Genomic DNA, 101,925 nt, shown 5'->3' on the forward strand with positions numbered 1-101,925 from the left:
TTTTCCAGAGGGCCAGCCCTAACCTTAGGCAGAGTGAGGCAGCAACCATAGACAGCAGATGCTGGGGACAGGGAGTGGTAGGCAAAGGTGTTGCAGGGATAGAGCTGTCTCTGCCATGCAGCCCCAAAGTCAGGGGTGGGAAACCTGTGGCCTTCAAGATGTGGTTGGACTATAGCTCCCATTATTTCTGACCATTGGCCTTGCTGGCTAGGACAGCTGGGACTGCTGAACCCACCACATCTACAGGTCCTCAGGAGCTTCATCCCTGCCCTGTTGCCTGCAGGTACAATGGAGGATGCTGTCCCAGTGCTGATGTTGCACTAAGACTACTACATTATTCTTAGCCTTACAGTAGTGCTTAGTTCATAGTCCTGAGTTCAATATCATTCTTAGCCTTAGACTAGTGCTTAATTCATAATCTTGCGTTCAATATTAGTCTTAGTTGTAGACTAGAGCTTAATTGATAGTCTTGAGTTCAATGTTAGTCTTAACCGACTAGTCTTAGTTCGCATTGCCAATTCAGTCAATTTTCCGCACAGCTCCATCAGAGGTATAGGCTGCAGCACTGCACTGCACCCGTTGAATCTCTGCCTATCTTGGGCAGCTACTAAACACACCACGTTTCTGTTGGGAGAGGGTGGTGTAATCAAAAATAAAAAGTGGCTACCCTTGGCATCCCGCACAAATCATGGAAATGATATTCAAGTGGGTTTAGTTGTTTGCTGCTAAACACAGTTGTGGGGGCCCACACCCGTGTCTTGTTTTGTGCCTTGCAGCAAAGGACAGGTTGCACAAGCACTCTCCTGTGAAGCAAGATAACTCAAGCTTACCCCCATCAGCTACAGAGAGCCACCTGGAATGCTCAACATTTGCATATCTACCCAGTTTAATTTCCCCCATCTTCTGCTGCTCAGTAATGTTCAATAAAGCAAATTACTTTGGAATTGATTTACATATAAATAGCAATTGAAAAAGTAATGTTGAACGGCACTTCTTATTCATGGGTAGAGGTAACAAAGGACAGCTGTTGTGCCTTGTCTTGCTTACCATGTGGGCCCCTTCCTGCAAGAGAGAAATGGGGGTCCTCTTACTTCAGGAGGTCTGCTTGCAATTGGGGGTTCCCACCTTTTCAGCCCACACCCCGATCTGCCAATCCCAAAACCCTTTTTCAGATCCTACCTCCTGCTGCCACAGAGGCAACCAAGAAATGTTCCAATCAGTTGTTTAGGCTCAGTTGTCATCTGGTTTGCTTCTCCAAGTGGGATGTGGTTTCCTTTGGTTGAGACACCACTGGAGACATATGGCGTTTGGGGGGAATAGCTTCTTGATCTACTAATATACAAGCAGAACATAAGTCTTCCTCTGGATGGCCGAGCCAAATGAACGAGACGCGTGGCCACTAAGGAGAAGGTGACTAAGGAAAGGGTAGCTACCAAGACCCTCCTCAAAACAGATCCAACCATTTGGGTCTCTGTTTCCTGGGGTGTAGAAGTCCCACCACATTTAAGGCTTCAATCCTAAGGATGCTTACTAAGAAGTAAATTGCACCAAACTCAGTAGAACTTATTTCTGAGTAAATGTTTGGAACGCTTGGCAAAGCTGCTTCACTTTGATTTATGAGTAATGTTTGGTTGTTTGTTTAATTTGCATCCCATGCCTTTAGCACAAAATGCTCCCAGGGTGGTTAAAAAGACAAGTAAAAACCAATACAATTCATCAGTAAAAAGTCAATTTATACACAATAAGCGGTATCCATTAGTGGCAGATCTCTTTTGCTTTATGATCTTCCTTGTTAATATACTCAAATGAGAATCTGAATGATGTTTAGTTTAATGCATTAGAACCTTGATTTAATTTCTGCAATCATCTACCTGCCCAAGTCCCTTAATATAATCATAATGAATAGTTCACTGCAATATATAACAAACCAAGAGTGCGTTCTCTTCAGCCACCAGAGAGAAAATAACTTCTTTGAGAATATTGAAGAACAGTTGTTATTACTAAACCAAGAAGGTGTAGACCAGTTTGTCCAGATGGGCGTAACATGGTGTCAGAAGTAAAAGCAAAGTTAAGAGATTTATTTATTTATTGCATTTACATTCCACTTTTTTTCCTGAAAGGAACTCAAGGTGGTGTACTTAATCCTCCTCCTCTCCATTTTATCCTCACTTCAACAAGCCTGTGAGGTAGGTTGGGCTAAGAGCCCGTGACTGGCCCAGAATCACCCAGTGGGCTTCCATGGCCGAGCGGGGACTAGAACCTGGACCTCCCAACTCCCAGTCCAACACTTTAGCCACTACACCACACTGGCTGGAAGTAAAACAAAGAGAAGAGAAACATACAACTATGCCAAAGCTGATTGGGAAGCTAAAAAGAGGATGGTCCAAAGCCAACTTATGAACGGGATGGAGAATGAAAGACTTCTGAAACATCAAAGAAGAATTGGCAAGGGAAAAGAGATATACCTTGAGAAGTATGATTGTTAATCCAAAATTACTGAGAGCAAAGATGTTGGAAAAGATCCATATAGGACATTTTGGTAGAATATTGTTCAACAATAAAACATGTGGGGGGACGTGTCATACACTATTGGCTTGGCAGGAATGCTCAGATAGACAATAATGGCCTTCAAATGCTCCACATGTTTGGAATTCCAAAAAAGAGGCAATGACACTTGGAACTATCCTTGCCAGGCCAAAGGGTGGTCAAGTGTCCTACTTTACAGAGGACAGCCTTCTATTTGAATGGTTGTCAGGGCATCATCCTCTGTTTTAAAGTATCTTCTATTTGTTCAGTCCAAGTCTAGTGTAAAAATAAAGAATCATAAAGAGGGAAAGCAAGAAGTTGGTCATCAACCATTAGTAGCCCCTGGACAGCAGACTGAGCAGGCAAGCAAATGACCTTTTATAAATTTGTTGTTATTTGTTGTTTATCAGCGCAAATCTGCATTCTCTTTTTGGCAACACATTCCTCTTTTTTGAAGATGCATAAGTGGCCACCCTACCAGGCCCTAGCGATAAACTGGATCAGATCTGTTCACACGGGAACAGAACAACCACCTGTTCGTTGTGGACATCATGCCAGAGCCCATGGTTATGAAGCATAACTATGCTTTAACATGATGTTTGAAGTGAACTGACAAAACATGGTTTGCGATTAGCCAGCAAACCAGAATCAGAAACCGTGGTTTACAATAACTATGGATTGGTGTGATGTCTCACTTTGACATACCACATTTATGTTTTTATTTATGTTTTTTAGGTTTGGTAGCCACTAGGGGAAGAGAAGTGGCATATATGTGCATACACACATATGTACATACACACAAACACACCACTGTTATTGCTGACACTATGAAGCTGAATGCTAAGAGGAGAGGAAATCAAAGCAGACAATCAACTCACTAAACTACAGTTGCTTATTTGGCTTGTTGCATATTTGGAAACTCAAACCTTGGTGTGCATTCTCAACTGTGGTTTGCACATAGTTGTGCAAATCATAGTTGATAGCTGGTGAGGCCTCTGGCACCTTGACAGATTAACTATGGTGTGATCTCCTCTATTAGGCAAAGCTCTGCTTCATCAGATGTTTAAGCTACATTTCTATAAAACATGCAAGGTACTCTTGTCTTAAGAACATAAGAACCAAAGGTACATCCACACCAGCATCCTGCATCCCACAAAGGCCAACCAGGTGCCTCTAGGAAGCACACAAAACATTTTGGACAAATCTCTGTTGGTATAGGAAAAGCTATGCTTAAAAAAATCATTTGACTTAATTCTGCTTGTGCACTGCTATATTCGTTGCGTTTTGGCCCAGTTAAACAAATCACCATATCTGACTGCAATCGTCTTAGTCCAAGTCAAGTTTATTGTAATTAGAAACCAGCCGTTATACAGTTTTGCATAGATGTGTTACATTCGTTCATCCCCTTGGCCTTTGCGTGCAAGAGCAGGGCCAGCACAAGAAATTTAGCAGTTCTAAAAGTTACATATTTATTAAATAAATGTATTAAATATTGCATTTATTCAATAAAAAGCACAGCTTTTCAACGGATGACCTTTCTTTCATCTGAACTGGCAAAGGAACGATATAAATTTTCCCAATGCCAGAAAAGACTTCGCATTCTAAAATAAAGTGAATGATGTCTTCTAAAATTAAGCCTTTTAGAGTTTCGTTACTTTGTTAGTGGTTATGAAGATGCTATTTTTTGTAAGGGATGAGATGGTGTGTGTGTTTGCGTGTGTGTATGTGTGTTTGAGAGTGACACAGAGAGAATGGGGATCCAGGGCTTATAGGCCTGATGTGTTGCAGCTGTTTATATTTCAAGCCATCAAGCACACACTTCCTAGGAATCTCAATTCCACAATGCTTTGAATTTTGGCATCTCACTTGTCAAAACACATCATTAAGGCCATAACCACAGTTGACAGACGTCACCATTTTGTCAATAAAATCAAAGCATATTGTTTCCCAGGATTTAGTATTTTTAGCTTGAGATTCTGCTCACATATTTAATTGCAACCTAGGCTGCAAGGCAACAGAGTGACTGAACAAGGGCTACAAAACTATCACTTCTAATCAGGAACAGAAATAGGGAGACACGGACATTGAAATGAGCTTCTCCCAGGAGCCATGCAGAATAGTTCCTGTATAATGAGGGTCAATGCTGCATTAGTGAGGGAGGAAGCAGCAGCCAGGCACCTCTCCACCATGCCTGGGTCCAGCTCCAGCTGAGAGCCCCCTCCCTCCTGCTACCAACTGTCTCTGCAGAGGCCACCAGTGAGGGAGGAAGCAGCAGCCAGGCACCTCTCCACCATGCCTGGGTCCAGCTCCAGCTGAGAGCCCCCTCCCTCCTGCTACCAACTGTCTCTGCAGAGGCCACCAGTGAGGGAGGAAGCAGCAGCCAGGCACCTCTCCACCGTGCCTGGGTCCAGCTCCAGCTCAGAGCCCCCTCCCTCCTGCTACCAACTGTCTCTGGAGAGGCCACCAGTGAGGGAGGAAGCAGCAGCCAGGCACCTCTCCACCGTGCCTGGGTCCAGCTCCAGCTGAGAGCCCCCTCCCTCCTGCTGTCACCTATAACTGCTGAACTTTCCAACTAAGATTGTAGTGCCTGAATTTGCTTTCCGTTCCCCCCTCCTCCTCCTCCCTCCCAATCCCCTTTCCTTTTGTGTCATGTCTTTTAGATTGTAAGCCTGTGGGCAGGGACTGTCAAGAAATACTTTTGTAAGCCGCCATGAGAGCCTTTTTTGGCTGAATGGCGGCATAAAAATCCTTAAATAAATAAATAAATAAATAAATTAGTTCAGACGAGCAAGCTGTTTATATCTGCCGCGAAGGAAAAGAATGGAAGGTGGCCATCTGCAAGAGATTCACTTCACAATAGTTCCATTCTGGTCTAATCGAAGGGAGGATTCTAGTTTTGGGGTTCCCATTCTTCTTCTCTAAGTGGTAGGCATTTAGGACAGCAGGAGTGGAGAACGTATTAACCTCCAATAAACCATCATGAGTTAGCGTGTTGTGTGAACCCAGTCTTTGGCCTTAGCTAGACCTAAGGTTTATCCCGGGATCGTCCTGGGGTTGTCCCTGCCTGCTCCCGGGATGCCCTGTGTGTTATTTATATGAACAGGGATGATCCCAGGATAAATCTTAGGTCAAGCTAAGCCCTTCCTTTGTTTCTCGCTTCCTTCCCTGCCTGTTCAATACTGGATTTCTTACGTTTTGTTAATGATACAGGCCAATAAGTCCAGTTAAGCCAAGGAAAACCAATGAACCAAATGATCGCATACAGCTAACTCTAGTGGATATCAAACATAGATGCCAATGGAAAGATCTCTTCCATCAGCAAGGTTCAACATGTAACAGGTAAATGATTCTCTCTCTCAACTGACGCCCACGGCAGGCAGGCAGCCTCCTCTCAGCTCATGAGGTTGATGCATCAATAAAGATGCATTGTTTCATTGTGTTTTTCAGGGGGGAGCTTTACAATACACACACACACACAAATTCTTTTCCACCTTGGATTAAAATCCAATTGCAGAAGCCTTTGAAAGACCCCTATAAATGGCCCTCCTTATTCCAGCACATGGTCAGCCCTGAACAACACAGGGAAAGAGAGGAGGGTGGGAGGGGGACCCTCTCTTCTCTCTGTGTGGCTTTGCTGCTGGACTGTTCCCACCACTGTCGATTGAAGGGAAGGGATGGGAAGGGGAGCATGTGCTTTTCAGAGGGAGTTGGTGAGTTGCTCAACTGTCACGAGCAGTAGCCATTCCATCAAGCTTTTATTGAGGGAGATGAGGGGGAAGTAAAGCCATTCCATCAACTCTGCTGAACGAGTACTGCATTTTTCCTCTTCCCTCCTCATTCTTTTTCCTTTTATGTTGTATATTTTTAGATCGTAAGCCTGCGGGCAGGGACTTTCTCCTTTTACCAATTATTTGTAAGCTGCTTCTGCGAGCCTTTTTGGCTAAGGAAGAAGATAAAAATATGCATCATCATCACAATAATAACACACCCATGCATCCCACACAAATTATTGAACAAGAATATCTCAAGGACTACCTGTTCTCATTTGGCCATGCTTACCCTTTGACATCATCTGGAGAGATCCTTTTCTGGATACCCGCAGTTACTGAGGTTAGGTGGGTGGTGACTGAGGATTGGGCCATCTCTGTAGTGGTATTCCTAGCTCTGGTATGCCTTTCCTGCGAACATGTGTCTGGAACCCCCCACTCAACAAGATTTTCATATTCTTTACATTGTATAGTAGTGCTGGGGAGAATTCTTAGGTGTTCCCTGGGTCATGAATTTGCATGAACCATCTCATTTTGATGGGGAATCTTGAATCCAAAACTCAAGGCTGACTTTTGACAGAAATGGCCAGTGAATCCCATCCATATCCAGTGTGTGGCTATCATGAGCTGTTATGTCCAGCAAACATCTTTGGTTAAGCATCTCTTAGCACAGGGCCAGCCAACCTGTGCCCCTTCAGATGTTGCTGTACTCCAACTCCCATCAGCTCCACCCAGCATGGTTCAGGGATGATGGGGGCTGTAGTCCAACAACATCTGAAGGGCCCAGGTTCCCCACCCCTTCTTTGGAGGGGGTAACTGTCTATATGTCCTTGCTCATGAGCATCTATTTAGGCACTGTGGGAAAACAGGATATTAAACTAGGTAGACGGATCTAACAGGGCTCTTCTTCTGCCCCTGTAAGTCTCCCTTGGAAATTCCTACTAGTCCAAGGATGGTGAAACAGCCGTACTAGACACTGCATCATGCTTTCATAATGAAAGTGACTTTTTTCTTCTTTTCCCTAGATGCTTTAACATTCCGTTTTTAATACAAATCTGTCACTAAAAAAATAATGTGTTGATTGAAACACACACACACACATTTAAGTATTTGTCTAGTCTTTTGAGTTCATGGAAATCTTGCATGCTGTATGACTCATCGGCTTTTTGAAAGATTGTGTCATTTTCTCACATTCATAACTTCGCTCCTTCCTCTGAATTTCCTGCTATGGGCCTTCTTTCATCTAAACAATCTTTTCTTCTATGGCCACCCTCAGCAGCAAGGAAATTAAAATCGGCGAGGTTAACATCTCCTTCCTCACTTGCCGTGTCCTATCAATAATTTGATCTTTTAGCTTAAAACCTGTGTTTTGGAATGTGCTTGATGGCATTTTAATAAGCTAAGCGAGGCCTTTCCGTCTCCTTTGCCTTCTGGAACACACGTTTAAGAGAAGAGGCATAAACAAGGGAGGAAATTAACATTCACTTAGGCTCCCCTTTCGATGGGAAGGGATGCACAGAGCGATTAAGCGACTCCTTTACTGGTTAGACACGAGGCATAAATAAAATGATGCTGCATTTAACTGCAGGCAAGGGAAGTGTCCCGGGGTCCTCCTGTGCCTCCAACCGGGTCAATTGTATGGTGTGCAGAGTTTTTACCCTCTTGACAGCTGCAACCTGGGTGGTTTCTCCATTTCGGCATGCCCATCATCACCCTAGAAATGTGGAAACAGGGAACAATGGAAGCCTACTCTGAAAAGCTGGATCTATAGTGGTGATGGTGGAGAATCAAAACCAAACACCCCACAGAACTTCTCCTGGTATAAAGATGTAGTCATGATGGTGACAGTCACTTGTATAGTTTCTTGAAAAACCCTGACCTGAACAAGAAAAAAAAAGCTGCCAATCTTACTCCTGACTTCATGTTAAAACAGTTTTAAACATATCTATACCAGTGGCTGGGGAACATGGGTGGGAAGGTGCTGTTGTACCATGTCCTGTTGTGGGTACCTGGTCACTATCTGATTGGTCACTGTGTGAACAGAGTGCTGGATTAGATGGACCCTTGGTCTGATCCAGCATGGGCCGTATGTTCTTAAAGTTGCATTATTCTGAATCAAAACACTAATCCATCTAACCACTAGTCCCTAAGAGAAATAGCCCCCCAGGTGAGGCGTGCCCTTGGTGTACACACACGCACACACCACCCTGGTCAGCTTACAATTTCTTCTATTATTTATTTTAAACGGATATTGTCTGTTTTTGTTTGTATTTTATGCTTTTTATGGTTTTAAATTTTGTATATTTGTTTTTAATGTTCACTGTTTTTAACTTTTGTAAGCCGCCCAGAGAGCTTCGGCTATGGGGTGGTATATAAATGTAATAATAATAATAATAATAATAATAATAATAATAATAATAATAGTTTTTATTTAATTAATTAAGTAATTTCTAGACTGCTCAATTGGCAAATGTTCTCAGGGTGCTTTGCAATCATAAAACAAACACACAGGCATAGAACACACACACACCCAAAATAAAATAAAACAGCAACCGAAACAACAAATACAAGTATCAAAATATACTCCTGCATAGCATTTGTAGTTCTTATAGTGCTTGGTAACGTTGTCTCGAAGTCAAGCTGTGTTCTGCTGATTTTTCTCTAGAACAAATGACATTAAACTGGAAACTGAAGAAGGAACATTGATGGAAATTCATATTTATAGTACCCAAAAAAAACTTTGGGGGGAAATAAAAAGGCTAAAGGCACTTACTGCTTACCTTAGCCCTAGCTCACTGCAGGCAGTACACTCAACACACATCGAGTTGCCAAGCTCAGTTCAATGCCTCCTCACCCATCCCTATGGCTTGCCCCACATCTAGCCTAGCGCTACTGGTCTAGACTTGTAGCAAGAATTCTCCCATGCCGCCTGCTGCACCTAAGATCCTTCTAACTGGAGATGCAAGCGACTGGACAACGTATGAGCTCTGTCACTGAGCTGTGGACCCTCCCAGACCTTTCCCCTCCCTCCTCCACCTAGAAACAGGACTTTAAATCTTCCCATATCAGAAACAAGGCATTATTTAAATGCAGTATCTTATATATCTCCAGCAGGAAGTATGGCAACATTCACCGATCTGGTACCATCGAGATGCTTTGGACATCAACTCCCAGCAACCCTCCCTACACACAGCCAGCACGGCCAATGGTGAGAAATACTGGGACTTGTAGTCCAAGAACATCAGTAGGGTGCCAGAGTGGGGAAGGCTAAAGTATGGCGTGTTTGATAAAGGCACTTCTCCAGTCAACAATTTGTGCTAGGGATGAATGTGCTCCTTTCAAATCCTGAAGTTATCTCAACAGTCCTCCTGTGATGGTTGCAACAACTTCTGCTGGATATTCCGGTGGTCGCTACTTTGGTTGCAACAGAACCCCCATCAGGGATGAAAAATTCCTTTCAGTGATACTTCGAGCATTATAAGTCACTGATCAATTGAGTGCATCCTTTTTGTGTTTTGGTTTCTAAAGGAAAAGCTACTAGTTATGCAGTCATTTTAAGGTGCCTTTACTGCCTTCAGTCTTTTTCTCCTTATTAAATTCCCAAAAATTAAGGTCTCCCTCCCCGCTGTTTTGAAAGGGAAATCTAAACTGGTGTTTATTCTTTTTCCGAAATAGAAATGACACTTCTCATTCCATTTACGTGTTCTCCTCCTCATAGTAAATAATTTATGGACGTTAAAAAGAAGAAGTCAAGTTTGCCTTTAAATTTGCCCTGCAATTCATGATGGATTTAAAAACAAAACAGGCATCCGGATGGTTCGGTGAACAGAAAGTGGGAGGGTTCTAATATAGAATAAATGTTCTTTCACACAATAAAAATGAAGCTGTGTCGTCGTCCCCCCACTCGGCCACGAGATCTAGATCTCAGAAGGAGTAATCCCCCACCCCCACCCTTAATTCTGTGTCCTACTGCTGAATAAAATTCTCCCGCCCGCCCTCTCAAGTAGCTCGTTCTCAAGCTAGCTCCTCACACTTTCCTTTCCACTTCGGGGAGATCGCAGCTGCCCAGACAGGGCGCGGAACCTTGAAGGCACCTCCAGAATTGAAGGTTTGGCCGCCAGCTCCTAGACGGGACAGAGACGGCGCTCCCTCCATCGGGCCGGAGTGAGAACTGCGTTGCAGGACGGAGACGCCGTCCGTTCAGCCTTAAGCGGAGGGGGCGCTTTGCTGAGCGGACCGGAGTGAAAACTGCGCCTTCAGGACGGAGACGCGGTCCACTTCAGCCTTAAGCAGAGCTGGCCTCCGCTGAGCGGACCGGAGTGAAAACTGCCGTGTTCGAAGGCGCCCACCACGTGGAGCAGGAGGTGTAGCGGCGGCAGTGGGCGCTTTGCTTGCGCGCCGCTCCTCCCGACCCGCACACGCCCTTTGCAGCCACGCCAGGGTGGAGGAGGAGGAGGAGGAGGAGGAAGAGGAAGAAGAAGGTCCCTTTTGCGCGCTCCTAACCCATTGATCAGATCTGATCGCCTGCTCGTGCAGCCCCCTCGCAGAGCTAATCCAAAGCCGGACTTGCTTGTCGGTCCTGAGGTTGTTGCTGGGTCCGGCCGCCTGCAGAACTCCGCCAATATGGGTTTTTTTTCTCCGCGTCTCCCGTAAGTCGTGTGGATGTGCGTTCGCGTGTCGGAACAGGAACGAAAGGTGTGGGAGGCGTGGGTGGTGGTGCGACGCAGCCAACGCAACCTCCAACTACTTCAGCCGGGCAAGACTTAGTGCTCAGGAGTCGTGAAGTCTGCTGGCTTTGGCGATCCACAAAGCCAGCTTTGGCAATTCCGTCGGTTCCGTGAGATGCCATCGCCTCGAAATCCCAATTCTGTGTAACTTAAAAGTGGTGTGTTGCGTTGGCTTGCGGAGGGATCGCAAGAAGAACCCTCTTGTATGTGTTTTCCCACATCTGGGAACCCAAACTACTAAGAAGACGTAAAGAGCCAAGGGTCATAGGTAGCGTGGTGACCCGTGTAGAAGGGGAAATTTCCCTTGGCGAAATGCGGTGTTTGATGGCAAAGGTTCAAACAGATTTAGTCGACCCTGATCTCCTTCAACCCTTGGCTTCCCAGCCTTTCTCGTAGAGATCTAGGGCAACCCTCCCCCCAAACCTGGTGCCCTCCAGATGTTTTGGACTCCAACTTCCAGAATTCCTGACCATTGACTGTGCTGGTAGGAGCTGAAGTCCTCAACGTCTGGAGGGCATCAGGTTGGAAAGGCTGATCTGAAAGCCAGGGACTTGTCATTTGGCCTTGCCGAATCAAAATACTAGGGGCTGGGTGATCGGACCCACGCCCTGGCTGACTGGCGTGATTGAAAGGGGGAGCCCTGTGCATTTTCATTTGCACGCTTGACATTTTTAGTTCCTGTCCTCGAATCTTGCTCTGTTAAATCCCCCCACCCCATCTGATCTGACTAAAGAGCAATCCGCTATAAGTTCTCTTCTCTTCAAGTAGAGGTGTGCTCTAGCTAACCTTTACATGGACAAGCTGAGCTGAAATCAGGAGCAGTAGAACAATTGCAAGCAGGAAAAGAACAATAAAGAGTCCTGTGGCACCCTGAAACTTACATATTTATTATGGCATGACTTTGCAAGGGCTACAGCCTGCATCTGACAAAATGGGTTCCAGCCCAGAGAAGCTTGTGCCGATATAAATTGGTTTGTCTTTAAGGTGTCTCAGTGCTCTTGTTGGCTTTGTTACAACAGACTTAATATAGCTGTTCCTCTGGAATGTTTGTCGTTGTGGAAGACAAGTAGGGAAAGATCTTTTCCAATGAATTATGCACCAAAAATTGCCGCCTCCCTGTTAGTTGCTTGCTGCTCATCCTGCTACACAACCAAGGATTACGATAACCTCTTCTGTCATCTACAAGGAGTTGGGGTCATTTGGGTCTTCTTAAACAGGAATACTGTCCCTTCATATGGAGATTGATCATAATCTGGTAAGAGTTGAGCTTTCTGCCTAATGAATCCCACAATGCGGTTGGAGCCTTCTGCTCTGTTTTTGATATGGACTGATTGGTTGATGTATTTTGTCTCTGATATCAGGTTGCTTCCTGTTGAGGTGACTATGATACATCAGCCTTCTCTATAGCCTGTGTCTATGTATCTCCTCTCCTTATCTCTCCACATTCATATTCTGCTTTATCCATAGCTGTGACTTTACCCATGGCTCTTGATATATTACCCTGGGCTGCCTTGAATAACTCTGTCCTTTCTGCCTTGCTGTCCCGGAACATTCTCTCTCACAGCAAATCCTTCCTCCGCTATCTATCCCTTCTGCAAAAACGTTTGTCTTTTACCCCTTAGCCCTCATCCTGCATTGAAAGGATGCATAAGCCAGCCATTCTCAACTTCCCACCTTCCAGATGTGTGGAACTGCAACTCCCGTCGATCCTAGACAGCTGGGGATGATGGGAGTTGCAGTCCAACATACCCGGATGGTGCTGGTTTGGAAAAGGTGAATGTAAGCTGAATTGAATCCACAGACTAATAGAGCTGGGGATTATGGGAATTGCAGTCCATCACATCTAGAGGGTGCCGGGTTGTGAAGGTAGGCTTAGATAATTGATTCCTCGTTATTCATACTTTCAAGTTCCTTCCCTTCCTCTGTTACCTCTCCTTGTCTCCAATTTTGGATTGTAAGCTCCTCAGGTTCAGGGACCTTACTTTTTGCTTATGTTATTCTGCCAAGTGCTGTTCACAAGGCTGGTCGTCTGTAAACGACCCACATCTATACATACTCACCGCTCTCTTAGTCTGGGCATGGCTCTGAAGGAGATAGGTTCTTTCCTACTTGAGATCCAGTATGGTCCAGTGGTTAGAGTGTTGGACTTGGATCAGAGGAGACCCTGAGTTCAATTCACTGCTCAGGCAGAAAGCGCACTAGGTGATTTTAGCTTGGATGATCACTCTCGGATAGCCTAACCTACCTCACAAAATTGTTGTGAGGATAAAATGGGCTCTTTCCAAGAAGGATTGGATAAAAAATATATAACAATAATTCCTATGAAAATTCATGCTAAAATAAATGGGTGAGTTTTTAGGGTGTCCTGTACTTTTTCACCTTCTTTCCCATTTAGATCTCTTCTGCTAACTGCTAAAATGCAATTAATTTCTCCTTTCAGCCCCTTCACAATTCTGTAGATTTTGAAGGTAATGGTGCCTTTTCTTCTTTTTTTTTAGAGATTCAAAAGGATAAAATGTGAATATGGTGAGTGTCATCTTCTAATGGATTTTAAAATATATTCTGGAGCACATACATTGTAAAAAATAGGAAACGTGGTTATTGATTCCATGATAATGGGTATACCTGCGGTATCACCGAGGAGGAACTTTACAGCTTAAGATGTTCCTGGCTTATAAAAGAATTACAAGCAATTATGAGCAGCATCTTTGAATATCAAAATCTGATCCGGTGTTTTTGCTTGCCACCCCTCTGGTTTTTATATTGGATTTTCTTGGCCAGGTGCTACAGTTTTCCTCCCGAACCTGTGTTAGTTGCAGTGAGCTTTCCTTTCAGGGCTGTAGGCATCGATGTTATCACCAATCCCACCTTCCTTAATTTTTAGTCTTCATTTCTAAATTTATTTATTTATTTATTTATTTATTACATTTTTATACCGCCCAGTAGCCGAAGCTCTCTGGGCGGTTCACAAAAATTAAAACCATAATAAAACAACCAACAGGTTAAAAGCACAAATACAAAATACAGCATAAAAGTACGTACCTGCCCTTTTTTACTTATCAAGATATAAGGATGGAATCCTATCCATTAAAAAGAAATGAAGATTCTTGTGGCACTTTAAAGACTAGCAACTTTATGATGGCATAAGCTAAATGTGTTAGTCTTTAAATTGTCACAGGGCCCTTGGTTGCTTTTCCTGCAAGCAACAGGCTGGAAACCATCCAGTTAAATAACTTTTAAACATGTTAGTCTACCTGCATTTGTGTTCTGGGTGTTCTGCAAAGGTTCTCAGCCACATAAGCCTCTCACTTGGCACCCAGCTATGCCGAGGAGGCTGGTGGCTCCGCTCTTCGTGGGGCAGTGAATCCACTCCGTGTTTCGGTCAGCACTCAGAAGAGCTATCCAAGGTGCTGGAACATCTTGGACAGCCGCTTTAGCAATCCAACTGGTCCTGACTGAAACCCGGAGCGGATTCGGCACCGCACTGACAACGGAGCCACCAGCCTCTACTGCAGCTGTGTTGCCTTGGACTGGGGGCTAGATCTCCGTCTGTGTTTGCCACTAAGCCCCGGATAGGACAGCTTCAGATGAGCTATGTACCCGTGCTGTCCCACACTGTGCCTGTTGCTTAGCTCCGATTGGGCAACAAGGACAGCGGTGTACAGCGGTTAGAGTGTTGGACTGGGACGTGGGGGATCCGGATTCTAGTTCCCATCTGGGACTGGGTGACGTTGGGCCAGTCACTAACTCTCAGCCTAACCTACCTGTGATAAAATGGAGAGGAGGAGGAGGACCATGTAATCTGCCTTGAGTTCCTTGCAAAAGGGGGGGGGGGAGAAGTTTACTATAAATGTTATAATAAATAATAAATTCATAAATAATAATAATTCATAATAGCACACACCCTTGCAGTGCCTCCAGGTTTTTGAGGGACTTTGGGTAAGACATCTACAATGCAGCCCCCCACCCCACCCCACCCAGTGAGCCTGCCTTCTCACCGCCATTTTCACCAGCTGCCATTGTTCTTCTTCAAGAGCCAGTGAGCAAACAAGTGGTGGCATCTACTGCTCCGTCTTCTCACCACCACCACCGTTATCTGGGCCAGAGTAAGAGGCAGGTGAACAAGCCGGTCGCAGTTGTTAGGGTGACCCTATGGAAAGGAGGACAGGGCTCCTGTATCTTGAACAGTTGCACAGAAAAGGGAGTTTCAGCAGGTGTCCTTTGTATGCATGCAGCCCCGGGTGAAATCCCCTCTTCATCGCGACAGTTAAAGCTGCAGGAGCCCTGCCCTCTTTTGCATCTGGTCAAGAGGGCAGGACAGCTTTAACTGTCGTGATGTAGAGGGGATTTCACCTGGTGCTGCATGCATACAAAGGATACCTGCTGAAACTCCATTTTCTATGCAACTGTTCAAGATACAGGAGCCCTGTCCTCCTTTCCATAGGGTCACCCTACAATTGTGAAGAGGAGAAACTTGGGGGGGGGGCTCATCAGCAGGATCCTCCTGGATTGTGGGCCCATCCGTGCCTACCCTAGATACCAGCCCTGCCCCTTTGCACGTTGTCTTATTTAAGATGGATTCTGCTGTCTTCCTTCTGAGTATTGGTGCCTATTACAGCTTCCTTCCTGGAGTGAATAGCTGCTTTGGGAGATCACAGTTTTCATCAGAACTGTAGCATGGGGTGAACAAAAGTTAAATCCCCCACAGGTCCTGAACTCGCTTGCCCCCACCCCAGCTGCTATTTAAAGAAGATCAATCACGCACGCTAACTGTTATCAGTGCACTGAACAGACTGTCTGGTTTGGCTTTAAGAGAGCTGATTGTGTGGTGTCATTGACTCAGTCTGTGGGCTGACTCAGGGGAACGTAAGATGACATTGTATGAATGCAGGGGGAAATGAGTTCAGAGGGACGGGCTGAGCAGTATGGGGATCACAGGGGTGGCGAGGGAGAGTTTAACTCTCTCCTTGCCCATGGTCCTAAAGAAAATCCCCCACAAAGCTGCTATTTGCATCCGAAGGGGAGTTGGGGGAGGGATCAATAAATTCTCCTCCCCCCACCGTAGTCCTGATACTATGGAATTAACATCACATCTAGTCTGGCCCTAACATAAAGTAGATGCGGGGAAAACCTCTATGTATCACCTGTAGATATATTTGCAAGACAGGTGCAGACTTGTATGAATTCCAAGTTGAAGACTGGGCTTGTTAGAAGTTTGACATGCGCGCCTGCCCCATAAGCCAGTGGTTTGGGGAAGAGCATCCACTTTAATGGGACTCCGGTTCCAGAAATGTAACAGACAGGATTCTTTTTGGAGTCGTCAACACAGAAAGCTGCCTGATCCAACTGGTAGCAGCTCTCTAGAGCAGGGATGGGGAACCCGTGGCCATCCAGATGTTGATGGACTGCAGCTCCCAGCATTCCTCACCATGGGTCAGGCTGGCTGGGTCTGATGGGAAATGAGGTTCAACAAAATCTGGAACAACACATTCTCCAGCCCTGATGAAGAGGCTAGAGCAGGAGACTCTCTTGGGTCCCACTAGGCTCCTCCATCTCCTGATTTTATTTTACATTTATTTATTTTTTAAAAAAAACTGGGCACCTGGAATGTTGCAAAGTGAAGAGGTCTCTTTCAGCACCATCTTTATGCCACCTTCACAGAATCATAGAATAGCAGAGTTGGAAGGGGCCTACAAGGCCATTGCCTTATACTTAGCTTTTTGACCAACTTATTTTTCTTTTAGCCCCCCCCCCCCCTCCACCCACATTTGCCTTCCGGGAAATGAGTGTTTTACAACTGGCCATGTCAACCATTTATTTAGGTATTTAATCATTTTTATCCTGCCCTTCAGCCAAAAAAGGCTCTCAAGGCGGCTTACAAAAATATTTCTTGACAGTCCCTGCCCACAGGCTTACAATCTAAAAAAATGACACAAAAGGAAAGGGGATTGGGAGGGAGGGAGGAGGAGGGGGCAGCCATGACAACCATACTATGAATGGGCGAGACACCCCCCCACTCCCATGACAACCAGCTTTTGAGAGCACCCACGACACTCAAAATTCTGTGCCCACTGACCCAGAAAGATTTCATAGAATCATAGAATAGTAGAATTGGAAGAGACCTATAAGGCCGTCAAGTCCAACCCCCTGCTCAACACAGGAATCCACATTAAAGCCTACCTCAGAGCTGGCTGTCCAGCTGTATCCTGAATGCCTCTTGGGTGGGAGAGCCCACAACCTCCCTAGGTCATTGGTTCCATTGTCGTACTGCTCTAACAGTCAGGAAGTTTTTCCTAATGTCCAGCCGGAATCTGGCTTTCTGTAACTGGAGCCCATTCTTCCATGTCCTGCATTCTGGAATGATCGAGAAGAGATCCTGGCCCTCCTCTGTGTGACAACCTTTCAAGCACTTCTGCCTGAGGTCCTTTTAACTGGAGTTGTAAGGGACTGAACCAGGGATTTTATGCATGCAAGTATATGCTCTGCTATTGAACTGTGGCTCACCCCTGAAAATATCAACACAGCTGATTGCAGGGAAACCTTTCTCCTCTGCAGAGAAACGCATGCAAAATGTTTGCACTGGAATGCCAAATCCACATCAATTTTGCTGGGAAGGCCTGCAGGAAGGAATAAATATCATCATCATCTCTCGCAGGTGAATCTTGCCAGCCATATCTCTGCTTTCTTCATGGCCTGAGTTCGGAAACACTGCCTGAGCTGAAAGCCAGTTTTAGGCTGCCCCCTAATGTCAAATCCTGGTCAAATTTAGAGGTCTGAATCCAGACTTAGTCATACTTAAATTAGATTCATTGAAATCAATGAGACGTAAGTTAGTCAAGAGTATGTCACCCAGTGGGTTTCCATTTATTTATTTATTTATTTATTTATTACATTTTTATACCGCCCAATAGCCGAAGCTCTGGGCGGTTCACAAAAATTAAAACCATCATAAAACAACCAACAGGTTAAAAGCACACCTACAAAATATAGTAAAAAAAAGCACAACCAGGATAAAAACCACGCAGCAAAATTGATATAAAATTAAAATACAGAGTTAAAACAGTAAAATTTAAATTCAAGTTAAAATTAAATGTTTATTTTTATTTATTTATTTATTACATTTTTATACCGCCCAATAGCCGAATACTGAGAGAATAAAAAGGTCTTCAGCTGGCGATGAAAGGAGTACAGTGTAGGCGCCAGGCGGACCTCTCTGGGGAGCTCATTCCACAACCGGGGTGCCACAGTGGAGAAAGCTGAGTGGGGACTAGAACCCAGATCTCCCAACTCCCAGTCCAACACCTTAGCCACTACACCACACTGGCTCTCTGTTGAATGCAACAGCACCCTCCCACCCATGTTCCCACTACTACCCATGGTTATAAAAAGCCTTCCAGATTAAAAAGACTTTCAGTACCCATCTGAAAACAAGAAGAGGCATTTTGTTTTATTTTAGATTCTTTTTAGGTTGCCCCTTGCCATTCAAAATGGGTTCTGATGTGAGAAGCACTACCATAAATCAAAAACTTGGGTTTAATGCACTTATGCTTTTAAGTTACACTTCTAATCTATCATGTTATTCCAGCTGATTCATCTAGCTGAACTGTGTGAGCATCTCTAAGGCAAGGTAAATGTACTTCTGTTATATTTAATCCTTTTGTCACCAGCTTAATGGGTTGACTCGCTGGGTACTGTGAAATTAACCTCCTATTAATGCATCTTAATAATAGCATCTTTAATAACAAATTGTGATGTGATGTGCCCAGAGTTATTCAGAAACAAGGTTGCTCTTGGGTACTTGGAGAGCTGCATTGACAAGAATAGAATCTAAAAGCGTTATTTTATGCGGATTTGGGCAGCCTCAAGGCCTAGACCTTGTTGACCAAGATGCTTTTCGGCTGTCTTTCGCGTAGGCCTCAATGAGGTGGTATAGTTGTGTCTGGGCTGTACAGGTTGGCAGTTACATGACAGATGAATGTGTCTCCACACAAAATAAAATAATAATAATAATCCCTGCAGATGAAATACTAAGGTTGTGCAACACACGGGCTGTGGTTTGCATGCAGCCCACCAAGGCTGTTTGTGCAGACCCCCTGCCAAAAACTGTTGCTACTGTGATTCCAACTTCCTACTTAAGGCTCAGTCTTGATCTGCTCCTTGTTGGAGCAACATACAGACAACCTTGTCTGACTTCCAGCCCCAGCACCACCTAGAGCTTTCTGTGGTGCTGGCCTCTTCCCATCTTGCTTCCCTAAGGAACCTGACCCCTGCAAAAGATCAAACCGTAGTGAAACCCTGCAATTCAGGCTACATCATAGAGCTTCAACTGACCCCATTGCCTGAAATGGTACACGAGGGCACAAGCAGCTCTGTCTCTGACACTGAGTGGGCCATTTCTCATTGACAAGGATTTTTTTCAGTTTGCAGAGTGTACAAAGATGCACATGCACCCCAAAAGACATGACAATACAGAGGTGCCACCTGTCATAGTGAAGGGCTTTTTTACTAACCTATATAAATAGTGACATAGAAACTTCAATGATGCACTGAAGATACCTTACTGTTTGCTGTGCTGCCATTGTTCTGCATACAGCGTACTCCTGGGCTAACATGCACTGTGTTTTCTCCCTTTAGATCCAGTCAGGAATAACAAGCCATGTCATTCAGCCATTCAGCCAAGCCTTTCTCCTCTCTGGGGTCATGTTGCTTTGCAGTTAAGGATAATAGCACATCCCCTGCCCAGTCATGAACAGCCCTCAGAATTTAATTTGGGAGGACCTTCTAAGACAGTTGCCCATTCAGACTGGTAAGTGGCAGCACAGTCTAAGAGCATTTAGCAGTGAACAAGCAATGGTAGCAAAGAGAAACCCTTTCAGATTATACAGAGTGTGGAGAAAGTGGATGGATATATATATATATATTCTCAAATCATACTATAGAACTTGGGGTCACCCAATGAAACTAATGGGCAGTAGATTTATTTATTTATTTAAAACATTTGTATCCCGCTCTATATCACTAGGATCTCAGGGCAGAGTACAGATAAAATCAAAAACAAATTAAACAGTACTTCTAATTTACTTGAATTCAGGACAGTACTTCTAATTAACTTGAATTCAGGAACACAAGATGAGAGCCCGTGTGGTGTGGTGTGGTGTGGTTAGAGTGTTGGACTGGGACTCAGGAGATCTGAGTTCTAGTCCCCACATGGCCATGGAAGCTCACTTGGTTACTTTGGTCCAGTCACCGACTCTCAGCCTAACCTACCTCACAGGGTTGTTGAGAGGATAAAATGGAGAGGAGAAGGATTACCTAATTTGGCTTGGGTTCTTTGTAAGAGGGGAAAGGGTGGGATATATATGTAATAAATGAATAAATAAATGTAATAATAAATAAATACAAGATGTGCTGACGACCACACTAGCATAGCTAGGTCTAGCTGAGGCCCCAGAGGCATGGCCCCTTGCTCTTTTCATATCTTTATGTTATGTTCAGGTACTGTATCATAAATATGCGATTGTGTTCTGCCTCTAAAGGCTATCTTTGCATTAGCACTTAACCCTCAATTTATCGTTCATTGCATGCAGTTATTTCTTTCTTCGGATCTATAGCTTGCAATGTCCTAGGGGCTTAGGAAAAAACACACAAGAGTTTCTGCCATTGCAATATTGAAACAAGCAATATTCATCCATGTCCCCGACGGCCTTACAGGTTAATGGTGCTGTAAGGTTAATACAGCATATTTAAAAGCTGTTTAATGCTTTAGCAAACCGCGTTCCTTTCTCCCTAATGAATCAATGCGAAACGCCAGTGCGCGAACCTTGCCCTGCAAAGGGAGCCCTTACCTCTGTCATAGGATCATAGAAAGCTGCCTTATGTTGAGTCATTTGGTCCATCGTGCGCAGTATTTTTTGACACTTGCCAGGTTTTCCAGGCGGGAATTTTTTCAGCCCTACCTGGAGATGCCAGGGATTGAACCTGGGACTTTTGGCATGGGAAGCGGGTGCTCTACCACTGAGCCACAGCCCCTCAGCATGGGCACATTACTGTGCTGGATGAGTAGCTTTTATTGCTGTCCTTCTTCCCTCCCTGAAGAAGTCTATTATTTTGACTTCGGCACCTGCAATACCTGTGAATGGAGGAAGGGCATTTTGCTAAGGAGAACACTTGGGCAGGTGGGAACTCATTCTTCAATGAGAATCTGCACACAGGCATACAAAGTCACTTGCTATCTGAGGTTCTAGTAGAATATCCAGGATCAAAAATCCTTTCAGTTTAAGAGAAGAATTAAGGCAATTACACATGGGGAAAGCAATCTTATGGCCCCTAGACAGAGTCTGGGGGACCATAGGATATTTGAGATTCCTGAATCTGAGGTTGGAGACAGCGTTCCCAGCTCAGATCCAGGAATCCGCTCCCCAACCCTCCCTCCCTCTCGTAGCCAGTGTGAAAAGCACCACACTCCACCTTGGAGAGGGAGTAAAAGGGACGTTCCAGTGGCCAGGGCTGGGCAAAGGGGGAGCCAGTGGGGCCAGTTGGCATGGGCCTACAATTTTGAGGGGGGCTACTCCGAGCCCCCCTGGTAGAGGCAAAGGGGGACCCTTTGGTAAAGATTTGTTACAAAGTAGCCATTTTTCTGTCATTGCCAGCAACAGTGGCCTCTAATGAGAGGAGCGTCAGTGTCCTAAAACGAATCAAGTCATACTTTCGGTCCGCAACGGTTCGAGAACGTTTGATTGGATTAGCAGTTTTGAACATTAACATGGACAAGGCAAAGTTGCTTGATTTTTCTGTTGCTGTTGATGAATTTGCCCAAAGAAAAGCACGTAAAGCATTTCTGAATGTGAAGATGTGAATGTTTTATATACATCTTGAATAAAAGTGCTTGCCATTACCTTTTTTAATAAATCGTTCTGGTTCATATGTATTTAGAACTGATTAAAAAATACTTAATGAGCAGTTTGAAATGGGGGCCTACATTTCCCATCTGGCCCAGGGGCCTATTACCAGCTTTGCCCGGCCCTGCCAGTGGCAGACAGAGGAGGGCACTGAGGAGGCCAAGATATGAGCTATCCCGAGGCCCCTCCAGCCTCCTTCCATCCCCCTTGAGAAAGCCTCCCAGCTAGACAGACAAGGAGGCCTCCTTTTTTTTCAAGCTAACCAATCCTAGCTGTTGTAACCTTCCCTCATAGGGGAGATGCTCCAGCCCCTTGAGCATTTCAGTTACCCTTTTCTTTCCTTTTAATTTATTCATTTGTTACATTTCTACCCCGCCCAATAGCCAAGGCTCACTGAGCAGTTCACAAAATAGAGCTAAAAATCATAAAACAGAAGAACTTAATAAGACGTAGCATACTAAACCATTTTTTTAATTAAAAAAAGCTACAGTGTAAAACCAAAATAAAACCCACAAGCAAACGAAAGATATATATATAAAAAAAAGCAGTCACAGCAGTTAAAAATAGCAGCTTTCCTCTTGGGCCAAATAACTCCCGGGGGCAATTTTGTTGGGACGTCAGCATGGGGGGTGGGAATAACACCCCCACCCCCACGCTCTGGTCCTGCTGCTGCCATTTAAAGAAAGAACCCAGATCTATGAAGTTCAATCATGCATTTCCTATGTCATCTAATTTGGCTCTTATTTCTAAGTATGTTTAGGATTGCGCTGCATTAAAGCAGCAGCCTTCTATTCTCACTAGGGATTGTATATTCCAAGTTAGTATGTACTTCAAGATTAACTACTGGCGTCGTAGCATTACAAAACACACAGTAGTCCTTGCTCGCTTAATGCTTTTTTTGTGTGTGTTCTTGGCTTCTGTTTAACAGTGGTGTGCTCAACCTTGATGTCCCAGTCCAGAAAGCCTGGCTTCGGTAAAGTCTGAGAGAGATGTTCTCAAATGTATGAAAAGGATTAAGTTTAAAAGAAAATAGGAAGAAAAATAAACCCATTACTGCCAAGTATGACCCGGTACAACTGGTCCACAGAATTTACTTTCCGGAGCGCGTCCAACAAATCCCTCAATGCCAGCGAAATGCCAGAGGGCTGGGACGAGGCAACGTTGCTTGGCTTGAAAGTTTCGCTGGCTGCCATCTTGGCTGTGATCACGTTGGCCACGATGCTGTTCAATATCTTCGTCATCATCACGATTATTCTCACCCGGAAACTCCACACTCCCGCCAATTACCTCATTGGCTCCTTGGCGGCCACAGACCTCTTGGTGTCCATCCTCGTCATGCCCGTAAGCATCGCTTACACCGTCAGCCACATCTGGACCTTCGGCCAAATCATGTGTGACATCTGGCTGTCCTCGGACATCACCTGCTGCACGGCTTCCATTTTGCACCTTTGCGTCATCGCCTTGGACAGGTACTGGGCCATCACGGATGCACTCGAATACACCAAGCGCCGGACTGCCGGCAGGGCTGCCCTCATGATTGCCATCGTTTGGGTCATCTCCATCTGTATCTCCATGCCACCACTTTTCTGGAGACAAGCCAAAGCTCATGAAGAACTGGCCTCCTGCACAGTGAACACGGATCAAATCTCCTACACCATCTACTCCACCTGCGGTGCCTTCTACATCCCAACCGTCTTGCTCATTATCCTCTACGGCAGGATTTACGTGGCTGCTCGGTCCCGCATACTCAAGCCACCGTCTCTCTATGGGAAGAGGTTCACCACGGCCCACCTCATCACCGGCTCGGCGGGCTCTTCCCTCTGCTCCATTAGTTCAAACCTCCACGAGGGGCATTCTCACTCTAGTGGCTCCCCAGTGTTTATCAACCACGTCAGGATCAAAGTGGCCGATAGCGTCCTCGAAAGGAAACGGATTTCTGCTGCCCGAGAAAGGAAAGCCACGAAAACCTTAGGGATCATTCTAGGCGCATTCATTTTCTGCTGGCTACCCTTCTTTGTGGTGTCTTTGGTCTTGCCCATTTGTCAGGAGGCCTGCTGGACCCATCCCATCCTGCTTGACATTTTCACATGGCTAGGCTACCTGAACTCACTGATCAACCCTGTGATATATACTGTTTTTAATGAAGAATTCAAACAGGCTTTTCAGAAGATGATTCGATTTAAAAAGTGCTCCTAGCCATCTGGTTTTGACCCAACAACCAATGCATAATCTTTTGCCCACCTGTGCACATAGTTTCCTATGGGATTGGTGATAGATCATTGCTCTCTTTGGCAGGATATTGCAGTATGAAAGTGGTATATAAAACGCAGGAGCCACACTACTGCTTTATAGTGGTATTGAAGTGCTACTGACAACTGTTGGGGCCCATTGACACAGACCATGTACCACTTTCATAGTGCTATAACCTGCTTGGTGTGGTTCCTGCCTTTTATATACCACTTTCATACTGGAATATCCTGCTTGGTGTAGATGAGGCCTTTGTCTCATTAGCTACATTTGGACGATCATATCTCAGCTTAATACGCTGAGGATATGACTGAGTCTTTTGGCTACAAATGTTCCTCCTTTTGCAGAATGAACGAACGAGCCAGGAAGTCTTCAACAAGCTATACTTTTCCATTTCATCCGAACCAGAACTGGCCAGGATATGAAACCATGGTTTGAAGGATCGCTTGATATCCTGGTTTGTTTCAAAGCCATTAACCATCGTTTCCCAGTAAAATGAAAAACTATAGTTAATTGAAGAGTTCCTGGTTTGTTCACTCTTGCCATGAAGAAAGAAGCAAAGGCTTGTTCATATCACAACTTATTAAGTTGAGTCGTGATCGTCCGAAACAACGTGTTGTTGCTTGTGACTTCTCACTGTCCTTTCTTTGGCTCTCTGTTATAATAACTTCCAAGAGTTGCTAGTCTGTGCGGTGAACATGTGTATCTGCATCACCAAGCTATGGGACAAGTTTTGGAACAAGTGGAATGAAATAAATAATGGAGGAGCTGTTTTGTTATTTATTGTGTTTCTTTCATTGTAAATTAGGCAGTAGTAGCAAAATATCTGTCTACATTATTTGTCTCATACACACACTCATGTCTATAATATGGGGTTAATAGTGCTACTCTAACTTTCAGGGTTGGGTGGGTTGTTTTTTTAAAAAAAGGATTACATGGCGAATTATATGAAACACTTTAAGCACTCAGGAAAAGAGATGTGTAATTCCAAATTATTATTATTGAATTAAATCCGGACTTAGTCATACCTATCCATTGAAATCAATGGGTCTTAAGTTAGCCATGACTAAATTATGTCTCACTGATTCTCATGGGTCTACTCTAAGCATGACTAGGTCTAGATCCAGCTTGCTATTATACAAATTAGCAGAGGAAATTGTACATTGTTGGTTGTAGGAAGATGGATATGAGGCAAATGGCTGTGAGCTATACATCCTGTCCTCAAGCACAAATTTTCTCTCCAGTTGAAATACTTTAACAATGTTCACTGCCTGTTCATGATGTTGTGGGATTTTCAGCAAAATTATGTGTCATCCCCTCCCTAAAATAAACCCTATTCTCAATATCCAGGAAGAAACATACGATGGGACTGTTTGATGAGGGCAATTGACCTTCCAGGTGTCTTGTCTGACATTCCTAGTATTAGGAACTCCACTGTGCTAAGCTATAGTTAGCTGGGGAGAAATCAGACATGCTTGCTACTTGGAGCAGTTACACATTTCTTTTTAATGCCATCAATTCTCTTTAGGAAGCTGTGATTATTTTTCCCCCTTAAAAAAAATGAGAGCAGTCTTTGAAACTATTTTTCTACATATTCTCCTGTCAGATCTGAACTGTCTGATCAAATCCAACCCAGCAAAATAAACAGCATGAGAAATATTATTATTATTATTATTATTATTAATATTATTATTGCACCATCAATATTAACTATGCATTTCTTCTTTTCCTTTTTATGCCTTTATTATTAATTTTCTTGAGAGAAGGCAGAGACAATTATTTTTTACATTATTTATTATACACATATCCTGCACTTACATGGGACTCACAGTTGTCTCTATCCAGTTTATTCACTAAGGGTGCAATCCTACGCATATTTAGACAGAAGTCCTACTACTCCCAGAATTCCCCAGCCAGCCATGTTAGCTAGGGAATGCTGGGAGTTGTAGGACTTTTTTCTATCTAAATATGCATAGGAGTGCACCCTAAATCCACACCTGCTTAGCCTCAACAGTGCCACAGGAGCTTCCAGACGATCTCCTGGGCTCCAGAGTAAATTATTTTGTGATTTCATTCTAGCAAAGAGGTGTGTGTGTGTGTGTACACACACACCTATGCATATCAGTTTCATGGTGGCTCACAAAATGTTAAAAACATCAGAAGCAATATTAAACAAAGTTAAACATCAATAAGTACAAGTAGCATAGCAACAACAACCAAGCAGAACGTAAATCAAAGGCTTTCTGAAAAAGAAAGGTTTTAACCTGCCTGTTGAAAAGACATCAGGGATAAAGCAGTATATATGGAAGGAGATTCTAGAGCGTGGGGGCTGCCCCCAAGAAAAACCTGCTTCTTGTGGAGGCTGACCCATAAGATCTGTAGCAGGATCTCATCGAAAGATCTAAATGTCAAGGAGGGGTGGAACTTGAACAGGAGTGACGTGTTCTCTGATAGTCAAGACCCAGGCTAGTTTGGGCTTCACATGGGAAACCAGCACTTTGAGCTCGGCCCGCAATCTTAAAATAATTCCGCTGTAGTCTTTTTGTATATTCACGTTACTCTGGAAATCTAAAAGCCCTCATAGCACAGCCTAAGGACATCCTCAGATTTCTTTTTGAGCCTGTTAGCCGACCACCAACTATGGCGTGGTTTCTGCTCAGTAATAACATTTTATGTGTACATGGGCTGTCTTCCCTGTCTTCTGAAGGTGTGCGTAAGGAAAGGCAGCATAGAAGCACAGGTAACTGAGCCAAACTATTTCCCCATCTAGCCTGCTCTAGTTAGCAGTGATTCTCCATAATCTCAGGAAGAAGTCTTTCCCAGGACTTGCTACTTGATCCTTTAAAAACTGGAAATGCCAGGAAAATGGGTCATAGCCCTTCTGCATGCAAAGCATGTGCTCTACTGTTGAACTATGATAGGGTGACCATATGAAAAGGAGGACAGGGCTCCTGTATCTTTAACAGTAATGCAGGAAAGGGAATTTCAGCGGCGGCAGCGCATTAGGGGGTTCAGCTGAACCCGTTGAACCCCCTGTCTGCACGCCAATGATCACAACAGTTAAAGCTACACTAGCTATAGTAGAGTGGCCAGATACAAAAGAGGGCAGGGCTGCTGCAGCTTTAACTGTTGTGATGAAGAGGGAATTTCACCCTCTTCAATTGACACCTGCTGAAATTCCCTTTCCTACATGGCTGTTAAAGATACAGGGGCCCTATCCTCCTTTTCATATGGCCACCCTAACTATGAGCACTCCTCAAAGACCTCCAGCAACTGTATGTTTAAGAAGTGTGCAGAAAATGGAGGGTTAGCAAACACAGCTTATCATGCAGAGACAACAAAAGTTGCCCATCTCCCTGACTGTAGTATACATTTGAAGTTTTGTCTCATATTTGCATTCCTGTACGAGTGTGAGTAATGTTATAGAGTGGGGGTTTTAAAGTCATTAAGCTGGCCATTTACGCATCACCAAAAAAGAAGAAAAGGAAAGAAAATTCATCACCCAAAAAGAGAGGACATCAATTTGCATAACAAAAGGTGCAAATTTAGAAATAATTATCATTTATACAGAAATATAATAAATCTCATAGTGGAGAAAACTAACTAGATGACCAGTTTGTCTGCTCAGTCTGCTGTCCAGATGCTTTTTGTGGATGAGCTACTTAAATGCGGCTTCCTAATCTCCCTCCTTAAACTTCTTTGACTTTAAACCAGACTTAGATTGGGCATCTCTTTAAAAAGAGGGAATCTTCAAATAGAGGGCTGTCTTTTGCCAGCTCTCCAAAATAGAGAACTGTCCTCTATAAAGCAGGCCACTCTGTCACCCTAAAAGTCATACCTGCTAAAATATTCTTCTCCAAACTATTAAACATACAATAGCCCTGTCTTCTTATGCATTCAGCCGCTCAACTGAATCCCTAGGGAAATGCACATTTCTAAACTTAAAATGTTGTTTAGAAAGAAGCTCATGTCAGTTAACGTAATCATAGTCTTGAGTCAGAAGATGGCGCTAACGGCATGCATTTTGAAGAGCAGGCCTGCTTTCTTTAAGGCGCAATGTTAAAAGAGCCTTATCAAAAGATTGCAAGGACAATTGCCAAAAAGAAAGAAAAAAGAAAGAAAGGGAAGAACCGAACCAAATTGTTCTTCTGCTGTATGGAGCATGTTGTCTGTTGAAAAACAGAGATAATACAATTAAAGACTGTTGATTCTTGGAGCCCTTTCTTACCTAATGCATGATTCTATTTCCGAGTGAAAGAGGTCAATGCCATGCAACAAAATACCAGAAAGAAGCCCAAACGGCCAGCTCCAGGTTTCAGAGGCCCTTGGGCAAACACACCCTGGTGGTACTCCTGTGTCAGGGGCACTGGTGGGCTTACCTGGGGATGGGAAGCAGCATAGCACAGCTTCAAGCAATGCGAATTGGGTCTAACCACCATTCCCACAATGCTCCACAGCGACATCACTTGTGAAATCCAACATTGTGCAAGCAGATGTTTGCTCATGCAATAGGACTTTCTCCTCTTCCTCCTCCTTGCAGCCCCCAGCATTCCCCCAAATCTGTTCCAGGGGAGAGTCCCCCAACTGGATAACACCCATTGGGAGCATTGTGGGAATTAAAATGGCAGCTAGACCCAGGCTCCTGGCACTGCCCAGTGTGCCAAGCTGGGGGGGGGGGAGATAAAGGGTTGGCATTGACACTGAGGCTCTGACACCTGCCCAAGGATGCCCAGTGCTGATGCTGGCCCCAAGTTCAAAAGACCCACGTCTTTGCTGGAAAATGGGAGGGACCATAGCTTTGCATGCAGAAGGGCCCTAGTTCAATTCCAGGTATCTTCAGTTTAAAATGCTCAGATACCAGGTGATGAGAAAAGGTCTGAGATCCTGGAGAGCCACAGCCAGTCAAAGGAAATGATACTGATCTATCGGGACAAATAGCCTGACCTGCTATAAAACAGTTTCTGGTGTTATCTTTCCAATAAACCATTTACATGCGTCTTAGGACTTGTATGTGTACATCTATGTTGCAAAAGATTAGCGCGAAAAGCTGCCCAAAGGATTTGAGGTATAAAAAGCTGAACAAATGTGTGGGGGGAGATGCCTTTATTGGGCAGCTTCTACTGGTAAAAATATTGAATCTCTATATTCTCCCCCCACGGAAAAACAAATAAACGTGCACTTCTTGCTACAGTGGACAACTTAAAACAAAGTAAGGAGAAAGCTGTCGAAGTCCCGCATCTGTGTAAAACACCCAAAATCCAATGTGAGTCATTTTCAGGGAGCTTGGCCAGATGTGTGCCTCACTTGATTATTTACATACTGCGCATCTGTGTAATTTTCTGTCTGCTTTCCTTACCTAGTACATATCAATCATCATAAATGCAACACAACCATTTTCACTGAGCAAGAATAAAGGTGCTGACAAAGTTATACCATCCAACCTCCTCTTTCGCATGTTTTTTTTTTTACTTACAAGTATTGTATTACGAGGGAGGCCACCAAATCCAATGGGATTTACTTCCAAGTAAGTGTGCACAGAATTCTCAAGGGAGAGGAAAGAGAAAGTAAACAAGGTGCACATGGCCCATTCAGTGGGCTGTTTTAATTGTGCTGCTTCTCCTGCACACAGCAGGAGATAGCAGCAACTTCCATTTCAAAAAATAAGTTGGATTTACTGGGGCAGGGTTTTTTTTGTTGCGCGAAGAAGGTTAGAAGGGGAGGGAGGCATGTGTAGGGTGACCATATGAAAAGGAGGACAGGGCTCCTGCATATTTAACAGTTGTATTGAAAAGGGAATTTCAGCAGGTGTCATTTGTATATATGGAGAACCTGGTAAAATTTCCTCTTCATCACCACAGTTAAAGCTGCAGGTGCCCTGCCCTCTTTTCAAATGATCACTCTAGTATAGCTCCTGCAGCTTTAACTGTGGTGATGAAGAGGGAATTTCACCAGGTTCGCTATATATTAGGGTGACCATATGAAAAGGAGGACAGGGCTTCTGTATCTTTAACAGTTGCATAGAAAAGGGAATTTCAGCAGGTGTCATTTGTATATATGGAGAACCTGGTGAAATTCCCTCTTCATCACAACAGTTAAAGTGCAGGAGCTATACTAGAGTGACCAGATTTAAAAGAGGGCAGGGCACCTGCAGCTTTAACTGGTGTGATGAAGAGGAAATTTCACCAGGTTCTCATATATAAAATTGACACCTACTGAAATTCCCTTTTCAATACAACTGTTAAAGATACAGGAGCCCTGTCCTCCTTTTCATATGGTCACCCTACCATATATACAAATGACACCTGCTGAAATTCCCTTTTCTATGCAACTGTTAAAGATACAGGAGCCCTGTCCTGCTTTTCATTTGGGCCATAGCTAGACCTAAGGTTTACACCTGGATCGTCCAGGGGTCAAACCTGTTCATCTAGGTGACACACAGGGGATCCAGTGTTCAGGCAGGGGCGAACCCTGGATGATCCCAGGATAGACCTTAGGTCTAGCTGTGACCATGGTCACCCTAGGCATGTGGGAAGCAGACAACGTCATGAGAGGGGCCTGTGAAAATTTGTGAGTGCCCAGTAACAAGCGTGCAATAAAACGCTTGTCTGATTGGGCTCTAAGATTAGTCTTATCCACACCTCAGTAAGCTAATGAACTTAAAGTTTAAAGGTTCAATCCTATGCATATTTAGATAGAAAAAATGTCCTACAACCTCCTAATGTTCCCCATCCTGGTTGACTAGGGAATGCTGGGAGTTGGTGGACTTCTTTCTGTCTAAACATGCTTAAAATTGTGCCCTAAGTCCGGGATTTGAAAAGGTCTTTAACATGGTGAATCCACCTCTTTTCTTTCAACGCACCGACATGCATGTCTGCATATGCTGTCATGTTGCCGGGCAGTGGAAGCTGCCAAAAACACAGATGAAAGCATTTATGGTGTCCTCTCTCTAATATCATATGATAACACCAGGACATTGCATGTCAGTACATGAAATCAAAACACACCCAGAAGGAAAATAAACCATTCAGCAGTAAAAGTGAATATTCATCTACCCTTTGAAATCTGTGGCATGCACCAGCCTTTCCCAACCTGGCGTCTTCCATTACTTTCAGCCAGCATGGTTGTTCTGGATGAGAATAATGCAGTCCAACATATCTGGACACTAATTTGGGGAAGATCAGCATACAACGGAGCTCACTTGATTTGTGGATCACAATTCAAATCATATCTTTGTTTAGCGCACAGGGAAATAAACGAAGCACAGAGATTTCCTACGTTCATTGATTCTGTTGCACATCCTGCCCAGACCCTTATGTGGAGTTCAGTTAAATTGCCAAAGACTCAGATTCCCCTAAATTGACACAGGATCTAACGCTGCTATCCTTTCGGCGCCAGGTTAAGACTTTCCTCTTTGCCCAGGCATATGGCGGCACATCATAATTACCCACATGTTTAGTTTTTAATCGGTTTTTAATGCTTTATGTGTGTATGTTCTGTGTTTTAGAGTTTTAAATTTTGTATACTTGTTTTTACCTCAATTTTAGAATTTCTGTAAACCGCCCAGAGAGCCCTGGCTATGGGAGCGGAATATAAGTTAAATAAATAAATAAATCTTAGGGTTTTTTCTGTGTTTTTTTTTTGAAAGCTGGAAACTTCTCAGAATAAAGATATGGCAAAAGGAAGTCAAATGACTCACTCGCAACAATATAACATGCCATTAAGGAGGACTCCTTGCTTTTCAAATATTGGGGAAATATATTGCTTCTCAAATGGTGGTAGGAACCATTTATCTTGCCCCATCCTCACTGTTCTGGCTTAAGCACGGATGCTTTGGGAAGAGATCATGATGAGAGCAGCCTCATCTTTGTGAGTTCACCCTGCCCATCCCGAAGATTATTTGGATTCTAAAGGCTGTCATACCAATAAAGGGACCGTTTTTCTCTTAGGTTGGGAATTATACTGAGAAGCATAATCAGCCAGCAAGCAGAGCAGAGATTTAACCAAGTAATTGCTGGCAGGAGTTTGCACTGCAGCAGCGCTGACACTGCCTCCATACTGGGATCATTGTGCAATGCTGCATTTCACAAAAGCAGCTGCCTGCCCCAGCATGACTGGAAGCAAGACTTCTTCACCCTACTTCCAGGTATTATTGAGTTTTCCCCCTCTCCCTTCATTTATTTCCTATTGCCAAGTTAAAACAGGCTTTTGTAAAATCCAATGGTTTCCCTCTATGCTTTATTGTACTGCATTATGCTTTGAAAATATGATGGGGAGGGGGAAGCATCAGGATATTAGAATACGAGTCACTTAGAAACCTGAGGTTCAGCATACTTAGAAACAAACGTAACTGACATACTGATGGGACTTACTTTAAAGGATATGAGTTTTAATAGTATAGGGCTGCAAGTTGCAACCTCTTGAACCCAATTGCAAAACCTGTCAATGGTTCTGCGTTGCACCAGAACGTCCTGACTTAGATGGGAATAAATTCTACTAATTACAATGGGACTTCTTTTCAGGTAAATGTGCGTAGGCTTGCGCTCTTAGGAACAGTTCACTGTAGTTAGTGAAGGCTGCAGTCTTCAATTCAGTAGCTCTGTGAGTTTTGGTGGGATTACTCTAGAGTAAGTAGTTTATATTGGGTTAACATGCACAGGTTTGTTGGTTAGATTTTTAGAACGCAAAACTGGATGATTTCAGAAAACAAAACAAAAAAATTGAATCAGTATACAACTGATTTTAATAAAAATAAATAATAATAACCACCTTGCAGTGCCCATTTGTCTAGTATAACCTTGATGAGCTTGCAAATTGTTAAAGTCTGTGTCTGTGGAATCTTGGCTCCTGTTCTATGATTTCTTAAGGGGAAAGGAGTTATATGCTAAAAGACTGAGGATGTATCCTAAAATCCCTTATGAATTGGATGGGTTATACTAGAATGGGAAATACAGGAAGGAGAAATAATGCTGAATTAGCAAAGGACAGACAAATGCATCTCAACGCAGCAAATCAAGGCAGCTGCCACATGGAAGATCTGGATTTGCTGACATTCAAATGCAAACATACGTGAATTTCCCCCACCGGCCCTGCTGAATAGATTCACTTCTATAAAATATTAAAACACTGGGTACTAGAGAGCGTTGGGAGTGGTGGTGAAATATTGATTGCATTGAATGTCTCCCATTCTCTAGAAACATTATTACTGCTGCATTCGCAAATCTTAGTTCATGCAATTAATAATACTATGGACATAGCAAAAACAACACACTGTAAATAGAGTCCATACGTCAGAATTTAAGGCTTTTTTTGGTGTAATTATTTATTTATTAACATGCCAGTAAAGCTACTACAAAACATCAAGGCGGGTGTAACATTTTCTTCTCTCCATGTTGAATAAACCCATTACACTAATACCCTGCGAATTTAATTTTTTATTTCTCCTCCTTCTCTTGCCCACTGCTATATGAGTGGAAGGGTGTAAACTGTTATGAACTGATCCCATGTAAATAAGGGAAAGAGAATAAAAGGAAAGTATATAAATTTAACCAGACTTTTAAAAACAAAGTTGTGTGTGTGTGTGAGAGAGAGAGAGAATGGGAACAAGTTATCCAAGACTGGAGCAGTTGACGAATATAAGGCCAGATCTACACCAAATGGTTTGAAAACTGTATATGGCGTGTGTCCTGGGCCTCAACAGTTGTCACTACTGTTATAAACCGTTTTAAAGCAATAGTGTAGATCCTGCCTACGCAAGGCTTAAATAGGTTCCAAAGTGCTCAGCAAAGGACAACCAAATCAGGCAATCTTAAACTTCCCCCGTTTTTCTATAAAACATTTTGTACTTCACTGACAATCTAACTAGTTGCACTAGTAGCCTCTTATGCATTGGTGTCAGACACTAAGATTTCCATGCTGTTATTAGAGATTTGGCAATGGGAGCAAATTGTTGCTCATCATGAAAGGTCCATAACACAGATTTCCCATTTCTGGTGTCCTCCAGATATGTTGGACTACAGCAGTTGACTCATAGGCTGCGATCCTACACACCAGCTGTATGCACTTATCTGGGAGTAAGTGACATTGAAAATAAAACTTACAGATATAGACCTATAGACAGCACCATCAGTGTGCATGGTGCTTTACAGAGTATAGGAAGACTGTCTTGAGGAGCATACAGCTAAAAAATTGACATGGGGAAAACAGAGGAAAAGAGGAAAGTGGAGGCAGGGGCAAACAAGAGAAAGATATTTATTTATTTATTTATTTATTACATTTATATGCAGCAGTTTCCTCAAATAGTTACTCATTTGAGCAGCCATACTCCTACGAGCAGTGTCATACAAGATCACCCATTCCCTTCCATGAACTGAGTGTGTGGTGACATCACAAGGTTGCAGTTTTTCTAAAATTTCCCTTAAATATGAATTTCAACAGCAAAAACGGAAGATGTTTAAAATTCAAAAAGTTTATTTATTTATTTATTTATTGCATTTCTATACCGCCAAATAGCTGAAGCTCTCTGGGTGGTTTCTGGTGCTGAAGTTGCATTCTTATGCTGAAATGCTGCTGAATTTTGAATGTGTACTAAATTTCAGTCCTAAGGGTTGAGTAACCAAGCAAAGAGGACAAAACGAGTGATAAACATGCATAGTAAAAAGAATGGTAAAACAAATCAAAAATTCTGTAAGGTCAGAAATTTTGCTCTATGCATTTGGGCTGTAAGAGCAAAGTTGGCCAATGCCAATAGGACAGTCTTGCTATCGCATGTAAACAAAAAGTGTATTCTTTCTGAATCAGACCAATTGGACTTTTTCTCAAGAAAACAATCTAAATATTTAGAATGAATTTGGGGACAGGGCAGTAGAACAAATACTGAGGCAGATCCTCCACTTTGCCACTCACTACAGCAAGGGCGGAATCTCGAGGCTACGGAATTTTATTGAAACGCCCTTCTAGAATTGTTGTTTTCATTTGTTGCATCTTTAATTGTGCAAGGGCTGATCTAAGACGAGGATTAGAAACCAGAGTCAGGTAGCGTTCACATTCAAATTTAAGCTTAGCCTCTGCAAACCAGAGACTATGGCCATGCATTGATATATTACCTGGTGTAGCGCTTGGGCACACAGCAGTTAACCTATGGAATTTGCTACCACAAAGATGTAGGCATGGCCACCAATGCAGACATTTTTAAAAGGGGATTAGAAAAATTAATGGAGGATGAGGGTATCAGTGGCTACTAGTTACACATGTTATCTAGTATAAGAGGTGGTATGCACAGCTCTTCTTTTGATGGTTGGATGAGATGTAGGGAGACCAGAGCAGGCCTGGCCCTACCATTAGGCAGAGTGAGGTTGTTGCCTCAGGTGGCATATGCTGGGTGGTGTGGGCAGCAGTGACAACCTCCTGGCTGTTCCCTTTTGTGGGAAGACAGAGCTGTGTGTTCCAGACATCCTGGCCTACACCCCTAAGCCAGTGTGCTGCCCTCAGTGAGGTGAAGCATGTTTTCTTGTCACTAGCACTGAAGTAAGATTCAATTGCCAATCCGGTTGGCTTCAGTTGGGAGTGGGGGCTCCATCTTGTCCTTCACCTCAGGCAGCAAAATTTCTTGGGCCAGCCCTCAGCCGGAGTTCACATTCCTAGTCAGCCGTGAGCCTTCGTGGATGGCTTTGGGCCAGTCACACACCCTAACCTATCTTCTTGTTGGATAAAAGAATGGGCAGTGGTGGTGGTGAGAACCATGTGAACTTTGGAGAAAGGCCGGGATTTAAAACAACAGCAACAACATCAATAATAAAATAAGTCTAAACAGGTCTAGCATTTAATTGAAACTGTTTTTAGCTGTTTTAAATTTTGTATGCTGTATTCCAGGCTCAATTTTTATACTGTATTTTATTATTTTTATTAATTTTTATACTGTAATTTATTATTTTATTGCAGTAATCCAACCTCTCGTTCGGATTACTGCAATGCGTTATACGTAGGGCTGCCTTTGAAAACGGTCCGGAAACTTCAACTGGTACAAAACAGGGCAGCATGGTTACTAACAGGGACTGGCCGAAGAGATCACATCACGCCAGTCCTTTTCCAGCTTCATTGGCTGCCAGTCCAGGTCCGGGCCCGTTTCAAAGTACTGGTATTAACATTTAAAGCCCTAAACGGCCTGGGGCCAGGTTATCTGAAGGAACGCCTCCTCCCATATGTACCTGCCCAGATCCTAAGATCATCCTCAGGGGTCCTTCTCCATGAGCCCCTGCCAAAGGAAGTGAGGCAGGTGGTTACCAGGAGGAGGGCCTTCTCTGCTGTGGCACCCCGGCTGTGGAATGAGCTCCCTAAGGAGGTTCGCTTGGCACCTACATTCTATGCTTTTAGACGCCAGGTGAAGACCTTTTTATTCTCCCAGCATTTTAACAGTCTATAAATAATTTTTAACTTGGTGTTTGAAATTTGTAATTTTGCATTGCTGCTGTTTTTATCTGGTTGAGCTTTTATATTGTATTTCATATTATGGTTTTATACTGTTGTTTTATACTTTGAATGTTTTTAATTTTTGTGAACCGCCCAGAGAGCTCCGGCTATTGGGCGGTATAGAAATATAATAAATAAATAAATAAAATTTTTGAATTGCTATAAACTGCCCAGAGCGCTTTGGCTATTGGGCAGTATAGAAATGAAATTTATTATTATTATTATTATTATTATTATTATTATTATTATTATTATTATTATTAGATGCATTTGCTGAACAGGGAAACCTGCCACCATGAATGTGTTAAGCTTCGAAGGTGCCACTCAAGTAGGGTGACCATATGAAAAGGAGGACAGGGCTCCTGTATCTTTAACAGTTGCATAGAAAAGGGAATTTTAGCAGGTGTCATTTGTATATCTGGAGAACCTGGTGAAATTTCCTCTTCATCACAACAGTTAAAGCTGCAGGTGCCCTGCCCTCTTTTAAATCTGGTCACTCTAGTATAGCTCCTGCACCTTTAACTGTTGTGATGAAGAGGGAATTTCATCAGGTTCTCCATATATATGCTGAAATTCTCATTTCTATGATACAGGAGCCCTGTCCTCCTTTTCATATGGTCACCCTAACTCAAGGCCGTGGGTTAAGTCCTCCCTAGAGTAGACCTATTGAAATGAGCTGGACTTAAGTCAGCCAGGCCGAGCTTAAATCCCAGTTCATTTCAATGGGTCTACTCAAAGTGGGGCTTTATGTTAGGGTTTTTATTTTATTTTTATCCCGTGTGGCGTGTTTACACGTCGTGGGCAGGGCCCCGTTCGTTCCTCCCCGACGCTCCAGTGAGGGGCCTTTCGAGGGCCCGTCCCGACGCGCGGCGCTTCTCGTCAGGCCCGGCGCTTTTGGCGGGAGGGCGGGTGAGCGGAAGGCGGCTTGAGGCGGGGAGTGTGTGGGAAGACTCCTGCGAGCCAGGCCTGCCTGCCTGCCTGCCTCCTTCCCCTCCTTCTCCGTCATCCTTCGCCTTCCTCAGCCCGCCTCGTTCCCCTCCTCCTGACGTCAGGGCCGCCAGCCAGCCAGCCAGCCGGGGCTGCTCCCCGCCTCTCATTGTCAGGAGGAGCCCCAGCACTGCAGCCCTCGGGTCGCGGACCGGATCCAAGCGGGCCGCCGCCCCCCCCCCCCGCGTTCCGCGGAGTGGGGCCCCCACCCCGGGGGTCTTCGGCAGCCCCAGGCGGGGAAAGCCGGGCTGGTGGGGGTGGTGGAGCTGCTGCTCTCCGGAAGAAACTCCTTGGCGGACTCGCATCCTTCTTTTCCCGGCGAAGGTGGCGGATGTGGCGCGGAGAAGTCGCTAGGTGAGAATTTGGGGAGTGGGACATCGCGGGGCGGGGGGAGAGAATCAGGCAGGAGGAGGAGGGGGGGGCTGCGACCCTCCGTGCCTCCCTTTGCCTGCGCCGCCGCCGCCTCCTTCTGCTGCTGGGCTGATTCTGGGCTGCAAAGCGCTGCCAAAACCAAACTGGGGCTGGGAAGGAATTCAAGGCATCCGCTTTGTTCAAGTTGCCAGTGTGTAGACAGACCCTTAAAAAAAAAAATCCAATTAGCGATTGGAACTGGGAGGGTTTCCTGTGGCTGCCTGGTTTCCCCCCGTCTGTATTAGTGTCGTTATTATTATTTATTCAAGGATGAAGATGATTTATAGGATGGCAATGATGAGGATTGCCTTTGAGGTCACCTTAGCTTAAAAGAGATTGTGTGAATGTGTGTGTGTGAATGTGTGTGAATCGGTCTGGGAACTTCCCAGCCATCCAACTTTTCTCCCTGGGTGACTCTCTCCGCAGGAGAGGGCCAGGCCCTTCCTGCAGAGGAAATGCCTCTAGGAAAACGGCTTTGGGGGAAATGTTGCACCACGCCAAGGAACAAAAGGGAGGAGGTGGATTGGCGGGGAAGGTTGGCGCCTGATCCGAGGCATGACTTTACTCAGAAGTAAATCTCCTCGAGTTCAGAGGGGTTTACACTACCCCCGACCCCCACGAGAAGTAAATGTGCATAGGATTTTGTAGCCCTTCAGCAGAATCTTAAGAGGGTTTACTCAGAAGTCAGACCCATTGGTTTCCATGGAACTTACTTTGGAGGAGGATTTAGGATTGGTGCACCCTTGCTGATCCGCTTCACTATCATGTTAAGACTCCCTGTGTAGAAAGGTGGTGGTGGTGGCTTGTTCCTCTAAAGAATTCTTGATAGTCTGTATGGTACATTCTGGGCAGTGGTCTTCACAACAATCCTGTGAGGTAGGCTAAGCTCAGAGTGTGTATGGAGGAGGGATTGAGCTGACTGGTAGCCAGCCCATTATTATTGTTGTTATTTGTCTAAAGAACTTTGTATATGCTTCCTCTACTTTTATACTCACAAAAATCTTGTGAGGTAGGTTAGGCTGAGGGGTTGACTGGCAGCCAACCCATTATCATTGTTGTTATTCCTCTAAAGGTCTTTGGGCAGTGTACATGGTTCCTTGATTTTTGTCCTCACAACAACCCTGTGAGGTAGGTTAGGCTGAGGGTGGGGGGTGATGACTGGCCAGGCAGTTCTGAGGCTGAGCAGCAAACCTGATGTTTCTTGTAGATGTGTTGGATTACATCTCCCAGCATTCTTAACCATTGGCCATGCTGGCTGGGAGCAGATGGGAGTTGAAGTCCAAAACATCTGGAGGGCACCAGATTAGGGAAAAGCTGAATTACACCATGCTTGTTTACTCAGAAGTAAGCCCCACTAAATTCAGCAGGACTCCAGCCCTAAGTATATTTACTTGGGTGTAAGCTGCCTTGAACTCAGTAGGACTAACTTTGAAGTAAACTTGCATATGATTGGGTTGCCTTGCTGGCAGTTCTTACTTAGGAGCAAGGTCCCATTGTAATCCAAGAGCTAACCTGCAAAAGGAAATGTCCTTTTGCTGTGTTGCATTTAAAAAGAAAAATCGTGCTGGGAAATTTCTGACTGCTATTGACTTTCTGGGTAACTTCGGAAAAGTTATTCTGTTGGGCCTTAGTTTCCCAGTCTTGAAGATGGGAGTAATTGTGACTTATCTCACAGGATTGTTGAAGGCTCCACAAATCCTATGAGATAGCATTACGGTTACCACCACCTTTTTCTGGCAGGATTTCTTTGCCTTTTACAGGCCTGTGACAAGTTAAAATCCAGCAGATGCAGTTTCTCACATCTGTTGAATTTCTGCCTGTTATGAAGCTGTTGAATGTACAAGACATCTTGCTAAAAAAAAAAAGCTTACAATCTTAGAATAAGGGTAGCAATAAATAATGGATGTAGCGAAAATGAAACTTTTGTATGGAGCACATGACTCTGAAGAGGATGTGAGAATTTAGGATTTGGAATTTGAATTATGCTTGAACTCTTGGGGTCAAGGTTGACTGCTTAAGTATTCGGGAGATGGTCTTCCCAGTGTTGGGTTCTTTATTGCTGGTACCGGTATGGCTTATAGTTTTGCAATACACTGTTTTGTTTATTACGCTGTATCCTACATCTCTTCCAAGGATCTCAGAGCACATGGCTGTCCTCCAATCTTTTGTACTCACAGCAGCCCTGCAAGGTAGGTCAGGCTGAGAGATAGCAACTGACCCAAAGTCACCCCATGAGTTTCATGGCTGAGCATGGATCTGAAATGAACATTCCCTGATCCTAGTCTGTCGCTCAAACCACTATGCCACACTGCTTAGGGTTCTGTATCCATGGACACCGACCAAGCCAGGAATGCAGACTCCATCTTCACCTAATTGAGTTGAGCATTGGCCTTTACCCTTGCCAATTTTGAAAAGGATAGAGGTGGAAATGGCAATTGTTGAAGGAGACCTGTAGTTCCTAAACCAATCCTGGTGACTGCACCTTCAATAATAATAATAATAATAATAATAATAATAGAAAAGAAAAAAGGAACAAATACAGCATAGCATGTGAAAGCTCCTGGCTTTCTTTGTCCACATTTACAGTGTCAAATGATCTCAGATCAAACATATATTTGTCAATACAGAAGTTGGACTACTTTGCAGAAAGTCATTATGGGGCAGGGGGAGATGAATGCCTGTGCACTGGAAAATGTCTGCTGTTTTTAATATTAGAGCAGGACACTGTGTAGGTGAAACAGTCTCTGAAAAGTGTCAATCTTAGTGTGTGTGTTTTGCTTTGCTAGGTTTATTTTATTTATTTATTTATTAAATTCATATCCCGCCTTTTTTCCTCCAAAGAACTCAAGGCGGCAGACATAATCCTCCTCATCTCCATTTTATCCTCACAACAACAACCCTGTGAGGTTTGGTTGGACTGAGAGTCTGTGACTGGCCCCAAGTCACCCAGTGAGCTTCCATGGCCGAGTGGGGACTAGAACCCAGTTCTCCCGACTCCCAGTCCAACACTTGCCACTACACCACACTGGCTCTTTATCTATTGTAAAGGCCCATAGCGAGTACATAGAGCAATCCTTCCTATGTGCAAGCAAAGCAGGGAACTCTTTAAATGTAGTAACAAGCCGAGAATTCTTCTGCGTCAGAAAGACTTATTTTAATCAGACTTCACCCCCAGGGTAGAGATGCTTTTGGTCAATTTACTCTGAGGAATTTTTTTTTTCTAAAATGAAACCATCTTCCTTGCTCACAGAGGCAGATTCTGGGTGTGAATCTAAGCGTGTTTATTGCCTTGTAAGTCCATTTTCGTTCATTCAGGGCTGACGAGTGAATGAGCAAGTCTGTTTTGTGAGGATTGGAAGAAGAAGCCAGCCCGTTAACTTTATGAGGAAACACGGCATTTGTTTTCACTGAAGAGCCATGGAATTTGGCACTTTTGGCTGCAGCCAGGCTATTGTCTGCAAGACAAGCAGGCCAAAGGGTGTCTGCTTTCCTTAATTATTAATTGTGCCTGGTTGCTCTCTTCTGGTGGCCACAGTCCTAAACCAGAGGTGGTGCCCTCTGCTAGGTAACTTTCTCTCCCCACCCCATTGTTAGAACTTCTCACATGCTCAAGAAAGTGTTTCTTTGTCATCATCTATCAATGCTGGAGTATACATATTTAAATAAATTAATACATGTGTGTGCTGTGAGGTGGAAAATTTGACCCTCTGGGTCAGGGATTTTATCAGATTTTCCCAACCTGGTGCTGTCCAAAGGCTTCTGTTCCCACAGTAGTCAGCCAAATGCCCCCCAAAGGGAAGGCCACAATCCGGACATGAGTGCAACAGCACTTACTTGCCAGTTGGGTTCTCCAGCAAGTGGTATTCAGAGGCATACTGGAGGTAATATATATAGCCATCATGACTAGTAGCCATTGACCTCATCCTCCATCAACCTGTCTTAATCCCCCTTTAAAGCCATCCACATTGGTGGCCATCACCAATTCTTGTGGAAGCGAATTCTCAAGTTTGACTATACACTGTTTTAAGAAGTAATTCCTTTTGCCTCTCTTGAATTCCCCATCATTCAGCTTCTTGGATTCCTCCCCACCCCCACCCCATTGCGTTCTGATATTATGAAAGAGGAAGAAAAAATTCTCTCTCTCCCCACTTTCTCCACACCAGACATCATTTTAGAGACCTCTATCACATTCCATCACCTTTTCTCATAAGGGGGTTGCTCCAGTCCTTTGATATTTCTGTTGCCCTCTTTCTACACCTTTTCCAGCTCTTTATGGCATTTATGGGATGCCTCTGAACATGTAACTAAGTGCTGCCAATGCCTGCTCAGTGGTAATTCAGAACAAGGGGTGTGCAGATCTCCGAGCCCAATTCACGGTGCTGGTTTTAACCTACAAAGCCTTACACGGCTTGGGACCACAATACCTGACAGAATGCCTTTCCCGACATGAATCTACCCGAACACTACGTTCAACATCTAAGGTCCTCCTCCGGGTGCCTACTCGAAGGGAAGCTCGGAGGGTGGCGACAAGAGAGAGGGCCTTCTCTGTAGTGGCCCCCCAACTGTGGAACAATCTTCCTGATGAGGCCCACTTGGTGCCGACATTGTCATCTTTTCAGCGCCAGGTCAAGACTTTTCTCTTCTCCCAGGCATCTAGCAATGTGTAATGACTGTGGGTCTGGGGTTTTTTGGCTCATCGTTTTTGAAGTTGTTATAGTGGTTTCAAATGTATGCATATTTTGCTTGTTTTTGTGGTTTTTAATCTTTGTATATTGTTTTTAAGTGTTTTTATCTTATATGAACCTCCCAGAATGCTTCAGCTATGGGGCGGTATACAAATGCAGTAAATAAATAAATAAATTGAGGAGTATCATGTTGCTGCAGGTTTTGTTGTTATAAAGATGGATAAAAGGTGATGATGATGATGATAACGATGATGATTAGCAATTCTTATGCACGCACATTTAACTTGTTAGGCTGAAGATGGTTTGATGCTCTTCTCCCCTCTGCCCCCTGCAATGCACTTTGTCCTGCCATGCAAGAGGAATAAGCGATCTGCTTCAGACAGCACTGTAAGGGGGCTGGCTGGCTAGATGAATTGGTGTCTAAATGGTGCAGCAAGATTTATTTTTTTTTAAAAAAAAAAGTCTCTAGTGAGGGGACAAACCAGAAAGGAGAAGACAATTTCAGTGCTGAGTAATTCTAGAAACTTTTAATATAACACTGCGCTTTTCCGAGTAACAATCTTTTGTAAGATTGTCTACATACCTAGAGAGTACGGCTGTACTCCGTTCCGATTCGGATCGCGAATCCGGAGCGGAGCGACTCAATCCGCCTCCGCCAAAGGCGGATTCGGGTCAGAAGAGCTGCGGATCGAGGTGAAGCAGTTCACCTCCATCCGGAGCTCCGAATGCAGGTAAGTGGGGGGGGGGAGGGGCTCACTTGGTTGCAGTGGTGCAGTCCATGCGGCGACGGCAGCGGAGCCAGGTAAGGGGGGAGAGGGGCTTACTTGTGTCCGTTGCGGTCTGGCGCAGGCTTCAACTGAGGCCCAGCCCTCAAAGCGGAAACAGGCTTCTGTTTTAAGGCCTGGGCTTCAGTTGAAGCCTGTGCCGGACCGCAACGGAAGCAGGTAAGTGTGGGGAAGGGAGGCTTATTTGGCCCCCATTTTGTCCCCCCTTCCCCACTTACCTGCCTCCGCGGAGACAAATAAGTAGGGAAGGGGAGGGCAAAATCTCGATCCGCCCCTCCGGATCTCGCTCTGCAGAGCGGGGGAGAGTTGGATCGGCCCAAAGCGGTTTGGGCCCGATCCAAAAGTTCCGGATCGGGCCACGAAGCGGTTCGGGGGGGGGGTGTCCGTGCACAGCCCTACTAGAGAGCAAGCAAGTTTCTTACATCCGAAGAACTCTGGTTATTTATTTAAGAATTATTAATTAATTTATTACAGTTATTAAATGCTTGATAAAATAAATTTCTCTAGATGTTTTGCAATTATAATATGACAAATAAAATTGCAATGACATCAACAATATCAAATCAGCCAAAGCAGCGTAAGATACAGTATCAGGCATAGGGGGTGAAACTATATTGCAGAGACGAGGAAAATGAAACTCAAAAATAGTAAAACATTTTAAAACATTACATCTGAAGTGTTTTATATTATATTTAATGTGGCATAGAGCTACATTAAAGTTTTCTGCCATTACTCAGCACCTGTTTGCCTACTTGAGGTGCTTCCCCACCCCTCTTCTTCCCACTTTAACGGGGTGGCGGCACCATTTGTGCTTTACTTCAGGCTGCAAAATGTCTTGGACCGGCACAGATTTTTTCTGGCACCACCAAGGCAACTAGTTCATAGCTTAATTGGTCAACATAGTGGGGCACATCAATAGGACTGTGTGTGTTTCTTGGTGAAGAAATAGAAAGAATCTGGCCACCGGTACATTTTAAAAAACACACACAAGGGGCATATTTTCAACTGAGCAAGGACTGAAGGTATTGGCTCCCAGAGACAGAACCAAGGCACACAGTCTTCATTTTTGCTAACTATCTGGATACTGTTGAGTTCAGTGCAGAAGGCAGAATTGGGAAGCCACTTGACCTCCAAATCCCTTTTGTTCCTTGCCCTTTTTTGTGTTGATTGCTCCACATGGTCAGTAGGGAACCAGCAATGTCACTATAGTTTCATTTTGAGTCCATCATGACCCTTCAAATCGGCTCCATTCTAGCTGAGACATGGGCAGGGGGCTCTTTAACTTTCCCAGTGCAGATAACAAATGAAGCTTTGGACAACGGTCTTCCCTTTTCTATGCATCACTGCTGCTTTACTCCCATGGTTGAGCAAAGGCCGGAATGAAGACACTTCAGATTTGCAAGATCTACTTTGTTTTTGTATTTTTAATAGACTCTTCCCCCCTCCAAGGAACATCAACTGAAGCTAGAAGCAAAAGAAATCCATTCAAAACTAAAGAATTCTCAGCCCAGGAATTTGTTTTGAATACCGGAACTCAACAGGGCTCAGGGCTCTTCTACATAAGAATCCACTCCTGGTTAAAACAAGCTTTCTTCATCTCAGCAATTATAATTTAGAGCGGGAGGGGAGTCATTTTGCGGCTATTTGTTAAACAATTAGCAGTCAGAAATCCTTGCTGATCTATTTCAGATGATCTAGAAATCTGCCAATTATTCCCAGTTGATCTTCTGCCAACCCCTGACGTAAGGCAAAGCCAATGGGAGTGATCAACTAAGGGCCAAACTACACTCGGGGGCTGTTCACACTCAGTGTTTGAATGTGGATTGTTTATTGAACCATGGGTTAACGAGTTGTCTGAACCCAGGACATTTTCGCAGGGTGGCTTGTTAACCATGCACTGTGGCTTGTTAACCACCTTAAACAAACCATGGATTTTCAAGGTGGCTTGTTTGAGGGGGGGAAAGCCATACTGCATGCATGGTTAACAAACCACTGTTCAGAAAATGTCCTTGGTTCAACAACACTGTTCAACAACAATGACATGCAACCCACGGAATTAAATTTGTGCGTTTGCATATAAAGGACAGGGTGTTGCTGTTGTTTTTTAAATGCAACTTGCATCAGTTGGGGGAAACCTAATAATTAGGTTCAACTCTTTCCTTCCCTGCTGCAGTCCTGAGGAAAATCCCTCGGATGAAGCTCTGAGGATTTGAATTCCCCATTGGCACAGATCACTTCATTAGGCCAAATTTAATTATTAGTGCTATGCAAGGGATGAACCTACCTATTCTGAATCTTTCATCTTCTTTGAGGTCAGTAGGACAACAACTGGTTATACCTGGGCTTTCAAACTTTCTCACAGTAAGTCTCTCTTAAGTCAGGAAACAAATGTTTGAGCCCCCCCACACAACCCAACCCCACTTCTGCGATGAAGATAAAGCCAACCTCAGCTGTATTATAAGGTGTGGGGACAGGTAGATCAGTGGAAAATAATGAAAGCAAGGCCCAGAAGAGGCCAAAGTATGCGTAAGGATTAGAGGAAGGGATGGAAAAATAATTCCTCAGTTATCTCCATCACACAACAGAAGTATGCTGGTGATAGGATGCTTGGAATTTGGGTGTGTGTCCATCCATAAATCAACAGGCCCATTCAATTTGCGTACAAAATCTTGTTGTTTGGGAAAGAAAAGGATAGAGCGTAGTGACCATTTTCTTTGAGAAGGCCATCATGTATTTGAAGGATCGTTCCAATTAAATATTTGAAGTTTTCACAGAAGAGTCACTCACTCCTTGTAGCCACTCAAGGGGGCAGAACGGCCCAACTGGATATTTATTTATTTATTTTACAATAACTTTATACTGCTGCACAGCCAAAAGATTTCAGAGCAGTGAACATCAGTTAGCATAAGAGAATAAAAACACCATGCAAAAATAATTACTGTTTTTAAAAAGTTCTGAAATGGTAGCTATCTTGACCTTATCTATTCCATATATCATTCCTTCTGTTTTCTGTGTCGAGGTACGAATGCTGATGGTAATATAGATGGCACCACCCGTGTACAGGAAGGGAAGTATCATTAGTCTTGGGGAAACTCAAGAATCTTTAGTAAAAGAATCCTAAGTGAGAGAAGTCTTATTATGCTCGGAGGCCACAGAATGTTGATTGATTGTTGCGGGGTGGCATGGACAACTGGGTAGTGGTGGTGGAATGGAATGGAATGGAGTATCGTGGAGGAGGGCATGTGACTGGCTGGAACAGGAACACTCCATATTGCAACATTTTGTTGCATATTCCACTTGCATTAAATATTCCATGTATTATATCTTTCGTATCTTCCTCCTACTTGGGGAACTTTTCCACACTATTTAAAAATTATCTCAGGATGGAAATGCCTTGTAACTAAGGAAAATGATGTCAACATTTTTAAAAAAGTGGAGGAGAAAGCTATATAGTTGTGTGGGCATCGGTGCTTGAATGAATCCACCCATTTCTTCTGAAATGGTAACATCTTGAAATTATCTGCTTGTAATGGCAGTGTGTGTTACCATATTAGTCACTTGAGTTCCCACATATTTCCCTTTCCCCTATTGGCGATTAAATGTCAGTTGTTAATACTTTTGAGACACTTCGTGATGCAATAGGCTCATAGGGTTGGATTCAGACTTAGCCAAGCATAGAGTAGACTCATTGAAATCAATTAGATTTAAGTCAGTTATGACTAAATTAAGGGTACAATCCTATGCATGTTTAGACAGAGAAAAGTCCCCCAATTCCCATCATTCCCCAGCCAGCATGCTGGGAGTTGTAGGACTTATTTCTGTCTAAACGTGCATAGGATTACACCCTAATCACTTATTATAATGGGTCTATTCACTTAGCATGACTAAATCTGGATCCAACCCATGATTTTGAAGATACATTCATGAGAACTGTTAAAACATTTGGAGGGTCAGGGAGAAGGAAATAAATCTGACCAAGCAAATATGATTTTCACAGGCGATAGTATGCGTGTAGCACTTTTCTGTAGTTATTTCTTTAAGGCTGCAATCCTATACTCACTTACCTGGGAGTAAATCCCATTGATCCCAGTGGGGCTTACTTCTGAGTAGGCATAGATGGGATTGCATAGCACAATACAAGTATTTATATTGTGTTTTATTACTTTAACAGTCTGCAGTCCACCCAGAGAACATTCGTTACTGGGTAGATTGAAAATATAATAAATAGCTGAAGTAAATAAACTTAGACCCCTCCATTCTTAAAAAAAATAGTCCGAATTGGTTAACAACTTCACTTATTAAAACAATAAAATTAAAAATAAAATTACAGCGCCTAAAAGCCGCTTAAAACAGTGAAATAAAACATTATCTATAGAAACTGGTGGAAAGCGAAACAACAAAGACATTAGCACCTTATCTCAGTAGTATAAAACCATATCAGCCAACTATTAAAGCCAGATATTACAGGGCAAAGGCCTTTTACAAAAGAAAGCTCTTTACCATCTGTCAAAACCTCATAAGGGAGAGGCACTTTTCCTAAGTGCTTAACCGTACACCTCTCTATATATCTATTAAAAAGTAAGCCCCACTACGTTACTGCCAGGAAACTGGGCATACACACTTACCTGGGAATAAGTTTTATTAACTCAATAGGGCTTACTTCTGAGTAGACAGGCATAAGATTGCACTGTAAAGTTCTTTAATGCATCATTGCTGTAATCTTTGCAACAACATTTAAGATCTGACACATAGGAAGCTGCCTTATGATCAGTCAGAATCTTGGTCCATTGAGCCAGTATTGTCTACTCTTGATTGGCAGGGTCATGGACAGAGGGATTCTTTCCCAGTCCCATTATCTGATTTCCTTTTGGCTGGAAATTAGACATTGGGTCTTCTTTATGTAATGCATGTGCCATGGCCCTCCCTAGTAAACATTGCTCCACCAAACCCAGGGGTGTTGAATGTCTTTCAGCCCAGGGCTGAATTCTATTTTGGAAAAGCTTGGGGCGGGGGCGGAGCTCATCCCGGTGGTGGGCAGGGCCAAAGGCAGAAGGGGTGGAGCCAAAACACAATAAAACATCAGCGTATCTTAGCTTAAAGCTCTTGCTTCTAATAGCTAAAGAGAGGCATTCACCATTGAGGTAGGGAACATAGGAAGCTGTGTTATTCCAAGCGTGACTATTGGTCCATCCACCTCTGGGTTGTCTACAAACTCTAGTTGAACCTCTTTCCGCCGTGTTCAATGTCGGAAAAGCTCTGCATTCCAGTGAAGGCAAAGGGGGAGAGGCTAAAATACCCAAAATACCAGCACATTTGAAAGCCCCTATTCCCAGCAACTAAATCTTAGAAGAGATATTTCTACTCTTTAGAATGGGGGATGGGGACACCCACACAAAGCCACCAACCAATCAGCAGTTGGGGGGAAAGTGGGTGAGGCCATCCGGGGAACTATCGTGGGCCAGATTGGGACCTGCAGGTAGGCTTGATTTGACCCGTGGGCCTGAGGTTTAACACCCAAGCATTAGACCATCCTTCCCCAACCCAGGCCATAGCTAGACCTAAGGTTTATCCCTGGATCATCCAGGGGTCAAACCTGTTCATCTAGGTGACACACAGGGGATCCAGTGCTCAGGCAGGGGCGAACCCTGGATGACTCCAGGATAAACCTTAGGTCTAACTGTGGCTCCAGTATCCTCCAGATGTTTTAACTACAACTACCAGCATTCCTGACCATTGACCATGCTGGCTGGGGTTTGATAGGAGTTGACACCCAAATCCTTTGGATGGCATCAGAAGGCTGTTCTGTCTTCTACACAGTGGCAGCGGCTTGCCAGGGTTTCAGACATGGGGCTTTCCTGGCTCTACCTGGAGGTGCTGAGGATTGAACTTGTGACCTTGAGCATACAAAGTATGTATCCTGCTATTGAGCAATGGCACGCCCCTCCAGAGCCTGAAGATGTATAAGGAAGGCGCTTGCCCAATTGGTTTCATTACCGAAACTTGAACCGGGGACTTCAAGTGTGCAATTCATGCAGAGGGTGAACGAGGTATCTTAGAACTTTGTTGGGTTTTTGCGTCTTATAATTGGCTGTGTTAGTCACTCTGCTGTGACCTGAGGGATGAACAGCCATGCTACTTACACATCTATTTATCTAATGAACCTTTGCAGCCAGGCAGGCAACTGTGTTCTGGAGCTTTAGCAACTCATCCTGCCCTCTTTCACACATAATTAGCCATTTGCATGAATTTAGTTGAGGAGTCCCATCTTGCTGGGGAACAAAGGGGCCAGGTATTGTTAGCTCCAAATGCTAAAAATAATGACTTAGCCCCACAAAATAAAGAGATGAGCTTAGGAGACACAAGCATTACAAGCAGCACCAGTGTGTGTAGCTTCCTTCTGGCAATAGCTGCTGTGGAACACTGCTTGCGTGGTAGCAGTTTGGTAAGCACTAAGGAGATAAAAGCAGATCCCTGTCAAATGAGACCAAAGATCCATCTAGTTCACCATCCTGTTTCCTAAGTGGCAAATCAGATTCCTTCGGGGAGCCCACAAGCAGGACGTAAGGGTAATCGCCCTTTCCTGCTGTTGTTTCCGAGTGGCAGACTGGCTCTGAATACACTCAGCCATCATATCTGCAAAAAGATTAGATCTTGTGCCATCAAATTCCATAAGTTAATTGTGCCTCAAGTGGAGAAGTATTTGGGCTCTTCATTCATTCTAGGCTTCTCGATCTAGCCCTGAAAGCTTAGATTCTCAGCAAAGGCTTCCAGTCTGAGACATCCCTACTGTCTGCGCTCTTACTTTTTTTCATTGCCCCTCTCTGTAAATTCATGAGATACACTACTGCCTGACCAGCTCTTCTTAAGAGCCAGTCCAAATGTTCACAAAAAATGTAAGACTGTACTACTTCAGAATGCAGGTGGGGGTTTGCATGTTTGTGACATACCTGTACTCTTATGTTCAGCATCTAAGGCCCTCCTTCAGGTGCCGAGGGAGGCTCAGAAGGTGGCAACAAGGAGGGTCTTCTTGGTGGTGGCCCCTAGTTATGGAACAATGTCCCTGGTGAGGCCTGTGTGATGCCAGGCCAGGTTAGAGGATAGTTAGACAATGAATGTGCTCTCAGCTTTTGCTAAAAACTTTAGGAGATTATAAATAGAAAAATGTTCAAATTTATTCCCTCTGCTTTTGGTTAGAATTTGTAATTGTCCTGTCAATGGAGCTTATAAATCAAAATTAAAGAAACCCAGATGAGCTCTTAAAGTGTACCACTGCTAGCTTTTCAAGGATCAGATTTTAATCGGTCAATGTCAGTAACCCTTAAAGGCCCCATCTCTTTTCAAAGTCCATCAAACAATGAAATGATCAAAATAGCAATACGCATAGAAAAGTTGATTGAGATGCGAGGATGTGTGTTTGTCACACAAACACACACACACACACACACACACGGTCTAGCTGCATTGTTTTTAAATGTGTGACATGGACTTCCCTAATGAAATGCACAAAAAGAGTCTTGTGGGACCTTAAAGACTTTACAAATTGATTGGGTTGGATCCGGGCTAAGTTAGTTATACTTAGGTCCCATTGAGATCAGTGTAAAAAGTTAGAAACAACTAACTTACCCCATTGATTTCAGTGGGAACCAACTGTGGCTAACTTAGTCTGGATCTAACCCATTCTAAAGTCCAACAAATCTCTTTTCTGTAGCTGACTAATAGATAGATTTCTGGAATTTCTCCTCTAACCAAACATGGACAGTTGTTGTTGATGATGGGAGCATCAGCACGAACTTTGAAAGAAAGAAGAATTGTGTACCTTCAGGGACACTTTCCGTGTTTTAGGGCAGCCTGAAGCCCTCCAGATGTTTAGACTCCAGCTTCCATCATCCCTGACCATTGGTCATGTTGGCTGGGGCTGTTGGGAGTTGTAGTCCAAAACATCCAGATGGTGCCAAGCTGTGGAAGGCTGTGCTATGCCATAACTATCACGGAATTCCATTTCAATTTAATAAATGGGTTGAAATGGACATGGAGGAGGTGGGAAGGAGTAAGAAACAGAATTTATATTTGAAGGGTCAGTTTTCACAGAGGACGGGAGGAAAGCATTAGAGGATTTTGTGGGGGGGGGGTCACTCTGCTTCTTTTTTTTAAAAAAAAATCCCAATAATTTTACAGCAACATCAAACGACATTGAAACATTCAGAAGAAAGGAGAGAATTATTAATAACAACAAAAGATCATAAGAGGCGGCAAAATAGACAATGGAAAAATGTTGTAAGAATCACGTTACAAATATTTGGGAGGAAAACCCATCTTCCCTCTGGCTGCAGGGTGCCGGCAGGACTTTGGAAGTGGTGGATCATCCGCCATGTAACTCCTCCCCCCCATCACAGATGCACGAACACACTTAAGATTGCTCTGTAAAATACAGCCCTAAAATAAGGCTCAGCAATGAACATCGTCAATAAAAGCACATCTTAAAATGCCCTAACCAAGCTCAAGTGAATCTCTCTTGCTAGCTGCAGTCAACGTTCCCATTGGTCACAGGAAAGCCACAAGAAAGAAATCTAAAACTATTTCATCAAATACATCATTAAAAATTGTGCAAGAATCTATGGGTTCCTTGATGTCTACATTAATCATGTTGGAAAGTGATTGCTTGAATGAAGGAACAGAGGCAGGATCTACACAACTGCTTTAAAACGGTTTATAGCGGTTTTGACAACTGTTGGGGCCCAGGACACACGCTCCATATACAGGTTTCAAACTGTTTTCAAAGTGTTATATCCTTCTTGGTGTAGATCTGGCCAGAGTTTACAGATAACACCAAACGAAAACCTTAGGCCATGATTCACAGCTCTGTGGTACTGTGCAGCACTGGAAGACACTGTGCTGGTGATGCCCCTTTCCCTAGCCAATCCCAGCTGTATTTGGGGTCCAGAGGTTGCACAACCTCCAGTAATGTTGTTAGAAACATGGAGAACTCCCATATACCAGGCCATGGGCGTGGTTAGATGGGCCGATATCCCGGAGATTGGCCCTGTGTGTCCACATGATGCACAGGGGATCCCGGGAGCAGGGAGGGATGATGCCTGCATTTCCCCGGGATATGGCCCTACACATTTTTCTTGCTTTTCCCCCCCACAGTCCTGGGATGATCCCAAGACCGCAGGACGTGTGGGCAGCCATCCTGGTATAGTCCCGGCTCCTCGCAAGGAACCGGGCACAGGGCAAGGAGTTCTGAAAGCGCTCCGTGCCCATTGGGGTGGGGGAGCAGGGGTGGGGCCTTTTTTCCCTTTTTTTCCCCCAAAACACTTGCCTTTGCTCTGGAGTGCTGGTGCACTGGTGCACTCCAGCTCCTGTTTCTTTTTTAAAAAATGGCGGGTGCGATGTCTTCTTCCTCCTGGGACATCGCGCGCTGTGTGTGGACTGAGGGGGACGATCTCGCGATCATAAAATCCCCCCTCGTCTAGCCATGCCCCATGTATCATTTGTCCATCAAGCCCAATATTGTCTGCTCGGACTGCTGGAGGCTATCCAAGGGCTTCAGGAAGCGGTCCTTTGTATCGCCTATTACCTGATCTCTCTTTTTTTTTTAACCATAGATGCCAGGTAGTGAACCTGGGACCTTCTGTTTGCAAAGCATCTGCTCTATGGTGCTGTGGCTGGTAAAGCAGTTCTAGCAGCTGCTGGCCAGGAGCTGCAGCCCTGCGGCATCTGATTTCCAAACCCGGGGCTGTTGTAACTGGTCCGACCAGTCGCAAAAGCTCTCAGGCAGGAATGGGGAAGCACCTTTAGGTTGTTCTGGGACTGCAGTCTCTTTGGCTTCCAGGCATACCTGGGTTTTTCCCCAAGGCTTGGTTGCCTATACCGATGTGGGGGTAGAGAGGCACATAGGCCTAGTGCGCAAGGGGGGCAAGTCGTGGATCATCCCCTATGGCCTTAAACACACTTATTTCAAAGTAAGATTTATTGAAAGGATTGCATGGGCCACCAGTGGAATAATTTGAACTTTTTTTAAAAAAAGGAGAGTAGTCAAACTCATGAAAGGTAGCCATTTCAAAAGGTATTCAGTTGCACACTCAGGACCTCCATTAATTTATGAGGTTTTGTGAATACGTTAAACATAGTTGGTGGACACATTATCTTTGTTCTGTAACGATGCTGATTTTATTCTCCGTTTTTAGCTTTTGTTTTAGGGTTCGTGTTGTGGTTTTGATATATTGTACCCTGCCCAGAGAACTTTGGTTATTGAGCAGTTTAAACATTCATTCAATCAATTAATTTCTTATTCTGAAATGTCTTCAAATGTGCAAACCATTGAGTTGGCTTTGAAAAAATCACCACAGTAAATGAATCTGAAATTTGTTGTGAGTTGGAAAGTGTAATGAGTCTGATAATGCGTTTCATGCTTATCGCACTTCGTTTCACGTTGCCAAACCCCTCACTCTAAGCATAAGATTTAAAGAATGTTCATTTCTGTGTCAGAAAGCACCACCTACAAGCTTGATGTCTGTCATCTGCAGATTTCAACAGACCTATGTCCCTTCATGAGGCCATTAGTAAAGTGTTTGAGGAAAACAGATCCATGACTGATACCTGAAGAACTTCACTACCTCCCCGCAACTCATCTAGGAATAGTCAAGCTGTTAGCAACGCTTACGGTTCCCGTCTGTATCAAGACAATTGAAAACCAGTACAACATCTTTTCAATGTTCATCTTCCAAGGCTTCACAGAGATTTCTTTCTAGGTCAAACTCTGAGCCTGGTGATTTAAAGCAAGCTTCAGATTCTTCCTCAACTGAAGCTGTCTTCTCTTTCTTTACACATACCAATCCTGCATTATCCAGCTTGTCATTTCTTATTTCATCACTATTAGTGGTGCTGTTGAACAAGGGTGGGCAGAAGGTAGGTCTCCAGATGTTTTCAACTTTAACTCCCAGAAACTCTTACTAGCATGGCCAATGATCAGGAATGCTGGGAATTGAAGGCCAAAACATCTGGAGATCTACTTTCTGTCCTTTATCAATGCAAATCCATATTGTAATGCCTCTATAGAAATCTGTAGAGGAATGCAGTGTACAATTATAGACATCACACCTTAAAGAGGATAGTGTAGAGCTCTTTGGAGCTATTTAGTTCAGACAAATGGTGAATAAAGGGGAGGACATGATAGAGGTATATAAAATTATACATAGTGTGCAGAAAGCGGATTAGGGAGACATTTTTCTTTCTCATAATATTTAAACCTGGAGTCATCCAGTGAAGCTGAACAGGGTGTGTGTGATTCAGGACCAATGAAAGGAAGTCCTTCACATAGCACATAGACAAATTTGGGGATTTGCAGCTAACTTGGAGGACTTTAATGAGCTAGGCAACAGCAAGAAAGGCCTATTGCCCTCATGTTCTGCTTTGGGTTTTCCCATAGGCATCTGGTTGGCCATTGGGTGACAGGGGATGGTGGGTGTGATAAGGTTTTGGTATGATCCAGTAGGGCTTTTATGTCCTTACCCATCATCTGTTACTTAGGCCATGGCTAGACTGGGCCTATATCCAGGGATCGTCCCGGGATCATCCCTGTACATCCACATGACACACAGGGGATCCCGGAAGCAGGGAGGGATGATCCCTCCCTTGGCCCAGGATATGGCTCTACACTTGAATCCCGCTTTTTCCATGGTCTTGGGATGATCCCAAGACTGTGGAACGTGTGGCTGGGGGTCGCGGGTTGTCCTGGCTCCTCGCGTGTAACTGCGAGGTGCCAGGACCTGTCGGGGGTGGGGGAGGGGGATTTTTTTTAAAAAAACCCAAAAAACCACAAACAGCTTACTGGTAGTTCGAGTACTCCTGCACTCCTTTTCCTTTAAAAAAAACAAAAACAAAATGGCGGCCGCGATGTTGCACACTGCGTGTAAATGAGGGCGAAGATCTCGCGATCATAAAATCGTGAGATTGCCACCCTCCCTTCCCGCGTCTAGCCATGGCCTTAGTTTCGTTATGTGACATGCATCCATTACTGTGCATTTCCCATTTGTGGCTATTTCACCAGGTTTCAATTAAGCACTGTAACATAGTGTCCTGATTTGGATGATGAAACCGGGAACGAAGTGTTGGAACTTCACAGTCGCCTTTAATCATTTCAGATATCCTTTCTTTGCAAGTCTGTGTGGCCAACACAGAGATGATCAGTGCTAATGCTCTTCCATGATGCTTCTCCTGTGAGCAGTGGGCAAACAGCACAGAACCATGATCTTGCATGACTTTAGTTTATTTCAGGAGGCCTAGAACGGAGGCCTTTCTGTGGATTGGGGCCCATATTTTCTCATGTGTTTTTCATCTTGCTCTGGGTCTATGAAACATGATCTTCCCGTTTTCACTTTATTGCTTTTCAATCCTGGCTGTAGTAATGCGAGTCACACAATGCTTCTGGTATTTGTTGCGTAATCTCTTCGGAAAATGAAGATGGTATTTTACTGAACATGTCGGGGTGGAGGGGCAGAATCAAAAGCAGAAACCTTTACTCTATAGTTTATAATTAAGCTAATTAACTCTACTGGAAGAAAAAAGATTACTTTAAGTTCACTGTTTAGTGATGAAGACGTGAACTATTCAGAATAATAATAATCTTGGTACATAATATAAGGCTTCATGTCCTTACAACAACCCTGTACAGCAGGCCCATATTATTGTTATTCCTATATTGTTGGCTGGAACAGAAAGGGATTAACTTGCCTAAGCCTATCAGTTCATGACTGAGCAGTGATTTGATCTTGATCTTCCAGGTCATTTATGTTTCCTAGAACGTCTCTTATCAGCCTTGGCTGAGTTCCTGGAAAAGAGGGACATTGCAACCATCAACTTTTATCAACTTTAGTACTTTCAGATGATAGGCATTCTACCTGGGGCTGCCCTTGGAGATAGTTGGGGAAGTTCAATTGGTTTGAAATGCTGCATGAATTCTAATTGGTGCTAACTACATAGATCATATCATGCCAGTGCAAGAGAAATGCCATTTTGGCTGCCATTTTGTTATTGAGCTAAACTCAAAAGAACTGGTGTGGCCTTTTAGAGCCCTACATGCCTTGGGACCAAGGTACCTTAGAGCAGACCTCTTCCTCTATGGTCAGAGTTCAGGAATTCTGGGAGTTGTGGTCCAAAACACCTGGTTGGGGAAAGCTGGCATATGATGACTCCCACTGCAAGGCACGATCGGGTCCAGTTGTCCTCAGATGCTCTTTTCTGATCATCATTTACAAGCTGCCTTGGAAACTTCCGTTGAAGGAAATATTATTTGATTATATATCTGTAGTGATTCTCAAGATGGTGTTGGCTGAAAATAATGTGCTTCTGTAATTTGAGAAATTGTTGCTAGTTGTACTGAAGGATGGACCATAACTGGTAGAAACAGCCTTCCCCAATGTGCCCTCTGAGTATGTTGGTCTACAACACCCAGCATCCCCAGCCAGCTGTCTAGGGATGCTGGGAGTCATTCTCATGCACACCTGGATGGCACCAGGTTCGGGAAGGCTGCTTTAAGAGTATAAGAAGAGCCTTAGCACCTGGTTGCCCAGAATGGAAGCCCAGGTAGGCCTTTGTTCTGATAGAGCATGGCTCTTCTTAGTTAAGGTTCAAAAGGCAAAAACAGGTTCCACCACTGAAAAGAGGAATTTAGTCATTCTAACCTTAATAAAACTGAAAAGATTTTACCAATCTTTCTGAAATTTACATATGCCGGAAAGGAATGCCTATTTTGCATAACCTGAAAATTTCAGGAAGATTGGTTAAAAGGTTGAGGGAGAAAGGGCAGTTAACAGAAAAACATTCTATGAATCAGGCTGTATGGCACCATAGTTTACCCCCCTGATAATGACAAAAATGTATCGCCGTCGTGATGATTTCATTAAATTTAACATAGGTTTTGATTAAAGTTAACTAAATTGACCTTCTTGTTTTCTTGCCATAGCTCTGGTAGTGAACCTCTCGAATGTAGTGTGTTCATTTTCAGCCACTCCTTGTGCATTCAGTCTTTCAGTCGATAACCGTACGAGTTCATTCACATGCGGCAGACAACATCTCTCAGAACATAACATTCTTCTATTCAGGGCTGTGAAAGAGCACTTAACTGTAGTTGATGCATATGGAAGTAGCCGGAGATTAATTCGTGCTTTGTTCATTCCAGGAAACATAAGCATCCAGGCTGTATCCATATATTTTTTTCACCCCAACATGAAAATGGAAGCTCTGCATCTGATGTGTTTATCTTGGGAGTGGATTCAGAAAATTTGGGGAGGGCGTGTAGGTCACAAAGGCAAACATCTTATCATGGTGTTGTGGCCCAGCAGCTCAGAGCTAGAGCTGATGCGTTGCATGCTAAAGGCCCCAGGTTCACTCCCTGCCATTTCTAGCTAAGATGATCAGGCAGCAGGTGCCGGCAAAGGTCTTTTTCTGCCTTTCTTGTGCCAGCGTAGAGAACGCTGAGCTAGGTTGACCATTGGCCTGCTTCAGTAGAAGACATCTCTGTAAGTTCACTCTTGATTTTCTCCATTCGATTGCTGGCATGTGTGTAGCGGTGCATGGGCTGGACAGATGATGCAGAAGTGGTAACACATCTTGGGCTGGATCCAGGATCTGCATGGTTAACAAGCCACCCTGCGGAAAATGCCCTGGGTTTGGACAACACACTAACCCATGGCTCAACAAACAACATCCGTTTCAACACCAACCAACATTCCAGCTACTGTATCATTGTACTAACTATGCTTATGAATTACGAAGCATCTTTTCCGCATCAGCCCACAGGGCCAGTTCTTGTACACAAATTTTGTACTCTTGCTGTCCACGTCAGTTTTGGGGACGGCAGTGGGGCTGAGGCTACACCATACTGGCCTGACCATAGCTCCTGTGCCCCGCACATTGGACGGTGATTTGCGCCGCCTAGCATGGGAAGGGCCTACTGCTTCCTACGAGCCAGAATTAAGATATGAGTCAGTAGGCTTTGTCGTTTAATATATCTCAATTGATTTTAATAGGCTCTTTCAGGCTTACGCTGGTAATCTGACACAAAATTAATCTGTTTAAACTTTACTTTTAATTATCCACTTGGAGTTACACCCTGGTTTCAGGCAGGCTTGTATTTTTAACATCTCAAGTAGAGACATAAATATTTCTTAAACTGCCTTGCAAGGGCATTGACATGTTGGATGCTTCCTAGCACTACCAATCATTGTCGGCTCTTCTGTCATTTCCTCCTGAACCATTCCTGGTAAGAAAAAAGTCGTAAGAAGTGATGGGGAAACACAGGAGGGCTACAGATAGAAGACGTCATCAGCTGGACCTCTCATAAAGTTCTGTGAATGAGGCAGGGCAATTGCAGGATAAAATCCTTGTTCGGATGCATCCTTTGTAAGCATTTCACCAGGCTTTGGGAACCTGGGGCCCTCCAGTCGTTGTTGGACTTCAAGTCCCGTCAGCCCTAATTATTGGCCATACTGGCTGGAGTTGATAGGAGTTGGAGTCCAGCAACATCTGGAGGGCAACAGGTTCCTTCACCCCCTGTACTAGGCCAGCGAGCATCCAGACTGCTCCTAAGATATTTGCCCAAAAGTAGGAATGTGTTTTACAAAGTGTGTCCAGAGCTAGGGAGACAATAAAAGCGAATAGCAGTAGATATGTTGTTCCCCCACAGCCAATAAACCGCTTGAGAGAAGTGCAATTTTAAGAGTTTTGTTCCCCACTTCCCTACCTCTTTTGCAGCGTTGTGTTGCTGAACATGCAACACAACGCTAGTCTAGATATGCAGGAGTCCTAAGATGGTAGAATGAATGGTACCATGTCAGACTGCAAGTGTGTGTGTGTGTGTGTGTGTGTGTGTGTTGGGGTGGGGGGGAATGACACTCCCTGCAAGTAGAAAAGTAGGGTGTCAGGGGGAAAGGTTCATTTTCAGCCTTTTGCCTGCTCTGCTGGTTTTCTATTTGCAGAGTTAAAAACAAACTAACCTAGGCGGGCGTTCAAAAATGGTATCTCCCACTTGCAGTCTGAATCAATGCAGCTCATTCCGGTGTTATTCTCACCTCGTTCTGCTGCACACTTGGGCCAAACCTCAGTTGAGCTCCCTTCACTTTTTGGGCATTGGGTCTTCATCAGCAGAAAGTGCAGTAGGCCAGGTTAACTCAACACCTGCATACCTGTAGTGTTCTGATTTAATTCTGTATAATTCCATTGTGTTGCATAGAAACTCAGTGAGGTATCCACTATCCTCTGGGCCTTTGCTCAACCTAAGGATGAAAGTGTGTGTTTGGAAGGGCTTAATGAAAACTACGAATCCCACCCTATGACTCCCCACCCCTAATTTTAGCCAAGGCGTACTGAATGTTGGAATCCTGGGAGTTGCAGTCCAAAACATCTGGGGGACACCAGGTTGGTGAAGGCTGGCCTATGCTGTTGCCTTCTAAAAACATCAGCTAAAGGAGTCAAGGCTCCTTTGACCCCCCTGCTCTGGTCCTTTTACTCTGCCTGCTGCCAGGTTTGCTTGGTTTTTTTTTTTATCATTACTAGCTAATTTGAACTGCATGGAAATTGGTATGGGTTGAAGTACACATATAATACACTTAGGGCATGTTTCAACCAAAGTTTGAAGACCCACTGATTTCCATTGTACAACATAACACGTGCCTTTCATATCTTCCCCACTAAAATCAAGGGGAATTCAAAGTATTTAATTGTGGCTGGGCCCCACTTTTTGCATGGCAGTGCAAATTTCTAAATTGTAATACATGGAGAAGTAACTCCTAGTTTAGAGATACCTGGGGATTTTTTGGACACACACGCACACACACACATCTTCTACTTTCAATTGGGGGAGGGGGGCAGTTACCTTTGTTGAAACAACTTCAGTCCCTGTTTGTCAGGTCTCAGAGAGAACAGGATGTTCCCTGTGTTTGCCTCAAGGGAGTGTCAGGAATGTTAGGATTTGTTTAGACTTACAGACCATCCAGTAACAAGAGATTGGGATGGTCTATAAGTCCGTCCACACAGAAACCCTGTAAGGTAGGTCGACTTCCCCCCTGCTCCCCACTTTTTTTTTTTTTGCAAATTAGGGAAGTGAGGCTGGGCCAGCGATTTACTGAATTCTAAGGAGAGTTCACATGTTCATGTCCATCACTTGCCTGGTTCACATGTCACATTAAACAATAGTTTAGCACAGCCTTTCCTAACCTGGTACCCTCCAGATGTTTTTGATTACAGCTCCCATCGCTCTTGCCTATTGGTCATGCTGGCTGAGGCTGATGGGAATTGTAGTACAAAACATTTAGAGGGCACCAGGTCAAGAAAGGCTGGTTTAGCAAGACATGACACAAGCAAGAGCCTTGTGCTTGTGCCCTTTGGCTGCATTTAGTTTTGTTCTCACAGAATCTCGGCCTGTTGTTGCATATAAACCAGAGATGGTGGTTTATAGCAAGCTCTGGTTAGTTTAACACTCCAGCTTTATAATCCACGGTTTGGTGTTGGCTTGTTTTGAAACTGACCAGAGTTTATTATAAACTTTAATCTCTTGTTTGTATACAAGGGAAAACCTAGATACTTTGAAAGCAAAACTACATACTGCCAAGGGTCTCCTCTTCGCCATGTGGGAGAAGGAAGGGTAAGAGGGGTGTGTGTGTGTGTGTGTGTGTGTGTGTGTGTGTGTGTGTGTGAACTTTAGGCTTGTGGCTGCTCCTTCCTTCCTATGCACATGCACTAAACCATGATGTTGCATGGGAATGAATGCCTGCCACAACAAGTGGTGATTTGCATGTACAAGACACAGATCAGACACCACAGACCAAGGAGGGGGGTTCTTGTCCTCTAGCCCCCTCCCTCCTTCAAATATAATATTTTGTAAGGAAAGCGGTTGAACTGTGTACATTTGTAGATGTATCTTATGCCTGGGATGGCATTTGAAGTTGAAATCGCACCAAATGGGCTCCTACAGAATGGGAGAATGCCAGCCCTTTTGCTGGCCCAACCTGGAAAGAGGGAAAGCAAATCCAAGATGAGAAGAGTGAGGTACTCTGAGAAGGGTTGCTGTCATCTTTGCTTGGAGAGGGGTGCAAAATTGACTAAAACCTTAAACTAGCGGGCTCAGAGCGAGTTCTGCCAGGGTGCGGTGTTTTCCCTCGCCATGGGAATGCTTTTTAGTATGATAAGGATAAACATTGCACCAGAATGGAAAATCTAGGTATAAGAAAGAATGCCTAAACATAAGGAGAAAAATAATGATTATTTTTAGAAGCGACTTGTTTCATCTCTATGGCACACCTCTACACTACATCAGCTGCTTTGAATCCTGTCTCACTGTCACGACTTCTTCCAAAGGACTCTGGCAATTATAGTCTTGCAGGGGAGTCGAGACTTCTTTAAGATCCTTTGCAGAACTTATAATTTCCGGAACTCTTTGATTGAGATTTGAGACAGATAAACCAGGTTGATCCTGGCTTAGCAGGTGTAGGGATGCCCTAAAGCAGTTCAGTTATATTCAGAACTTTATGATTCTTTTACATTTTAGTGTGTTGATATATTACATTTTTACCCCACCTTTCTTCCACAGAGCTCAAGGCTGCTTTTTAAAATACATAATTATGCAAACCAATGTATTTAGTTAGTCCATAGAACTTTCCACATCTCTAGTACATAAAAACAGTTATTAAAGCCAAACAGTAAAACCAGGCTAAATTAAAACGTGAAAAAGAAATAGAACAGAATATACTATCCAACTAACCATTAAGAGAATCATTAAAAACATAACATAAAACTAGAAGCTAACTTTGCATTATAAACAATGCTCATACCTTTTATCTCCCAAGAACTGTCGGCCATGAATGAATTGAAATCTCATCTTAATATCCACAGCAAAATATTTATTTATTTATTTATTTATTTGTTTAATTACATTTATATACCGCCCCACAGCCGAAGCTCTCTGGGCGGTTTACAACATTTAAAAATAGTAAACATTAAAAGTATACAATTTAAAAACACACACACACACATAAAAACAGTATAAAAACAACAGTATCCATTTAAAAACAACAATTGTGGGGTCCATTAAAAACAAACTTAACGTTGTTAAATGCTGTTAAAATGCTGTTAAAAATGCCTGGGAGAAGAGAAAAGTCTTGACCTGGCGCCGAAAAGATAACAATGTTGGCGCCAGGCGAGCCTCATCGGGGAGATCATTCCACAGTCGGGGGGCCACCACTGAAAAGGCCCTCTCCCTTGTTGCCATCCTCTGAGCTTCCCTTGGAGTAGGCACTCGGAGGAGGACCTTAGATGTTGAGCGCAGTGTACGGTAGGTTCATGTCAGGAGAGGCGTTCCATCAGGTATTGTGGTCCCAAGCCATGTAGGGCTTTATAGGTTAAGACCAGCACCTTGAATTGCGCTCGGAAACATATAGGCAGCCAATGCAAGCGGGCCAGAATCGGTGTTACATGCTCAAACCTCCCTGTTCCAGCTATCAATCTGGCCGCCGCATTTTGCACAAGCTGCAGCTTCCGGACCGTCTTCAAAGGCTGCCCCATGTAGAGGGCATTGCAGTAATCTAATTTGGAAGTTACCAGAGTATGGACAACTGAAGCTAGGTTATCCCTGTCCAGATAGGGGCGTAGCTGGGCCACCAACCGAAGTTGGTAGAAAGCACTCCGTGCCCCCGAGGCCACCTGAGCCTCAAGTGACAAAGATGGTTCTAGGAGAACCCCCAAGCTACGAACCTGCTCCTTCAGGGGGAGTGCAACCCCATCCAGAACCGGTTGAACACCCCCCATCCGATCAGAGGAACCACCCACCAGCAGCATCTCAGTCTTGTCTGGATTGAGCTTCAGTTTATTAGCCCTCATCCAGTCCACTGTCGCAGCCAAGCACCGGTTCAGCACATCCACAGCCACACCTGATGAGGATGAAAAGGAGCAGTAGAGCTCCCAAAATATTGGGCTGTTTGTTCAGTTTCAGTCACTATTTATATTTTTAAGCCCTCCCTTCCGCCAAGGAACCCAGGGAAATATCCAAGGTCGCCTTCCCTACTTTATGCTCACAAGCAGGGCTGGCCTTAGGGGTGGGCATCCTGGGCGGTTGGCCAGGATGCCAAGCTGAGGGGGACGCCAAGCTGAGCTGGAGGGGGTGTCAACATCAAACCTGTCCCATAAAGCCTCTCTGTGGCCTTGCAAAGGTCACCACTGGAGGGGGGCATTAAAGGCACACCTCATCCACAACGCTGTTTATCACATAAGAACATAAGAAGAGCCATGCTGGATCAAACCGAGAGTCCATCTAGTCCAGGACTCTGTTTACACGGTGGCCGACCAGCTGTCAGCCAGGGACTAACAAAACAGGACTTGGTGCACCCTCCCACTCATGTTGCCCAGCAACTGGTGCATATTTAATTAATTGCATTTACATCCTGCCTTTTTTCCTCCAGGGAACGCAATCCTCCTCCCCTCCATTTTATCCTCACAGCAACAACCCTGTGAGGTAGGTTGGGCCGAGAGTCTGTGACTGGCCCAAAGTCACCCAGTGAGCTTCCAAGGCCGAGTGGGGACTAGAACCCAGAACTCCCAACTCCCAGTCCAACACTTTAGCCACTCTGCTACACTGGCTCTCTCTAAGCACATAGGCTTACTGTCTCAGATACTGGAGGTAGCACATAGCCATCAGGGCTGGTAGCCATTGATAGACTTCTCCTCCAGGAATATATCCAACCCCCTTTTAAAGCCATTCAAATTGGCAGCCATCACCACATCTTGTGGTAGTGAGTTCCATAATTTAACTCTGCGCTGTGTGAAAAAGTCCTTCCTTCTATTTGTCCTGAATCTCCCACCCATCAGCTTCATGAGATGAGCCCGGTTTGTAGTATTATAGTAGAAGGAGAAAAGCGTGGCAGGTTAGGTTAAGAGAGAAAAAGAGAGTGCCTACTCCAACATCACAGCCAGTGATCTTAATGGCCGAGCAGGGATTTGAACCTGGATCTCCCCACTCCTGGCCTGACACTGTATAGCCACTACACCACGTTGCAGATACAGACAGAGTGTTAAAAGCAAACCTCGCCTGTAAATGGCCGGCAGATGTACAGGCAGCGTCCCTCTCTGGCTATACAGGCGCTGTTGACTGCTGGCTGTTCTCTTAGCCTGCTGTAGTTCTGCTGCATTGAGCCACACAGTTTACTGTTCTGAAAGGCATATATATATAATTTTGCTGCAGTGCTGTGGGTTCATGGTGTCCTATACCAGTGTCTGCCCTTGTTGGGTTTTTTTTTAAAGTTTTAATTTTATCCATCTATGGGTTTAGTTGTTTTTAACAGACTCTGACTTCCAAAAGCCAAGGAATGCTGCTCGTGTGATTAGGGACAGGAGAGAGAGAGAGACTTTCTCAGTAGAGGTGATTGCAGACACTGAAAATGCAGGCAGGTCACCTGATTCCATTGCAGCACTTTTTCAGCTTGCTCATGTCTCCTTGGCCCATCCCCTTTCTCATGGGAGTGTGCGAAGCAAGCTTGAAAGAGGGGGGGCGGGCGGAATCTGACGAAATGTCTTTGTGAACTTGTTGTTACATGTGGTACCTTAGTGAAACATACCAGAGGAGAAAACAGAGCAGAAAGTGAGCCATCTTTCATCCCCCCCCCCCCCCACCATTGTTGTCGTTCATAATCTGGATGGAAGGGCCATTTTTCTTTTGTTTTTACCCTATGGAGGGAAATGATTCTGCTCTAGTTTGTGAAATCATTCTATCAATTCAGTTTCCAGGTGGAGATCCTTGCCTTGGGCCGAGGAATTCTCCTTCAATCCAGGAAGTTCTGAGCAAGTGTTATGGCTAATTTAAGTCTTTTCTAGCAGCTCCGGAGAGACGATGGCACAGAGATCACCTGGTAACCTCTGTGATAAGACTACTGCAATATGTTGTACATGGGGCTGCCTTTGAAGATTACCTGGAAACCTGTTAGTATGGGGCAGTTAGGTTGTTAACTGGGCCTGGCTATATTTCTATGTTTCTTAAACTACTCGCTGGGCTGTTTCTAGGCACAATGCAACGTGCTGATGCTTACTGACAAAGCAGAGGTTCCCAAATGACAGTCTGAACTCCATTCAGGTGGTCTGCAGAAAGTTTGTGTAACTGTCAAGAATATCTACACTTGGCCTGCCCCTGACTTACTTTTTCTGACAGTGGAGACCAAGGCTTTTTTGACCAGGGTCAGATTATTAAACAGATTAACATGGCCCAGGCCTAGGGCCCATGACTGTTGTATTATGGTGCTGGTGCAGTCTGCTAATTTCCCCCTAAACATTTACCAGTTAAAGGGCCCTTCTCAGTGGTCTGCCAGAAGGCCTGTGGTTTTCACAATACAGTGTTGGTTTTGCTGATGATGCTAGCACTAAAGCAATTTTAAACAATTAAAATATGAGCTATGTATGTGCTTCAATTTGTAGAACATAAAATTATTAAGAGGGCTGCCAAGCCCCAGCAATTTTCAAATAGTCTTCAGCCAACCCAACAATAAACCATGGTTTCTCAAGGTTGCTTGTTCAAGAATATATGCTACACTGCATAGTTAGCAAGTCACTCTGGAAGCGTTCAGACAGCATGATAATCCATGGTTCAACAAACAACCCACGGTTCAAAACAACCTTCACTCAGCCACTGAATGTTGATTGGCGTGTTGTGTGAACAGCCTCTCTGTGTGTGAAGGCTGGTCAAATGGCAGTTTACGTATCCATATTTTGCTGTTGATGACAAACTGACAGTTCATAGAGCAACATGAAAAATAGATCCTTAATCCATCGATTGTATTGATGGCATAGATCTCGCTTTCTTTCCAGTGTTTTAAAACTAGCCATTTGGCTATTTAAAAGATTGGGGCATCCATCTCTGCTGGAATATAACTCATTAATACTCGAATATCCTTAAAACGAAGCAAGTTCTCTAAAACTAAGTGAATGATCATAGACATCTCCATTTTAACTGTTCCCAAAAATCATGGGTACTGCTGCTTTGAAGGTGCTGAGAACTTTGTACTAGCAATCCTCATCTGACTTCCCCAAGAACTACAGTTCACAGGGTTCCCTGGGCAGTAGGTATACTCTTGAAAACTGGTCACCATTATTTAGTGTTACAAGTAATTTCTGTTTTCAGAATGGGTAGGAATGATAACAGATTTCTCTGTTTGGCTGTTCATAAGACATGGCTTAATGTTGGTATAGATTGTGCTTAATCGACGAAGAGGATAATCAATTAATTCTGACGTGTATACAACGTCTGTGATTTGCCATTCATGCAAAATGGACTCTTGCCCATTAGGATGTTGCAAGTACGATTTGGGGGGGGAGTTGCATCGTAGAGCACTCCTATTTAGCATACTCCATTCCATTTCCCCACCCCCACCCTTGTTTCCACTGCCCCACACCTACCAACAGTCAACATGCTATGGTCACTGAGCCCACCCAGTACTCACTAGGTTATTGGGAGGGGGGGAGGAGTCCCTTCCTTAGATTTTTTTTCTGAAGGTTTTGTTTTTGACCTTCTGCAAACCTGGGGGGGGGGGGGGTTGCCGACCTTGCTGATCCTTCACTCTTGTGCTTGGGTTGTGCCATTTTTGATACATAACCCAAGATAGAAAACATGGACAACTTCCATTCAGGAGAAGTTTTCATTATGGACACAGCTCCTGAAATCTGTGAAGAGCTATACAAATCCTTGTTCCATCCCCACCTCCTCTTAGGGGTACTTTTAATGTGTCATGATCTAACAGTTGCCTGGCTTTCCTGCCAGAGCTGTGGTAGGTTGATATAGTTGTGCATGCATCCAGAAATAGAACAATTGGTTTCCACCCACCCCTATGTCGCCATAAGAACAATTGGTTGAATTGGTCGTAATTAAGGGCTGATTCATACATAAGCATACATTAGTTGATGTCTCACCATTGATGACTCAATGGACCTGAGCTGCTTCCATTGAAAAGGTGGTGATGTGAGGTGCTGAATCTAAGATGGCTACTTCACACATACATGTCATCACTTGAGATTGTAGTCAAGTGATGGAAAAGCATTGGAATGCACTCAAAATAGTAATGAAATGGCTGATTGTTGGAATGCACCCAAAATAGTAATGAAATTGCTGATTTTTAACTTTTTAGTTGGTTTTTTTTTTAGCAGTTGAATATATTTGAGGAAAATGCTTCACTTTTATGTGACTAAGGCTGTAATCCTATACATGCTTATTTGGGAGAAAGCCCCACTGAACTCAATGAGAGTTACTTCTGAGTAGATGCATATAGGATTGCACTGTAAGAATAAAAGACCATCTAGATTCTGGATGTGGCTGATTGGGATTAGGTAGTGCATGATGGAATTCAAGAAACGGTGGATCATTTTGGTAGGCTTGTTTAAGAATTCCGTAGTTTGGGAAAGGATCCTCTAACTCAGGGGTGGGAAATCTGGCCATCCTGCAGTCACAGTCTGGCCCTCTGGAGCTCCCCAGAAAGCCACACCCCCTTCTCATGGCCCCACCCCCTTTTCATCAACCACCAATCATTTGGCAGTTCCCCGTTTTTGTGCAGTTTCCCATCCCGTTCTAATAGGTTGCAATGCCTCTCCAAAGGCCTAGTTACTGGCAGTAACAGCTGTAAGCTACAAATATGCTGGTATTGTTTCTGTTTTTGCCCCCCCCTTTTGCCTTTACCCTTGCCTTCACACCCAGACCACCACCACTAAAATGCAGCCTCTGAGAGCTTCCCTGAAATTGAATTCAGTCCTTTGGTTCAAAGAGATCCCCCACCCTTGTTCTAACAGGAGTATGTTTCATTGATAAACTTTATTTCTGCCAAAGCAAATCAAGGTGATTTACAGTTAAAAATAACGACTTTACAATCCCTGAGATGTGATACTAAAGGAAAAAGGACTGGGGAGGGAAGAGGAAAATTAGTCAGTATGGGTACCAAAAATGTTCATACTATTATATAATGAACTTACGCGATAACAGTTTGAGGAGGGTGAAGGCCAATGTCCTTTAGTCCCAACCAGGCTGATGGAGAGTGCTTTGCCTCTCCTTCAGATGCAGCCAGACGGAATCAGCTCTGATGGAGTCAGTTCTGGGAGGGGAGGAGCAACACAGCAATTGGCCATAGGGTGCAATCCTATGCATGTTTAGACTGGATGGGGAATGCTGGGAGATATAGGACTTTTTCTGTCTAAACATGCATGGGTTGGTGCCCATAGCCAGGCTAATGGAGGAGGGACATCCTGTATCACTTCTCTCTGATCTCCCTCCCCTCCTTAATGGCAACCCTTGATGCTTTGAGATGGGCCTAGGAAGGAAATCAGAGGTTAAAGCGTTTATCTGGAGGCTTAGGCATCTTACAGATATGAAATACAGCTTAAGCCAACCTCTCCCCTTTTACCGGAGAACTAACTTTCCTCAATTAAAGAAGAACAATTTGGTCTGTAGACATAACTTGCCTCAAGCCAGAAGCTGTACACTTCCTGTCTTTGCTCAAAACAAGGTTCCTTCTCCTCTAATGACTCAGGAGGGGGCATTATCTTTTGCAGATAGCCTGTCTGAACTTGCTGTTTGCTACTGGTGATGGTTTTTGGACCCCCAGCAAAATCACCCAAAGCCTAGCTCTGGTATTGTGGGAAGACTGTATTTAAGAGTATAAGAAGAGCCCTGCTGGATCATAGAAACATAGAATAGTAGAGTTGGAAGGGGCTTATAAGGCCATTGAGTCCAACCCCCTGCTCAATGCAGGAATCCACCCTAAAGCATCCCTGACAGATGGTTGTCCAGCTGCCTCTTGAATGCCTCTACTGTGGGGGAGTTGGACTAGATCAGCCGAAAGGCCCATCTAGTCCAGCGTTCTGTTCCCACAGTAGTCAACCAGATACCCCCAATGGGGATCATGAGTGCAGTAGCATCCCCTGTTCCAGTTCCCCATACAGGCTCTGACACTGGAGGGTCACAAAATCCATTCTTTTCCTCCGTCAAGCTCTTGCTTTGTTTAAATTCACACTTAGTGAGAGCCTTTGGCTGAAATGCAGGATGGCAGCAGCCGTCTAGTTTTGATCACAACTATCTTTGACAGTGCATCGAACGCTGTAGGGGAAGATGGAAGTGTAGAGCATAATCATTTCACTTTTGATGGCTTGGAGGCATAGGCTGTTTGCATTGTCATCTTTCTCATGGCTTTCTAGTATGAGACCATGGATAGAAAATATTTTACCAAGCTCACAAAGGTCAAGAGTAATGTAACTGGCTAATCCATAATTGGGATGGAAATGGTAGGCCTGCAGGAGCAAGCGTGATGGCTTTGATCACATATTCTTTTCAACTGAGTAGGCTTGTCTCTTTTGAATCCCCAGAGCAAGGCTGCACAACTGGTGTAGATCAGGGTGCACAAGGTGTGTGTGTTTTTGTTGCCCCGGGGGCTGCATCAGAGGGTCTCAGATGTGCATGTGTGCTTGCAGACACACAAACACAGACCCAAGACTGAAGTTTTCCATGCTAGCATTAGCGCTGGCAAGGGGATCCCTGGGTTTTCTCTTGCTAGTGCCAGCAAGATTGGCGATAAGGAAGGGATTCCCTTGTTAGCACAAGACTTGGCGGGCTGCATGTGATACGCGGGCCGCGCTTCCTGCACCCCTGGTGCAGATAAATTCAACTTGAACAGGAGAAGTGCAGTGAAGGTATGCTCACTGTGTTTTGTTCAGATATTAAATCTTCTCTTGAGGATCAATCTCAAGGAAAACCGGTTGAGCCAGTTGGCAGAAAGAAGCCAGCTGTGCATTAGTGCAGTTTGGTTGGTACTGCTGCCTCCATGAATTCGTCCTCCTCCCCCATCTATCTCCCCAAAGAAGTATTTCTACTTAGAAAAAGAAATAATGTTGTTCTTTCCCCAACTTTGAATTGCATAAACACAGTATTTTGTGTTTTTAGAAAAGCAGACACTGCAGGAAGAACAAAACCAGGGAACAATCATTTTGATGGGAAGAGCATGTATCATTTGCAATGCTAAGGCAGGTTGAAGCTCGGATCACCTTGCAGGAGAAGCAGACAACAACCCTGCGCTAACCACCTTGTTTTATCGTTTCTAAATACTTTTGTGCCCCCACCTTTCATCAGCTAAAGCAGGGGTAGGCAGAAGGTAGCACTCCAGATGTTTTGCAATTCAAGTCCCAGAAACCTCTTGCCACCATGGTCAGAATGCTGGGAGAGGAAATCCCAAACATCTGGAAATCTGTTTTCTGCCCCTCCCTAACCTAAGACATGCAAACCTTTAGAAGTCACCTATAGAGCAATTACCCTGGCTCTACTACTTCATGATGGCGATAAGCTTCCATTCTTCCAAAGTTATTTGTTAAATTTATATCCTGTCCTCCAAGGAGCTCTGGGACAGTATATGTGGTTCTTCCCTATTTTATCCTAACAACAAAGCTGCGAGGTAGATAGGCAGAGGGGTGGTAACTGCCCCAAGCTTACCCAGTGATCTTTGTTGTTCAAAGTGGTGTAGTGGCTAAAGTGTTGGACTGGGAGCTGGGAGGTCCAGGTTCTAGTCCCCACTCAGCCCTGGAAACCTACTGCGTGACTCTGAGCCAGTCACAGAGTCTCAGCCCAACCTACCTCAAATAATAATAATAATAATAATTTATTTGTTATCCGCCTCTCCCTCTGGATCGAGGTGGGGTACAACACAAAGGGTTGTTGTTGTGAGGATAACCAGGACAAGGGCCTTTTCTGCTGTGGCACCCCGGCTGTGGAATGAGCTCCCTAAGGAGGTTCGCCTGGCACCTGCACTATATTCTTTCAGATGCTAGGTGAAGACTTTTTTATTCTCTCAGTATTTTAACAGTCTATAAATTAATTTTAACTTTGATATTTTAAATTTGTATTTCTGCACTGCTGCTGATTTTATCCTGGATGTGCTTTTATATTTTATATCATGTTTTTATACTGTTGTTTTATACTTTGAATGGTTTTAAGTTTTGTGAACTGCCCAGAGAGCTTCAGCTATTGGGCGGTATAAAAATGCAATAAATAAATAATAAAATGGAAAGGAGAAGGATTATGCATGAAGCGAAGGAAGATAGATGCTTTTGAACTGTGGTGTTGGAGGAAAATTCTGAGAGTGCCTTGGACTGCAAGAAGATCAAACCAGTCCATACTCCAGGAAATAAAGCCAGACTGCTCACTTGAGGGAATGGTATTAAAGGCAAAACTGAAGTACTTTGGCCACATAATGAGAAGACAGGATACCCTGGAGAAGAGGCAGATGCTAGGGAAAGTGGAAGGCAAAAGGAAGAGGGGCCGACCAAGGGCAAGATGGATGGATGATATTCTGGAGGTGACAGACTTGACCTTGGGGAAGCTAGGGGTGGCAACGACCGACAGAAAGCTCTGGCGTGGGCTGGTCCATGAAGTCACGAAGAGGCGGAAACGACTGAACGAATAAACAACAACTTGGGTTCCTTGGAGAAAAAAAAGCGGGATATAAATGTGATGATGATGATGATGATGATGATGATGATGATGATGATGATGATAGATTTGAATTCATGTCCTCCTGCTTCTGGTCTAACACCCTAACCACTGTAAGATCGTAAGAAGAGCCCTGCTAGATCAGACCGAGGGTCCATCTAGTCCAGCACTCTGTTCACACAGTGGCCAACCAGCTGTCGACCAGGGACCCACAAGCAGGACATGGGTGCAACAGCACCCTCCCACCCATTTCCTCCAGCAACTGGTGTAGATAGGCCTACTACTAAGCTGAGGATGGAAGCATGGGGTCAACACCTTGATGTGCTCTCTCTCATCTTGAAGCCCCAACAGCCATGGGGCAACAGAGGCGACAATGGAGGGGGTGACAAGAAAACATTTGCAGTGAGGATGTCCCAATTCCTGTTTATGTACCTGGCCATGCTAGCAGGGGATGATAGGGGTTGTAGTCCAACTCATCTGGCAGGTACCACGTTGGGGAGGGCTGGCTTAGAGCAAGGGTGGGCAGAAGGTAGATCTCCACATGTTTTGGACTTCAACTCCCAGAAACCCCTGCCAGCATGGCCAATGGTCAGGAATGCTAGGAGCTGAAATTCCAAACATCTGGAGATCTACTTTCGGCCCACCCCTGGCTTAGAGCAATTTTTAGAAGTCACTTGCTAATGAGCAGTAAGACTGGAACAATAGGCCAGGTATCCGCTTCAGCTCTTGATGGCTAACTTCCATTCCGATTAGTCAGAGTTTATAAACACCAATAAAGTAGGCCGTGGATTTTTAAACTAGTAGTGTCCCAGGAGTTATTAGAGGTACTCCACCTTTCGTGCTCCACCTCGTTTTTTGGGGACAGGTTCTCACCCGGCCCTTCCTACCTGGAACACAGGGAGGTATATGTAGGCGGTTTCAATTATTTTAAACAGCCCCTGGGCTGAGAGAAAATAAGGTGATCGAGGTCAGGCAGTGATGTTCATGGCTAAATGAGGGTTTGGACTTGGGGCTCCCACCATCACACGCTATACTGGGGGAAGCACATGTGAGGAGGTTAGGAGAAAATGGGAGATGTGACAGCAGACAATGTTAGGTTTGGGGGTTTGTTTTTGATTTGGCAGGATAGATGCTTGGTAGGAGCAGTCTGAGTAGTGAAGCCTTTTAATTTCAGCAGTGGGATCCTTAAAAGTCTGCAACTATTCTTAACATGTGTCTTTGATGGTCCCAGGGTGGGCAAGGGAGGAGTCATAGAATTGGGAACCTACCTCAGGCATAGCAGTGAGGGCACTGGGTGGTACATGGCCCTTCCCCTGGTATAGCGTGTGATGGTGGGAGCCCCGGGTCCACCCATTCCAGCCAGACACTGACTCACAGCTAGGCACCTCACCAGGCAAATACCCCCATGTTGTTGTTGTTGTTGTTGTTATTATTATTTATTGCATTTTTATACCGCCCAATAGCCAAAGCTCCCTGGGCAGTTCACAAATTTCACTGGATCTGAACTTCAGCTAGGTAGCGGACTTAAAATCATAAGCTGCAGCCCAGCAAGGAAACTGCTGGATCCTTGACACGTTATTGCTATGCGCGCTCTCCGGAACTTGGTCGCTTGGCTCATGGCATTCCATGCTCTGGTTATTGCCAGTGTGGTGTAGTGGGAGCCAGTGAGTTGGGAGATCTGGGTTCTAGTCCCCACTTGGCCATGGAAACCCACTGGGTGACTTTGGGCCAGTCACAGACTCTCAGCCTAGCCTACCTCACAGGGTTGTTGTGGGGATAAAAATAGAGAGGAGGAGGATTATGTATGTCGCCTTGGGTTCCTTGGAGGACAACAGGCAGGATATAAATGCAGTAATAAATAAATAGAAGCCCGCTTTTTGGAGAGAAAAAAGAAAGCAACAAAAATGAAAGCTGAATGTTTCAGGACGTTGGCTTTGGTTCCAGATACCAAATTCCATATATCTGTTTGGTTAGTTCACCAGCAAGTCAAAAGAATCCGGCAATGCCAAGCCAAAGATCAGTTGGGCCAGAGGTAACGTTTGCACACCTTTCTTTGCGATTCTCCCCTATCTGACGCTGGCAACAGTCATGTGAACCGCCCTTGTGAGTCTTTGTCACCCCAGTTGTTGAGCCCTGAGCTCAGTTTTGCGTCTCCTCCGGCTGAATTGCAGGGGCCTGGCATTGTTTTCCTCATAGGCGTTCGAATGCCATGAGGAAGTCTAAGAACAATAACCAGAGCGTGGAATGCCATGAGCCAAGCGACCAAGTTCCGGAGAGCGCGCACAGCAATAAAGTGTCAAGGATCCAGCAGTTTCCTTGCTGGGCTGCAGCTTATGATTTTAAGTCTGCTACCTAGCTGAAGTTCAGATCCAGTGAATTCACACGGGGGTATTCGCCTGGTGAGTTGCCTAGCTGTGAGTCAGTGTCTCGCTGGAATGGGTGGGGTATCTGTCATTTCTGATTAACTCGAAGGCAGGGTTTCCTTATGTGCAAATCATAACTTGCCTTGCCTGTCCCCTCTGCCTGTCCTTTGCTCCCAGTTCAGAGTCAACCGCCTGCTGTGAGTAACAAGGGAGGGCAGTCACGTTGGGCAAAGAGGAAAGAGAGGCCTGGAATCTGTAGTTTTCGACGCCCCCAACAAGGGTGGGCGGCAGGTGGCTCCTGCTGCCTGCTGGTGCCGCCCCTGCTGCCTGCTGAATTTCATCTGACACCCACCCACCCTAAACAAATATTTTTAAAGGGAAAAAAAACACCATCTGTAGCTGTTGCAGAGAACCCAAAGGGTCAAATTTGGCTTGCAGTTATGACTTTGGGCAGTTATGGACACCATTTTTTCCCCCTTTAAATTTTTTTGTTATTTTAAAATTGGGTCGTCCCACAGATTGTGGCCTGGGGTGTGTGTGTGTGGGGGGGGCTGTTCAGACAACACGCCAAGCCATGCTTAAGCCACTCACCCTTTTGAAGCAAGCGGTTAGTGAGTGTGTTTAAGCCATGGTTACATAGCTGCCGAGGTTCGGAATGGTTCACACGACACACGAAGCCACAATGTTTAGGTCAAAACACTAAACTGTCATGGTTTAGCATGTTGTCTGAACAGTGTGTGTGTGTGTGTGTGAGAGAGAGAGAGAGATGGCTTCTGCACCTCCCCAAATTGCCCACCTCTGTGTTTGAGACTCCTAAGAGAATACTGAAACTTCCAGCAGGTTCTTGGTCAAAGTTAGTCACACACACACACACACACACGAAAGGGTTGCTTTAAGCATGGGTGCACGACCCCTTTTACCCTAAGGGCCAAATTCAATTTTTGGACAAGCTCTCAGGTGCTGCATTCCAATGATGGGCGGGGCCATAATAGCAGCATCTTTTAGCTTGAAGCTCTTACTGTCAGCAAGTAAACTTTAGGAGAGACACTTCGGCTTGTTAGAAAGGGGGAAAGCGGCACAAAAGCTGGGAAGTCCCAGACGATCGGTGGTTGGGGGAAAGGTGGTAGGTTCTGCACCCCTGCTTTAAAGGAAGCGTGGGCAACTTGTGGCCCTCCAGATGTTTATTTATTTATTTATTACATTTCTATACTGCCCAATAGCCGAAGCTCTCTGGGCGGTTCACAAAAATTAAAACCATAGTAAGACAACCAACAGGTTAAAAGCACCAATACACAATACAATATAAAAAGCACAACCAGAATAAAAACCACGCAGCAAAATTGATATAAAATTAAAATACAGAGTTAAAACAGTAAAATTTAAATTTAAGTTAAAATTATGTGTTAAAATACTGAGAGAATAAAAAGGTCTTCAGCTGGCGACGAAAGGAGTACAGTGTAGGCGCCAGGCGGACCTCTCTGGGGAGCTCATTCCACAACCGGGGTGCCACAGCGGAGAAAGCCCTCCTCCTAGTAGCCACCTGCCTCATTTCCTTTGGCAGGGGCTCACGGAGAACGGCCCCTGAGGATGACCTTAGGGTCTGGGCAGGTACATATGGAAGGAGGCGTTCCTTCAAATAACCTGGCCCCAAATCGTTTAGGGCTTTAAATGTCAATACTAGCACTTTGAATCGGGCCCAGACCTGGACTGGCAGCCAATGAAGTTGTAAAAGGACTGGCGTAATGTGATCTCGCTGGCCAGTCCCTGTTAGTAAACGGGCTGCCCTGTTTTGAAGTTGTTGCCATCAGCCCTGGCCAGCCTTAAAGATAGCATTGATTCAACTTGATTCAAGGCACATCTGATGAGTGGTTTTGGCAGTATGGCAAACAAGAACATTGGCCTTCTCCGTTGGGACACCCAGGCATTGGAACAGCTTGTTTCAAGAGGTTCATCCGGGACCAGATTGCGACCCACTCTTTCTGCAACAAATGGCATGCAGCTCACAAAAATATTGAACCAATAAACAAGCCAATGCAACAATAACATATAAATAGCAGCAGTTAAAATATAAATAAAAGAGCCCAGAGTGCTTTGGAATAGATCATTGTTGTTGCTCTCTGAAAGGCGATGGTTTCAGTTTTTGTGAACCGCCCAGGGAGCTTCGGCTATTGGGCTGTATAAAAATGCAATTAATAATAATAATAATAATAATAATAATAATAATATATTATTTATTATTGCATTTATATCCCACCTTTTTTCCTACAAGGAACCTAAGGTGGCATACATAATCCTCCTCTCCATTTTTATCCTCACAACAATCCTGTGACGTAGGTTGGGCTGAGAGTCTGTGACTGGCCCAAAGTCACCCAGTGGGTTTCCATGGCCAAGTGGGGACTAAAACCCGGATCTCCTGACTCCCAGTCCAACACTTTACCCACTACATCACACTGGCTCTCTATTTATGTTATATCTCAGGTTGGTCGCCATAGGTGATTAGGAATTCCATGCAGTCGAATGCTTGTGGGGCGGACCGGTGGAACACACCACCCCTCCTCCAAGTCCCGCATAGAAATGGAGTTCTCCCTTTCTCCAATACTAGCCCCCCACCTCCAAGCAGGCTACTAAATATTTGTTTGCAGGCTAGTAGCTTTTGTGGGCTTGGCTTGGTGGTTGATTTCCTTCTTTGAATATCTTCATAAGCCTCCTTGTGTACATTTGTTGCAGACAGGGTGGGTAGAAATTCTTATAATAAATCATAAGTAAGAATGGGGATTGAAAGCAGTAGTATTCAAGGAATTCTAGGCATCATTTCGCTATAATGAGTTTAAACCACCACCACCCCAAAACCCTAAACATGAGCATACTGTCACGGAGAGAAGTTCCTCTGCAACACACACGAACTGTGCGTTGGCCGGAAATTGGGCCCATATGTTATGTATCTATCACATGGAGAATAGACACACACACACTCCTGCAACATCACTACAGTTACAAGGCTGGCTATTTCTGTGCATGGGAGTATGTTTGTAGTTCGGGAAAATGTAATGTGAGAATTCGCTTTTAGCATGCTGCCAATGGAGCCCAATCCTATTTAAAAGGGAAATGGACAGAGTCACAGAGGAGGATCAATCTATCAACAGCTATTAGATGTGATAAACAAATGGAAGCTCCATGTTCAAAGGCAGCGGACATCTGAGAGAGACAGCATGGGAAGGCTACTGATGTCAACTGGGATTGTTCAGCTTTGGAAAAAGGCTAAGGGGACACATGATAGAGGTGTACAAAATTATGCATAGCATGGAGAATATGGATAGGGAGACGTTTTTCTCCCTATCCCATAATACTAGAACCCGGGTGGGGGGGGCAGGATTCTACTATATAAGGTGATTGGTGGGAGATTCAGGACAGATAAAAGGAAGTACTTCTTCACACAGCACATAGTTAAACTATGGAACTCACTACCAGAAGATGTGGTGATGGCCACCAATTTGGATGGCTTTAAAAGGGGGTTGGATAAATTCCTGGAGGAGAAGGCTAACAATGGCTACTAGTCCTGCAGTAAGCTTGTATACTCCAGTTACTGGGGAGAGTGCCTTTGCACCGTGTCCTGTTTGTGGGTCCCTGGTCGACAGCTGGTTGGCCACTTTGTGAACAGACTGCTGGACTAGATGGACCCTTGGTCTGATCTGTCATGGCTCTTCTTATATGCTGCTTGTGGTTTTCCTGGAAGCACCTGGTAGGCCACCATTGGGAAAACGATTTTAATCTTGATGGGTGCTCACTCTGATCCAACAGGTGTTCTCTCTGCATGCACCTTTTTAAAGCCATGGAGTAAGCTGGACAGTGACCAGGTCTGTTATTGTTGCTGCTTCAAACTCCAAACTTGCACTTGGTGTGCGAAAAGGAGCTGTCTGTGTAAAAGAGGTCATTTCAGGTCCTCTGCCTTGCTCTCATTTGTCTAATGCCAGCCGTTGGCAGCGTGGATGGGTTACTCTTGCGCTCATGGTTTGACTGCTCGGCCTGTCTTGGGGTTGGGAGATCATTTGTCCTGGTCCCATATGGCGATTGACCAAATGCGGTGGTGGGCATGTGGTCTTCCCATGGAAGCTGGAGCGTGTTCAGAGGAGGGCGACCAGGATGATCAGGGGCCTGGAAATAAAGCCCTATGAAGAGAGACTGAAAGAACTGAGCATGTTTAGCCTGGAGAAGAGAAGATTGAGGGGAGACATGATAGCACTCTTCAAATACTTGAAAGACTGTCATACAGAGGAGGGCCAGGATCTCTTCTCGATCCTCCCAGAGTGCAGGACACGGAATAACGGGCTCAAGTTAAAGGAAGCCAGATTCCAGCTGGACATCAGGAAAAACTTCCTGACTGTTAGAGCAGTACGACAATGGAATCAGTTACCTAGGGAGGTGGTGGGCTCTCCCACACTAGAGGCCTTCAAGAGGCAGCTGGACAACCCTCTGTCAGGGATACTTTAGGGTGGATTCCTGCATTGAGCAGGGGGTTGGACTCGATGGCCTTGTAGGCCCCTTCCAACTCTGCTATTCTATGATTCTAAGTGGTTTGACTGAGGCATGTGGAAGTTGCTTGCATTCTGGTTGTGTCACACATAAGAGCATTAGAAGAGCCCTGCTGGATCAGACCAAGGATCCATCTAGTCCAGCATTCTGTTCACACAGTGACCAACCAGCTGTTGACCAGGAACCCACAAGCAGGACATTAATGCCACAGCACTCTCCCACCCATGTTCCCCAGCAAACTGGTGTGCATAGGCTTGCTGTCTCTGCTATGCTAGTCTGCATTGCCTAGATTATTTGGTGGAGTGTGAGACCATGGTTTGGATGACACAACAGTTCACCGTGGGTTAATTAACCCTTGGGACGCTGTCTAAGATTATGAATATGCAAGCTTTGCCCAGCAGTTGCCATGGCTTGTGTCATCCAAACATGGCCGGTGGGGGTTATTTGAGGGTTAAACAACCCTAGCATAACCCATAGTCTGACAAGCCACAGATTCATAATATTCATAATAGCACAGGTAAATTAACAGCACAGTGGGCTCTTGTATCATGCAAAGTAGGCCAATGGCTGTGCCTTGTGGCACAAGCTGGACCAAAATAAGACAGAGGTAACCAAATAGTTTTTTGAATTCCTTTGAACTCCACAGTCCTGTAATAGAGACTGAAGTAAGCTAAGGGGTTATCACAGAAAAGCTGATTGTGCAAACATGTTTCTAGTCCTCTGTGTTCACAAGAATTGTATTTAGTAATGGGTGGAATGTGCTAAGAGTGGAATACATTTGGGGAAGCACTCTGGGCAGTTTCATTTTATTGGATGCATATCTCATGTCTGTTTCCAGTGGCTGGAAAATACCTTCCCCCCCCCATCCTGCCCTGTGTTCTCAACAGTCTGAGCATGCCTAACCAAAAGGGTTTCTTCCTGCAGCTAGCCGGGTCAGTTGTGTGCATAGATGGAGAAACTTGCTTTCCCCTAGAAAGTCAACAAATCAGCAGGAATTCTCTTTGCTGGAGGCTCAGTAAACTGGTGCATATCATCATGTCTTTGCAGGAGCTACACTCAACGAGTGGTTGAATTTTTGGATCCAGATTTAAGCTGGATCAACTGCGCTTGCAGAAGTGGACTTTCCCACTTTCTCCTTCCAATGGCAGCTGCTCCAGATGCCTGAAAATGCTACACAGTGAGCAAGGAGACCCTGCTGATTGAAATGAGCTATGGAAGGGGGGGATCTATCTCCTAAAATTGGGCAGAGGGACCTTCCACATGAGGAGCCCTTTCTCTCACAGAAGACAGCTCCTGGATCCAACCCCTGGTGTTTTCAGGATAAGAAAGGAAACAGAGAACATGGAGGAGCAGAGACGGTCAAGATAATAAATTCTGCACCATTCCACATTCCTAGGGATCACTACTCATACTTGGGAGTCCTGTGGTTTAGGGTTGCTGGAGTAATTGGTTAATGTAGCGTTAATATTTAAGGAGGAGGAAGAGGGCATTTTACGTCTTTTCCCCTCCGCAACACTGCCTCTGCTCACCACTGCTGCAGGGAAGAGTCACAGACTGCCCAGCTGTCTGGCTGAGGGGACAGCCTGCCGCTTAGGGAAGAAAACATCTGCTGCTACCTAGCCCAAGTGGCTAGGTACCACTTTCCCAGGGACGGGGTCCCCCTTGGCTCTCATTGAAGGTTTAAAGAACAGCAGCAGTAACGAACACCCTTCTCCAACCTGTTAGTCTCCAGATGAGTTGGACTACAATTCCCACTGTCGTACAGCCAGAAAATGGCTGTGCAAGCTGGGCGTTATGGGAGTTACAGTCCAAGTCATCTGGAGGGCACCAGGTTGCAGAAGACTGATCTAAGGACTGGGGTAAGGACATTTTGCATTGTTTCCCCACCCACTGCATTGTGCCGTCATCCATTACCTCTGGCTTATTTTTTATTTCTGATCTTCTTGTGTTTCTTGTGCCTTATTTTTTCTCTTAACATTGCCTTGGAGGCCTGTTGTTGGGCTGAAAGGCAGCATTTAAATATTTCCAAAACATCCTCTACTTCTTTACGCTGCAGTTTTTTTTTTGTTTTGTTTTTTTACAGAAATCAGGGCTCTGCGTGTTTCCCACATTTCTGGAACCACACTGCGCTAGCACAGCGTTTAGCATTCTTACTGCCAGAGCGTTATTATTTATTTTTAAAAACAAGTTTCTGGCCCCTAAGGCTGCAAAGATAGTCTTTGAACGTATGGGGGACGTGCCCTGTCAAATTGAAAGAAACTAAAGGGATACGTGCTGCATAACTGTCCAGAAGACCTAAATCGATGTGGTGTGGTTGGAATCCTGTGGGGATGGAAGGACCACAGAATGGGTGGGTATGAGGGGGGAAACGTACAGGCTTTGAGTAAGAACAGAACACTTGGTCATGACTTCTGTACAGTGCTGGACAGGTCCTAGTCTCCTTTTAGGTGCTTAAATGCTGGATTGAATCCATATTTGCACTGGATCTACTACACTGGTGGAAGTGGACTTGCCTGTCTGCTCTTTTCCTGGATCTTGAAAACAAGCCTTTGTGTGACTCACAACTGGGAGATCAAACCAAGGAGATTGAACATCTCAAGTTTCCTGGTGTGACTCAGTGGCTACTGCCTGTATAACTTCCTCGATATTCCACAGGAAGAGTGTGTGTGTGTGTGTGTGCGCGCGCGCACTAATGGAAGCAGGTCTTGCTGCTGCTATCGTTTTCCTAGTACAAGGGCCTTTCCTGACACTGTCCTTTCCCCAGGAGAACTATGTGATACTGACTGGAGCATTCAAATGATGTCTTTGGTCCTTTGGAGAGATTCCAGGAATTGAACCTGGGACCTCTTGGCTCCAAAGCACATGCTCTAAGACCGAGATGCGGAAGGCGGGGCCATTTCCCCACCTGTTCTGCACCAGTTTCGATGGTGATCAATTTGCTTTTGTGATCCCGTTCAAGGCGTACCCTGAGCTGCAGCAAGTATGAGGCATTCAGGTTGAAAACCCGGCCTCCAATCGAGATCCAGTCTCATTGCCCCGAATCAAAATGAGTCCCTTGCGGACATTTATAGCCCTAAAGCAATAAAGTTGGCTAGTTTACTCCACAGAGTAGCTTGTTCTGTCCCATGTTGTCCCTCAGCAGTAGGTAGGGAAGAGGAAGTTACTAACCCCTTGGAGAAAAACAGAAACTGCTGTTTGCTGAATGGAGGGCAGTAGTTATGACCCTGCATGAGATTCTCATCTGGGGTGGGGATTGGGGCAAAGGTTTTTGGCCTTGAAAACAGATGGTACCGGGATATGTTTGAAAAGGAAGGTCACTGCCAAATAAAGGAGGATACAGGAATATATATTTTTGACTTGCTTAAATACGTGATATCATCATGAAGTTACAGAGAGACTTGTGGATTTTTTTTTTATCATTCTGATGGGGGCTTTCTCAATTGTTTCTCCTCCTCCTCCTTGGCTGGATGCACACAGCATGCTAAACCACCCAGTGTGGGTTGTTGTTGAACCGTGGGTTATTGTGTTGTGTGAACGCAGCACGTTTTCCGCAAGGTGGCTTATCACGTTGCCTGGATGCAGTGCTTTTCCCGCAGGGTGGGTTATCGTGTCCTCTGAACCGAGCACGTTTTCTGCAGGGTAGCTCATTAACCACGCAGTGAACAACCACCCTGAACAACCCAGCAACAAGCCATGGGTTCTCAAGGTGGCTTGTCTGAGAAAAATAAGCCACACTGCATGGTTAACAAGCCAACCTGCGCAAAAAGTGCTGCGTTTAGACAACACTTTAGCCCACCCTGTGGAAAACGCCCTGCGTTCAGACCACACAATATCCTATGGTGGGTTCGTGTGTTGGGTGAACCCAGCTATAATGTTGTTCATTACGATCCAAGCTGAGAATGTTGTTCACTTCCACACATGAAGCCTCCCCCTACCTTCCAAAACCGGGGTGGGCTGCTGCATCCCCTTGAAATTCTGGCCGTAGTTGGCTAGTGGCATGGAGTGCGGCCCGTGCCTCCTGCTCCCTTCAGGAAGGGAGTCTGTCCTGCCTGTGCAGAGGCTGCAGGTGGCTGGGCTGCTGCTGAACGACCTCCTGCCTGTGGGATATGACTCACTTCCACACAGGCTTCACAGCAAGGCGCCGCAGTGACCCTTCGTGCCCCCAACTTTGTCCTTCTTCTCTTTCCATTTGGACCTTCAGGAGGGTAAACTCACAAGCGCCAGCTGCCTCTGTATTGCCTTTGTCAGGCGTTCTGCGTGGCAATGTTGCAAATTCTAACGGCTGCCTTTCTCTCGCTGTTTCCTGCTCTACACAGCCGGCAGAATTCTTCTTTCATTGCATTTATATCCCAGCCTTCCTCACAAGACGCTCATGGTGGCATACATGGGTACTCTCCCTCTTTTAGCCTCACAACAACTCTGCGAGGTAGGTTAGGTTGGGGGAATATCGCTGGCCTATGGTCACCCAGTGAGCTTCATTGATGAGTGGGGATTTGAACCTGGGTCTCCCTGGTCCTAGTCCACCAATGGGCCTATTCAAACAACACACTAAGCCATGGTTAGGCCACTAACACTTTTGCAGCAAGTGGTTAGTGAATGTGTTTAAACCATAGTTATGTAGCCACCATGGTTAGGATTGGTTCACATGACTCACTAAGCCATAATGTTTAGCTCAAAATGCTTAATCTCCATGGCTTAGCGTGCTGTCTGAACAGGGCCAATCTAACTACTACTTCACTTTGGCTCTCAGTAATTAATGTGGTGGTAAAGCGCTGAGGTGGTAGAGTTAGAGGGACCATAGCTCAGTGGTTGAACACCTGCTTTGCATGCAGAAGGTCCTGGGTTCAATCCCTGGCATCTCAAGTTAGGAGTTTGGAAACATTTGCTTCCGTTTTAGATTAACCACAGCTTGTTGTGTTGTCCGAACCCAACAAACTGGTTAATCTTAACTATGGTTTGTTGCAACAAGCCAACTTATACCCTTGATTAAGAAGATGGCTTGTTTCAATAAACCTCTGGTTAAGACTAACCGCTGTTTAGGGTTGGATATGATGTTAAACTGGTTAATCCATAATGGAAGCAAAAGCTTCCGATCTTCTCCTCATGGCCACACCGGAGATGGAGAGGAGAAAGAGGCGCATGCAAGCTCAAGGCTTGCTGTAGCTTCTCCTCGTATCCCTAAATCAAATGTGGACAACTTGTGACCCTCCAGATGTTTTGGCTTTCAACTCCCATTAGGCTTAGCTAGCATAGTCAATGGTGAGGGATGATGGGAGTTATAGGGTAAAACACCTGGAGGGCCACAAATTGCCCGCACCTATCCTAAACCATAGTTTATGGTAATGTGTGAACCAACTCTATTCCCTTAAATGTGTGTTTGAGTGAGTTGCCTGAAAATAAACTGCAAGTGGAGCAATGGTAAAGTTTGTGCTTTTTTTGTGCATGTGTGATGTGTTTAACTGTTGTACCCCACAGACTGCTGTTCTGCTACTGTTTTGTGAGACTAGAGGCCTGGTCTGCAGATGCAACAGAACTTGGTGATAGAATGATGAGGTGGTTGAATAGACTGTACAATTTCAGAGTGTCTTTGAATGCTCCCCTACATGCAACAATAACAACTCACCTCCCTGCAAGTAGAAAACTAACACAGCAGGGAGAGGACTGGAAGAATTTCTCTCTCCAGTGTGCTAGTGTTCTACTTGCAGGAAGTTTTTACACAGAAGAGTATATTAAAAAACAGTAGTACTTCAGCATTCTTCCACCTTGCTCTACAGCAGCCTTTCTCAACCTGGGGCACTCCAGATGTGTTGGACTGCATCTCCCAGAATGCCCCAGCCAGCTGGCTGGGGCATTCTGGGAGTTGTAGTCCAACACATCTGGAGCGCCCCAGGTTGAGAAAGGCTGCTCTACAGGATGTATAGACTGAGCCTTATTTGGTTGAAATCCAATTTGAAAAACCAAAACAAAATAATAATTAAACCCCAACCCTCTGCTAGCTTAATCTTGGTTTCTGAAAGTTTTTTTTAAACCCCCCCCCCCCCCCCCCAACAGAACTTCACCATGTCCCTGAAAGATACCTCAGTTCTGGCAAATCTCGAGGAAGGGAAAATTCTCTGTATGTCCAGACTTGACAGCTGATCCAGCATGGCTCTTCTTATGTTCACATCTCTTGAAAGGAAAAGTAACAGGGAAGAAGTCATTCCTGCCCATTATTCTCACTTTCTGCTTTCTCTTTTCAGGCGCCAGTCCTCTCCCCAAGAAACTCTATGAAGCAAGGAGAAGAATAACGCGTTTACAAAATTCCTTACTCCTGTCTGAAGAATAGGGAACATAAACTCAAGGCGTCAAACATGGCAGATTATTCATCTTATAAAGAGACCTCTTATAAAGAGACCTCAAATCGTCATTTGCGCTTCAAGCTTCAGAGTCTCGGTCGCCGCCTTGATGAACTAGAGGAGGCCACCAAAAATCTCCAGAAGGCTGAAGATGAGCTACTTGACCTGCAGGACAAAGTCATCCAGGCGGAAGGCAGCAACTCCAGCATGTTGGCCGACGTGGAAGCTCTGCGGAAACGAGTTCTGAAAATAGAAGGGAAGGATGAGGAGATCAGGAAAGCAGAAGAGCTCTGCCAGCTGATGAAGGATAAGCTTGAGGAAGAGGAGAGCCTCACTCGGGAGCTGAAATCCGAAATCGAGAGGCTCCAGAAGCGAATGGCGGAGCTGGAAAAGCTGGAGGAGGCCTTCGGCCGGAGTAAGAACGACTGTACGCAGCTCTGCCTCAGTCTCAACGAGGAGAAAAACCTGACCAAGAAAATCTCGACGGAACTGGAAGTTCTGAGGGCAAAAGTCAAAGAACTTGAACAGTCTGAAGACCGGCTGGATAAAACCGAGCAGAGTTTAGTGAGCGAACTGGAAAAAATGAAATCCTTAGCTCTCGCCTTCGTTAGCGAAAGGAAACACTTCACTGAAAAAGAGAAGCAGAGCGAGAAGTTGATCCAAGAGCTGACGCAAAAGCTGGAGCAAAATAACAAACTGAACCGGGCCGATCAAACGCGAAACACATCGAACCTGCTGGAAAGATCATCCAATAGTATCCTTGAGAGAAACGACCTGAGGATTGAAGTTGACTTGACCACTTCGGCACTGTCTTCGAAAGAGACCCGACGGAAAGGGAGTCTGGACTACCTGAAGCTTGCAGAAAACGAAACCCGAAACAGATCAGAAAACCAGAAGAATAAAAATCAAGAAGACAACAAAGTGAAGGACCTCAACCAAGAGATCGAGAAACTGAAGACTCAGATCAAACGTTTTGAGTCTTTAGAAGAAGAACTGAAAACCTTGAGAGCCAAAAATAATGACCTGCACGATAGCTACTTGAGTGAGCAGAATAAAAACAAACTCCTCACAGGACAGCTTGAAGAAATAAAAACGCAGATGATGAAGCAGAAAGAGCTGGAGAATGGCGAGGCAGACACGGAGGAAATGAACGTGCCCAGCCGAGTGAAGCATGACCGACCTAAACACCGAGCGGTCACAGCTGAGTCAGCGGTTTCAAAGCATAAGTCTCGGGAGCTTTCTCCTCAGCACAGACGGGAGAGGATACGCGGCCGAGAATTCTCGTTTAATAACGAGAGCTACGGCCAAGCTAGCAAGCGGGTGACGAGCCCTAACCTGAACAGGAAAGCAGCCAAAGCTTCTAGTACGTCAGCTTTATTAGACACTTTAGCATCTGACGCGAAACGAATAGAAGACAAACCAACCCCGGGGGTGCACGTTTCCTCACAGAGAGATGGTGGCACCCCTCCAGCGGAAGTGAAAAAATCTCGCGAGCAGCCGTCCGTGCTCAGTCGCTACCCGCCCGCAGCTCAGGAACACAAATCTTGGAAGGCCTCTTCAAAACCCAAGAACGAGAGTGCGTTGAGGGGCAAAGTTGAAAAGGCGTGCCAACCTTTTAACAACACTCATCACTGGAAGTCCGATGAACTTGAAGTCAAGCCCAGCAAAGCAGAAACGGCTCTGTCATCTTCCGAAAAGGGAACTAGGACGCAAAATGCTGCAGAATCGCCTGTTCTTTCGACAGAGGCTCGCATCTCAAAAACAAATCGCGGGACATCCAATGGAGCTGCTTCGTCCTACAGGCATTATCTTTCTGCGGAGGTATTAGCCACTGACCCCACCAGTTTAAAGACAGAAACCTCATCCCGCAGACAGCATTTGGAAGAGAGCGCCCCAAAGGCAGTGAACTCCCAAGGAAGAGAGTTTATTGAAGCTCCGCTTGAAATGGCAAAGGCTTCATCTTTATCAAAGTCGAGGCTCATTTCAAGAAGTCAGGAAGATCTCTTGCAGAGTCTCCCAGTTCCTCGGAAGGAAGAAGCTGATCAGACCACTGCCTTAGCTGTAAACTCTAACAACATGGCCCTGAAGACCACTTCTGCAAGAACCAAAGCTAACCCTGGTAGCTATGAAAAATTCAATACTAATGAAGAGACCAGCAAAATCGCAACCACCCCTACTACTTTCGATTTAGGGATAAAAAAGGACCCTGTTTCCAGGGAATTCATAAGCTCCAGGGTTGCTGTTCGAACGTCTCCCTTTGAAAACGAGAAAAATACTTGCAGCGAAGAAGAGCTCGGCAGGTCATCCAGAACGTCTTCTGCTCCAGTCCTCACGGGGTTGAAATCCAGAAGGCAATTCAGTCCGAGGGAAGCTCTGAGATCCAGAGCAGTCATCAAGCCTGCGATTGTGGAAAAGGACGTGAAGGAAATCATGGGAGGCACAGGCTCAGGGCCAGAAGCCAGCTCTGATAAACAGCACCCCGTCTTTAAGACTGTGTCGCACAAGATGACAAGTAGCATCACTATTTACCCATCTGAGCCAGTTACTCCAAGGACTAGCACAAGTGATGCCCCAAAGGAACAGCAACACATGTCCGCCAGCAATATTAGGGTCACTCCAAACGAGAGCTCATCAGGAGTGAACGCAGCCAGCCCACCTTACGAGATTTCAGTTAACAAGAGCAATATATCCCTGAAGTTACCCGAGACTGATAAAAACGGGGACTCCGTTCTGAGAAGCAGGGTGGAAACAGTAGTCTCCAAAAGCAGCATTATGATGAAATCTTCTGAATCCATTGAAAAGAACAGCGAACCGCCCGTAGAGACAATCAACTGGAAGAGCCATGGCTCTCCTGAGACAAACTCATCCGAGACCAAACACGTCACGGTGAGAGGCGGGTGGCGAACGAGGCGGGGTTTGCCGTCTTTTGAAGACTCTGCAACTAAAGTGGTTGAAAACGCAACCCCTCGGAGTCCGTATAGGTCGTCTACGGACCTTTCCAAAGCGGAAGGGACTAGCGCACGCATCTATGCGATCGAGCAGAGTTCCAGAAGAGCCAGTGCTGGTATAAACTCCTGGAATGCGCCAGAATTAGACTCTAGAAGGACCAAAAGTAGCTTATGTGCATCTGAGATGCTCAGCCAGAGGAGCTGCGTCAGTGATCCAGTGACAGCTTCTCCTTGGAATTGCACAGTATTACCAGTAAGCGTGTCCTGCATTCTTTTATTTTTAAACTTTTGTACTGTTAAATCAGTAGGGGTGGTGGCCTTCTTCTTTTAAATCAAGGAGGAGATGACTTTTTGAGGATGTCAGGAAAAAGATACAATCTTTCTCAGTAGTGGTTCATTTGTAATATGATAAGTATAATACTGGCTTAGTTTATTGTACTTATTTGTTTGTTTTGGAGCTACCCTAAACTCTAGGATCAGGGACCTTAGGAAGTAGCATAAATGCCACCCTGCCAGGGGAGAGGGAGTTACGCCAGCAGGAGAACATCTACGTCTTTAGAGGTCTCTTGGTACAAACTCTGAAGGTGGTAGAACATCTTCCTAGAAGTGTTCTGCCAGTAGTGTAGGGACTATCTGGACATGTTGGAGGCATTACCGGCAGCTCTTCATTCCCCCACACCCAATATGCCCAAAGAAACAGCCAGCCCAACACTAGTTATTTCCCTCCCATTGCAGTCAATGGGAGGGAAGGAGAAAAGGATCCCCCGCGGTTCCATCCTGGTTGAAGCCAAATGGCAGAACACTGGAAATGGCATTTCCCGTGCCTGCAGATTTATTTATTTATTTAAACATTTCTTTGGACGCCTTTCAGAGCAGAGGCTTACATCAATAAAACACATAAGATGCAGATCTCACACCATCACCCTACTCACCTTGAATGTGAGGTATGATTGCTCTGTTCCTCTCTATTCAGCCCTGGTTAGGCCTCATCTAGAGTATTGCGTCCAGTTCTGGGCTCCACAATTCAAGAAGGACGCAGGCAAGCTGGAGCGTGTTCAGAGGAGGGCAACCAGGATGATCAGGGGTCTGGAAACAAAGCCCTATGAGGAGAGACTGAAAGAACTGGGCATGTTTAGTCTGGAGAAGAGAAGGCGGAGGGGGAGACTTGATCGCCCTCTTCAAATACTTGAAAGGTGGTCACACAGAGGAGGGCCGGGATCTCTTCTCAATCCTCCCGGAGTGCAGGACACAGAATAATGGGCTAAAGTTAAAGGAAGCCAGATTCCGGCTGGACATCAGGAAAAACTTCCTGACTGTTAGAGCAGTACGACAATGGAATGTTACCTAGGGAGATTGTGGGCTCTCCCACACTAGAGGCCTTCAAGAGGCAGCTGGACAACCCTCTGTCAGGGATGCTTTAGGGTGGATTCCTGCATTGAGCAGGGGGTTGGACTCGATGGCCTTGTAGGCCCCTTCTAACTCTGCTATTCTATGATTCTATGATACTTGGCCTTTTGGCATGGCTCTTTAGAAGGCAGCTTGCAAGGATTTTGAAAACATCAGACAAAGTATCTTATGAGCAGGGGGTCCACAAATGAGGGTTTGGCTTAGTAGCCAGCCCTTATGTATGGTTGCCACCAATCCCCTCCTTGGCATTTTCCGGTGTGGATTTGCGTAAGAGAGAGAGGTGGGGGGCTTCTCTCATTTGTGTGGCTGGGAGAAGGTAAGAAATAGCAGGAGTTACTTGTGCTGCTCTGAAGGGACCACTGTCTTTCATACTGGCTCAAACCCTATAGTGGAAATGAGACCTCTGGGTGGTAGGATCTGTGTTGTGGTAGATTTCGCCAGAGGCCCTGTGTGGGCATTTGATGATGTTTCATAGGACTTTCTAAGAACTGCTGAGATAAAGCACATGGTACGCTTTGAGCGCTTTGCAAAATCACCATGTGGAGATTATTGTTCACCGTTAGACTAAAAGAAAGAGAATTGGGGTATGTGGGCTCCTCCTTGCCCTTATCAAAGTTTTGTCCTATTTTCAAGATGTCGGGAAGATCTCTTGCACAGCCTCTTAACTCTTCAGAAGGAACAAATGGATAGCTTTAGTGGCGGATTCTTAACAACGTGACCTATTGACTGCAGGTCATAGGATCTTGAAGGAGAATCCCATTGGCCTGTGAAACAGAAAAAATGACCCTCAGTCCAAGGAAGGAGCCAGTCATAAGAGATGTTGGGATTTGTAGGGCTTTTTCCTGTCTAAACACACATAATATGGCACCCTAAATCAAGTTGCTTTCTCATAAAGGGGCCAGCTTCCTGGTGGATTGTGTCCTGCAGAATGGGGGAGAGGGGGGAGATAAAGAAATCTATTTGGATTTTTCACCTCAGGCCTTAAAATATCTTGGGCCCTCTGTGCTCAGTCAGTTGTTATATGATGGGGGTCCAAGTCAGAGTAGCAACTGACCCATTAAAGAAGTACTCATGGTTGTTGTGAAGCACCCAGAGAGCTTCAGCTATGGGGCAGTATAGAATTTAAATAAAATTCAGAGAAATGGTGTACTTGGCTTTTATGACGATTTATTAGGATTGTGAGCTGCCTTCTAGGACCTGCTGTGGCCACAGAGTTGGGGAGGGGGAACCTGGGAGAACAACTGAATTCTCCTCAGGCCTGCCCCTCGGTTTGGGAGACACGAGCACAGGAGCCCACAAGTTTTGTCTGGGTCTCAGTAACCAGCCATTATCTGCGGTTGCCGCTGGCTCTGCCACTCCCCAGAGTCCTCTGCCAGTTTCCCTCAGGTGTTGAGGAAACCCTCTCAGCTTCTGCCAAGCGCCAAAGCGAGAGTCCATTCCGCTCCCACAAATCCTCTGCTACCCGAGAGAAATGCAGGATTGAATCTGCCACTTCGTGCCAGGCTTTGGCCACCCTCTGAAGCCTTATTCAGAACGTGCAAATGGGGCTTCAGAGGGTGCCCCGAAGCCTAGCATCCTGCATAAACATGTGAGGAGGGGGGAATGCTCTAGCTCCACTGCACCTCGCACACTTTTCCGTTGCCCCGTTGCGACTTTCTGAAGCGGAGAGCCTGTGTGCATGCGACTGAGAACTCTGGATCCAAGCGTCTCTCCTCTTCGGAAAGTCTTGGCCCTCCACAAATGTAGAGCAATGGAAACGTGTGAGGGCTGGGATGAGACTAGATCACCCCTGCTCCTCCCATCTTTGGTGCACACAGAAACAGAAAGCCTGAATAGGGCTTGAGGCAACAGGTGAGATACGGCTGGCTGGGGGATGCTGGGAATTCTAGTCCCAATACATCTAGAGGACATCAGGTTGCCTGGTGCCCAAGACTGGAAGCCAATCTTGACTGAAAAGGGGGGGTGTAAATCATGTGTACAAATTCTCTGTGTATCAGCTTTTAGGTGGCCAAAATGGCACCACCAATGCACAAGGAGAAGGTGTCACCAAGTCTAGGGGAACCAAAGAAGTATAAAAGAAAACATTTAGGAGAGAAAGACCCTCAGTGGTTGAGAGGAGCCGATCATACTCAAAAACAGCCCAGTGAGGTCTGAGCATGCTCAGTGGGTACAGACTACTGAATAATTGTGGTGGGGGGAAATGCAAAACCAAAGGGATAATAAGTTAATACATGGTGGAGATAGGACTAGACCAGTGGTGGGGAACGTCTTTCAGCTCAAGGGCCAGATTCACTTTCAGAGAAGCTCTCGGGGGCCGCATTCCAGTAGTGGGCGGGGCTGAAAGCAAAAGGGGTGGGGCAAATGGAAAAGAGGCGGGCTCAAAATCCAACAAATGCCGGCATAGTGTAGCTGAGAATTCTTACTGCCGGTAGCTAAGTGTTTGGAGATGCATTTTGGCCTTTCAGAAGGCGGGGGGGACTGCATAAAAGCTGCAAAACTGCCCCATACGTCAGTAGCTGCAGGAAAGGGGGTGGGGCCAGGGGAGGGGTGTGGTTATCTGGGGAACCGCCCCACTCCTAGGCTAGACGGTGCTAATAGGATAGTGTCAGAATGCCATGGAAGAATTTCAGCAAGCCAGAAATTTTAATCCTTTCTTATACTCTTTTAGCACTTTAAATCTAGAATGCAGTGAGGCAGGGAGTGCTTGTTACACCCAAATCTGCTCTCCTGCCTGTCCACACTCTTTTAAACCTGCACTATAAATATCCTGTGACTCTTCTAAACAGCTCCTTTCATTGCCCCAATACTGTCACAGGTAAGGCACGGTTGTTTGTTATTCCCTAACCGAAAGCTGCACAGATGTTTCGCAAACATAAATGCCTACTGACAGTGCCAGTGTCAAAACAACATGAGCAGCCCCTCCTACGCCAAAAAACAGAACCCAAAATACCGGGTAGGATAAAAAATGAGCGTTATGCAAGTCTTGAGACAGAAGTAATGATGTTGGCAAAATTATTAATGCACACAACACAACAAAGCCGAGGTCGTAGTCAGGCAGCTCTTAAGGAGAACACCTGCAAATTAAAATTAGATTAGAAAATAGATCAGTTGTACCAATACAATCCACGAATAATCATTTGATGATCCAGCTGCAAGGATATTACATAGTTCAATAGGACAGTGCTCAGCTGTCTGTCTCTTTAACAGCCTGCATCATGAGCTTAAGATCCAATACTTGAACGGGTCCTGCTATCACTATTAGCTACTGGAGGATTTCTGTTTATCCCATTTATATCTCGCCTTTCTTCCATGGACCTCAAGGTAGTTTTCCTATCAAGGCATATTGACTACGCCCCTGCCTAGCTACAGCGAAGCTGGTGCATTGCATGCCTTTAGCTCACGTTTCTCTGCTGAGTTGTTCCTTCAAGGCAGCCTTCCCCAACCAGGTCCCTTCCAGATCTGTTGGCTGGATGCTGGGAGTTGTAGTCCAATACATCTGGAAGGCACTGCCATGACACAGGCTCTGAACACCAGACCTCACGTCTGCCACCACTTATTATGTGGGTCGACGCAGGCTCTGAACACCAGACCCGGCTGAGGCTACTCCCTGCTCAAGCCAAGCACCACCGCTTGATATGCCTGAGGAAAGGGATAAAACCCACCTTCCTCCAAACTATGTGGAGAAAGGGGTTTAAATTGGAGAAGGATTTTTAATATATATAATAATGCGCTGTGAGTTATATCTGCTAAGGTGAATGATTGTCAGAGTGGGTGTTAAATGTGTAAACTTAAGATGATAAATGCCAAACAGACACGTGGGATTTTTGTGGTAGCTTTAAAACGAACAATCAAAATTTATTTTTAAAAGTTCATAAGCTTTGTTTCAAATAACAACATTTAAAAACCTTTTTGAAACCTTTCATACAATCTGGTCACTCTCACATTCACGCTTTCCTTTTTCTCACACAATCACTCTTGAACTTTCTTTATTATCAGTATTGATTAATATACATCCACTACGTGCACACCACACTCTAAAGACACCACTCACTACACTGACTCTCAAATTTCCCAGAACTTAAGTACCATAAATACAGAGAGCACTACAGACTCTAAGAGTCCCTAACAAGTCTCCCTGGAAAGAACAGAACAGAACAGAACTCTCAATCCCCCCAGTCCTTCCCTTATATATGACTCCTCCCCACTCCCAAGGCATTCTAACTCCACCCACTCAGGCCAACATTCTAAAAACCACAGACTTACAAACCGCAGACATACATTTGGAATTGACTTGTGGGGTGTAACGCCACAGGCACCTGTTTGGAGAAGGGTTCCTTGGAGGAAGAGTAAGCATTTGGAGGCTGCAAAAACAAACCCGGAGACATGTCAGTCTCCTAAAAGAATTGGAAAGTCTCAAGTAGGATGGCTGGATCACTGTATAAGAGCAGTGGGCAGATTCCTGGCTTGCAGGATCTACTTTGTTTTTTGTTTTTTTACCAGATTCAGGTGCAAAAGGCGTAACACTTCAGAAAACAGGAATGTGTTTTGAGTACCAGTACTCAACAGAGCTCTGAGCCCTTCCACTCCTGATTATCTCCCCACCCACCCCTGCCACTGCCACAGCTTCCTTCATTTCAGCAGTATAATTTAAGGCGGTTGCAGTGGTGCGGCTATTTTTAAACAGTCGGGCGTCCTTGCTGATCTACTGCAAAAGTACCCAGAGATCTACCAGTAGATGCTGGTCTACCCTCCTCCAACCCCTGCTGTACAGTACGGGCAATAGGACAAACGCCACCATAACGAAGGGGTTTCATTTCATATAAAAAATGAAAGCCACTTTTCTGCCATCGCCCCAAGCAAAAGTGTTTTTGATGCAAATGGCCAGTGCTGAGCTCTTCCCCACAACCCACTCTAACTTGTTTGTTTGTTTTGACAACAGCCTCTTAAATACTTGAAGTCGCAAATTAAATCCTCTTGCTTTTGTGGTTGATGGTGCAGCCGCACTATGTATGAGTTATCAGACGTGGGCAGTGAAAGGAGGTGGACAGGCTGACCTCTGCTGAGCAACATCACCAAACGCAATTCTGAGCAGAATTCTACTTTAACACCAAAGTAGAAGCAACTCAAAACAGCAGAGGGGGCCTCCTTAGGAACAGGGTTCTGTCCGGCTTTTGCCAATAGCCCTTCCCTATTACCCATAGGCTCAGAGTAGAAATGCGATATTCCAACTTGTTCTATTCCAATCTACTGGTACAGGCCTATAAATAGCAACCAGCCTAGTCCCCTGGGGTGAGTACTAATAACTTCCAGGTGAAGCCTTTGTAAATTGGAAGCCAGCAGGTTCTCTCCCCACCCCACCCCCTCCTTTCAGGCCATTTATGCACAAGGAACAATAGGAATGGGTCAGCAGGTTAATGGACAGCATTTTTCTTGTGGACTAGTAGCCTTTATAGACTTATTTATATGGTTGAAAAGGTAGTTCAAAATTGCAGGGTTTATACTTGGATAATGCAGTCAGCTTGACATTGGTCTTAGTCCTGTGGTGTAGCTCCCTCTGCTGGTAGCAGCCTGTAAGTCCGGTAAGATAATTAATTAACTAAAAACCACACAAAACAATTTAATAATATTAAGCAGTTGGGAAAGAATATCTCTACCATAGGGTAGCAAACTTCAACAGAATTGCTGTTAACATGTAGTGGCAAACATTTTTGAGCTAGCAAGCTGTACATCCCCTAATTTATTATCATGGGAACTTCTGGGGTCAGCAATTGAAAGAGACCCCCGTTTTGGCAAAGCAGAGGCATAAAGCCATTTTTTCTTCTGTTGAAATCAATTCCCAATTGGAACGACCGAACTTAAATCAGAGATGGATGAGAAGGCGGCACATTGCACTTTGGTTAGGCAGAAGCAAGCTAAGTATGACCCCAAGCCCTGAACGTCTAGTTTTCCCAGGGAACAGCTCCGTCTTTCTCAGGCAATTCCCCCTTGAAAGGACTGACCTAGCTTAATGACCCCAGACGTTTCTTTGTTGATTTGGGGGTGGGGTGCACATTTGCTAGACTTTTGCTTTGAAATAAATGCCTTCGCTTTTGGAACTTTCAAGCCTGTTACGGCAGTCATAAGGACTAGACACTTAACTTTTTCAAGAAATAAAAGCTGATATTCTCAAGGTGCTGAATTCTACACTCAGAACCAAAATTTGCCCTGGAGACGCAAAGTCCTGGGATGCACACAGTTTTGATCATTAGGGTGACCATATGAAAAGGAGGACAGGGCTCCTTTATCTTTAACCATTGTATTGAAGAGGGAATTTCAGCAGGTGTCATTTGTATATATGGAGAACCTTGTGAAATTTCCTCTTCATCACAGCAGTTAAAGCTGCAGGTGTCCTGCCTTCTTTTAAATCTGGTCATTCTAGTATAGCTCCTGCAGCTCTAACTGTTGTGATGAAGAGGAAATTTCACCAGGTCCTCCATATATACAAATGACACCTGTTGAAATTCCATTTTCTATGCAACTGTTAAAGATACAGGAGCCCTGTCCTCCTTTTCATATGGTCACCCTATGATTATGTCTGTGTCTTCCTCCCTCCTTCCTTTCTCTTTCCAGCCGTCTTTTTTATCCCATCCTTCCTCCGAGGAGCTCAGGTTCCCATCCTCTACCCTCAGAGCAACCCTCTCAAGTAGGTTAGGCAGGGAGAGAAAGAGAAAAAGAGGACCGGAGAATGAGAATGAGTGTGTGACTGGCCCAGAAATGCCCAGCAAACTTTTTAGTTGACTGGGGATTTGAACCTAGGCTCACTCATACAGCGAGATTCTTCCCTGCTGCTAATATTTCTGCCTGCTTAGTGACGATTTTTAATTTAATTTTATTTCTTCTCTCTCATTTTTTGGCCCACACGCTGCAGCTCGAACTCATGGGTGCTTTAGTTAGAATTTGATGTGCCTCCTCTAACGTTGGCACCTCCCCATGGCTTTTGCGCCGTTTGGCATTTCTAAATTGACCAGACAGCAATCAAGCGATGATTCCTTTTTCCACAGCTCTCCCAGCAAGCCACGGTGCGTTTAGGGTGCAGGAAATTGCCACGGGGAAGCGAGAGGGCCAAGCCGCAAGGCTTGGCCAGGACCGCATGGCCAGAAGTGGCCTCAGCAGGGCTCCACCCTATTAAAGCACCCAACCTTTTTTCCTGGTTTTGGTACAGGAGGAAAACAAAGATTTTGTTCCCAGTTCCAGAAGAAGACCGTTTGGCTCTTCAGAGCAGCTCGCCTGGGGCGACACGCCGAGGAAGCGGCCGGACGCCAGGCTGGAGCCCCCCCGCCAGCTACCGGGCAGCAAGACCGAAGAACGGAGACGTTGGTCCAAAGGGTATTCAGAAGACAACTGAACCGGCTGAGGGTGAGGCAGGTTCTTGTGTTGTTCTTGTTGTTCGTGAGAGATCCATGTTTCATGAGAAATGCCAAAGAGCGGATTCAAATATTGAGCAGACTACATGGTAGAGTTAGAACCTATGAACATAAGAAGAGCCCTGCTGGATCAGACCAAGGGTTCATCCAGTCAAGCACTCTGTTCACACAGTATCAGCCAGGGAACCACAAGTAAGACCAGGGAACAGCATCCTCCCACCCATGTTCCCCAATAACTAGTGCATGCAGGCTTACTGTCTCAGATACTGGAGGTAGCACATAATCATCAGGACTAGTAGCCATGGATAGCCATCTCCTCCAGGAATTTATCCAACCCTCTTTTAAAGCCATCCAAATTGGTGGCAGTCGCTACATCTTGTCGTAGTGAACTCCAGAGTTTAACTATGTGCTGTGTGAGGAAGGACTTCTTTTTATCTGTCCTGAATCTCCCACCAATCAGTTTGATGGGATGACCCCAGGTTCTAGTATTATGGGAGAGGGGAAAAGTTCCTGCAGGACTGTATCATCTTAGGTATGCATTGGCAGGAAGAGGTGTGCACGTGTAAGGAATGTGTTCAAAAGCAACCCCTGGTTAAAATCTTGGGCCCTGCCACGGTCATTTTGCCATGGGGAGAGTTTGGTGTATGGCTCTTTTTAAACAAGCCATCTCACCCCATACATATCTGAGGCAGCACTTGACTGTTCAAGTCTAAGCTGGCTTTTACACAGGATGGCCAATTTGGAGTCAGGGGTCAGAGTGTTGGACTAGGACTAAATCCGCACTCAGCCGCGATGCTTGCTGGGTGACCATGGGCCAGTCACGCACTCCTCTGAGCCTCACAGGGTTGTCGTGAGGATAAAATGGGTAAATGGCTGGGTAGGAAGATGTATACTTGCAGTGCTGAACTCCCTTGAAGAAAAGTGGGGTAAAAATGCAGTAGTAGAACCATGCCCTTAATAAGTAGGGACATTGTAGTTAAGTACGTTGATGTTCACCTTTCCTGCTGGAGGAAATGATGTTCACAGTCATGACAGGTCTTGAACATAAAGTCATGGGTGCAGGTGCCCTCCAGGTTGGGGAAGGCTGGCTGGGGCCGATGGGAGTTGTAGTCTAATCCATCGGGAGGGGCCCAGGCTGCAGAGGGCTGTCACAGAATAGGTTTATTTATTTAAAACATTTGTATCCCACCCTATATCATTAAGATCTCGGGGCGGCATACAGATAAAAGCATGAACGTAAAAGTTATGAACTGCTTGCATAACTAAATAGTTCACAGTGTGCCACTGGCTACCAGTTGCCCAAGGGAGCAGCAAGGAGTTGCTTCTGGACTTCTCAGAGACATCTGAGGTTTTGGAAGGTGCTGGGGAGGGAGGTGCTGAGGTTTTGGAAGGTGGTGGCGATCTGGGCAATAGATGGATGGTTGCCTAAGAACCCAGTGCTAAATATGCTTGTTTCTCTCTCTCCTTTCTTTCTCCCCTCCAGGGTCTTTCCCACCCCAGTTGCATGACCTCCAGAAGCTGAACTTCATCCTACCCCCTCTCCCCACTGGCCTTCCCTGCAGCCAGTCCACCACAGGGACATGTACAGTGCCTGACTTTTAACCCTTTCAGCACCCAAGGCTCCCCCTGCCCCCCGCTCCGTTTCCCCTAGCCTTGGGTGGTCGTTTTTGTGTTTTGTTTTTAAAGGTGGCTTTGCGTCTTCCTTCTCCTCCATGGAGGAGGTCGCAGCGACTTTGCTCAGGGGAATCCCCACTCCACAGTCTTACCAAGCTTGAATCAACAGGAGCCCTTCGCTAGTGACCGACCGCGTCTCTATAGAGGGCATCCAGGAACTTTGGGTCCTTGGAGCAGAGGGCCATGACTTCCCGTCTTCTGCTCTGCCGTTTCCTGGAGAGGCAAGAGAGGCATTTCCAGGGGTGGGGGGTTGCGGGGGGAGTAACCACTGCAAATGGAGAACTACAATCATCACTCCGCAAGGAGGCCAGACTCTACACAAGAAGCCACACAGTGGCACCCCGAGACTCTCCGTTGCTCAGTGTAGGCTTTGGCTGCTCTGCCTTCTGGAAGTGTTTTACAACGAAGGTGGATGCCACAAGTCCGAATGCCACAAGCGCTCCCTGAGATGCAGCTCCGGAAGGGATCATTCGGCCAGAGGAAGCCACTGCTTCACGTCAGCCACATCTCCCCCTGCCCCCCACCCGCTGCCGCCTGCACTACAGTGGCTTGGGCCACTCGTAAAAGAACATTTGCCTGAGCCCAGGACATAAGCAATAACCTGAAACCCACCCTATACGTACCCATCTCCCCCTCCGCAGCCTGCATGCCGAGGAAGCAGCCCCTCCCTCCTTGGCTCATCAGAACATCAGAAGAGCCCTTCTGGATCAGACCAAGGGTCCATCTCATCCTGCATTCTTTTTGCACACAGTGGCCAACCACCTGCCCGTGGGCTCCCCCGTGCCCAGGGCCTTGCTTCTTTCCTTGACTGAGAGCCACCGCCACCCGGCACCTTGGACATCCAGGCTAGCAAGATCCAGACGTGCAAACTCCGGCTGGGATCATAGAATCATAGAATAGCAGAGTTGGAAGGTGCCTACAAGGCCATCGAGTCCGACCCCCTGCTCAATGCAGGAATCCACCCTAAAGCATCCCCGACAGATGCTTGGATCAGAGCAAAGATGCGTCACCACCTCCTCCAACCGAACGTCACCCAGGCCCAGGAGGGAGCGCTCCCTGGGGCCTCACTTGCCCGGAGGGGCCTTCCGTGCATTACTTGAACTAACAGCTGGTGGTCACCATGCGGGCTGCATTGCTCCCCCTCGCTGGGATTTGGAACGTAACGGCTGTGCGTGTGTGCTGGGGAGAAGCGTCTCCTTTGCTCAGCACCTCAACACATCGGAGGAGGGCATTCCTTTATTTCTGCTACCTCACTCTTCACTTGCTTGGGCAAAGGGACCCACGGGGACTCCCCCACGGAACCACCGTGGCTGCCCTCTTCTTTCGCAATCAGCAAGCTGAGTCGGCGGACTGAACTTGGAACCCGCTGCTGTCCCCGGCAGCCCCACCCCTGCGCCACCGCTCCGTCTTCCTCTGTGCATCTGGCGCAAAAGGCCCTGGTGCTGCTATGCTGGAAGCCTTCTGTCCCACCTAGCACAGCATCGGCCGCTGCCCCTGCCTTCGAACACTCCTCTTTGGCTCTGTCCACACACACACGCCCGCAGGTCATGCGGTCGGTGTAAGCTCACAGCACTGAAAAGTGCTGGCCGTTGAGATGGGCGGGGAGTCCTCCAGGCTGCTACATCTCTGGGACCCAGTACGCACAGGCGAGCGACTCGAGTGTGTGGAAAGGGCCTTTTGGGGATCAAGCACGTGTGGGCCAGGGAAGGGTCGTGTATTAGTGGGTGGGTGGGAGGCATTTGCAGGGGAGGATCAGCAGGCAGGAGGCAAGGATGCTGAACTTCTCTCCTGCTCACGTGTACTCACTCACAGTACTACTTTCTTTTCTGTTTTTCCCAGACAACTGGGGGTGGGGGTAAATATGAGGGTTCTTTTTCTTTTTACTCTGTAGGTGGAAAAATCACAGGGTGGCGGGTGACTTAATCACCCTTCCATCAGTTCTTCCTTGCAAACACACCCTGTCTCCCCCAACACATCCCCATATTAGCATTAGGAAGCAAACCCAGGTTTGAGAGCCCTGTTGGCCTCGCTTAAGGTCCCGTTCTGCCCTGAGGCTTTCATCGAAAGGCTGTTTTAATGTTAGAACTTGAAGAACTTTTCTTTCCAACTCCCGGCTCAATGGGAAAGGCGTTACAACCCACCCAACCTCAGTCCTGCTGCCAGTCTGTTATCAGCTTCCCCTCGTCATTCTTCTCAGGAAGGTGGCAGTTGTGTGCACACTCCAGATTAGTCAAAGCCATAGTACCGGCATCCCTCCTTTGGCAGAGAGCGCTCCACTTTTCTCCCTCTGCCTCCATCCCATGCCTGGTTTTCCTTTGATAGGGGGCCTGACAGCCCGGCCTAAGGATGCAGCGTGGCTGTTTTTAGAAAGACCTGCCTACCCTCCTCTCTCTCAAAGCAAAGGTAAACAAACTAGACTTATGCTGGAGGCAGATTAATCATAATCCCCACAAACAGGCATCAGGAACTAAAGATTATTTTAGAAGTGGAGTGGAGCCTTCTCTCTAGCCAGGGCCAGAGGTACATTAAGTCCACATCTGTTTCTCTGTTATTCTCATACACACACGGAGTTTGGTCCAGCCTACAACTGTTGCAAAGGCAACAGTGTGGCTGACCTTTTGGAGTTTCAAACCAAGAGTTTAGCTTAGGAACAAGGCCCAGCATTCACTCCTTTGCCTTTTAACATTTTAGAAACCCTAACTGAGGCTTGACTGTGGCTTCTAGTCTCTCCCCCCCACCCCAAACCCATTTTTTATGTAGCACAGGTTTTAAAAAGACATTTACAGATCTGTTTCTTGAACATGTGAGGCACAGAATGTGGACAATGGTACCTTTTGTTGGACAAGCTTTTAAATGTTTTTGCAAGGGTCCCAGTAGACGGGGCTTCAAATATGAGTTTTTGGGTGGGGAGAATCGTTTACTTGCCCCTAGTTTGGCTAATAAAAAGGTACTATTTCCACCTCTTCTTATCTCACAGTGGATGAGTGGAAGCTTGTGTACATTTTTTTTGGGGGGGGGTCCTATTTGTTTTTTAAATGCAACATACAAAAAAAACAAGCTCTGTGCTTACAAAAGCGAAGTTCAGCAACTTGTATGGATTACTCATATTTGCATGTGTTTGCATCATGTGTTCACCTGCTAGTCCCTGGGAAGAGGCCACTGAGGCTGTAAGCCATGCCTGCTGAACAGCCTGCTCAGCAATTGAGGTTGTATCACGTATTTCACACCCAATTTTACCCCTAGCTTCACAGCCTTGAGATCTAGAACCTTGTCTTTCA

The 101,925-nt window shown here is 45.2% G+C and overlaps 2 protein-coding genes across 2 annotated transcripts; both read left to right on the forward strand.

Moving 5' to 3' along the window:
• Window positions 1–22,935: 22,935 nt before the first annotated feature.
• On the forward strand, window positions 22,936–24,176 carry HTR1D (5-hydroxytryptamine receptor 1D). Its single transcript, XM_063139967.1, has one exon. The coding sequence runs from the start codon at window positions 22,981–22,983 to the stop codon at window positions 24,112–24,114; it is 1,134 nt and encodes a 377-aa protein (XP_062996037.1). The 5' UTR covers window positions 22,936–22,980; the 3' UTR covers window positions 24,115–24,176.
• Window positions 24,177–37,943: 13,767 nt separating this feature from the next.
• LUZP1 (leucine zipper protein 1) lies at window positions 37,944–98,881 on the forward strand. The gene is made up of 4 exons (XM_063140725.1): window positions 37,944–37,963; window positions 85,120–88,416; window positions 96,772–96,965; window positions 98,457–98,881. Exons 2-3 carry the CDS (start codon window positions 85,231–85,233, stop codon window positions 96,952–96,954), a joined length of 3,369 nt encoding a protein of 1,122 aa, XP_062996795.1. The 5' UTR covers window positions 37,944–37,963; window positions 85,120–85,230; the 3' UTR covers window positions 96,955–96,965; window positions 98,457–98,881.
• The last annotated feature ends 3,044 nt before the right edge of the window (window positions 98,882–101,925 follow it).

The sequence above is a fragment of the Elgaria multicarinata genome, chromosome 13 (assembly GCF_023053635.1).
Source record: "Elgaria multicarinata webbii isolate HBS135686 ecotype San Diego chromosome 13, rElgMul1.1.pri, whole genome shotgun sequence".
Lineage (NCBI taxonomy): Eukaryota > Metazoa > Chordata > Lepidosauria > Squamata > Anguidae > Elgaria > Elgaria multicarinata.

What these genes read in the sequence shown, in the direction of transcription:
- HTR1D (XM_063139967.1), top strand. Translation starts at nt 22,981, where the DNA reads ATGACCCGGTACAACTGGTCCACAGAATTTACTTTCCGGAGCGCGTCC.
- LUZP1 (XM_063140725.1), top strand. Translation starts at nt 85,231, where the DNA reads ATGGCAGATTATTCATCTTATAAAGAGACCTCTTATAAAGAGACCTCA. An exon ending in GGAATTGCACAGTATTACCA is followed by an intron (nt 88,417 to 96,771) that starts GTAAGCGTGTCC and finishes GTTTTGGTACAG; the next exon opens with GAGGAAAACAAAGATTTTGT.